The sequence below is a fragment of the Hakea prostrata genome, chromosome 5, assembly GCF_041222555.1.
Source record: "Hakea prostrata isolate BN-2017 chromosome 5, UWA_Hpros_2, whole genome shotgun sequence".
Classification (NCBI taxonomy): domain Eukaryota; kingdom Viridiplantae; phylum Streptophyta; class Magnoliopsida; order Proteales; family Proteaceae; genus Hakea; species Hakea prostrata.
In genome coordinates this window covers 18,719,231-18,863,409 of record NC_142604.1, presented here as the reverse complement: position 1 = coordinate 18,863,409, position 144,179 = coordinate 18,719,231, and the positions used below count along the sequence as shown (strand labels likewise).

General features: G+C 38.3%; 3 protein-coding genes and 3 pseudogenes across 3 annotated transcripts; 4 read left to right on the top strand and 2 right to left on the bottom strand.

The window, feature by feature from the left end:
- Nucleotides 1–9,484: 9,484 nt before the first annotated feature.
- On the bottom strand, nt 9,485–11,723 carry LOC149015605 (cullin-1 pseudogene; annotated as a pseudogene).
- Nucleotides 11,724–28,147: 16,424 nt separating this feature from the next.
- Nucleotides 28,148–43,934, top strand: LOC149015604 (phosphatidate phosphatase PAH2-like). Its single transcript, XM_089154947.1, has 11 exons — nt 28,148–30,919; nt 31,289–31,587; nt 31,684–31,757; nt 34,919–35,003; nt 35,309–35,395; nt 35,545–35,617; nt 38,851–38,894; nt 41,219–41,347; nt 41,429–41,527; nt 41,981–42,121; nt 43,424–43,934. Exons 1-10 carry the CDS (start codon nt 28,549–28,551, stop codon nt 42,035–42,037), a joined length of 3,318 nt encoding a protein of 1,105 aa, XP_089011073.1. The 5' UTR covers nt 28,148–28,548; the 3' UTR covers nt 42,038–42,121; nt 43,424–43,934.
- Nucleotides 43,935–72,049: 28,115 nt separating this feature from the next.
- On the top strand, nt 72,050–88,123 carry LOC149015603 (sequence-specific DNA binding transcription factor). The gene is made up of 2 exons (XM_089157253.1): nt 72,050–72,889; nt 87,626–88,123. The coding sequence occupies exons 1-2, from the start codon at nt 72,352–72,354 to the stop codon at nt 87,880–87,882; spliced, it is 795 nt and encodes a 264-aa protein (XP_089013379.1). The 5' UTR covers nt 72,050–72,351; the 3' UTR covers nt 87,883–88,123.
- A 10,949-nt stretch (nt 88,124–99,072) lies between these two features.
- Nucleotides 99,073–110,500, top strand: LOC149015602 (RNA binding (RRM/RBD/RNP motifs) family protein). Its single transcript, XM_089155520.1, has 11 exons — nt 99,073–99,329; nt 100,067–100,167; nt 100,251–100,425; nt 100,502–100,795; nt 100,889–100,979; nt 101,225–101,994; nt 102,114–102,228; nt 102,824–102,879; nt 107,661–107,767; nt 107,859–107,946; nt 108,930–110,500. Exons 1-11 carry the CDS (start codon nt 99,198–99,200, stop codon nt 109,158–109,160), a joined length of 2,160 nt encoding a protein of 719 aa, XP_089011646.1. The 5' UTR covers nt 99,073–99,197; the 3' UTR covers nt 109,161–110,500.
- Nucleotides 110,501–129,530: 19,030 nt separating this feature from the next.
- Nucleotides 129,531–130,026, top strand: LOC149015601 (non-specific lipid-transfer protein pseudogene; annotated as a pseudogene).
- Nucleotides 130,027–140,359: 10,333 nt separating this feature from the next.
- LOC149015600 (non-specific lipid-transfer protein pseudogene) lies at nt 140,360–140,940 on the bottom strand (annotated as a pseudogene).
- Nucleotides 140,941–144,179: the final 3,239 nt, after the last annotated feature.

Here is a 144,179-nt window from a genome sequence, read left to right as displayed (position 1 = left end):
AAGCATCATTTGGCGCCATCTGTGGGAAACGCTTCAGAGAGTCATGGTGACTAGATCATCGGTAGCAGCGGCTGCTGCAGCCCAGCGAGATGCTGGTGTCCAAATTCTCGGAGCAAATAATCCAGATATCCCTAAGGGGAGTTGACCTCTTGAGGTACAGGAAGATGGTGGACAAGGAGGTAATAATCCATCGGATCCACTCCAGTATCAACTAGATCAACTGAAACTCCAGTTATTAGAGGTGAGTCAGATGCTCCATACGTTGACCAGACAAGTGGTGGCACCACAAACACCTGATCACCGTAATGTGGGAAGGCGTGCATTACAGCGGGAGCAAAGACTAATCGATGAACAGAATGTCGGTCAAAATTTCCAGGAAGGCGACCGGTGGCGAGAAGGAGAACCTAGGAGAACGGGAGAACTCCCTAGGTGGGACGAACTGTTTGAAGGACCGCAAGGAAGTACAGGTGTACGAACTCACTCACCAACTATCAGACGTGCTGCTCGAGAGAATGATCGTGTCGTTGGATATCGATCCACAAATATTGGTCAAGAATTGGCCAATATCAATCAAAAACTCGGACAATTGGTGAAAGGGAGGATAACCGATGATATTTATTCGGTTATTTGAAAAACTCCGTTTGCCTGGCCCATAGCCGGATATCAGTTTCCTCACAATTTCCGTTTACCGACTTTTTCCACGTTCGATGGTTCGGGAGATCCCACCGCTCACATCAGTTATTATTAAAAGACTATGGTTGTTGCAGGTAATTCCGATGAAATCCTTTGCAGGGTTTTCGGTTCATCCTTGACTGGAGCAGCACAGAAATGGTTTTCGAATCTCCTGTCGGGAAGGATCGTGGATTTTGAAGAATTGGCGCGCAAATTCATAGGACGATTCCAAAGCAGAATCCAGATCAAAAAGACTTAGGAGACCTTGTTCACTATCAGACAAGAGAAAAGTGAATCGATTCGGGAGTACCTGAAAAGATTCAACAAGGTCACGATGGAGATAGAGAATCTAGATGAACAAGTGGCTAAAACTACTTTGTTCACTGGACTCACTAATCTACGACTTTTGGAGTTATTACTTCAAGATATGCCTACCACTTATGCTGAACTGGTGCAAAGATGCCAGAAGCAGGCAAAGGTGATGGAGATCCTAGACGCACACCAGGGGGATAATAAAGCCTCTACAAAAGAACAGAAGGCCCCTGAGAACAAGCATAAGCCGAAACAGAATGTTCGTGATCGGGTCGGAAAGCCTCAAGGCGTGGCGACAAAGATCTCTCGGTAAAAGTGAGTGTACTCCATTAAATACTCCTCGGGCTGATATTTTAAATATTATCAAGAAACAAGATATCTTGAAGTGGCCTCCAAAGCTTCCCACCAAACCTGGGGAGCAGGATCGAGAAAGGTATTGCGATTTCCACAAGGATTATGGTCACTACACCAATGATTGCAAACATTTAAAGGAAGAGATTGAGAGATTGATATCTCAAGGGCACTTGTCCAATTTCGTCAGAGGAAGACGAGCGGAACCGCAAGACACAGGTGGTAAAAGGGATCGTTCAGTTAGCCCAGAACAACCGACGGAGGCTCCTAAATCTAAGAAAGGTAAAGAAGTGATCGATGCCACTCGGTCACCCATACTAACAATATTTGGAGGTCCCAAACCTAAGTCGCTCCGAAAGCTGAAAGCCAAATCCAAGTTTGTTGGGACCAGAGAAACACAGAACCGTAAAAGGCCGAATGGTGAGGGTTCGATCACCTTCGGCGAAGAAGATGAAAGAGGCATCTGTTTACCTCATGATGATGCCATAGTCATCAAGGTAGAAATCACACGCCGTGAAGTGCATAGGGTGTTAGTTGACACCGGGTCTGCTGCAGACCTTTTATCTTATGCAGCTTATCAAAAACTTAAAGTGGATGAAGACTTGATGGAGCCGTCATCCACGCATCTATATGGCTTTGCGGGATCCTCCGCAATAGCGGAAGGATCAGTACAGCTAGATCTGTCGATTGGAAGCTTCCCCAAAGAGGCTACTGTTCGGGTAAACTTCTTGCTGGTTCGAGAGCTTCTGGCTTATAATGTCATCCTCGGAAGGCCATCCTTATCAAAGTTAGGTGATATCATTTCAACAAAGGACCTAAAAGTAAAACTCCCAACAGAAATGGGGATCGGTCAAGTCTCATCTGACCAGAGAATCTCTCGACAATGTTATGTAGCATATTTTAAGGATAAGGAGGGCCCAAGAAAGGTAACTGTGTTACCAATAGAAGTACGGATGATCGAGACGAGGCAGAAATGCAAAGGCCCAAGCCGGTAGAAAAGTTGGAACAAATCCAGCTGTATCCCAATGATGAAAAAAGAATTACTTATATCGGGTCTGAGCAGCTGGAAGAACTCAAATAGGAGTTGAAGTCTTTTCTTCAACAAAACAGCGATGTGTTCGCGTGGTCTGCAGATGATATGCCAGGAATTGATCGGCAAGTTGCAGAGCACAAACTTTGGATAGATCCGAAGGTGAAACCAGTAATTCAAAAGAGGAGAAATTTCTCCATAGAAAAGTACGAAGCCGTTCGGGGCGAGTTTGAAAAATTGAAGAACTCTAGTTTCATTGAACCCATTGGATGCCCAATCTAGTTGGCCAACATGGTAATGGTCAAAAAGGCAAATGGAAAGTGGAGTATATGTACAGATTACACAGATCTCAACAAGGCTTGCCCAAAAGGTTGTTATCCGTTGCCCAGGATTGATCTTTTGATAGATGTAACAACAGGATATGAAACATTGAGTTTTATGGATGCATACTCAGGATACAACCAGATCCTCGTGAACAAAGAGGACGAAAGTTTACGTCTTTCATGACTGATCGTGAGAGTTTCTATTCCAAAGTCATGCCGTGTGGCCTGAAAAATGTAGGGCCTACTTATCAGAGGGCCGTCAACAAAATTTTTAAAGACCTGATCGGGAAGAACGTGGAAGCGTATGTTGACTATATGCTGGTAAAGAGCACTGTGAGGACAAAGCACATTGAGGATTTAGCGGAAGTATTTTCAGTACTGCGAAAATATCAAATGAAGCTGAATCCTGAAAAATGCGCCTCCGGAGTTTCGTTAGGCAAATTCTCGAGCTTTATGGTATCACAAAGAGGTATTGAAGCTAACCCAGACAAGATACAAGCTTTGATTGATATGGAAGCCCCCAAGACTGTTCAGGATGTGCAATGCTTAACGGGGAGAGTAGCCACGTTGAATCGTTTCATCTCACAGTCGGGAGAAAAGTGCCTACCTTTTTTCAAAGCACTCAAAGATTTAAGGGGCAGTAAGGAGGCTAAATGGACAGAGGAGTGTCAGAAGGCTTTCGAAGATCTAAAGGAAACACTAGGAAGACTAACGCTATTGTCCCGACCCAAAAAGGGAGAAGTTTTACAGCTATATTTAGTAGCATCCCCTTTGGTAGTTAGCGCGGTACTCGTTCAGGAAAAAGACAAAAAGCAGTGGCCAATCTATTATGTCAGCCACGTATTAATCGACGCAGAGACATGGTACTCTCAAATCGAAAAGCAGGCTTTAGCTCTTATGATAGCAGCTAGAAAACTACGGCCATACTTTCAGGCTCATCCAATCAAGGTATTTACTACTTTTCCTCTTTGTAAAGTTCTTCGTAAACCTGATTTGTCTGGAAGAATGGTAGCTTGGTCGGTCAAGCTCAACGAGTTCCAAGTAAGCTTTAAGCCTCGAACGGCAATTAAAGCCCAAGCATTGGCCGATTTAGTAGTAGAGACTATTGCACTGACCGAGGAAATTGTCGAACCCACTATTCCAACTGTTTGGGAGGTATACGTGGATGGTTCAAGTAATAAGCAAGGAGCAGGGGCGAAGTACAAAGCCCAAACCTCCTTTCTTCCCTCTTGTAGCAGCATCTGTATTGAGCTTATAAATTCCCCTAGGAGGTGCTGTCCATTTTAAGTTTGTTCTCTCCAATGGTAATAGGGGATTATCAATAGTAGTCGAGATTTGAAAAGCTTGCTGAAAATCTGCAACACTCCTTAGAGCATTGTGTACAACCTGCAATGGAGAGAGTTCCACACCTTCAAATAAGAGTTTGTTTCGGGTCAACCAAATTTCCCAACATATGAAAGTTGATGTACTTGAGATCCACAGCTTGCTCTGTTTGTCTTCGCCCATTTGTTTCCATGCTTCTATAAAAGAAGGAAGAGATATGTTAGAATGTGGGGCAGAGAAACCCAAGGGGGAATAAAACCATACAGCTCTAGCAAAGGAGCAGTCCAACAGGAGATGTTCAACACTTTCCTCATCCCCTCCACATCTAGGACAACAAGAATCCCTAATCAAATTCCTAACTTGAAGAGCCTTAGCAGTAGCAAGACCTCCAGCGAGAGCTCGCCATAGGAAAGTCTGAATTTTTGGGGATGTTTTGCAGCTCCAAATGGCTTTCCAGACACCTTTAGGGATCTGTAACTGGGTCAGTTCAACACCTTGTACAATTCCATTATCTCTGTCCAAAGAATTACATAAGTTGTGGTAAGCAGATTTACTAGAGTAGATACCATTAGAAGCTGGCCCTCAGATCTGATGGTCTTCTTTTGGGAACAAAGCAAGCTTGATAGAGAGAATAGCCTTTCCATCCTCCTCATGAAACACTTCTCTTACTAGATTAGCCTTCCATACTCTATTAACTTCATCAATTAAATCAGCTACCCAAGTGACCCTATAAGATCTAAAAGATTGATGCACAATTTTATATCCTGGGTTTTGAGGTATCCATCCATCATCCCAAACTTTGATTTTCACACCTGTACCAATCCTCCACAATAGTCCTGCTTTTAGAACTTCTCTCCCTTCAATAATACCTCTCCAAGCCCAAGAGGGAGAAGAGGATAATCTAGCCTCTGGGAAATCACAATGAGGAAAATAAAGTTGTTTATAAAACTGAGCCCAATATGATTGAGGGTTTGACCAAAGCCTCCAAGCTAATTTGCCCAACAAAGCTCTATTTTGTAAGTCAGGATCTCTGAAACCTAGTCCCCCTTTATCTTTTGATTTGCTCATCCGCTTCCATGATACCCAACATACCTTGTGCACCTTATCATTATTACCCCAATAGAACTGAGAAATTGCACTTCTCAACTTCTTATGATGTGCCTTAGGGATCTTAAATTGTGAGGCAGCATAGGTGAACCCTGATAAAGCCATTGATTTTATTAAAATCTCCTTCCCTGCATGAGAGAGTAAATTACTCTTCCATCCCTGCATTCTATTAAGAGTTCTTTCTTCCACATCCCTAAACAGATTTTTCTTTGATAGGATGAGTTCTATTGGTAATCCCAAATACTTTTTTGGACCTTGCCCATAAGGGATTTTAAGGATACGAGCGAACCACCTTTTGATTTGACTAGGAGTGTTTGGACTAAAAGTGAGGCAGGATTTTTGGCAATTGATTCTTTGACCACTAGCAGAGCAATAAAAATCAAGACATGCTTTCAAATTATGGACTTCACTCAATCCCACTTTGGCAAACAAAATACTATCATCAGAAAAGAATAAATGGGAAAGAGGGATGCTTCTATTCCTAACCTTGATCCCATGAATAAGCCCACTTCTTTCAGCTTCAATCAAAATAGCACTTAAAGCTTGGGAGCATAACACAAAAATGGAGGGCGAGAGGGGGTCACCCTGCCTAATACCTCTAGATGGAGTGATGGTAGGTTGAGGTATACCATTCATTAATATGCTATAAGATACTGAGGTAAGACAAGACATAACCATCTTCACCCAATGATCAGAAAATCCTAGTGCAATAAGAACCTTTTCTACAAATTTCCACTCCATCCTGTCATATGCCTTGGTCATATCCAGTTTGATTGCCATGAGCTTTTTCTTCCCTTTCTTTTTCTTTCTGATATAATGGAAGGCCTCGTGGGCCATGAGGACATTGTCAGAGATCAATCTCTGTGGGATGAAAGCAGACTGAGTAGGGGTAATGATAGTATCCAGGTGGACCTTGAGCCAGGTTGCTAGGATTTTACTCACAATCTTACTTGTGACATTACATAGGCTAATAGGTCTGAAGTGATCAATCTACTCAGGATGGTCAACTTTAGGGATCAAGCAAAGGTAAGTCACATTAGCAGCCTTGGACGTACAGCTTGAAGTAAAAAACTCATAAACAAAGTTACAGACATCAGTGCTTACCAGCTGCCAAAATCTCTGGAAGAAAGCAAGGGGTAGACCATCAGGACCAGGAGATTTGAGAGGTGCCATGTCCCAAACAGCTTTCTTGATTTCCTCTTCAGTTGGTGTCGAGCATAATCTATCATTAATATCCCAAGAAACTGAGTTGCTAAGAGCTAACAAGGCAAGTTGCAAGGCTTCCTCATCAATTGGTTCTGAGGAAAAGATCTTTTCATACTTCTCTTGAATGATATTCTTGATATCCTCTTCAAATTCAGCCCAAGTCCCATCATGGTTCTTTAATGCTAGAATTTTGTTTCTCTTCCTCCGTTGAACAGCACAAGTATGAAAGAATTTTGTATTCCTATCCCCTTCACGTGCCCAATGTAATTTTGCCTTCTGTAACCAGTGCACTTCCTCCCTTTGATAGGCCACCCAAAGATGCTCCTGTATTTCACACTCTCTAGTTTGATTTGAGTCCGAAGGAGGGGCATCTTGCAAGTATTCAAGCTCCTTAAGTAGGCTATCAATTCTTCGATTGATATTTCCAAACACCTTGCGATTCCAGTCTGAAAATTTCTAACTGCAACTTTGACTCTTCTGCTGAACTATGTCACTAGCTCTACCATATGAGGGGATATTCCATGCTTGTTTGGCAATATCAGCACATTGCTCGTGGGAGAACCACATGGCCTCAAATCTGAAAGGTTTGGGGCCCTTGGGGGTATGACCTTGAGTATCTACTGTGATGGGAAAGTGATCAGAACCTATTGCTGACTGAACCCGAACAACTGCATTAGAGAAAGATCTTACCCAGGCAGCATTAGCAATCACCCTATCAAGTCTGATTTTTATATTGGAATCACCCCTCCTCTTGTTTGTCCAAGTGAATTGAGCTCCCTGAGACTTAACATCGAGCAATTGACAACCATCCAAGAAGTGCCTAAAGGTAACCATGTCATGAGAATCAGATTTGTTACCACCAGATTTTTCCTTCCATTGTAGGTATGAATTAAAATCGCCAATGCATGCCCAAGCCTCCTCCCTACCTTCTCCTAGCTCTTTAATTCTGTTCCAGACCAAATGTCTTTTGTCCTTAATAGGATCCCCATAGACAAAAGTGAGAAAGAAGCAAAACTCACCTCTAGGCTGAATACAAGCATCTATTAATCGATTGTCAGCATATAGAATCTGAACTTTTACCTCATCAGTCCATAGAATGGAGAGACCCCAGCAGTGTTTAAAGGAGGGATAGAAAACTGGTGGGGCATCTTCAGTCTTCGGCCAATAGCATTGATCTTTTTCTCTGAATTTTTTGTTTCCATCAAATATACTAAATCAGGTTTGACATCTTTCATGAGCCTTTGAAGAGTAAGAACTGTCGTATGGCTCCCGATACCTCGACAGTTCCATGAGATTAGTCTCATTGGGCCCCTTGAGGCTGCATTCCCCCAGCCACCAAGGGATTTTTCAGTAAAAAAGGAACCTCTAGATCAGCAGCATCATGCTCCATGAGTTCAGGATCCTCATCCTCCATATCTGTCTTAGCTCTTTTGCATCTGTTCACAACTCTTACTGGTGGCTGATTTGAGGTAAGGGGAGGTGCTGAGTAGGAGTGGTGAGTTCTTGAGGAGCAAGCATGGGAGTGGAAGTAATGTTCACGGGAGATGGAGGGGAATTCTGTATGGGGGCGGGAGAGCCTATAACTTCAGTGCCCACACAAGTGGTGGGTATATTGCTGGGTGGAGGGAGTAGAAGTTGGGTTAAAGAGTTGGGTTGGTGATTGGTGTGTACAGGTGGTTGGCTATGTTGGTTATCAGGAAGAGGGTTGTTTGAGAAATGGGCATAGCCTTAGAGTGAATCTAAAGGACTCAGGAGCATTATCAAGAGGCGGTTTTGGGCCTATTGGGTGAATTAAGCGACACTGACATTAATTTCCCCAACCCAAAATAGATTTAGAGTTGTTTGGTAAATTAGATTTCAGTTGGCTAAATCAGAAATCATATCGGTCCCTTTGTAGTTATAATCTTTTATAAAACATCTTATTTTGGAATTTGGATTGATCTTCATCAGAAAATGACTTAGATTCCTAATTCATGATTCTAAGTTTACTTGTAAGTATGGGAGGGAAAAAAAATTCTCTGCTCGCTTCTGTTGAATAGATATTTAAAACAATTCATGGATGAAAATTCTAAACTTGGGGGAACATAAACATGATTTTGTTCAGTGCCTCATAAATTAGAGCTTGCCATTTTTATGTTTTGCTATTTTCATGATTTGTTTTACGTTATTTTTTGGTTCCCAGGAATGTGGGGTTTGTTTTCCGATCGTTAGTTTCAATTTTGATCGCCAAATCCACTGATTGAACATCTTCGAACGAATCCAACCAAGCTTTCAATAATTTTGCCTTTCCCAGTTTCATTCCTCTCCGTTTTTTTTTTTTTTTAATCAATCTACAAATTGTCTCTGCAGTTGTTCACTGCTTCGCTAACCCAATTTATTCAGCTCCACCTTGGCCTTGACCTACTTACCCCAAGTTGCCTTCCCTAGCGTTATTGAATAGACCAGCGTAGATGATGTATAACCCCATTGGTTTGTTTGAAACAAGATTTAATTTAGTGGAATTACTGCAACCATGAACCAGAGTTATCACTTCTCTCTTACAATCATTTTTATCCTTTCAATCTGTTACTGTGGGCAGCTGTTACAGCTTTGCTTTCCCCACGTATACTCACCAGGGTTTAGGATCCCAGAGCTTTGTGATGTGGGAAAACCGTTACTGTGGCTCGTTGATGCTGAGTATTAGTAGCAGTGGAGTTTGGGAATGAATGTCCATATATGTAACCGTCAGGACACATTGAGCTTAACCATTTAGGGAGTAGGATTACTGATTACATGTAAGTTTAACCTTAAAAAATCAAATAGGACAAAGCAAATTATCATTAAGCCACTTCTTGGAGGCTGAGCAAATACCAAACAGTACCTATCACAGAGAACTGAGAAATACAGAAAATGCAAAAAGAAACCAAATCAAAATGGGGGGAGAAAAAAATAATGGAAACAACACGACCAATTGATGATTACATGGAATAGAAAAAAGTTGCTAACCCCGCTGGGAGACTCACCCACCACAGCCTTGGAAACCAGGGTTGGCAACCAAAAAAAAAAAAAAAGAAAGAAAAAAATTGCTAAATGTGCATAACTACGGTACCAAAAGAAAATTAAGAAACATACTACCATTGCATTGCCAGAAGCATGAGAGGTAATATCACCACACACTGATTTAGGCCAAATACCTGAATATGTTGGGATTGTCCTCGTCTCTCTCCAGATAATCACGGGTGATTAGGTCTTCAATCCTCTTCTTGATTGCTTTGATGTCGGGCTTGAACATATGCCCAAGCTGCTCCACACACTCCATCACCAACTGCTGATGACCCAAAACCTTCCTACTCTTCATGATGCGGACAATAGTGGCATCAATTGCATATCGCCTATCCTTGTCAACATCCTCTATCACTTTCTTCTTCTCATCCACAGGAGGGAGTGGAATCTTTATCCTCCTCATTTTGTCAGTGAACTTGCCGTTGAACTCAAAAATGTCAGTCGAAGTGATGTTTTTAGTGCTTGGCTCTTTGTTAAGGATTTTGTACTTAGCACAAGACAAGGAATGTAGAAGTCGTATTACATCATCATCTGTTAAGTTCAACTGAGCCATGATTTCTGAATAACTCAGTCTATCCGAAGCATTAAACAGCAGCAACGCAGAGGCTTGATAAGTTGTCACAATCAGCTCTATGGTTTTGGGTTCAAATTTCCCAATGATGTTACAATTACCTAATGAGTATATCCAGGAAAGTTTTCTATGCCTAGTTTTTGTTTGATAGAATTTTTTAAATACCTCAACACACTTAACCATCTCTGCCGGGAGATTGAGATCAAAAGATTTATAGCTGGGCCAGAATCCAGTAGTTAAGACTGTTACTGTCAAATCTATCCCTGGATTTGCAGTTGAATTACTACTCAGATATTCTTCAAAGTTTGCCTGATTTTCCCTTGCCAACGTTAAATCTGTAACCATCCCCTCCATCTTTGAAGTAAATTGTCCACCGCATTGCTGCTTCAGTTTTGTCAGAATACTCCTTTCATGATCATCATTTGAACTCTTGTCAAAAAGCAGCCTTCGAGCAAGTTTTTTCCTGCAAAATTCTGCAAAGAGGTCCTTATCACTGATGTAGACAAGAAGCTTTACCACCTTCTCAAGTGTCTCCTCAATTGCTTCATCACTTAGCTTCTCACTCCCACCCTTCTTTAGAATATAATCGCAGAAAGTAGCCAGTAGTTCAGCACTGGAGCTGCCAGCAACACCCTTGTTGCAGAAAACCTCAAAGGCCTCTTTGAGTGCCTTGTGAAATAGAGAGTGGTTCAAGAAGCAGTCATTAACATATGCCAAGTACTTGTCGTGTAGATCAATTACTTTCCTCACAAAAACCTGCTCTTGCAAACCAACCACATCCCTCTTCTCTGCCCTCTTATTACTTGCAGCATCCTCCGCTTGTTTGACCAAGGCTGTACCTTCTGCAGTAACATGCTGCTTAAATATATCTGAAACAGGTTCCAACCCACGAGGAATTCTGCAGAAGAGTCTATACATCCTTGACAAATCCTCCACCTTGTCGTCTCTGAGTAATGCACGGCATCCTGAGTGTTCTTTTTCAAGCAACTGGTTTGTACACACGGTCAACAACTCGTTCTGCACTTTCTCCAGCAATTTCTGCTCACTGCTAGAATGCAAGTAATGAGACACCCTATCAGTCTCCCGTTTTAAGCAGCACTCAGCCTTGAGCATATAATCAGGACAAGAATCGTCCAGAATCCAATTTGAAGCCTTGCGAGAATAATAAGCACCAGTATCTTGAAGCATGGCTACTTCAAAGTCATTCTCATAATAATCCAATATTTGCCCCGTTCCAATTTCAACAAAGATATCTAGAACATTCTTCAATAGCGCTCGGTCAATCTGTTCTCCTTCACGCTCTTGATGAATCAAAGAGATCACGGCATCTCTGACTTTCCCGTTTATCTCCATGTAAATCAGATCTCGGAAGCAAGTGAGTCCAACTTCATTAAGGGGAGGAAGCGACTTCCGAGCTATAAAGTATCGATCGAGGTAATGGAAGAAACGCGAAAGCCATTTGACCATAACCTTATGATCTGACCATCTTTTCACGAGCTCTCTCAACATAAATTCTTCATGCTTCTCCCTTAAAGAAGGCAACACCGTTGAAGTAATGTACACCTCAAAGGACTCTCTGTACTTGTCATAAAGCTGTTTGGCAATAATCGTGAGGGGGCTTCTGCAAGCACATGTTGTAGATGGTTGAGTAGAGCAGCATGTAATCCTCAGAGCTAAACTGTGGCTCAGGTAGCCCTTGTAGAATGTTCTTGAGCTTCGTGATACCCTTCTGCATAGACTCCCATCCTTGATCTAAACCAATAATTTTACGGTCAGGCATCGTCATCGTCATCGTCATCGTCAGGAGCAGAAATCCACAATCCTCGAAGAAGAAAGCCTCGGTAGATTAAAGATAATAAATAGTAGAAACACAGTTTCGGAAGCAAGCGATGATTTGGCGGATTTTTCTCGATCGGTTGAGAACTCTTTTTCCCTTTGAATCCATATCATACATACATTTATATATAAATCGAAGTCCTGACCTCATGAGCCACGACTTCGAATTTGCAAAGTATCACTCCAAGTAGAACACCATGCAAAGTTCGAATTTGCTTTGAATTAAGACTCATTAGCCCGCCCGGATTCAAATCTTCTGCGGCAATCCAGCAGCATTCAACCAAGGAATGCCACCTGTCCTTCTTTAATCTTAACCATTAGATCTTTACAACTTCTGATTAAAATTTAAATCGGGTTAACTAATGCCAAAAATTGGATCAAACCAAACCTAATCCGGTTTTCACTTTTCACTCGCATCGTCCCATTCTTTCTCTCAACGTTGGTGGCGGTGACTGTCATCCACCCATTGCCGCCAGAATTTATTTGTATCTCGAATACTTGTTTCGGTATCCGAAGCTACTTTCAGTTCCTGATTGAAATTGCTTTTATGGATTACACGGCCTCATGGATCCTTGCTCTCCAATCAGCTCTAAGTTGCATAAATTAAGCATCTCCTATGGTTAATTGATGTTTGCCCCTGGATCTTGTAGTTCCCTCAGTTTAAATTAGATAGTCCAAACTGGAGCATCCCAGGATACCTCACCACTTCTCCTGTTAATTTATGTCTGTCTCTTTGAGGTCCCAAATAAATCAGATAGTCCAAAATGGAGCATGGAGCATCCCAAGATACTCACCACTTCACCTGTTAGTCTTATTCTAGTATTTCTTTTCACTCACCTTTGGTGGTGTCTCTTACTCTTCTATATAAATTAAGGTGGGAGATGGTTTGTTTATTATCGCGAAAAACATGTTTTTGAGAAGCGTTAGTTTCCTTTAAATTGTATCGTAGAAAACGGATTGGTGAATGTAGCTTTACGGATCCCTTAGTTCATCAATTACGAGGTGCACCGTCTATGATGGAGGGGTTGACTGATCCTGCAGTGAAAATGCATTCAGACATGTGTGCACTATTCGGGGCATTTAAATACCTTAAAGAAAGTGCCGTTACAGGCACGTTTCAACTCCGCCACTTTTTGACAAGGATGTCATTTCATGCTATTTGAAACAAGATAAGTTTTCATATTTATGATTATGCTTTATTTGTCTTATACAATTGCTCATGTGGTAATGTATTTCCAACACCTTCTGATCTTCTATGTATAGGTCTCTGTTTACAATATCATTCTTGCTCAGAGATATTCTTTCCACTTAGTCACAAGTTTCTGCTTACGTTACGACACCTGTCCTCCTAACAACTCTTCTTTAACTTTAACAATATTCCCTTCATCTCACCACGCATAGTCTTGTAGAAAGGTTGGAGGGCGTGGGCGTGTCTCCTTGGAGGTCATGCGGGCTCCTATGGCAGCATGTGAACCAAGTGGCTATGGAGCAGCAAGGCCAGGTCCATGCGACTCAATTGTATCTCCATGCATGGCATTCTCAAGATGATGTGGTGTCGTAAGTCGTAATTGCCCATCTGAGCCGTCAGGGCCTAGACCACCAAGAGCTAGCCAGAACAAAATAACAGCTTTTCCCCGCACGGAGAAAGCTCAAAAGCTTACCATATTTTGGCGTTAGGTTAAACATAGCTCTGGGGCATTTTTATCTCAAGAGTGAGTCCAAAGAAGAAACCAAGGCTAAAGTTGAGAGTATGCAACAAACCATGTGAACATATTGGGGCCTAGATTTAGATTCCTTCATTCATTGAGAGATAAGAAAGAAAAAATAGGAAAAATGCTTCATGCTTGCCTCTGCTTCAGAGTGAAACAGCTTAATTCATATAATAGTTTTGTTAAGTTGCCAAAAAAAAAATTAAAAAAATGATAGTTTTGTATCCAGGTTGAGTTCTTACAATTAGATTTTTGATTTAATTTCATTGAGAGTGATAGATCATGAAAAGATAACAGAACATTAATTAGTCCCCTCCGCTATACTTAATTTCCTTATAATTCTTAGAATCTTTGTTTGCTGTTGTATAGTTCCGAGTAGTTCTCAAATTGCGATACATGGCATTTTCAAAGTCTAACGACTATAATCTCCCGCTCATAATTAGAATCATTCAACTTAAAAAATGCCAAATGTCTGAGATTGTATAAAGACTTTCCTATCCTCTATTTTCTACCATTATTTTTTGTCCCGATTATAATTATAATTCCTATGGTCCTACCCTAAATTTTCTACCTACTAGCCTAAAACAATCAAAAGTCACTTGCTTAACGACTTGAATTGTACTATTCCAAGAAAAAAGAACATCAAAGACTCAGGAAGCTCATTTGTAGGAGTCTAGGTCCTCTCCACCCAAGCAGGCCGTCCCCCCACCTTCATACAAACCAGATTTTTTATTACCTCAAAGATGATCATAAGAATCCTTACGATTAAACAATAACACACCTTTAGAAGCTATAACATCAAATCTACATTAATCCAATAGCTTATGGATGTCAAATTCCTTTTCCAAGTCGGTATATATCTAATATTGTGCAATGTAAAGATGTCATCATTAATGAGTAATCAACTAACCGTGCCTATACCAGCAACATCACAAGTCTTATTATCACCCATTAAGACCTTAGCATTATTCAAATTAGTCAAGCTACAAAAACCAGTCAACATTGGGACTCATGTGAAAGGTACAATCTGAATCAGGAATCCACTCTTGACCCCTATTACTTTCACTAACAGCAAGTACTTCCTACACATTAACTTGACCATTACTGGTTGAGAGTTTACCACTAGAAGACTCCTCTTTTAATTTTTTTTTTCAATGAGAAAAGAAAAGCGTATCTATTACATTATATATAGCAGTTATATATTCTAGCAATGTCCAAGAGTAGTATTACTGTCTCCTACACCTGCCTTGGTAGCTAAATTAGTAATCCATAATTTGAGTGTGGGATCTTTGAATTGGCACATATCTATGTCTTCAATATTACTAGATACATCTATCAAAAGGGGGATATAAGGTTTAGAGGTCTATCGTGCTCTTTGGAAGTGGGAGTAGATCAAAATTAAGCTTCTTTCTCATTGCACCATATCTCTGTCACTTGTATTTTAGAAAGACACGCTTGATTTATACCAACATATAGTCCACAGCTGAAGGCTTCTATGCCATTCCCAAATTTTAGTCTTCCTATGTTGACATACTAGATATTTCCATCCCAAAATAGTCCCACACTCCACCCTCCATAGTCTAGATATGAGTTAAGTACCGTTGCACGCATTAAGATTGGTGAGTGAATCATATTCATGGATACGCAAATGCAAGTACACATATTATTGGTAATTAACTCAAAGGGTTCTTTGAGGATTATAGTCATATTAACCCCCCTCCCCTCGCATCCTAACTTCAAATTCTGTACCTATTTTAATACATTATTTATCACTCTTTCTAGATTTGGATGTCCATTCTTAAAAATCTTTGAGTTTCTCTCTATCCACACAAAGTTGCAAGTAATCATGAAAATAGATATATTCTACTAGTAGTAGTCTTGTTCAGATTAGTGTTAGGCAAAAAGGTTCAGATATTAAGGATATTTGTGTGAAGTTCTCTGTCCTCAACCCTAAGGGTCCTGCTACCCATATTCTCTTGGTTCATGCACACGCAAAAACGTGTCATTCCTACTCCACACTATCACCACATATTTCACACATGGGGCGAGTTGTCGTCCATTGAGATAGGATCGCCTAAATCGGTAGCCATGCATTCACGAAACGCCAAAAGAAAGCTTTAAACTTGGGATGAATTAGCAATTTCAAATATAAAAAAAGATTTACCATGTCGTGGAGTCATTTTGTGTGATAGGGCATCAACTTCATCAATGCTCACCCCATCAGCTTGGCAAAGAAGCCACAAATCTTAAAAACATAGATTATTGAAGAAGAGAGAGAGTATGCTAGATTGAAGAGTAGAAACTAACTCCCTGTTTGTATCTTTGGAATTGTTTGCTTCATTTAGAATTTGGGCTACTGTCATTTTAATTTTCTTTTATAGGCATAACAGTTCCTTTTCAAATGTCATTCTTTATTGCAAAAGAAACATTTCCTATTTGCATTCCCTTTATTATTGTTGCTATTATCACTGGAATTATTCCGAAAATTATTCCCCTTGCCCTTTTTTTTAGATTTAAATTGCTTATTAAATCCCTTATCTTAACAAATAAATTATCACCATTCTTAGAGACAAGTAATTTAGATTCCCTATTTCTCAGGGGTTCTATACGTTGTTCTAAAGTAATGGGTTTACAGCATATTTTATTGCATTCTTAACAACAACATATCATCATGCAAAGAATTCAATAAGATAATAGAGAGATCGTAATCCTCCAATTCATTTTTTTCACCGGTATTTACTAAAACTCAAATCAACTTTTGAAACATATCTAGGGGTTGATCTAAACTAAGAGATGTATCCATTTTAAAATGATAAAGCTTTTCTTTTAGATATATTTTATTACCTAAATTCATTTTCTAATAGAAAAGCTTAATTTTAGATCAAACATTCATTGTTGTGTTGCCTTCCTCATTGAGGTCTCTGATGACAATATTAGTAACATTCCACTGCATGCATCCTATCGCATTCTCCATGACCTCATTTTTCTGAGTAGGTTCAATGGTGTCAAAGAACACCTCAAGATCATCAATGGCACAAAGAAGTCTCTTTTGAGACATCAAAGCTCTATTTTTTTTCTCTTCCAAACACTGAGATCACCAATGCCATTGAGTTTCTTGATGTCAACACAAGAACTCTCCTAGGAATAGACAAGTTTGGATACCTAGGGTTAGAACCAGAACTAGATGCAAAGGACACACTTTGAGAAACAGAAAAAACACTTTGAGAAACCCTCTCCACAAAACCCCTATCTCTTCTCTACTCATCTGCTTCCTCTAGTGTGAAGAATCATGAACCTCCAACCCTCTGGTAGTCATGATGGAAGAATCAGAAAGAAAACCCTAGAGTTGAAGACAAATGGAAAGCAACTAATAAATGTAACCTAGAGGGTGGTGAATAAGTTACAACTAGTGGATTAGCCTAATTTCTTGGTTTATTGTAAATTTAAAATTAGATTATCAAATATAAATAAATTAAGTAAATTGCAATCAACCACAACATATGGTTTTATAGTGATTCGACTTGATAGTCTACTTCTACTACTTTCTTGGTCTCAACAGAGTATTCCACTAGTGGTTTTCGTTCAATAAGGTGGGTAGAGAATCAAACCCTTAAAAAAATTTATTCATTAAAGCAAGAGCACCTCTTATAATCTTTGTTACCGGGGCAAGAACACCCTCTCAATTATAATCCTACCTAAAACTAGACTTACAATAACAAGAATAAAAAAAATGTAAGATTTTTTCTATCAAGGGGTGTGACACCTTAACCCTTCAATGAGTGTGATGCAAGTGAGAATGAATGCTCAAATAACAAGGATCTTGCAACACTCTTGATCAATAAATTTAAGGGCTTGATTACTTGAAATGATGGTTCAATGTGCACGCAAGGGTGAGAGGCTATTACACTTAAATTTGAGAGTGATTGTGAGATTTGATTGCTTTGGAAAGTGGGGGTTGTAAGTACTAGGTAGATATCTCTAGTAGAAGGGGTTTGGGTATATCATGTCCTAAAACCCCCTTTTGTTTGAGTTCCAACGGATAGAAATTAAGCAATCATTTTCTGACTAAATCAACTAGCCTTTTTGGTAAGATGGCAAGCCATTGGGGAATATAGCCATCGAAATTTTATTGTTGGAACCAAGCAACTTGCGATTTTGTTTGAAAGGTATCACTGTATCAAGACGGTGTGCCATTTCCATTTGGTCTTTGTGATTACATGTAGTTCAGAGGTGAGCCATTCAGGCTAAAATAACTTACCATTACCAAACGGATCAAGCCTTTTTGAAATGGCTTGTTGTTTCAGAGGAATCGACTGGCCGTTTTGGATAGCAAGTTTAAACTTGCTATTTCCAAGGGATTTTTTTGTCCTCCCTACCAATCCTATGTCCGATGACTCTTCCTAACATACCCTAAATCAGTCTAATGATTTGATGAGCATAATATGGGTGAGTGCAAGTGAGTGGCGTCCTAAGTGCACTCGATCCAATTGATTATTCCTTCTTAGTTCTTCAATGCATTACATGATTTCAATCGTCAAGTCTTCATGCTTAGTCTTGGTCTAGGCTTTTGCCTATGCCTTGATCATCAAGTCTTCATAGTTAGTCTTGGTCTAAGACTTCGCTTGTGTCTTGATCATCCACGTGCCTTGGTTCCATATTCTCGATTTAATTCAATTGCCTTGATCTAATTGTGCATTACTAAATTGAGATATTAGTATCTTGTGTAATATCATCAAATATTAGAAGCTAATGTGGCATATTGACGTGGCATTTCACCAACAATCTCCTCTTTTTGATGATAACAAACGCATGAATGATAAAAAAAAATATTAATTGATATTAATAGTCATATATCATCAATCATTTGAATGTAAACACGTGAAAATTTGGGTTTGAAATTATTTCCTTACGTCCCCAATATAGGATGTGAGCTCATTTTATAAATTATAGAATTTTTGTTTGATACAGCAGAGGACTCTTTGACAAACTAATTGTTAATACAACCTAGAGGGGCCGATTAGGTTGTATCTAGTGGATTGTCCCAATTTCTCGATTTAATTGCAATTTCAAGATAAATTGAAGATTTAAATGAAATTAGTCAATAACAAACAATCACAACACAAGAGTTTATAGGGGCCTTCTACCACTTCTAAAGTTGCCGAGCTTAACTCGGTTTTTGGCGACTCGAGCTTTGCTGAACGTTGGGTCAAGGGAGCCACTCTTCAAGCTGATCGGGAGTATTTGAAAAATCTCCCGAATAAAGAATTTCTTGCGGACGGATACAGGTAATCTTTCTTCCCGTCTGAGTTTATCTTTTTGCTTTTTAGCTATCTGTCTAATGTCTTTCTTTCAGGTATCTGGCCGAGGCAGCTCATATCTTTGCCGAGTCCTTGAGTTGGGCTCGTGATCAATCGGAGCAGTTGAGGCTTGCCGAGCAACTTCATCAGAAGGCTAACAATGACTCTGTTCAGGCGAAGAAAGAGCTTAAGGTGGCTCGGGAGAAATTTACGGGGCTGAAGAAGGAGAAGGATGACCTTTCCAAAAGTAAAGGTAAATATAAGGGAAAGGTCTATTCGCTCGAGAAGGCTACCGAGGATCTGGTGAGTTCTTAGACTCTCTTGGCTGAGGAGAAAGAGAGAAATGTACAACTAGGGAAGGAGCTCGTGGAGTTGAAGGCCAAGGGTCCTCAGAGTTTTAGAAGGGAGGTGTTGGAAGAGTATTTTACAACCAAGAGAGGGTTACGACAAGCCTTCAAATTCACCCTCGAGCAAATAGTACTTCCGCAACCCGAAAAGTTGCAGAAGATTTTGGATCCGAAGTTGTATGATGACCTCAATCTTCCTCGGCCAAAAGTTCTTCCCAAGATCCCTGACTTCCCATATCCTGATCCTCTAGATTACATTGATCCTCCTCCTGAGAAGCAGCCTGAGGAGGAAGCCGAAGAGGAAGATGAGGAGGAAGATGAGGATGAGGATGAGGCTGAGGGGGAGTCTGAGGATGAGGTTGAGGATGGAGGTCCTGAGAAGTCTCAAGTTGAAGAAGAAGCCAGAGGGTCCCCGACTGACACCATTGCTGACACTAATGTGTCGAATGAAGGTTTGGTCGAGCCATCTGTTGAAGGAAGATCTTCCCCAAGTCCCTCCTTGAAGGTCGACTGAGACGTTCAAGACAAAATGCGAGTGACAATTCAAGATGGCCGTCAGCTAGTTGGTAAGTTCATGGCTTTTGATCGGCACATGAATCTTGCTCTCGGCGATTGCGAAGAGTTCAAAGATGCTTCAATATATCGATTACGATGAAGCATCTCTTTGTCAGTGTGATCTTGAAGTTTTTTGTGTCCCGAGACCTATACCTCCTTGTTCCCGAGTCGTGTAACTAAATATCCAAAGCATGTGACTCTTTGTTCCCGAGTCATGTAATTAACTAATATCCAAGCCACTCAGCTCTTTGTTCCCGAAGTCATGTAACTTCTCTTATTTAAGAGTTTATTTTGAATGAAATTTGACTAAGTGTTTCTCAATTGCTGTGTCTTCATAACTCGTTCGAGCTGTTGGCATATGATTACCTATTTTTCAAAATAAGTATCAAGTCCTTAAAAAAGGTGCAAGGTGACCAGGATGGACCCGAATCAATTTAGTCTTAAAAAAGTGCAAGTCCTTAAGAAAGGTGCAAGGTGACCGGGATGGACCTGAATCAATTTAGTCTTAAAAAAGTGCAAGTCCATAAGAAAGGTGCCAGGTGACCAGGATGGACCCGAATCAATTTAGTCTTAAAAAAGCGCAAGTCCTTAAGAAAGATGCCAGGTGACCGGGATGGACCCGAATCAATTTAGTTATAAAAAAGTGCAAGTCCTTAAGAAAGGTGCCAGGTGACTAGGATGGACCTAAATCAATTTAGTCTTAAAAAAGTGCAAGTCCTTAAGAAAGGTGCCAGGTGACCGGGATGGACCCGAATCAATTTATTAATTTTGAAAAAGATACAAAACTACTGATAGAACCTTCTCAGGTTAGTGGAGTTCCATGATCGATCGATCGGCTTTCTAGTTACTAAATCTTTCAGTCGGTATGCTCCCGGTTTTGTTTCTTTGTTGATGATATAAGGCCCTTCCCATGTTGGGCTTAACTTTTCTTGATTCTTTGGGTCGAAAGCACCGGTTCTTCTTAGTACCAGATCTCCCAATCAATATCTTCAGTTTTTCACCCGAGAGTTGTAGTACCGAGCCATCCTTTTCTAGTACAATTGATTTCTTTGTTGAGTTTTTTCTCAAGTTTCTTGTAGGAAGTCTAAGTTTTCCCTTAGGCCCTGGTCATTTTGCTTTTCATCAAAGGTGTTGTAGCGGAATGACCCAGCCAAGACTTCTATGGGAGCCAAAGCTTCGATACCATATGCAAGGCAGAATGGTGTTTCTCCTGTCGAGGTTCGGGCAGTGGTCCTGTATGACCACAGTACACTTGGGGAGTTCTTCAGCCCAAAACGCCCGACTATCCTCTAATCTCTTTTTTATCCCGTCCAGCAATGTCCTATTTATTACTTCAACTTGCCCATTACTTTGCACGTAAGCTACCGAAGCAAATCGATGCTCAATGTGATACCTTTCACAGAAAGTTTTGAACCCGGATCCTTCAAATTGCTTCCCAATATCTGTTATGAGGACCCAAGGTATTCCAATCCTAAAGATAACTTTTTCTTTGAAAAACTTCTCCATTTGTTTTTCCGTAATGGAAGCCAAAGGTTCCGCCTCGACCCATTTTGTAAAGTAGTCTATGGTGATGACGAGATACTCCTGGTTCCTTGAAGCTTTTGGTAGCTTCCCGATCAAGTCCACTCCCCACATTGCAAAAGGGGTCGGGCTAGAGATAGGCATCATCCGTACTGCTGGTACTTTTGGAACATTTGCATGCTTCTGACATTGTTCACATTTGCGAACATACACAAGAGCATCTTTTTACACAATCGGCCAGTATATGCCCGAACATAATATTTTTTGCGCCAAAGCCTTTCCACCCATGTGTGCGCCACAAATTCCCTCATGGATTTCTGCTGAGTAGGAAGCTCCGGAGGGTCCAACTCACCTTAAAAGTGGTTAGGTGAAGGATCTTCTATACAACTATCCATCTATGATGGTGAATCGGGTAGCTTGATTTTTATTTCTCTTGGCCTCCTTTGGATCGATCGGGAGCTTGTTATCCTTTAGGTAAGTCACCAAAGGTGTTTTCCAGTCGGGATCATTGCTAATGTCGAAAGATTCCAGCTCTTGTGTGCTCGGGAGATCTAACTCTTCAATGTAAACTGCCGAATCCAGATTCTTGTAGTTGGCTAAAGATAGCCAAGATAGTTCATTTGCCCGTTCATTCTCTTTTCTAGGTATTTGATGAAAAGTTACCCGATCAAAAAGTGTTTGAAGTTGCTCGACCTTAGCCAAGTACTTTGCCATTCTCTTATACCCCCCCCCCCATTGATTTGATTCACAATGAGTTGGGAGTCACTTCTTACTTCTAGTTCCCGGACTCTGAGCGCTCGGGCTACTCTCAGGCCTGCTATGATAGCTTCGTATTTGGCTTCATTATTCGAGGCCGGGAAATTGAACCTTAATGCATGGCTGACTGTGAAATCCTCGGGACTTTTGAGTGTCAGTCCAGCTCTCGAACTAGAAGTGCTACTCAAGCCATCTACGTGTAGAATCTACAAGTCTGATGTTTTGTGGCAAATTGTTTTCCACAATAAAGTTAGCTAGAACTTGAGCTTTTATGGCCGATCTAGGTTTGAACTCGATTTGGTATTTGCTCAGCTCCACTGCCCACCCGACCATTCTTCATGCTACATCAGGTCTTTGAAGGATTTTCTTGAGAGGGAAGTTGGTCGGGACAATTATTGGGTGTGCCTGAAAGTAAGGCCTTAGCTTCCGTGAGGCCACTAATAGTGCCAAAGCCTACTTATCAATGTCCGGGTATCTTGTTTTTGCATCAATGAGCACGTGACTCACGTGGTAGACCTGGGTTTCGAGTTGTTTCTCCCTTTAACAATACAACACTTACTGCAGTTGGTGAAATGGCAAGATAAACAGTTAGGGTTTCCCCGATTATTGGTCGCACTAAGATGGGTGTTGTCCCAAGAGACACTTTTAATTGCTCAAATGCCTTCTGACATTCTTCCGTCCACGTGATTTCTCCCGAGCTTGGTGTAGCCTTCAATGCTTTGAAAAAAGAGTTGCATTTTTCTCCCGCTCGGGATATGAACCGATTTAGCACCACCACCCTTCTCATTAAACATTGGATTTCTTTCACTGTGCTGGGAGGTTGCATTTCAATCAAGGCCTAAATCTTCTTGTGATTGGCCTCAATTCCTCTCTGAGAAACCATGAAATCGAGGAATTTTCCAGAGGAAGGCACATTTCTCGGGATTTAAGCGCATCTGATATGTTCTCAGGAAACTTTACAAGTTTGCTTGGCAACTTCGCCTTCTGCAGTAAGTGCAGTCCTTGTTTATGAAAAGGATAAGAAGCAGTGACCAATCTACTATGTCAGTCATGTACTCCTAGACGCTGAAACAAGATATTCGGAGATCAAGAAGCAAGCTTTGGCCGTGATGGTAGCAGCAAGGAAGTTGAGGACCGTATTTTCAAGCATACCCAATCGAGGTATTAACCACTTTTCCTTTGAAAAAAGTTCTTTATAAACCTGATCTGTCTGGAAGAATGGTAGCATGGTCGGTAGAACTTGGAGAGTTCTAGGTAGATTTAAAACCTTGAATAGCTATAAAGGCTCAGGCCTTAGCTGATTTTATGGTGGAGACTACAACTCCCGTAGAAGAAACAATCGAACCTTCTCTAATGACCATGTGGGATATCTACGTTGATGGTTCGAGCAACAAGCAGGGGGCAAGAGCAGGGATCTTGTTAAAGAGTCTAGGGACCTTTGTCATCCGTTATGCGTTGAGATTCGGGTTTGAAGCAAGTAACAACGAAGCCGAATATGAAGCTTTCTTAGTTGGCCTTCGGTTAGCAAAAGCCTTAGTAATATCTGAGATAACTGTTTACAATGACTCTCAGCTCATTGTTAATCAAGTGCAGGGAGAGTTCGGGATGAAGGTACCTAGATTGCAAAAGTATCAGGAAATGATAAAAGTTTTGAGAAACAAAGAAGTCCAAGTCTTTCAGATCTCGGGGAAAGAAAACACTATGGTGGATGAGCTCTCAAGGCAAGCGAATGCAAAGGAGAAGACCCTTAAACCTTGGATATACATTGAGGAATTAAGTTTCCTAAGCAGCAAAGGAAAGAAAGTATCCTATATAGAGGACAAAAGATGCTGGATGTATCCAATCGTGAAGTATATTCGAGACAATATATTGCCCGAAGATCCAAAAGAAGCTATAGTAATTCATGTTTGAGCGACAAGGTTCACCATACAAAATGGTAGGTTATACCGAAGATCTTATGTTGGACCATTGTTCAGATGAAAAATGCCTTGGCAGAAGTATATGAAGGAATTTGTGGAGCTCACATGGGCGGTCGGACGTTAGCAAATAAAATTCTAAGTCTTGGTTTCATTGTTACTGATTTGTTTGAGAAATAAACAATTAAAAGCCAGCAGTTGAGATTTCAGCCATTGACACGTGGCGGCCATCCAAAGCGGCCTCTAGATGTCCGCTTGGTTTTAGGCCGCAAAAGATTAAAATCCCCCACTTTCAAACCATTTACAAGCTGAAATAAATTTTCATACCACTTTTTCAACCATACGGTATTAGTTGCAAATGTGGATACAAAAATAATAGACATGGAAATCCACAGACATGGTATAATTTTGGTTTTAGGTGCTAAATTTCTGTATCATGCCTATACTGTTAACAATTTTACATCGTTAAGAACCAAGCTTGTGATATAAACCCAAAATTATCTTTAGATAATTGTTTGTACACCCTATGGAAGTCATTAAAATGCAATGATCCATGTAAGCAAGACCCATCATGGTGGCTTCTTTACACTTTTCTGCTGAGTTCTAGTGAAGGGATCGTGCTCCACTAATGCACCCATTATGGTGGGTTCTTTAAATGTATAATACACGTAGACATTAGATTAAAATCTCAATTAAGATTTTGATCTCGACCATTGTTTTTCAATGATCGGGATTAAAAATTTCGACCAAGATCTCAATCTGACAATACTTTTCGGGTTGAATTATCCTAGGCATCTATTACGTGGCAAAATCCATGTTGAAGTGGACACCTTTTATGTATAAATTCAATGAATGAATAAGCGTGCAAACAACTATGAAGGCAGCCACGTGTTCAAGAAAAACAAAGAGAGCACAGAAATTGATGAAGCAATAAAAGAAACGGTCGTATCCAGAATCCCTTTGGGAAAGATAACTCAAGACCAAACCGTGTCAATTTGAAACACCGGCCTTTTTCCACGCACAATTCAGATTCTTTCACTGTCTGCATTTGCTGATCAAAATAAAATCTCGGGCATAAGATTCCAAATCTTTGGTTTATAATTGGGCAAACTTCCATCTTGGCTTTATAATCCTAAAGAAGAATTCTGTTATGGAAATCCACCACGTCTCTCACTCATTGTGGATCGAGTTCATATACGTTCACGGCTTGTATATGTACCCATATATTGCATCAACAAGTATACCAAAAAAAGTATACCAAATCGTGCTTGCTTCTTTTGTTTCTTTCTTTCTTATCCAAAAACTATTGATCGGTAAGATAGAGGATCCGAGACACAATTGAGTGATTGACGGATTCATATCTTCTGTAATTCCTTTTTGACAATTGCCGTCAACTTGAACATTAAAAGCCAAATAGTAGAATGAATTTTAATCATCTTATTATATAAGGATTATCAAAGACATCAGTTACCAAACACATGGAATCAATCATGAGAACCATAATACATTGGATTCCACTTATTGGAGTGTGAGATTCATATGGTGATTGGATTTTGAAGTGTCTCCGACAACTTTGTAAAACTAAATGATCAAACTCGATCGACGAGTTTGTCAATTCCTTAGGTTTGGTTCCTCTTTCCCGGGGTAAGAATGGGGTGACTTCACACTACATATCATGTGTCCCATGCCTAAAAGGTGGGAACACCATCATATCAATTATGTAGGCACCATCTCCTCGTTGGAGGCAACCAACATTTCCACTATTTCTTTTGGATTTGGCAATTTGATATACAGTGGGGGTTGGGACTATTGCATTTATCACCACAAAGAGTCACAACCCAACTTCTTGAATAAGATTATTAGCCATTACCAACTTGATACGGAGAAAATTATATTGAACCCATCAAACTGGGTTCATGCTTTATGTCCCAGTTGGACCATGAATGGGACCCGTCTTGACCTAATTCTCACGTTCGTATAAGAGGGCATCGCTTTACGGTTATACGCCAGAACGACATCCCAAATCTTGAGGGATACACATCTGGGTTATAGGAAGCAACTACCATCGATGTGGAGAGGTAATCGTGCCAAGATTAGAAACTAATCACGCCCCCAAATATCTAGGGAAGAACTATACGATCGGACGGTCACCTGAGAAGATCATGAGCTCATCTCAAGGTCAAGAATTGAAGGTAAAATCTATATAAATGAGTGATTTACTCACCTAGAGGTATCTGATTCGTTTCCCTTATACTCATATTCAAATTATACTCTACAATTAGCTAGAGTCGTGTGATCAGTTCAGCAACTGACTTAGCCTTCGAAGGTGGCCTCTCGACCCCCACGATCGGGCCATGTCTTACCCTATTTTGCAAGTTATCTTGGTAGATCTTGAGGCTGAGCAAATTCTGGACGCATCACAACTAAACTAATCCTTCGGTGGTATCATTTCCACAACTTGTGCATGTGACATATAATATTTACACTAACTCAATGAGAGTCTAGTTTCAATACCACTGCTTAAATCCCTCCAGAGCCATACATGCAATGGTTAGCCTTGTTAGTTTTTAAAGGTAATTATCTCTCCTGAATGCATGACGGCTAAGATATTAGGATTGTGGGATTCTCTACCTTGTAATCATCATTGTAAATCTCACCATTCAGTAAGAAAAATTTTAGATATGGACACCCTTAAACGAATACAAATGCAGATTTCAGCTATCCATTTACAAGTCTAGTTATGTGGTATTCATTGGAATTTTACTTTTCATTACATTTTAATATTTATACGTAGGGCCTATCCTTATTATGTGGTTAAAATCAAGATTTAAAGTATCCCACGATACCATACGATACTAGCCGATACATATCCATATTTGACCCAACCGACACGATACATCTTGATAAGTCTCTCCATTGAATTACACTAAATACATTAGCAAGCGCAGCCCGATCCTATTTGCCCCCGTACGACATCTTGATAAGTCTCTCCATTGAATTACACTAAATGCATTAGTCAAAGCGATACAATACTCGATACAGGACAATACATCTCTTAAAATTACCTGACTGATACGATATTCGATACCGATACTTTAAACCTTGGTTAAAATCTTTCAGGAAGCACATTGTTACCGGATATGATCTAGAGTCTAAATCATGGAACGATGCATCGATGGTTTCGCTCGGTTCGCCGGATCTCGGCGGCGAGAAGTTGTTCAATTCGTTCGGGTCTCTTTTCCTTTCTCTCTTTCTTGCTTGGATGTGAGATCGCCGACGATTTGAAAGTATGTATAGCTAGTAGGAGACGGTGGAGCATCGGTGTCACTCTAACCACGGAGGTCAGGTGCTACAGCTCGGTAGCCATGGGAAGTGAGTCCTATTATCTGGTGCCTCCATGAGTACCAAAGTTTAGGAAATCCGTGCAGAAACAGCACCATCGGACCTTGCCCTTTCTCTGCTACATGCATGTCTATCCCATTCACCCTTACCATCTTGTGCTCAATCTCTTCCATCTCCATCTCTCTCTGGGTTTCTGCCTCCTCTTTCAATCTGTAACTACTCTGTTTTATAGGCAGCGAACGGGGGAATCTCCACCCAATTCTCCAGAGGGAATTGTTTCGCAATGGAAATAGACGAAAATCTCTCTTTAGTGCCAGTAATGACGATTTCTCCAGTTCGATGAAACTTGTAGATTGTCATGCCATGTGCCATGTGTCGAATCTGTGATGTTCTCTGTAGCTTCAAAAACAGCAAACAAAGCCCACGTTCAAGTTCTTTTTTTGGGTGAAAACTCACATCCAAGCATGGAAAGTTCAGTTCGTTCAGTTAGCCGGCTACCCAAGACTCAAAGAGCAGTAGAAAAAAAAAAAAATTTGAAGTTTGGCCGGAAAATCGTCGATTTTCTGGCTAAATTTGGAAGTTTCGCCTGAAAATCTTGGTTTAGCTCGCCGGAAAATCGATTTTCCCGCGACATATTGTAATATCGTTTCGACCGGCATTTTTATTTCGCTTTTGGGCGAAACCAGCGAATTTCACCGATATTTCGGCAAATTCGCCGAAATAACGTTCCATGGTTTAAATATTGCCTCAACCGAATGATTGGTTGCCAACGCATCGCACGTTACCTACCACCTTTTGAATAGTAGAAGTACTAGAAATCTAGAACCACAGCGAAGAATCGGAGATTGCATTTGGATATTCTCTTCCGGTCAGCCCGACGGCAAATAACAAGTGTCATGTTTTAATAAAGTTGAACTTAATTTCGAAAATTTCCATTTTTAATGATAATAATTACTGTGGGATGCTTCGGGAGTTCGCATAACTGAATAGATTCCTTTTTATTTTCGTAGAACTGAATAGATTCATGCGAATATGCTTTCAAATGATTGTTGGCGTTGCTTATCGTTGTTTCGTTGGTTGAGTATTCATTTGGATTTTAGCAGTTTGAATGGAAGATTTAAATTAGATTCAAGAAATGGTCGCTATTCGATGATATTTTAAGGTTCTTTCTGTAATTTGGATTTGTTGGCAACAACGAACAGTGAAATTGTTGGACTGTTTGGTGGTATTTGATCCGTATATCATCTTTTGAATATCGAATTTCGATATTTAAAACCTCTTTTGCGAGCAGAGATGTTGAGATTTTGAGATCTGCAATCGAGTACTGAAATAATGTCCGCAGTGGAGAGGCTGGGTAGTTATATCAGCCGTGGTGTGATTACCGTTGCTGCTCCTTTTCATCCTTTCGGTGGAGCCGTCGATATAATTGTTGTTGAACAACCTGATGGAAGCTTCAAATCATCGCCTTGGTATGTTAAATTCGGAAAGTTTCAAGGGGTATTGAAGTCGAAGGAGCAGGTAGTTAATATCACCATTAATGGAGTTGAAGCCGATTTTCATATGTACTTGAATTACAAAGGAGAAGCTTACTTTGTCAAGGAATTGGAAGAGGAAGAAGGGGAATCTGTGTTGTCTCCTCCATCTTCCTGTGATGAGACAGAAGAACAGCCTCAGCCTCAACCTCAATTTCAGTCGTCTCCGTCTCAGAATGTAAGGATTAAGAAGTCTACAAGTAAAGATTTTGATGCTAATCAGCCAAGCTCGGAACAACTATCTAATGGGGAGAAGGCCAAGGTTTTGATAAAGACGAGATCACGTCGGTCTGGCATTTTGGGGATGGTTTTCGGGAAGAATTCTATGAAAGAAAATGAGAGTAGGAGTGATGGCAGCATCATTGCCTTTCAACGGACGGCTTCACTGGAACGTGCAGAGATTGCAGCTGATCTTTTGGAGCTGAAATGGTCTACCAATCTGCGAACTATTGCGCCTAGGTTGGATAATGCTTCAAACTTCTCTGTGCCAGTTGATGAGGTTAAGGATTTGCAGGCTAATAACGAACAAAGCCCCGGCAGCCCCTCGCTTCGTGATGATACTGGCAATAATATCGATTATTCTACTGCAAATGTAGAAACTCATCTCTGCAGTAATTCTGAGTCTGGTTTTAATAACCCAGAGAGTACTGCTGATGTGATTGTGTCAACCTGGGTACAGGGTATGGAGATTCCCGCGTTAGAGTTGTTTGATGCAGACAACCAAGGTCAGATAGTTTCATGTGTGGGGAATGCTATTTCGGAGGAAAGGTTCGAAGGTTCTGTGTCCAGGACTAATTCAGATCTGGTCGAGCTTATAAAGCAGTCTTCTGATGAAATGTCTACTGACTTGAATGACATTTTTTTAGGGGAAACTGAAAATGAAAACTGCAACTCCTACACATACTCTGAAACAATTAATTGCTCCTTTGAACGAGCGACTGAAACTCAGGAATTTTCTTATGGCGGGTGTGGAGAAGTAGAGCCTTATTCTCAAGTTCTATGTCAGACTACCGGGCTTATAGCTGAGGTAACCCTGCACCCAGATTCTAAAGTACTCACAGTAGAAGAAAATATTAACGATACAGGAATTCTAGGAGATGGAAAATCCTCCGAGCTTCTAAACACTCAAACTATTTATGAAAATGAGTTAACCTCAGATGACTCAATTGCAGAGTCCCTTGTGTCACGTAACTTATATAAGGCTACTAGTATTTCTGTTCAAAATGAGAAGTTAGAAGTTAATCATCAAGATACTGTATGTGAGGTGCTCTCACAGAATGACAGTTATGAGACAGAACCAGTCAAAGTTTTGGAGAAGGAATCTCAAGCAACAGGTCTTTCTTGTTCTCATATAACTGAAAATTCAAAGTTGCTAGTTTCTCCTAATCAAGATGTTGGTGGCAATGAAATCCTTGATATGCTTGAAGAAGCAGCATCACAAAGTGTGTGCCCCTCTTCCAATATCTGCAGCTCAATTCAAGTCGAGTCTAAGGAAAATATTGATTTAAATGATAAAATGGAAGAGAATGTTCCATCATTAGATTTTGTCTGTGATACTCATGGACCACTTTTTGACTCTGTCCATGTGAAGGAAAGCATTCCATCACCAAAAAGATTGGTAGTAGATCAGCTTCTATTTGGTGAAATTGATGGCCTGGATACTATTGGTTTCCTACCTAAGGAATCGGTTTCTTTTGAATCCTTAAATATTGAAAATCATCTATCTCTTGCATTGGATTGCACTGAAGATGTGCATGAAACAGTCAGTATAGATCATGCTTCTTCCTTGTCTCAATGCAAACTTGCTGGCAAATGCCCTCCTAGTAGTTTTGAAGGTTTGATTGAGGAATCAGGGACTCAACCTAGTCCAATTAACATTCCAGGAAAAGCTCATAAGGATTCTGGAGAAAAAGGTCCACGATTGCTGAAATCTTTACCCATTTTACCATCCCACATCGATAGTCTGGAAAAATATGATGCTCATCACTCTGTAAGCCATTCTCTAGATTTATATTCTGAGAATTTGAAGTTAGAGCTTCTTGGGCAAGATATCTCATCCTCTTTGAAGGCAGATGCAGACTCTGTGAACAGCTTAGCTCATGAACATCCTAGGATATTAGATAACCAGGACTCTGAGGAACTCAAACATTCATCAAACAGAAGTATCATTGGTAAGATAACTTTAGCACTTTGCTTTTTATTAACTTTTTATATGTAAATAAATTCTAGAACTTTTTGGACTGTGGGTACTTGTCTCTGAGGTTTAATTTAGTGGTTTCTCTATGTAAGCACTTGCTTTGTATAGGAACGAGAGCTGATTATGTGGGTCAAGCATTTGATGCTGAAAAAGTGGACCTGGAGAAGTTAATTTCTCTAGGTTCCGCACTTAAAAAGAATGATAGGCTTATTTTCAAAATTTGTGGTTCTAATTTCACATTGGATGCACCTGCACCAATTGTATTAGGAGTGGCTGCATTTGCATATGAACATTTCTTTGATCTGAAAGACATGGCTGTTAATCTAGTTGAAAAGTCTTGTAGGGGATTCAGAAAGAGCACTTGCTCAGTCTGGTGGAAGTTGGAGACTCTGGCCTTTCCAATTTGGAAAATCAAGAACCATGGACTCTGTTCAGGTAGCTCTGGCTGGCTCTAATGATTCTAATGCTTCAGATTGTGCTGGTGATATTATCAAGGATAAGGATGCAGCCAAAACCAAGGTCCCTAAAAAGAAGATTAGAATTATTGTTCCAACATCTGAACAGCTGGCATCATTGAACCTGAAGGAAGGACAGAACATGATATCCTTCACAGTTTCAACTACAGTGGTGGGGAGGCAGCAGGTTCTTTCCATTTCATTGGCTATTTGTAGTACCATCTTTGGTTTTTACCATGCAGTTTTCTGTATTCATGCTTAACTGAAAAGTATTATTGAACAGGTGGATGCTAGAATTTATTTGTGGAAATGGAACACTCGCATAGTCATCTCAGATGTTGATGGGACAATTACAAAGTAAGATCCTTCTCATGTGATTCATTCAGCAGATGATTTTTTTTTTCGATTGACCTTTTTGTAGCTTGTTCAAAATTGAGGGATTGTATTAGTGCATTCAACTTTCTTGCTCATGTTGCCAGCTCTATGTAATCTGGTTATATCAGTTGGCTAGTTTCCTTTTATTCCTATGCTTATTTTTTTTTAATTCACTCCACTTACTTATTTTGAGTGTTATTTTGTTGTGTGATTGTCCATTAGTGAGTGGTAGCTTGCTTAGCACCTGGCACTAGAAAAACAAGCCAAAACAAGAACGTCAACATTCTTACCTTTGCAATTCTAAATTTATTGACTATCTCAGGCATGCAGTATCTTTCTTTTGCAATGCTTATGTTACCTTTCATTAGAAGTGTTTTGCTTCTTTTCTTCTTTTTCTGGTTGGGTTGGGATGGGATGTTGAAGGAAAACACACGCACGCACGCAAACTGAGAGGAGCACGTGCGCATTTTAGGGAATAATCTAATTAGGCGATAATAGTAGGAGATTCTGGGTTTGGTAACTGTGTACTTATCTTAATTACAGATCAAAGTCTGAGTGGGGGTGGATTTGAAGGAAACACGCACACAAAGACAGGAGAATGTGTGTGCATTTTGGGAATTTTCTTATTGAGCCATAATAGTTGGAGCTTCTGGATTCAGAAGCAGTGATATTTATCTGAATGCTGACCCCAGTCTGTGGAAGAGTTACCAAGGTGAAAAGCAACCCAAACTTCCTTCCCACTTTTCCTCTAAGCATCCTTCTTGTTGGAGTAACTGGTGCAACCTAATATGAATAGGGAACTGTTTCTATACACTCCACTTTGTTGATTGATATGATCTGGCTCTTCAATTCTTATTTTGTCATGTGACTGAAGTTGCCAACCTGACTCTAGTGTCTAGTATTTTGAAATTTTCAGCTGCTCTAGTCTGAGTTTAATAAATTTTACCACTTAGCTTATTTAATAAGTTTTCAGCACAATCTAGGTTTTGTTGAAATTTTATTAAATTTAATCTAGGTTTTGATCCTTAGCTCTTGGCTGAGTTTAATAAACTTAATCTAGCTTATTTAATAAGTTTTAACACAACTCTAGTCTGAAAATTTTAGCCTGGGAGGTAAACTGCTTTAAATTTTAATGTCCTGGCTTGTCAATTACATATCAATCCCATCAAACCTTGATCACTCTCTAGACTTAATTTCCAATGAAGAACATAAACAGCAACAGCAGCAGCAGCATCTTGCAAAGTAATTTCATTAATCAAGCTTGTGTTCACTACTTGCTCCTATTAAAACCTTGTATGGAAGAGACTTAAGATTAAGGAAAGGTCCAACCCAATCTTTAACATATCAGGTAACTTGAACTTACTAGGAAACTGAAATAGGCTTAAAATAAAGTCTTCATCCCACGCCACTAAACACCTCAAAGTAAAGATAACTGAAAAGGAATATTCCCTAGTTCTAAAATTAATATTCTAAACTAACTTAGATTGAACCACCGGTTTATATCAAGAAACCTGTTCCAATCTTAAAACGTTAAGTTCAACTAAGTATTTCGTAAGCCTAATCACCCCTACTTCAGGCCCTTAAAACTGACCCATTAGCTACTACATGGTAAACCCATGGGATCAGAGAACGAACATCTATAGAGCCCAACCCTAGACTTATTACCAACGAAACAAGCTTGTTTTGCTGATGGATCTACACTATTAAGTCACAGATAACCTAACCTGAAGTAGGATCTCTTGCTATGAATAATTTAGAACACTTAACATCGTATTCCAGCAATGACACACAGGATAGAATCACCTATGGTAGGTGGACATTAGGGTAGTTTAGTTAGTTATACCCAACAGTACCTTGGGAAGTGGGTTTAATCAAAACAAGAGACAAGCACCACAACTTAAGGTCCATCAGATGGGCTGTTTTAGGCTCAAACCCCATAATAACTCCATGGATCTCAAAATTAAGAACCAGGCTGTTATGATGGACTTGATATCACAACCAAAGGTCAGCTCCTCAAAATTATAACCAATACTAGTGGCTAGGTGCCAAGAAACCAAGGTGTCTGGAAGATAGAAACTAAAGATCAGAATCAATAACTAACTGAATAATTGAATTAGCACCAAATTACCACTGAAGGGAAGATGAGATGTTGATTGATTCCTCAAATTGTTTGTTGTATTTCCTGGTTAGATCTGGATATCTTTAATACTTAGTCGCATACTTTGTTTTCAGCAAAAATTGTTTGGGTAAGGCTGCATTGGAACCCCCCCCCCCCGGCAACAAAAAAAAAGCCATTCTGCCTGTACAGAAGCATTTGGCACTGGGTTTGCCCTTTTGTTGTGTTTTTTATGATAGTGTCACTCAAATCAAACCTGGAGACTGATGAAGTTTAATGTCTACTAAATTAAATGGCACCGTACCACAAGTTGTGGTTTTTCTAAACATTGATCCAACATATGCTAGAGTCAAAGACAGCAAATGAAATCAAACACTTTTTTCTTTGAGGTGAGTGATGAGGAAACATTTTAGTATACCATTAGAAACTATTTCTGTTATAGAAAGTATTACTTGGGAACCAAATCTGACCTAAATGGTATCTTTCTATTGAAAAAATGAAAGACTCCTAGTTCTGTAACTGAAAGAGGGAACAAGCGAGAGAGAAAAACCTAATTTCCTAACATTATAAAACTGATTTTAGTGTATAACTATCTCCAGAAATTTTGGGGATTGCTTGTTTAGGGGAAAAGTGAACAGCACTTCTCTGCTATAACAACAAAAAAAATTCGACAGTCAATTGATTTTTTTGATTAATTGACCTAATGCTGCAGAGGGATAAACAGAATGGATAATGTGGAAAACCAGTATATGTAAGATTTTCTGATCAGATATTAAACCCATTAGAAACGGAACAAATGTTTGAAGTACAGCTGGTGCATAATCGAGATGATGGATGTTACCCCTTGAAGTGAAGTTTTATTGTGCAGAGAATTATTTTTAATCCTTGAAACTGAAACTCATTTTCTCTATATGCTCTCACACGGGGGGGTGAAGTCCAAGTTTCTAAATGCCTTAGTTAGTTTGCTCATAACTGCACTTTTCTCGTTAATATCTCTCATTCCTTTTTGAATTGTATCCTACTCCAGGTCAGATGTTCTTGGACAGTTCATGCCAATGGTTGGGAAAGATTGGTCACAGACAGGTGTTGCACATCTATTCTCAGCGATTAAGGTCTCTGCAATCTTATCATTATGTGCTCTTAATTTTCTCAAATATTCTGACCTTAAATAACTCCACATCTTTTCTCACTAACAGTAGAAAATCGTTAAAAGTTGAGATCAGCACCATCTCCTTGCCCAAAACATTGTCTACTACGACATCTAAATCCATTTTAAGATTTTATTCTCTGTTGATGGACAATGTAACATCTCTTAGTTTTCCAATGTATTTAATTTTTTTTTGGCGAAATTCCGATGTATTTACTTAGTGCCAAGATACTATATTTTCTTTTAATCTGGTTTTGTTATGCATTGCAGGAAAATGACTATCAATTGCTTTTCCTTAGTGCTCGTGCAATTTCTCAGGCATATCTCACTAGGCAGTTCTTGGTCAACCTTAAGCAGGTGAGTTATAAATTTAAGAAGAAATTGGGGGCTTTTGACAATTCTATTTTGGGATTTTATCATAAAGGATTTCTATTACATTCATGGATGTTTTACCCATACAAAGATCCAGCTCTTTACTTCCCTGTCTACACTTCTTGCATTTGCAGGATGGGAAAGCTCTACCTGATGGGCCAATTGTAATTTCCCCTGATGGACTTTTTCCTTCTCTCTTCCGAGAGGGTAAGCCCTACATTTTATATTTTTTTCCCTCCTCTTAGCTGTCTTTGAATGTATTTCTGTCTCTTATCATACCAATTGATGAAAGCCAGGGACTGGTGCAACGGTTAAGGTTGCTCCATTCTGACTGAATAGTCATGGGTTTAAATTTGGAAACAGCCTCCCTGAGAAAGCACAAAGCAGGGGTAAGGATGTGTACATTATGACCATCCCCAGGCCACTCAGTGGCGGGAGCTTTGTGCCATGGTTTTTCCATTTGTTATTCCAATTGAACTGAAAGGTGTCCTTGATGAATTTTCAAACTTTTATCAGAAACAATTTGGTGACAATTTGTGAAGAGAAATCTACTGTGTCTGGATATGGTAAACCTGCGTAGGAGCATCATAGGCCATGAATCATGTTGTAGGATAATGTACATTCTTCATCCAGGTTTTATTAGCTATGTGCAGTTGTATCTCTAATGGTGTAAAATTTAAAACTTAAGTCTTATATCCAAGTACCTCGGATACCTCAGCATGCCACCATTTAATGGTATACCTGCAGACTTGATACATGTGAATGCAAGGATATCATTATTATTATTATTATTATTATTATTATTTTGACTGATTATCAAAGCATAGAACAAGAAAAGAACATGATACTGAATCCTGTTAACTGTCTGATCATTCTTTACTTGTTCAGTGCCTGTTCTTTTCAAGATAACTAGAATTTAATATTCATCAGGAGGGTTTATTTGGGAAATGGCCTTACCTTGCCCTTTAGGTTGTTGGATTTGGAGATCAGCCTTTGTATTACCCTGTATGGCCAAGTAAGATTTTCCTCCTAGGAGTGAGGATGAAAAATACCTTCACTAGGTGGGTAAAAGCATGGTCCAAGATCTCTATCTTGGGGCCCAACTCGCCAAATCAAGGGAAGTGGGGGGGGGGGGGGAAGAGTTGGCTTGAGATATCGCCGAGTTGGTGGAATTTTTGAGGGGCATTAGGGGTCATTTGGGGAAACCCCGACCTATTTCAGCCTTTATGAACACACTAGGGAACTCAGATCTGTGAAAAGGATAGCATAGAGAGTTCCAGTTCAGACCCGAAATTGGAAACCACTATGCTGAAGAAAGACCTTAAGTACACATCATATCCTCGAAGTTCAAAATTCAAACAAGTTTAATACATTGCACACGTCTATAGTTCAAATGATAATCCAATCATCAAAGCTATAACTCGAGATTTTAGACTTGAGACATATGTGCTAAGCACGTCTTCTCACTGAATAGAAGAAGAGAGAGATGCCACTGGATATCATTGAGATCTCAAGAGTACTCTGACCATGGTCAAAGCACAAAGTTGCAAAGTTCAACTCTATTCTTTTAGCTGTTTGTGTTGGACAGGATGCAAATGAGCTGTGAGTCTGAGCATTTGGGTGACATGGGATTGGTTATGGATGCATGGCTGGTCTTATATTCGCTGCTTATCAGTTTGGAAAGGGCCCATGTAATTTCAGATACACTAATTCAGGGGCAGTGTAGGGCCCAAGGAATACAGGCTTGACCACTATCAAAGCCAGCAATATTTAGGCTCCATACGTTGCTGCTTCATGATAGTGGCATGTTAAGTACATTCTGACATCATCTCTATGAAGTGATTAAACTTGTCATCATTAGTGGGTGGGTTGTGGATTACTGCTCATCATAGCTATGATATCAAAGACACTGTAGAGACTTTGTAGACTTGACAAGTTCAATTACCTCAATTGGTATGATCAAAGTAATGGTTGGGTGGTGAGGAACTAACAAGAACAGAAAATAGGAAGTCCTAAAAACAGAAAAACATTAAGCAAAGAAAAATAATTAACTCAACAAACGAGCCATCTGATGGAAATAAGATTTGTCTAAGTTGCCTAGTGCAGCTGGTAAGCTTTGGTGCTCATAAAGCTCATGCTCGGCAGTAGATCTCATGTTCAAATCTCCTGGCCGGTTCCTTCTCCCAAAAGAAAGATTCTAACAATGATTAGGGATAAAGGAGGTGTAAACAGCCTCTCCAGGAACCTGAGGTAAGGTGCATATTTGTGCCCCTTCCAGACCCTGCTGTAGTGAGAGCTTCATAAAATGGAACATTCTAGAGTAGGAGGAGAGTAATATAGTTTGTATTAACTCAAATTGATGGCATCTTAGAATAATCAGCCAAAGTTTAAGCAAGAGGTAAAGAGTAGGTAACTGATGTAAAGAGTGCTAGAACTAGACTAACAAAATGGGAAAGAACTTAATGATATTGTTAAAAATTAAGAAAAAAAATCAAGGTGGTTTTACCTAGTGATGCATATACTAGAAATTTAGTGGGTGGAATGCTTGCTAGAACAGTGTATGACCAAAGAAAACCCAAAAAAAAAGAATGGAGATTAGAAGAAAATGATTTGACCAATAGGTACCATCATCTCCAGCCTCTGATTGGGCACTATACCCTCACTCCAAGGCTGCACCACCATGGTTACCTCTTGCTTTAGCACGAGGGCTTTGAATAATGCATTAAATTTCATCACTGTCTTAGAGCAAGAAAAAAGTCCAGATAATCACTAAGTATTGCATAAATAGAAACTTCAAATGCTAGTCCTCCAGAAATTTAACTCATCATTCACTTGTATCCGCAGATAAACAAAGTATAACATAACAAGGCTTTACAAGGCCTCTGACAGGCTCCTTAAGGGTGTAAGCAAGTATTTATTAATGGGCCTGATAGGTTTAAGTGACTTGGTATGACTTGGCACATATAGCCATACCAAGCTAAAGTAAAAGGTTTAAGAATCAAATTCTGAGGCTGTTTAAAGGCTGTTACAACATTAGACAGCTAGTTGTAGCTAGTTTGCCTGGCTCCTCAACTTATGTAGCTGGTATTGCACTGCATCACAAAGTTAAACCTAATAATAGTATCAGAATAACAGGATTATCATGAGCCATTGGTCTTGTCACACCCAAACAAACTGCAATTGTAAGCTGGGATCAAGCCAGTAAATTCACGGTTTCAGCATAGAGTGTCATCCAATAGGTCAGAATTCTTGATATTAAAGTCAGATTATGTTATATTAAGGTTGTATCTAGGTTTTTTATCCTTTGTCTGCATGTTATTAGAAATATGGTGAAAGTCAATTAAGATGAATTTGAACATGTATTCACTGCTGTTAATTTGTCTTTTTGTTACTTCAAAAGCATGCCCTTATACAATTCTCTTTGTTCATATTTTCCACAGTAATTAGAAGAGCTCCTCATGAATTTAAGATTGCATGCCTGGAGGTAAGTTTTCTATCAATAATCTCTGTCTGTATGTGTGCACTTGCACTATGTCATTTAAATTAATATTTTGCAATGTGTGTAGTGGAAGAATCAATTCTTTGGGTGCTTATAGTTGTCAGCTATTCTTTGAAATAAAATTTATTTGGTCAGTAATATACCTATTCATTTATTAAATTTAAAACAATCATTTGGTCAGTAATGAACCAGTTGATGTAGGGTGTGTGTGAGAGAGACAGAGAGAGAAAAGATATGAAGTTAAGGTGTGTGAGAGAGACAGAGAGAGAAAACATATGAAGTTAAGGCATGATCATATGGGTGCAAATTTTGTGGATATTATAGCCCCAAATTCTCTGGCTCAAATTCCAATTTCTGTGGTATGGACCCTGTCAAACTGATGAAGCAGGGTGGCCTGAGTAGGGATGACAGCCAGTAATGGGCCTGTGATAAACAACAGACTTGAAGGCACTTTGAAGCAAAAACAAAGGGCAGGGCCAGTCCCTGGACAAATCGGCAACAGGGTTAGCCCTGAAAAGCTGATAATTAGTCTTGAAGAAAGAAAGAAGGGTGTGGCCCTGAAAGATCAACATACAGGGGTGGCCTAGTAGATCTACAATAGCATAGGAGAACGCGTGGAGGGAAAAAGCAACAAAACATCTCTAAGTCATGTGAAAAAGATCTTGGAAGTGTTTGGATCATAGTTGTCAAGGCAACGCTTAAGCAACCAGGTGGTCCCTACTGAGTCAAAGTGACTGTCGCTTTTTTTGAAGTCGACAAAGCAGTCGCTTTTAGTGTCCAAGTGTGCGCTTTGGTCGCCTAACCACCGCTTTATTGGTGCTTTTTTTTATCCCCGGTTTCTTCTTTGAGTTTCTGAAATAATACTTCTATGGTAAACCAATATCAGCATATCATATCTTTGGTTACCAACAATAAACCCAATATCACATCTCTGTGATTCTGAAATAGCATTTCTTCTCTAAGATTCTGATGTTGGGTTTTTTTATGTTACTTTTCCTGGTTATTAACTGGAAGTAAATGCATAATGCCTGAGTTATTTATTCAGCAAGTGTCTGAGTTACTTATTGTCTCCAAGTAGGGTTGTTTAGTTGATTTGATAATTTGGTTGTTAAACTTTGAAGTTTGATTTGTGACTTTGATGTTGTTATATTTGAAGTTGATGACTATGTTACATTTTCCAACCTTATATATTGATTATATGAATGAACTTTTCATTAAGTTTGCAAAATATTTCATATTTAAATGCTAGGAATTTTATGTAACTTTTGATATTTGGATCAAATATCAAAAAATTAACACTTGAACGCTTTGATCGCTTTATTACCTGGGAAACCCTCCATCGCTTTGTCGCTTTGACAACCTTGATTTGGATCTTGAGAGGCATCGCCACAGAGAGGAAAAAAGGCTCTCATTGGACTAGAGGAAAGCCTCCAAGAGCAGTTAGTAGAGTGAGAAATGGTACAAGATGCAAACTGAAAGGAGAGGGAGGCTCAGCTATGGGTGGAGGAGTCATGGAAATCAAGAAAGGGAGAAAAAAAGCTGCCATTTGGATTTCACATCAGAACTTTTCTAATACGGATTACTGAATATGACTTGTGTCAATTGTTACTCAGCCTAGCTTTATTTACAATACGAAGGAGAAGAATCTGGAATTTGTACAGGCTATAAGTATCCCTAACAACTACCCCAGCACCCATACTATAACAAAATTTTACTTAACAAAAGTCTCACCAGTGTGCTTGTTGTATGTGTACTCACTGTACTACTGAGGGCAATAGCTGAATGTTCAAGTTTAGTACTTCCCGAAGGAGTTGGCCTTTTTTGGAAAGGACCAACTCCTCAGAATTAGAAGGTCATGAATAACTCTCTTTGGGGCCTATCAATTGCCCCTAGCCCAACCCACCCAACAACAAAACAGATGAGAGCGAGTCAGAGGAGGATGGACAAAGTGAGGATGGATCATAGAAGAGTGATGCAGAGAGGACTTTAGTGAAGAAAGGATAGGAAGAAAATGAAAGAGAAGCAGCCTTATTGGCTGAATTTGAAAATATTAGGATAAAGAAGCAGAAGTAAAAACTTCAAATTGGGGGGGGGGGGGGGGGGGGGATAAAAAGAAGCCCCCATCTACTTCAGTGTTGGTCTAAGAAGAAAACTATAACCTGCAAAGCTTTTAATGGTATCTCTCTATGTTCCTTTTGTCTGTCTGTCTAACTAAACAATTTGTAGTTATAAATTCTTAGCACTGAAAAATGAAAGTTGTATTTCCGGAAAACAAGTTTGATTTTGATGACTAGCCTTTCAATTTCCAGAATATCAGGGCATTATTTCCTCCAGATTGCAACCCATTCTATGCTGGATTTGGAAACAGAGATACTGATGAGGTCAGCTATCTTAAAGTTGGAATCCCCAGAAGCAAAATCTTCATCATTAACCCAAAGGTAATATTTCCCAATGCCCTTGTATATTAATGAGAGTGAAGCTCTTACCAGCCTAACTTGTATTCATGATGGAACTTTCAGGGTCAGGTTGCTGTAAATCATTGGCTTGACAGGAAGTCATACTCATCTCTTCATACACTTGTGAATGGCATGTTTCCTGCTAAGTCCTCTGCTGAACAGGTTCAATTTGAAACTTGTACTGTGCATGCATTTACCATGCTGCATCTTTTCGAGAAGAATATTAGTATAATTCATGTGAAGCAAGGCAGTGTGTGCTGGCTAATTGCTTTCTCTTTGAAAATAGAAATATCTTCATACGAAGTAATGACACTCCCAAGACTTAACAAATTAATATCTAGCTCGATCTTGAAGGGTTACAAATTTTTAGGCAAGGCTGAGAAGAAACTAAGCTGAGAGTCTGAGACTTCATCCCATTTCTTCCGACATAAATAAGAGAAAGGAGGGTGTTGCACCCTTTGGTTATCCCTCTCCATTTAAAGTTAAATGGATTGATACTCATGTCATGTTTGAGTCCAGGACTCAACTGACGGTGTTACTGGAAAGTAAAACTTTATATCATCATTATGTTGCGAAGTTATACAAACTGACACTTTGTCTGATCTCTGACACCAGGAGGACTTTAATTCATGGAATTACTGGAAAATGCCTCTTCCTAGAGTCAACATGTAAAGATACTGAAGAGAGTTACTGCTTTCTTGCTCAACCACAATTGGACAGAAAGATATCAACATTTTGACTGCAGAATTCATTGTGGTAGGTTTCCTGTTTTCTAGGTTCCTGCAACTGCTTCCTTTCAAATATCAAGTAGTCATTATTTTCTGCCACTGTAAGTCTAGCAGAAGTTCTCCTAGGAAGGGACTTCACAGCTTATGGGAGAAACTGAAAATAGTGGAAGGCTTTTCTGCACCATAGTATCTTTCAATTCCAGCCAACTTAAAATTTTTTTCATTTGGGTAACGCCAACTAAATTATATATACACCCCAGCATTTGTAGATTATTACATTTACACCCCCCTTGAATTTTTTTAATTACTTTTACACCCCCTATGTTCCAAATTATATATCAACTGTACTCCTACCGTCAGAATAATTGGGTTAAGTAATGCTCAGCATCTTTTTTGTTTTCAGAATTTCCATGTTGCCTCTCTTTACTTTGCAAGAATTATGGAATTTAAAAACAAAATTTGAATCAAGAAGTTAGGATATTGTGTATGTGGCATTGTATATTTTAGTTATTTTTAGGCATTTTTTCATTTTTTTTCCCTCAGTTACAGGAAGATTCATTAACACTAATGGTCATAGAAATAATTCAAAGGGGTGTAAACGTAATAGTTTAAAATTCCAGGGGGTGTATATGTGATCTTTGGAAGTGTTTATCATTAAAAAAATGGCATGTCAGCGATGCCATGTACATCTGATATATGCTTTTTGTGGTGAACATAGTTTTCAAGGTGTCAGGGTGAGTCAAGGCAGATGAGGGGAGGGGGAAATTTGAGGTGATATGGGTAAGGTGACAAGGCAGCGCCTAGACGGCAGCAAAGTGCCTGGACGTTAAGGTACGCCTAGGAAATACCTTGACAACTATGGGGGTTAAATTTTGTTTTCTTGAAACCTGGATATATTTCATTGCAGTGAATATTCACTTACCAACTTCCCCACTCTTAGGAAAATCTTCATTTGTATACTGCTTGCACAGAAAACTACCCTTTGCAAGAAATTCAGTGATTTGTTATTTGAACTCTGTGGGCAACTAAAGCTGTGTTGTGTTTTGGACTTCTTAATAATATAGAGGCAAGTTTATTGAATTTTTCATTTGGCCTTATAATCAGTGATTGGAAACATTAGATTTGAGAGTAAAATTTAATCTTCATGGAACCTTTTAAATATAAAAGAAACATCCAAGAATGATTTTGGAGTTCACTTCGAATGATGACCTCATACACTTTTTCCATGTGATTATATTGTCATTAATACTGTTAATATGAAGATTCTTGACATTAGATATTGTCATGACTAGTTACTTGACACTGCTAACAGTTATGGAATTATGTGCAGAATAGAAGGGACCGAGGTGTGGCAAAAGAGGCGAACTCCAGCAAGTATTTATGGTTGGGTTTGTTGGTAGTTGGTGGCAGAGAATGTTGTACATAGTAGTTTCTGTTAGATAGAGTCACAGGTATTCTCAATAGGTTAGTCAAATTTATAAAGCTGTGTTCATGCAACCCCATGAACACTGTAGGCATTGATGGGTAAGCTCATCAGAAAATAGGTCATATATACATGTATCATTGTTTCTACATGCACAAGCATTTTTGTCATCTCGTGTGTACCAAGTATAACATATGATCAATGTTTGAGTCACTGTATTCATTGTTTTTTACTTTGGCGGTTGCTTAATGTATCCTTTTGACCAGAGACATTATAGGTGAAGTTCTCTTTCAATTGAGACTACTTCCCTTGCAACGTTTCTATATGGTTCAGCCTCATGGCTTATTCATGGTTTGTAGTTTCCTTATCTACTGCAACTGCCACCTTGGAACTTGATGAAAATAGAAGCCTTTTTATAACTGTGATAGAACTTTATTTGATTACTTTTCTTTTCTTTCCCTTTTTTTTTTTTTTTTTTTTTTTTTTTTTTTTTTTCAAATCAAGTAGGAGGATGGTGTTGTAACATAAGAAATCCGTTCGAATAAGATTATATTGGATGAAAGGGATTGGAACAAATTTAGAAAAGAAAAAAGCTCTTAGGAGTTGTGGGTATCTAGTCAGTTTTGGGAATGTAGATTGATATTCAAAATTCTAACTTCAACTTTCAGCAATATCTTTTTTAGGAGCACAACATTCTAGGGGATAGGGGGTGGGCTTTGTTGCAATACTCTGTGGGCCACAGTTGTAGTCTTGAGGTCAATAAATTGAAATAGTCTTTTAGCAAAAATTGTTGAGGTAAAAATGCATTGAAAAATTGTTTGTTCCTCAACCCCCCCCCCCCTCTTTCATGGGCTCTACTTGTGTGGACCGGTCCATGGTTGGACCCCCATCCAAACTCTGATTTCGATGATTTTGGCTTGTTGGAAAGTTCTTTTGACGATCTTCGATTTGATACCTTATTCGCGTCAATCGGATTCTCCATCGTCGATCTATGGACGTTCCAAAATCACCCATTTTACACCATCATGATTAATCTTCTCTCTTCTCTTAAATTCTAAGAGAGTTGTTGAGTCATCACAAGGGTCATCCACCAACATTGGTTCCATTTCCAATTCTTCGGGCTCAACTTGAATGGCCCACAGTTGTCGCCAACTCAAGGCCCGGGTTCACAGTCTTGAAATCACAGCTTAAAGGGGTAGAAATCCGAGGGATTTCACATAAGGTTAAAGGCAATGTGGGCAAAGGTGGCGGAGTTCATCAAGGACGAATTTGGATATTGTTAAATGTTCAATCTACCTGCCTAGAGAAAGTATCCGAAGAGATTTAAAGAACCAAATTACTTGTCATGCCTATATATGATACAAGTCATTGGAGAGTTCAACCACATGGCAATTTCACATTGAGTTCTACATGAGAGTGTAATAGACAAAAATCTTTGAAGTTTAATGATTATTTGAACTATAAATGCAGATAAAAGTATTTGGTATTATTTATAATATTTGTTTCTCATTAAGATAAAGCACAAATTCATAAATAGATCAACGTAGGGGGAGTTCATAGCAGAGTCTCCTTATGCAGCACGGATCCCTAGTAAGTTACTACACATGATTATGCTATGTTTCACTACTAACTTAAGCATATTATGGAACAGGGAGAGCATGGAGGGCTTCAAGCCTTCTAGGGAGATCAAACAGGGGGATCCCCTTTCCCCTAGTTATTTATTTTGTGCATGGAGAGGTTAAGCCATTGCATCCATAATGTAATCTCTTATGGTAGCTAGATTCCCTTGAGTTTTAGAAAAAGGACCCCCAAAATCTCTCATTTGATGTTTGTGGGTGATATGATGTGAAACCCAGCCCTAACCTTGACCCGGAAACCCTGTTGTTTGTAGGTCCGACAACCCGAAGTAAAGCAAGAAGTCAGCTATGGGCCATCCTAGTGAAAGACTTGGTGATTGGCTTTGAATCCATGAGTGTTGATGACAATGTTCTATTTATGGAAACTGAATCCTGACGAAGATCGGATTAGTTGATGGACTTGGAGTGCTCTCTATCATGGTTCGAAGGAATTTCTACCTATTAGGTAAGTCACTTGGTGTGTGTGCAAAACCCCTTTATGTTTGGATTTGATCTGAGCCTTCAATTCCCTGTTTTGGACTTGCATTGTGGAGCCAATGGGACCAATGGGTTCTGTCTTTGCTAATTAGGTCTTGCTTTCTCTATTTAAGTCCAATCTCGAGTCTACTTCGTATTTTCTGCCTTCAAACTCTTTGGAACGAACCAAAGACCTCTGTAAGTCATCTCCCTTGCGTCCTTGGTGTTTATCTTGACGGATCTTCGTCAAAACTCGTGTTCTTACACAAAAAGGTATGTCTACACTCTCTTCTTCTTCATCATCTTTGTTTTCTTTCCTTTTTGGGTTGAGACAGTAGAGGAGATGCTGCATTCTCTGTTGCAAACATCTCTGTACTTATCTCTCATGATCTTCTTAAGGATTAATGGCTAAAGTAATGTTCTTAATCATGATCATTGCAAGCTTTTGAAGTAATCATGATCTTGTCTTCGTTCATCTTTGATTTAAATTCTGATCTTCTCAAATCTATTTTATTTATCATATTAGTAGTCAATCGCTGTGTTTTCTTTACGTGATCCGTAATCTATCAATCTCTAGTTATTTCTCCTTTATCATACCATGCTTTCTTCAAGAATCATGACTGATACATCTATGGTAAGTTTTGTTTCCTTATTTAGATCCATGTTCTTCAGTCTTAGATCTATTTTCTTGAAGGTCTATGCATGCCTTTCATGATTTCTTTATCACAATCAATGATCCATCATCCTATTGTTCTTGTCTATGATTTTTACTTTGAATTCTTCAAGGACTATGATTGATCTAATTATGGTAACTTTTGTTTCCTAATTTGTAACTTGAAAACTTGATTCAATTAGTGTTTTGAAGTCCTCTATATACTAGGATGCTACCATTGTAGTTTACCCCTTGTTTGGTACCCTTTTGAACCACCAAATTCGGTTCTTTATTCTCAAAACCCTGATTTTGAAGGCCACTATCTCGGTTGGTCGACTGATTGGTTGACTGAGACAGTAGACCAATCCAATCGACCAATGAGTACAACAACTCCAGATTTGGTCTGTTTTGGATGTTTTGATATCTTTCCTTCTAGGTATCTTTCCTAATATGTTGTATACACTTGTTTAGGACCTTCTTCTCAAGTTTGTCAAGATCTTACTTGAATTCTTAATATTTCCTTTGCGAATTATATAAGGTAAGGATGGTTACTTCCTTAACTACATAAATTGTATATCTTAGTTTCTATATTTGAATCTTGTTAGTTTATTTCTTTAATTAGATTCTTGCAATGTTATACTACTGTTGTACTATCTTGATATCAGTAGCATTACTTGTTTGTATTAAATTGACTCATGTATGATTTACTTACCAGTTTTATACAAGTTGAATGTTATTATTGATTTCTTTCCATATATGAAGTTACCATATATGTGATGTTATGGATTGATGCTTGTGTATGCTTAAGTATGGTTTGGAAAGGGGAGGTGTCCTTTTGACACTTCTGTCCTTGGACTACTACGGGAATATTATGGGATGTTTCCAGAGATGCCCTTTGGACACCTTCCTAAACTGTTGGATGACATATTTAGGACTGTCTAGTAGTGTTTGGCTAGGATGTCCCGTTATGTCAGACCCTAATCGGAGGGGTATTGAGACCGAACGACCCGTGGTAGCAATGGGGATTCATGGGCGCTCAAGACCGGTAACCAATCCGTGAGAGGACAGGAATCACATTGTGGGGACCATTTATCGGTAGGGTTGCATATGGTTAGACTTGGGCTCACGGGCGCTTAAGACCGGTAACCAACCCGTGAGAGGACGTGAGAGCTTCCCGTTTACCATATGTGGATGACCTATAGGGTTGATGAGTCCGTAGTCAGGGACTATGAGGACTCTAGTGTGAAGGATATCGGAAAGGATCGCCAGGGGCGAGGAATGGACGTATCTGGATCTAACTTGATGTAACTAAGTAGGAGACTTGCATTTGGTTAGGCTTTGACCCTGACATGCGCCGGTATTTAGACCAATGGTGATGTGAGAGAGTGGTGACCTATACCCCCAGCTATGGAATGTCCCGAGGGATGCCGGACCCACTACCAAAAGGCGTTGTGTGATGAGACCTTTCTAAAGAAGTACGGTGTCATGACTTAAAGCATGTCTGCCAATAGAGACCATCATACATAGAGTTAGACTCATATTGCATCATGTGTTTCATATCATATAGCATTTTACTTTGCTTTGAAATCTTGCTATATATGTTGTTATGGATTAACTGCCTTACTGAGTTTCGTTGAAACTCATTCCTTTTGTACAATGTTTTGTTAGAATACTCTACAAGTTTTGAATATCATGATTGCTCGTATGAAGAAGTGCAGGGAGAAGAGGCATATCTCCAGGAAGGTGATTGCGGTTACGACAATTACACTAAAGATTTCGCGGGTGGTTATGCTGCGTACGATGCTTAGTCCGACCATAGAGTGGAAGCGCCCTTGTGCCATTTTTGAGATTTATACTTATAGAGATGTTGTTTATAAGATTGAGAACAATTTAGTTACCTATTGTACCTGCTATTGGGATTAGATTTCATTATGTTCCTTTTCTTTTAGAACTACTATTCCACTGGTTGTAGAGTGGGATTCCGCCTCACTTTACTTATTGATTTAGACACTCTGGTTATCTTTCGTACGATTATATACATGGTGTATTCTTTCCTTATTTGAGGGCAAGTATGGTTTGACTAGGCAAAAAACAACTTTCAATCTATAACCTTGACTCCATGTCATGGAAGGTGATGTGCAGGTTAATGCCAAAAGTCTTGGGAAACTATAGCTTATGGATTGGTAATGGCCACTCCTACCATTTTTGGAAGGATGCTTGGCCAGAACCTTGTATTATCTTTGAATATGCAGCTATGGAGAATGTCCTGAACAAATTGTAGTGGAAGGAGGTGGCTTGGTATAGACTCGAATGGATCTTGGTGGCATGACAAGAATATGAACATCCTTCCATAGGATATTTGTAAGAAAGTTCAAGCCTTTCAACCCCCTTTACAGTCTGTAGGGAAGGATATTATCCTATTGAGTCCATTGATTGGAACATTTTTTCAATTTCGTGCATACAAGTCACTAGCGGACAATATTATCGAGAACATAAGCAACCTTTTTTATGACAAATTTTAGAGAAGGGTTTGCAGATTAAAACTCTTGCTCCAGATTTTTCTTTTTGTGCAGTTGGCTTCCAAAGAGAGGTTACTAATCAACCACAGAAAGATGAAGATGAGACTCACCAAATCATAATTTTTGCAGTGTTTGCGGAGGAAGAGGAGAGGATAGCTTCCATGTTCTTCATGATTGTAACTATGCTAGAAGAATTTGGCATAATGTTAGTTTTCATGGAGCAATGAGAATATTTCTCTTTTTGTGGTTGGAAGAATGATTTCATTCAAATATTGCAAGATTTTTTGTGGAAAGGAAAGAGGAATGACCAACAAGATTCTAGTGCATATTACTACTCCCTTTGGATGTAGCCGAATAGGGATGTCCATAAAGAAGAAACGCATTCCCAACGGATGGGCTGAGTCTCATTGATGAATATCAAAGTATGTATGGTTGCAGGAGCTTGGAATTCTTGCTTGAAGCCAATTCTTAATTGTGGCTTCTGGAAGGCTCGTGTGACATGGAAAGCTCCAAGTGAGGTTGGCTAAAATGCAATGTTGATGTTGTAGTTATTAGGAAAGAAGAAAGATGATGCTATTTAAATAGGGGGAGTCTTTCAAGACAGAGATGGGAGGTACAGGGAAAGTTTTGTTAAAAAAGTTTATCAGTGCCAAGTCGTGGAGGCAGAGCTAGCAGTGATTCTTCAAAGGCTCCTTTTTGCCAATACTCTAAATTTATTGTAATTGTAGCTTAAGTCAGATACTCTTAAAGCCAGAAGGCTTTTGGGCGACAATAATGTCAATAGTGGGAGGTTTGGGCAGTTCGTTGATGACATTAGGGCTCTAGTGGGAGGTGGAGGTTGCACCACTTTGTTCATGTGTGCAAGTATCTTAATAAGGTTATTGATTGAATGTCTAAGGTGGCTCTTGAGTCTTGACATGTCAACTCCTTCAATGTTCTTTTGGATCTGGCCCTTGCCCCCAAAGGTTTTGAGGAAATCCTCAAGGCAGATCAAAATCTTCTTTTAGCTGAGTTTGTTTAGTTTTCTTTCTTTGGATTGGTTGCTTGTGCCAAAAAAAAAAATTCATTTTCATTTATGCAGGTACCACTAATGACATGTGTTGAGTTGCTACTTAAGTGGGTAAAATAGTAAAATTAGCAAAAACTAGAACAAAAACTTGTTTTTCTCTACCTCCAACCTCCACAACCAATCCACATTTCCTCTTCTTTTTGTAACTCCTTCAGAAGACTTTGCGCTTTAGTTTCCGTCCATTGAGCAAAAGAGGAATTTTGCTTGCATTGAATGAGTTTTAATTCTGCTTTTTATCTTTTATGGTACATAAACGGACCAAAGGCCCAAACAAAACCAAAACCAACTAACTAGCCAAATTTTCCTGAAGGATCTCCATCAACTCCGAATGCAGATCCTGACAAAATAGCGAATCCCCATCAATCTTAAAATGCATCTTCGATACCCAATTAGTAGCCTTATTACCAAGACCATCTAGTTCTACTTTTAGTTCTTTATTATCTTGAAATTACCAAAGACTTCTTTATTCCACTTTCAAAAAGTGACTTGGCAATAGGGAATTTCTTTCAAATATTTTCTCCTCAGCCAAACCAGTGATATTGATGGATCAAGCTTTTGTAGCAATATTTTTACATTAATAATGTTTGAATTACATTGATTCAAGGTGAAGGGCCTCCTAACTTTCACTTTCCCTTCATCATTGTCACTAAAGGTTATGGTCAGAACTAACTGCAAGTTTCACAAATACAACCACATCATCGAGAGTTTGTCTCCATTCTGAGTTATAGATTGCATGATCCAATCTGATTCTGATGTTTGCAGCCCCCACTCTCTTATTGTTCCACGTGAAACAAGAACCTTGATAGCCTAAGTCAAGATAGTTTAATCATCCATAAACTCTCTAAGAACTTCACAATCCCTAAGGACATGTTTGGTTACATGAATCCAGAGATTTGAAATCTCTGGATTCATGAATGGGAGATTTATACTCGTTTGGTTGTGAAAATCTCTAGATTCATGAAATATAAAGATTCATCTTTTTACACTAAAAATGTGAATCTGTAGATTTATGGGTATGAGGTGAAATCCAGAGATTTCATCTCAACTATAAAAACGCGAAAATTTGCACATTCACAAAAATCACAAATGAATCCACTGATTTAATTCTACATATTCGGTTAACCAAATAGTTAATTTTATAAATTATGACTCCATAGATTTGAAATCTATAAATTTGAAATCTATAGATATTTGAAATCTCCAGACTCATGTAACCAAACAGGCCCTAAAGTGCTTTTGAGATCCTCTTGACTTTTCCTACCAAGTAAGGTGAGAGTTCAATTCTACAGAACTCAACCAATTATCATGATAATGGTGACATCTACAGGTAATACGGTTTGACACTTTCTTCTTATTACTCTTAATAGGATCGCCATACACATATGTGAAATAGAAAAAGGGAGAGTAGGATTGCTCTTGATAATGCATCAAATGTTTTCAATTATCCATTGAATATACTCTTGAAGTATTGTAATAAGCTACAATGGTTGAGGGGATCATAAAATATGAAAGATGGAATGTATGTGGTGAGGCTTCATTGAAGAAAAAAGACAAGGCTTGTGATATTGAATATTTGAAGATTCAATTCTCCCCTACATGGGGTTAGTTGAACATTCTAGTGGCAAAACTCTTGAGACACTTTCGAAGATTTTAATAAAGTCCATATAAGAGGAAGTTGCAAGAGGATTAATCTCTAAACTTATAGGTCCTTATATCTATTGGTATATTTGTGTTTGAAGCAAGGTGCAACTTTTCGGATTTTTGCCGTTCAGTAGATGGCAAACTGAAACGGCTGCCAAAACTCGAGATATCGCCGAAAAACTAATTATTGTTTTTTATTAAAAATATCGCGATTTTTAACGATTTTTCATCAAAAAAATGCGTCCGAATTGAGGTTTGATTTGACTCATCACTCACGTCAGTCAGTGTACAGTGCACTCACCCACCCCTCCGGCCCTCTCTCGTTCTCTCTCTAATCTCGGGTTGGCTACCATTGATTTAGAAAGAAAAAAAAAAAAAAGAATGTGTGGTGTAAGATTCACGTGGTTCAAACTTCAAAGTCAATGTAATTAATGTATACAGTAAACTTCACTTTACCTTCCCAAGTTCCCATTCCACTTTCCTAAGTTTTCTTGTCATTCATGTTAACCAAATAACGAGCAGATTGAGGAGCATCGTCTCCGATGACGATGAGTTGAAGAGTAGAATCCGATCATTTTCTTTCTCACCATTTTCAACTTTTCCTCAGAAGCACATGTGTCTCGGCGAGATTTTGCCATTTCGTTGTTCGGCATCCAGCGAACCGGCGAGGTTCGTTGAGATTTCGTACCTTGGTTTGAATATATAGATTGTAGGGTAGGTGTACACATTTGATAAAGCCTTGGAGTTTGGCCAAATATACTTGATATATGTATTACATGTATAGGTGTTGGTGCAAACCAATTTAATAATGAGCTATCGTAATTTGGTTTGGGGCTAAGGTCAAAAGGAACTTGTGACCATAATTCACAAATTCTATTTAAAATTTTAAAATCTAGTTTAGGTTTGAGTTTTAAATTCAAAAGAGTTTGAACATTTTAGCTTTGTTTGTGACTGATTTGAACTTTGGAGTTTACTTATAATTTTATATTTAAAAAAAAATCAACTTAACCAATATGGTAAGGATTAAAACTACTTGGTTCTCCTCCTTTCATGGTATTAGAGCAAATGTGAAATATTCAAAATTCAAAGCAGTTTGTGTTTAACAAAATTTTGACTCATTTCATTATTTATTGATCAAATTCTTTACAAATTCATTAGCTGCAATTAATGATAAAGAACAAGAGTTAGATTATACTTTAAATGGCTTATGTCTAGATTATACCACTTAGATTAAAACTGTTGAAAACATCAATCCATTTGTTTCATTTCTAGACCTTCAAGTTAAATTATTAATACATAAACAATGACTCTATTATGGCTATAGTAATACAATTTCGCTTTACCTAATCCCACCTCCTCCCACGACTCTCTTTAACACTAGTTCCACTCAACAACCTAACCATTGATCATTAAATTGTTGCAACCCAAACTGATTCGTAACCAATAACCCAAGATCAAATAATAGTCGATCATTTATTGTTATTCCAAAATACTACATATAATCTAACCAATCTCCCAATCACTATATTCAATCCATTAAATGTCAGATCTATGTTAAAATTGGCCACCTAGCTAGCAAGTGCTATTTCAAGTATTCATAAAGCTGAAATAATGCTTCATTATCCCCTCCTACACCATATGTAGGCTTGTACATTAATGCAATATCAACAAACAATACTAGGTAGATTCCAAACATTGGTGCTACCAATCAATCACATGACATTTGATCATGTTACTCTGAAATAGTTAACTACTTATAATGGAGATGAACAGGTTTCAATCAGTAATGATATGAAACATTCAATAACTCAAACTACATCATTACTTTTGAAAACTCCATTAGACTTTTTGCAATCAAATAATATTCTTATTGTCCCATAAAGTTTCAAAAATTTACTTTCAATTTCTCAATTGACTACTGACAAAAATTGTCCTACTGATTTTTTCCCCATGGATTTTTTGCATTAAGGATTTGAAGTCCAACGCAATTCTACTGAAGAGCCCAATCAAAGAAATATGTTAGTCACTTCTGGCTAATGTTGTGCCTTTCTTAGCTCTTTATAATTCTAATGCATCTTTTGAAATTGGCGTCGCTAGTTTAGTCATCTATCTTCGTCAGTTTTAGATAAATTCTCAGGTACTATTTTGAGTCATTCATTTTCTAAAATATATTGCCTTTATGAGGATTATTAGCTAGGAAAGCATCATAAATTACAACCATCATAATTTATGGGGACCATCAAGAACTTTGTCAGTTAGTGGTATCATTCCTATATTAGTTTTTGATATGGAGAAATTATGATCAGACCGGGTTCATACCTGGTTCGACCCTCGACCCCGATCGAGATAGAGGGAACCGACTAGCTCCCGAGCGAACTGGATCAGAAGATGGCTTGCCTGAGGAAGAAAACTTATTCAGCTACAACCATGCCCTAATCCTACTTATGGATTAGGGTAATTACCCTAATGATGGCAGACTCGAATTGACGGCTGCAACTAATCATTATCGAAGGGATAATCATCACATAACCTAAAGGGTTATCTCAGGAGTCTTCTACTAGTCCAAACTAGTAGAAGTCTATTGCTCAACGGATCTAACTGTTAAGATCCAAAGACTACCCGAAGAAGGCTCAAGTGCATCCAATGAAGGAGATTCGAAGGTACACTCTATATAAACCTCACTACCATATGAGGTGAGGGGATCGAAAACACACAATCTGAGACTCAGGTTCTAGATACATACTGATAGACGTAAACTATCAGCGGCTTACTATCTAGATCACCTTTCCCAATTCTTCATTCCTTAGCTCTGTGCTTCTAGCAGAGCCGTTTGTGGTTAAGTTCATCAACTGACTTAGCCTTCGGAGGTGGACTCCCGACCCCCGCGGTCAGGCCACATCTGACGCTTTCGTTTTGCAGGTCATCACGAGGAGATCTAAGGGCTGAGCAGATTTTGGACGCATCATTTGGCGCCGTCTGTGGGAAGCGACTTGAAAAGCCATGGTGACTAGATCAGCAACAGCCTCAACAGCCGCTGCAAAGCGCAATTCCGGTGTTCAAATCCCTGGAGCGAATAATCCAGATATTCCCCAGGGAAGCCAAAATCCTATCGAGGTAGATGGTGGTCAGAGAGGACATAATCCTCCTGATACATTCCAAGATCAATTGGATCAGGTAAAGATTCAACTTTTGGAGGTGAGCCAAGCACTCCGCCTGCTCACCAGACGAGTGGTTTTACCACAAGAACCTGATCAACGCGATTCAGGGAGACGTGCGTTGCCACGTGATCAAAGATTGGCTGAAGACCGGAATATCGGTCAGAATTTTCGTGAAGGAGATCGAGGACCTAGGAGGATTGACGATCAACCTAGGCGAGACGATCGATTCGACAGACCGCAAGAGAGTACAACTGATTCAAATACAAGGTTGGATACAGGGGGTAAGAACTCACTCACCAACTGTCAGAAGAACCGTTCGCGATGATCGAGCAGTTCGCGACAAGCGGAATGTTTGGGAAGGACGGGCTGTTCGTGATGATCGATTAGCACGGGATGATCGTGTTAATCGAGGTCGTGATCATATTGCTGAAGATCACCCGACCCAGATTGGTCAGGAATTGGCCAACATCAATGAGAAATTATGGCGAGTTGGCTAAGGGCGGGATAAGCGAGGATATTTACTCAGTCATTCGGAAGACCCCCTTTGCCGAGCCAATTGCGGGATATCAGTTTCCCCATAACTTTCGTTTGCCTACCTTTTCTACATTCGATGGCTCCGGAGACCCAACAGCTCACATTGGCTATTACCAACAAACCATGGCAGTTTCAAGTAATTCTGATGAAATTTTATGCATGGTTTTTGGTTCATCTCTAACTAGAGCAGCACAAAAGTGGTTTTCGAACCTCCCCTCTGGAAGGATCGTAAACTTTGATGAATTGGCGCGCAAATTCATAGGGCGATTCCAGAGTGGAATACAGGTCAAGAAAATGGAAGAAACCTTGTTTCTTGTCGGACAAGGAAAGAACGAATCAATCAGAGAGTTTCTGAAAATATTCAACAAAGTAACGATGGAGATAGAAAATTTGGATGAGCAAGTAGCCAAAAGCTGCTCTATTCACGGGACTCACTAATCGGAAACTCCTGGAGTTATTACTACGGGATATGCCTGCGACTTATCTTGAGTTGGTACGAGAGATGCGAGAAGCGAGGCTGAAGTCATGGAGATTCTAGACGCGCGCCAAGGAGATAATAAAGTCTCCAATAAGGAGCAAAGAAGGCTCCTGAGCGAGAAGCGCGAAGCCAAAGAAAAATGTCCGTGATCGGGTTGGAAAATCTCAGGCTTGGCGCCAAAGGTCTCCCGGTAAAAGTGAGTACACTCCATTGAATGTTCCTCGGGCTGATATTTTAAATATCATCAAAAGAAAAAATATCTTGAAGTGGCCGCCTAAAATTCTTTTGAAACCCGGAGAGCAGCGGCGGGATCGAGAAAAGTATTGCCGATTCCACAAAGGACTATGGTCATTATACAAATGACTGTCGTCATCTCGAAAGCGAGATATTGAGAGATTAATATCTCAGGGACACTTGTCCAATTTTGTTAGCAGAAGGAGGGAGGAGCCACGTGAGCCACGCGCGGCTGCTCCTAAAAGGGATCGTTCGGTTAGTTCAGAACGATCAAGGGAGGCCCCGAAGTCTAAGAAGGGCAAGGAGGTGATTGAAGCTACTCGGTCACCGATCCTTACTATCTTCGGGGGACCGGAGCCCGAATCACTCCGGAGTTTGAAAACAAAGTCCAAATTTGTCGGAACCGGAGAGACGCAGAAGCGAAAAAAGCTGAATGGTGAAGATTCTATCACCTTTAGCGAGGAGGACGAAAGAGACGTTTGTTTACCTCATGATGATGCCATAGTCATCAAGGTAGAGATTGCACGTCGGGAAGTGCATAGAGTTTTGGTTGATACGGGGTTGCAGGTGACCTAATTTCTTACGAAGTGTATCAAAAATTGAAGGTGGATCGGGACTTGATGAAACCTTCATCCACACATCTATATGGTTTTGCAGGGTCATCTGCGGTGGCGGAAGGATCGGTCCAGTTGGACTTATCTATTGGAAGTTTTCCTAAGGAAGCAATCGCCCGAATCAATTTTTTGGTGGTTCGGGAAGTGCCAGCTTACAATATTATCCTCGGGCGACCATCTTTATCCAAGATAGGTGCTATTGTTTCGACAAAACACCTGAAGATAAAATTCCCGACTGATATGGGAATTGGTCAAGTCTCCTCTGACCAGAGGATCTCTCGGCAATGTTACGTTGCCTATTTAAAAGACAAGGAGGGCCCGAGGAAGGTAACTGCCCTACCTATAGAAGTTCGAGACGATCGGGAAGAAGCAGAGATGCAAAGACCCGAACCAGTGGAGAAGCTGGAACAAATCAAGTTGTGTACCGAGGATGAGAAAAAGATTACTTATATCGGGTCTGAACAGCTGGAGGAATTTAAAGATGAGTTGAAGTTATTTCTTCAACAGAATAAAGACGTATTTGCATGGTCTGCTGAAGACATGCCAGGAATCGATCGGGCTGTCGGAGAGCATAAAATCTGGATTGATCCTAAGGTGAAACCAGTGATACAGAAAAGGAGAAATTTCTCCATTGAAAAGTATGAAGCCGTTCGTAGTGAAGTTGAAAAACTCAAGAATTCTAGTTTCATAGAACCAATTGAATGCCCAACTTGGTTGGCCAACGTGGTAATGGTAAAAAAGGCGAATGGAAAGTGGAGAATGTGTACAGACTACACAGATCTTAACAAGGCTTGCCCTAAAGATTGCTATCCGTTGCCTCGGATTGACCTCTTGATAGATGCGACTGCAGGATATGAAACTCTAAGTTTCATGGATGCCTACTCGGGGTATAATCGGATCCTTATGAATAAGGAGGATGAAAAGTTCTGACTTTCATGACTGATCGTGAAAGCTATTATTATAAGGTCATGCCTTTTGGCCTGAAGAACGCAGGAGCAACATATCAGAGGGCCGTCAACAAGATTTTTAAAGAGCTGATAGGAAAGAATGTTGAAGCTTATGTTGACGACATGCTAGTGAAGAGCTTTACAAAAGCAAATCATATTGCAGATTTGATTGAGGTATTCTCAGTACTGCAAAAGTATCAAATGAAGCTGAACCCAGAAAAGTGTGCCTTTGGAGTCTCCTCGGGCAAATTTTTGGGCTTCATGGTATCACAGAGAGGAATTGAGGCTAATCCTGCCAAAATACAAGCTCTGAATGATATGGAGGCTCCCAAAACTGTTCGTGATGTGCAGTGTTTAACAGGGAGAGTTGCTGCTTTGAATCGATTCATCTCCAAGTTTGGAGAAAAATGTTTGCCTTTCTTCAAGGCACTCAAAGACTTGAAGGGCAGCAAGGAAGCAAAATGGACCGAAGAGTGCCAGAAAGCTTTCGAGGAGTTAAAAGAAGCACTTGGACAACCACCGATCTTGTCCAGACCAGAGAAGGGGGAAATATTACAGCTATATCTAGCGATGTCCCTTTCAGCGGTCAGTGCAGTACTTGTTCGTGAAAAAGATAAAAAACAGTGGCCGATTTACTATGTAAGCCACGTATTGCTAGATGCGGAGACAAGATATTCGCAAATTGAGAAGCAGGCTTTGGCTCTCATGATGGCCGCCAGGAAGCTAAGGCCATATTTTCAGGCTCATCCAATTGAGGTATTTACAACTTTTCCTCTTAGTAAAGTTCTTAATAAACCTGATTTGTCTGGAAGAATGGTGTCCTGGTCGGTTGAACCCAGCGAGTTCCAAGTGAGCTTTAAGCCCAGAACTGCAATCAAGGCTCAGGCATTAGCCGATTTTGTAGTAGAAACTACTGCACCGGTGGAATCCACCATCAAGGATCCCATTATACCAACCACTTGGGAGGTATATATAGATGGTTCGAGTAATAAAGATGGAGCAGGAGCTGGAATTCTATTAAGAAGTCCAGCAGGATTTATTATTCGATATGCTTTGAGATTTGCATTTGAAGGGAGTAATAACGAAGCAGAATATGAGGCTTTGATAGCTGGACTTCGGTTGTCAAAAGCATTGTCTATTGTAGATGTTACTATTTATAGTGACTCTCATCTTATAGTCAACCAAGTCCAGGGGGAGTATGGTATTAAAGAACCACGCTTGCAGAAATATCGAGAGATAGTGCAGGCATTTCAAAACCAATTTCGGAATTTGTAGATGTCTCAGATTTCGAGGAATGAAAATTCAGTGGCAAATGAGCTATCCCGACTAGCCAATGCCAAAGAAAAGAATCTAGACCCTTCGGTCTATATTGAAGAGATAACTTTTCCAAGTTATCATGAGAAAGAAATTTCTTATATTGAAGCAGAGCGTTGCTGGATGGATCCGATAATCGAGTATCTGAGAGATGACAAATTACCTGAGGATCCGAAAGAGGCAAGGTTGATCAAGATACGATCAGTGAGATTTGTCATTTAGAATGGGAGACTATACAAAAGATCTTATTCTGGACCCCTTATGAGATGTATAGGCCCCGAAGGAGCAAAATCAGCTTTGGCTGAGGTTCATGAAGGAATTTGTGGAGCTCACATGGGTGGACGAGCCCTGGCTCACAAAATTCTCAGACTTGGGTTATATTGGCCTAAGGTCCAAGAGGCTGCTATGGAATATGTTTGTCGGTGTGGTAACTGTCAAATTCATGCTACAGTATCGAAGCGCCCGGCTGAAACCATGACTTCAATTCTAGATCCCATTCCCTTTGCGATGTGGGGAATTGATATCATAGGCAAATTCACCAAGGCGTCAGGCGGACGGGAATATCTGATAGTAGCAATTGATTACTTCACGAAATGGGTTGAAGCCGATTCCAGCAGCAATTACTGAGAAAAAAGTGGAAAAATTCGTGCTTGAGTCAATCATATGATCGAGCAATTTTACAGAACATATATGATCGAGCATCGTATGTCCTCAGTGGCATACCCCCAGAGCAATGGACAGGTAGAGGTTACTAACCGAACGCTACTGGAAGGAATAAAGAGAAGACTCGAAGCTGACAAAGCTTCTTGGGTCGAAGAACTTCATAATGTATTGTGGGCCTATAGAACTACGGTTCGAACACCCACAGGAGAAACTCCATTCAGGTTGGCATATGGATCCGAAGCATTGGCACCAGTGGAGATAATGGCGGGGACATTACGGGATCGTGAGTTCGAGGAAAAAGCAAATGAACAAGGACTGCTTGATAGTCTTGATCTGTTGGACGAAGTTCGGGCAAAGGCAATAGCACGAACTCAACATTATCAAAGAAGGATAGCGTCTCATTATAATACTCGAGTGAAGAATCGTCGGTACTTAGCCGGAGATTTGGTGTTGAGAAACACCCTAGCTTCCGACCCGCGTCACCAAAGAGAATTGGACCCTTCCTGGGAAGGACCTTATATGGTTGTAAAACCAGTCGGTTCAAGAGCTTACAGGCTGAAGAACATCAACACCCAGAAAGAGTTGGATCGGTCGTGGAATGCCAGGCATCTCAAAAAGTTTTAATCTTGATGATGATTTCAATTTTGTTCGCGATGTAAACATTTTCAACTCAATCAATGCAATTTTTGGCTTTCAACAAATTATCTTTTGATTGGGGGGCATCATACACCACATTCAAGAACAAGATCCAACTATAAGGCATCGGATGAAAATCCGTGTGGGTCCTTCATCACTTATGGAATTTTTTCGGATCTTCTTAAGTCGAGGCATCGGATGAAAATCCGAGTGAGTTCCTTTTGCAAGGCGTCGGTTTGAAACCCAAGTAAGTTCCTTCAAGACTTATTGAATTTTCGAATAATCCTTAAGTAAAGGCATCGGTTTAAAACCCGAGTGAGTTCCTTCTCAGACTTATTGTATTTCTCCGGAAATCCTTAAGTAAAGGCATCGGTTTAAAACCCGAGTGAGTTCCTTCTCAGACTTATTGTATTTCTCCGGAAATCCTTAAGTAAAGGCATCGGTTTAAAACCCGAGTGAGTTCCTTCTCAGACTTATTGTATTTCTCCGGAAATCTTTAAGTAAAGGCATTGTTTCAAACAACTAAGACCTAATTGCAACAGCGATTCAAGTGGCTAGCAAAGTTCAAGATGAAGTTAATTTCTTATTTCTTCAAAAGATCGAAAGAAGCCAGTATCAAAACAATTACAAGAGCTGGATACAATCTTCGGTCAAAAAAGAAAGTCATCATCGGTGATTATTAAGAAGTTATACAAGATCGACACAACTTTGCTAGGACAAACATATGAGTCAACCATTGGTGTGGATTCAAGGAAAAGAAGAGGAGAAATGAGGATTACAAAAAATATCTCGGTATGCATAAGATCCTCCGCAATTTCATACTCTTTGTCCAGCTTATCCAGGAGAAGTATGGTCCTCGACCAAACTTGCATTCAAGACAAGCTCGTCATAATTGACTTCTTCCAGGGGAGAATAAACAGGAGAATCTTCCAGATAATGCATAATATCTGGATCGGAAGGTGGAGGATCAATCTTATCTTTGGTCCAGTCAGGAGGAGGAATACCCAGGTCGGTAAATACTTCAGGATGGCAAACAACACTGTAGGGAGTCGTATCAAAATGAGGATCCTTCCTTAATATTGATTCCCATACTTCGTTCTCACCATCCCGGTACGCCTGCAAGTTATAAGCATTCAGCATATCAACAAAGGCCTTACTGTGTAAATACTTGAAGACGCAGGCTCTGCGAACATCAGTTGGAAGGGATTCGGGCAAAGGAACGACAGCTTGCCTTTGGGGTAACGTTTCAAATCCTTTGGCTCCTGACTTTCCAACTGCTCGCTCCAATTGCCGGATCTTCTCCCTGGCATCATCCAAGTCCGACTGAAGACGACCGATCATCGAATTCTTTTCTCCTACAACCTCCCAAGCTAGTTTCCTAAGGCGAGCAATCTCAGCATCTTTAGCTTCAGAGATTTCCCGAAGCCTGGAAACTTCATTGCTCAACCTATTGAGCCTAGAGGCTGCTTCCACTTGGTTGTGGAAGTTACTAGTAAGACTCTTGCAAATAACTTCCGAGTTAAAAAGGAGCAGAAGAGTAATTTTTCAGAATCAAAAGATAATGAAGAAAGACTTACATCACCAGTGACTTCATAAAGACTTCATCTGTGAGTTTGGAAAGCACTGCGCTCTCAGAAGTCATTCGAGCAGCAGTGCACCATTCCAACGCTTTGTCAAACTCGTTTGACACTAATTCGGGCGAAGGATGAGAAGGATGAGCTACATCAAGAGAAGGATGAGCTGCATCACCTGTCACCCGACGGCGCTTCCTGGTGGCAAAATCCTCCAACTCCAAAGGAGAGGAGGAGGATACCAAACAAGCACTAGAATTGGAAATAGGAGCAGCACCTGTTGGGACCACACCTTCATCAGATGCCAACATAGTTGCCTCAGATGCCCGAAGAGTCTCCTTCGGGGGTGCACCAACGGTCTCTGCAGCAAGGGCGTCAGCAGCGCCATCAACAACGGAGTGATCAAGATCTTCCTGGGAAAGACGAGCGATCACTTCGGGCAAAAGAGGCGTATGGGTGGCATCAATAGAAACTGTGGAAATCTGACTTGAAAATTCACTAACAGCAGTCGCCTTACGCTTGGAGGATTCACTAGCTGAAACCACCTCACTGGCCCCAACCACCGCCGACGGAACGATTTTCTTGCTAGACTTCGCTCTGATAAAGATCGGGTTGATCTTGGGAGCCACTATGTAAACAGAAAAGCCGTATCAGTACAGATATCCAACGACGACAAAAAAAAGGGAAAACCCTAGTTCTCTATCACTTAAGAAAAACCCGATTAACTAAACCCCAAGTACTACTACTGTGCAGTTTACTCAAGGGGGAAGTGGGGAAAGAGATGAGTAATCAAAAAAAAAAACTCACTTGTTCAGAAGTTGATAGAGCTATTGTTGGAGTATGAGGAATACGGGAGCAGGCAGAAGGACGGAATGTCGCTTTAGCACTTTAGCAAATCTAACTTGCAGATAGCAGGATAGATGGAGAGTACCCATGAAGGCTTTAAATAGCCTCAGGTATTAAGACAACGGTTGAAAGCTAAGGACAACCAATGGCCCAGATCGAAATGACGCTTCGAAATCCGCAGAAAGCAAGATCAACGGCCGGAGGGATGCCACATGGAAACATGTGGAGGCGAGCACCCGATGCAGAGATACCTCCACTCGTCGCACCGCCATTATAATAATGGGTGTATTTCCGATTCATTGGAAATAGTGAATGGTATACCAAAGCAAGAAAACGTTTGGACTTCGCAGAAGGGAAACGTGTGGACTTTGCAATAAATGAAGTAGTGGGGAAGATTAATGCATCTTTCCGAAACACATCTTCACAATATTTCTGCAAGATTATTATTCGTCGAAGAATGTGAAGTTGAGTGATAAGTTTTATCATTTATACTTTGATATTCAAGACAAGATTTCGGCAGGAGACAGGGAAATGGAAAGGCCAACATGAAAAAGAAATGTCTATTCATTAACAAGGAGGTCAATCTTTACAAAAAAAAAAAAAAAAAAAGATAACTCCCTAAGCCTCTTCTTCATTGTTGCTCGAGGGACCCTGGTCGGGAGGACTTTTCTTAGGATCTTGAGAAGAGCCTTCCTCAAGAATGACATTGACTGAGTCCTCTATAGCAGCAGCTTGAGACTCGGCTTGTGATTTCTCCTTTGGAAGCGCCGGCTCGTCAGCCAGGTATGCCTCATATTGAGGGTCAGCTGGAAAAGGATCATTTTCTTCCCGAGCCCAGTCTGGGAGATCCATGCCTACTTTCCCGAAGACCTCTTTATGGCACACCTCACGAAAGGGAGCAGTATCGAAGGAAGGGATTGATGCGAGAATTCGCTCCCAAACGTCATTCTGCCCCAAGCGATAAGCTTGAATGTTGTAGGCACCTAGCAGCTCGGAGAAAGGTACGCTGTTCAGGTATTTCCGAACACACTCCTTCCGAAGCTCTGGCTTGATATGCTCGGGCTTGCTAGGGACCGCCCACTTCAGATATTCTTTGTTCTTCCTACATTGAAATTCAAGCCTGTCACCGAACAACGTGGCAGCTTCCTTTTGCTTCCTGGCCTCGCGCTCGGCAGCAGTAGCACGAGCCTTCGAAGCATCAAGAGCCTCCTTGAGGGAGATCACTTCTTCCTCATGCTTTTTCTGCAGCTCCTCAGCAGCTGCAGTCAGCCGGTCTATCTCAGAATTGGCCTTGGCCAAGTTCTCTTCACAGGTTTGCAACAAGGAGCTGTTGCGGCCAACCCGGCTCAATGCTTCCATGTGTTGATAGAAGCTCAACACGGCATTCCTGGGAAGGCGGAAAATATCAGAAGAAGTCATAAGAAATTATAAAAAAATAAGTAAGCGAGAAGACCGGTACCTTGTGGATTGACTAACAAGGGCAACGTCATCCAGGTTTTCAAATTCCTGGCGATCAGAAGAAACAAGACTGAGGGAGCTCCACTCAGCAACTTTCTCAGGGTCCCGAGTCACCCTATCGGTCAACTTCAGGGTCCACTCGGGGGTGAAGACCTCCTCACAATCCGTTGAAGCTTTGGATTTTTTATGGGAGGAAGCATCAATTGTATCATGCCTCCTTTTGGTTCGGGCGAAGGAGGAGACATTAGACCTCTCCACCATTGGCTTCTTCCCTTTACCCGAAGCATCAGCCACGGGCCTGATATTCCTAATACCCCTATAAGAGGGGTCAAGAGAGGGAACAAAAGCCTCTTGATCTACGGTCAAGGCTCTGGGTGATCGTTGCTCGGCTGTCGCAACGGCCCTAGTGGCTTTCACTCGCAGGTTCTCGGGGTTCATTCTTGGAGGCACTGCAAAGAAGAACAAGAGTCAGAATTAAAGACATATCACTTCAGTAAAATTAAAGGATGATGGTTAGAAGCTCACAATGAGCCAAGCCCCAGTACTGAAGAATGGAGTTATACTCCACCTCAAGTCCATGTATCTCTTGATACCATGGAATGGATTTGATCTTCTTGACGGCCGCCTCGTCTTCTTTGGATAAGAGGAGGCCTCGGTTATTCTCGGAAGAAGAAGTACACCGCCTCCAGGCGGTTGGGAAGTTAAGATCCGATGGAGGCGCTCGACAGAAAAAGTATCGTTCGCGCCATCTTTTGTGGTTAGAAGGGCAAGTTCCTTTGGCAAGGATGCTGCCCCTCCAATCAAGTTCAGCCTTATTGCGTTTGGACAGAAAAACCCATCCGGGAGGATGGGAGATAGAAAGAACATGAAAATGTACAAAGAGAGAAAGAGATGGCGTAATGCCAAGTTCAAAACACAAACCCAAGAAGCCAACGATGAGACGCCAGCTATTGGGAAGGAGCATTCCGGGACAAATGTCCCAATGATTCAGAACTGTGGAGAACAAAGGATTAAAAAAGGGAAAGCGAACCCCGCTTTCCAGTGCATCTATGTACAGAGAAAATTCACCCGAAAGGGTTGAATCAACCCTCTCATCAAAAAGGGGAGCCCTAACCTGATAAGAGGAAGGAAAATCAAAATCTTGGATGGCTGAAAGAAGGGTTTCCTCATTGTAAATGGAGGGAATAGAGCCAGGTCCACCATCAGACCTAGAAGTTTGAGGCTGCCTAGAAGACTCGACAATCTTGGAAGATCTAGACTCGAGGAGGGCAGAAGGAGTTTCAGTTTTTCTCTCTAAACCTTTTTGAGAAACTTCAGCAAACTCGCGCCAGAGGACAGTTAGGGTTTTGTTATCACTATCCGACTATTCGGAAGGAGTAGAAGCAAAAGCTTCACTACTATTACCAACACTGGGTACCAGAGAAGCCCTATTATCCGCCATTACTTGTTTCAGTAAACTACAAAAAGAAAAAGACCAGTAAACTTACTGATTCAGTGAGGCAAAAGCTTGAGAGCAAGAAGGCGCGAAGCAGACAACAAAGGTTCAAATTCCAGACAGGAAGAATGAAACCTACGAAGACAACAAACCGCTTTTAAAACACCTGCACGAGTGTTCGGGAATCTGAACGATCGAGATTGATTCAAAATCGACGATCGAGATTGAAAGACGTTTTGAAAGTTTGAAATCACGAATCCGAAACAGGCGTTCAAAAACCGTCGCTTGGATTACGTGAGCCACGACAGATCGACTGCAAGGAGACACGTGGCCTTACCCTCACAACGCTCGAGGAAAAGTGACCACCGCATTAAATGTGATATGACATTTAATGGAGCACGCAGAGTCTATCGCCTGACGAAGAACCCAGTTAAAAACCAAGCCCTCGGGATCGACCGAACGCTAGGTCTGGGGGGCTCGTGATATGGAGAAATTATGATCAGACCGGGTTCATACCTGGTTCGACCCTCGACCCCGGTCGAGACAGAGGGAACCGACTCGCTCCCGAGCGAACCGGATCCAGAAGATGGCTTGCTGAGGAAGAAAACTTATTTAGCTACAAGCACGCCCTAATCCTACTTATGGATTAGGGTAATTACCCTAATGATGGCAGACTCGAATTGACGGCTGCAGCTAATCATTATCGAAGGGATAATCATCACATAACCTAAAGGGTTATCTCAGGAGTCCTCTACTAGTCCAAACTAGTAGAAGTCTATTGCTCAACGGATCTAACTGTTAAGATCCAACGACTACCCGAAGAAGGCTCAAGTGCATCCAACCAAGGAGATTCGAAGGTACACTCTATATAAACCTCACTACCATACGAGGTGAGGGGATCGAAAACACACAATTTGAGACTCAGGTTCAGATACATACTGATAGACGTAAACTATCAGCGGCTTACGATCTAGATCACCTTTCCCAGTTCTTCATTCCTTAGCTCTGTGCTTCTAGCAGAGCCGTTTGTGATTAAGTTCATCAATTGACTTAGCCTTCGGAGGTGGACTCCCGACCCCCGCGGTCCGGGCCACATTTGACGCTTTCATTTTGCAGGTCATCACGAGGAGATCTAAGGGCTGAGCAAATTTTGGACACATCAGTTTTACTAATAGTTTCACTTGTTTCACATGGCTTTATTCTTTGTACAATAAATCTGATGCAAACTATTATGTTAAAAATTTTGAAACCATGTTTGGAACTCTCTTTTTTTTTTTTTACAATTAAACTTTTCAAAGTAACGGTACTTTTGAGTTAGCAAAGGGAGCTTTTAAAAATAACTAGCTTTCAATAGGTACTTTCTGGTTTGCAACCTCGAGACAAAAACAAAACACTATTGTAGTGCTAAGAGGGCCAAAATTACCACATAGAACATTTGAGGGCTGTTATCAGCCATACAAAAAGAACTATTACAAAATGTCTCAACAATAACACCAAAGCATTTGCTCAGTTGGCAATTACTAACGCCTCTCAGTGAAGAAGTTAAGTTCAAGTCTCCCTAGTGGTATATATAACAGTCCCTACCCTCAATCAACTATATAAAATCACTATTTCTAATGAAAAAAAGATCTTAACAATATGTAACAAAAATGGAACCAAATGGAGGGCCCATGATTGCACGGGTTATGGTAACCATTGTATTAGCTAGTTATTGGAGTATACTACAGACACTCCATGTTAACGAACTAGATGATGTTGTTAAGCTACAAAAAGTCTATAGACAAGTGCATCCAAACAAGTTCCCTGCTAAGTTGCTTCATATTGTTGAAGTTTACATTGACCATTATATATATAATAAAAACTCACCTGCATTGTCCAAAGAAGATCCTGCAACAAGAAGAGTAGGATTAGTAAAATGATTCCATTACAACAAATGCAAAAAGGCAACAAGTAGGGGTGGACTAAGTTGAAAGAGATGCAACAAAGATATGATTAGTTGAAAGATTATAGGCAAGTCTAATATCGAGGGATCAAATCCAAAATGAAATTATAAAATGTGAGCTACAAGTGTAACATTCTAATTTTAGAAAAATCAGCTTATTAAGGAAATCCTAAATGTGGTAGCAAGTAATAGTGTTGATCGAAAAAAGTCTTTGTCAGCAGCTTATAATTATTCCAATTAAAAGATTCACAGAGCTACAAACAAAGATCTAAAATGGAGAAGGTACCAAATATTCAGTTTGAAGTCCTAAGGAACCATCCACCCACATTTGTTTAGCCCAAGCTAGAATGCATGAAAAAAAGATGACAAACAGTTTCATCCATTTATTTGTATAAGACAATTTGCCATCAAATTACTTCCAACTAGGAAGGTAACTCTTCATTAGGATTCCTACATAAATTAATCTCTAGAAGAATAATCTTAAACCTCGAGAGAAGTTTTAAGTTCAAAATAAAAATCTCCACCACCAAGAAAGATGACCTTGACTATCACCATTTTTGAATAATTAAAAGAAAGCCTTCCTAGTAGAAAAGATCCCATTATTTGAGGGGAGAAATTTTGAAATATCAAGCCTATCTAATGAGGGAAATGCAGGGACTAAGAAACAAAATGAGGGGAAAGGACCCTGGATAAAGCCTCATCCCAAGACCAATAATTAATAAACTCCAAAACCATGGAATTGTGGTGGCAATGGAAAAATTAGGTGTCAAAACACATGTGTAGATAGAAGGAATCCAAGGATCATGGCCCAAAGACATATTTTTTTTCCATTATAACAAGTAAACAGTTTTTTTAACTCGTAATGCAAAACATGGATACTTTTCCAAATCCTGGACCCGATTTCTTAGCAATTCTAGGGTTAAAGAAAGAAGAAGTAGGAAACTTCTATGACTAAAACCAGAGCCCAAAGAGAATTAGGTTCTAAAATAAGTCTCCAAGCTTATTTCATTAAAAGAGCACAAGTGTGAAGGCAAGATTTGTGAAAGCCAAGAACCTCCCTAGTTGGTAAGCAAGAAGTCAAGATTTTAAAGCAAGCCTAGTTTTCTACTGAGTATTACCATTCCAAAAATGACCATAGATAGAATCATGTTTATGATAGAACTGTTGTGGCAATGCACAAGTTGACACCCCAACCAGCCGGTTCCGATCTCACTCGAAATATCCGTGGGGGTGATAACACTACAGGATCCAGTTCGAGTTCCAATCCATAACATAAATACAACATAGCATAATTTAAGAGCAAGAGTGTACAAAAAAGTAATTCAAGAGTTATTACAGTATTCCACAAAAGCACACAATAAGATAATCTGCGACACGAGAAAAGGTACACGGGAGTTATGCAAGCGCAAGTTATGTTATACGATGTTTTGCAATAGAAAGGAAACAAACTCTTCCAATCCCAAAAAGAGTCCCCAAGTCTCAAAGAGACTAGCTTCCATATGCACAGTCGGCACATACACACGATGCGTCATGTACATCGATATACCCATACGCCGGTCTTACGTGGGACTCTTTCGACGGTAGGCTCTCCAAGTAGCATGAGTCGTCACAACTAACAATAGAATCTAAGCAAAGACAATATTTACAGAGGTTGAATCCTACAGAACTTAGTGAGCCTAACGTATCATACATCAATGAAATAAAGAATGAACATGAAAACATGATTGTAACTCCTACCATGCAGTCTCTATGGTAGACACGCTTTAAGATTACACACCAGCCACCACTGGGTGGTCTCAACACTCTCCCTCAAGGCACTTAAGCTCGTTTGTTGCGTTCCATGTGGTATTTAGGTCCTGTCACATCAACCATGGCTGGGGATTAGGTCAACACTCTCTCACATCACCATTGATCTAAAGAGCTCGCGTTATTAAGGATTTACTCTAGCCCAATGCAATGTCACTATGTCTCGTACTACGTGTAATCCGGATACCTTTCCTCATGCCTATGTGCCTTGTTGGTCCAATATCTTTCTTACCTAGGAATGGTGTTCCTCACGCTGCCTAACCGCCGTCTTTTGGTCTACCATTTCGTAACCTTGTAGTCATCTACATATGCTAGGGTGGTTGCCGCTCATGTCCCCTCAAAACACTCAAGCTGTCTGTTGGGCAATCACGAGTCCCATTCTAACACATGTCTCTATACCACTGCATGGGTTTGTTTGATGCACACAAAGGCCCATCCACGATTATCATGGGTCACTTGGCTTCAATACCCCTGCCGAAAGAGTAGTAGCACTCATTGGATTCCTAACCAATGCATCTAGACAACACACCAACTATGAAAAGTGTTAGGGATGTTAGAGGACAGTGTCCCATAAGCCCCTGATAACCCGAGCCAAGAATACCAAGATAGGTAAACCCCATTTCATAATCACATACATTCATATGCATCAATCAAGTGAAGTAACAAATCACATAATCACATACAATTCACATTTAATCATTTAATCAGAAATATAGCAAGACAAGTAGGATTATCGAGATTGTATAAGGTAGCGGCAATCATCATGCAATGTTACATAATTCACAGTCTAAATACAGAATGCAATAACATAATATGTGAAATGTTATCCGCACCCGTTAATCGAGAACTCACGCATAAAGTCCCACAAATTCACAAAATTAACGAATGCCCAAGACTCAATTAACCTAGCAAATAAACATGCTAAATAAGATTCATATCGGGATTCAATTTGAACACAGATCAAATGTGGGTTAAATGGGTATTAATTCTAGTCCAACAAGGTGGGTCAACTCAGCCCCAATCGACCCAGTTAACTCGGCGGGTAGCTCATAGTCAACTAGGTTGAAAGTGCTCGGTTTCGCACGAGGTTCGACATAGACGTGCACAATAGCCATGCAAATCTTTCTACGGAGTCGGAAAACTTACCCCTCAACCTAGGCCCTCCAATATCATATTTAAATAAAATTACCCATCAAATACCTCTTGAAAATTTGACCAAAATTAGGTGAGGTGAAACAAATTTACCTCCTTCGCGATCAAACCTTCAAATCGCAACTCTACACGTCAAAAAGACCAAACTCCTTTTCCCAAAGCTTACTCCTCTCCAATGAGTTCACTCTTCAAAAAGATCTCATAAAAACGTTGGTGAGTGAGATGAAGGTTAAAATGCATTTTGAAAGGTAAAAAGATCATTTTGCACGTTTTGGGTAGGGACAGGTTAGATAACCTATTTGACCGCCCCTATTCGACCACCCCCATATCTTTCTCAATTGAGGTCTTCGGAGGGTAGGTACCTTACAAAATTTCCTACTCGATGGTATATTTTACTTGAGATTTGAAGTCCTCTTGCATAGTTTTCTGGGCATACCAAAATCTCACTTTAATGCCCTCGGAAGTAATTTTCTCTCTCCTTGTGAAGCCAAACAAAGTGGCCGGGTCTTCATCATGATCATTTAAATCCATGGGTTCGATACCTGGACCTTCGGGTTCAACTTGGATGGTCCAGTTGATCTCTTCCTAAATTCCGGGTACGCAGACATAAGATAACGGTTTATCGGGTTAGAATTTTAGGGGATCTCACAAAAGTAGCCATGCAAAAAGAAGGAACGGATGAGAGAACCAATTTGATGAACCCCTAATGTCCTGCAAAACTAAGGGAATTAGTTTTTCGAGCCTTTAAGCTTAAAAGCTACTTTGTGATCTATCACAAACTAATCTTTGATTGGGAAATTAGGAAAAGACTTATAACCCAAGTACTTTCTTGTTGACTGCATAATCACAATACCAATTACCTTAAATAGTTCAGTACGAAGTTGAGTTGGAAAATTGGCATTGAAAAAAACTGCACTTTTGTTTAGATTAATCTCTTGACTTGAGAGAGCTAAGAAAAGATCTAGGGCCGACTTGACTGTGCAAAAATTCTTCTCAAGTCGCACAATGAAATGTAAACAAACATCATTAGTGAAAAACAAGTAATTTTCGATGTAGTTCTAGCAACGACCCTTGAAAAGCGCCCAAGCCCCAGGAAGGCGGAAGCCTCTAATTTACGAGCCTAAACCTCCACAACGCACATAAAAAGATAGCGACTCAATGAACATCTTTGTCGAAGTCTCCCCTAGGGGTAAAGAAATCTAAATGACTTCCCTCCAATTTAGTTGAGAAAGAGGAAGTAACAAAGGTGGAACTTAATCCAACAGGTAGGGAAGCCAAGCATTTTTAATAGAGCAAGAAGAAAACTCCATTTATGACTATCATAGACTCTCAAGAGATCTAGTTTAATTGTTGCAAATCCTTTTTTTCCCTTCTTCTTTTTTTAATTTCTTTTTCTAAGGTAATGTAATATTTCATCTGCAACCACCATATTGCCCATGATTTGATAGTTCAAGAGTAAAGCTCCTTGCAAGGGGGAAAGGAAATGATAGAGTTAATACTTCAACTAATTGGTAGCAGGCTTAACTAGGATTATATAAAAAACATTATAGAGACTAATAGGTCGAAAATCAGAAATACATGAAGGATGATATGATTGTTACCGTTAACCGTCAAGTAAGAAAGTGTGAGAGAAGCTCTTAATAAAAAAAAAAAAGAGTGAGGGAAAAATCATCCCAACAAAAGATACATTCTTCAGAGCAAATGTATTCCCAAACTCTTGAAATACTTTTTTTTTTTTTTTTTTTTGAACAAAAAACTCTTGAAATACATAACCTTTAAAAACCATCCATTCCGGAGGTTTATGAGCAACCAATTGCAAACTCAACATTTTTTTTTTCAGAATCGAAAGGTTCCCAAGTCAACCCCGAATCATCATCCAAAAGAGAGACCAGGGTCAAGCACAAAAACCGATAAAATCAGGATCATGGTACTTTTTGCTTACCCTCGCTTCGCTTAATCTAAGTTGATCCAAAATACAAAAAAATCCTCTCGCAGCTTTTTGCGGAGAGACTCCAAATCCTGAACCCCCCCAAAAGAGCTCGAAGGTGACTGGTTATTTTCCAGATTGGTAAAATGGAAGCGACTGAATTAGCTGAACAGCTTGAAAATCTACAGACTCCTGTAAAAGAAGGGAAGGGTTTGAAAATAGCAGAGAAACCCAGTAATAAATCTAGGGTTATACCAACTCGTTGCACTCGTTCTCAGGTTGCTGTTGAATGGAGTCTACAGGAAATGTTAACTCTCGTGAATGAGATCGCTGCTGTTGAAGGGGATGCCCTGAAGGTCTTGCCTTCGTACCAGAAGTGGAAAATGATAGCTGATAATTGTAATGTTCTTGATGTTGCAAGATCTTCAAATCAGTGCCGCCAAAAGTGGGACTCATTGCTTGTTGATTACAAAAAGATCAAGGAGTGGGGTTCTCATACAGTGCTTGAATCATATTGGTCCTTGGAAGACGAAACAAAAATTAAGTTGGGGCTTCCTAATACTTTTGACAGAGTGCTGTTTGAATTAATCGACAGTATTGTAAAATATGAGGATGATCGATCAGATATGGATACAGGAACTGATTTGGAAGAGCCTGATATACTTGAGGTCTTAATGGATTCAGGTATTCATCTTGTCTATATGAGAAAAATCGTTCTACTGATTATTTCTCATTTTTTAATATAATTTTTTGGATGAATAATGTGGAGGCAGTTCTATTATGTTTTATTTCAATGTCGTGCGTTGCCATTTTGATCCATTTCTTTCATCATTAAATATAAATAATTTATTTGTCCTGATGACTATTGGAATATTTTAATGTCTTGAAAGATTATAACTGCGTTCTTCAGTAACTCAATTCTGGAAGTGGATCTGACTTCACTATTCATGAGAAATTTAAGTATTTGCCTGTGAATGGTGACAACTTTTTGTGCTAGTTAGTAGTCATGAAAATGTTGGTCGAGATTAAATCAAGTAATTGTATCCTAATCACCTCATAGTAAATGTGATGTAACCATATCCAGGACCACCCAAAGAGGGCCCAAGGGGTTTACCAACACCTTGTGGCCCTACCAGCAACTAGGCACTTTCGTCCAAGTATAGGGGTATTTTGGGGATTTTGCGCTCTTTCGGTTGAGTCTAATTAGGGTTTAGTTGGATCTAGTATTTTTGTGGGACACTAGATCTACTGTTATTTTTAATTTGAGTCCTTATTTTGTAAGTTATTAAAGAGTCCTGATTAGAGTGAGATTCCTAGGTTGTGAATGAGTCCTCTAGGGTTGTCCTACTCCTTGCTAGGAATCTACATCTACTCTTAGAATTCAAATGGGAACTTTCTAGAGTAAGTTATGAAGCTTCTTTGTGTGAGTTAATGTCTTAGGAATTTTGGTTTGATGTGAATTGCAAGCTAGAGTCCAAGTTTGATTTCTTTTCTAAAGTTGAGTCCTAGTCTATGTTCTTTCAGTAGGCTATAAATAAATCTTCAAACCTTGTAAAGCAGCTTGATTTGATGAAGAAAATTATGATTTGAGTTTTGAAGGCAATCCAGGGAGGTTGTGGGTTCCTAGAGGAGCCTGCGGCTACTTCAAAAAGTGATATTCTGCGGTTTTTCTGAAATTTCAGCATTCTACTTCCAGTCCCAAGTTTAAACCCCCTCCCCAAACCTCAGCCCCAATTTTTGCACTTCTCTCTCTCCCGCAGCTTTCCCCTCCCTGTAAATCCTAGTCTTCTTCAACCCCAGCACCTCCCCTCCATTGTAGGATTAAATCCAGCCCCTTCCCAACCACTGCAGCAGCCTAGGAAGCCTCCCCTTTTACCGTTAGCTAATCGCCTACTCTCCTCCAACCCTGAACTGTAGTTACAGGCTTACAGCCCCTCCCCTTGCCCTTTCTTCGTCTTTTCTTCTTTGCTTACCTGCTGCGGCTTAGGATTTTCCACAAAACTAAATAGAGGGTCTTCCAGTACTCATGGAACCCAGAAAATAGGAACTCCTTAAAATCTGAAAGTCAGAAATTTAAGATGTAGTTTGAGAATTGTAGCTTCAAAAGTGATAGGACTTAAAAACTCTTGAAAATTCCTCCAGTACCAGATATAAGGTCAGAAAGTAAACAAAAGGAAACTCTTAGCTAAGGTGGTGTTCATAAATTAGAAAGTAAACAAAAGATTACAAGAATAGCAAATCCAGTACGGCAATCTACTATTTTTCATGACTATAGAACAAAATACTCCTCCCAGAGTAGTCTCTACATGAGTTGCGTTATGATTTCTATCAACTCCAACTCCTCCACATAGCTATGTGGTCCAAAGTAGACCTATTGAACTCACTAAGAACCAGGGCAAAACAAGCCAGGATAACCCATGGCTGGACCTGCTTTAGGTTATTTATTTATTTTTTTGTGTTGAACACATGATATGATAATAGATAATAGGCAGTCTCGGTATGCGACAGGCATGAAGTGTTGTCATGTTGGTAAACATCTTCATCTTTTTAGAGCCAACATGATGTAACTGGGTTATCAAAGTGTAGGATTTTAATTATGGGTTGGTTTGGGTATGTCTTGAGAGGACAGGAAACTAATGGGTATTCTATGGGATGGTTTTGGTGAAGAAAATGGGTAATATATTGTGTATCTTGGCTTTTGGGAGGTTTAGGAATAGGTTTATGGTTTAAACAAAATTAAGACACACTGGTGATTTTGAGATTACAAGGGTTTGGGTTACCCAAAGATCCTTCGGGATGAACTAGGGTTGATAGGAAAAGGAATGGGTTCATATGGGTAGGGTTTAGGGTTTTTACAAACCCTAATGGGAAGGAAGAACTTGAGGAATTACTGAAGGATCAAAGTTCAGATGAATGGGGATGGGAAAGGTTTGGAAGGCCTATGGTTAGGGAGGGAAAGGGGTAGGGGATCTTGCGACTAGGCTAGGGGGTTTCTTGGTGGGATCTTGTACTTCTTTCTTGATTCTTTCTCCTTTCCTCTTTCTTTCTTCTTTTATTTTATTTTCTTTCCTTTCTTTCTTTTTTCTTTTCTGTTTTAGGTCTGCCGCAAGAATCAGGAAAGAAGAAAAAAGAGAAAAGAGGAGAAAGTGGTCGCTGCAGGGTGTAGAGAGAAGGGGGAGGGTGGAAGATGCTGCCGCAAGTGCTAGGAGGGAAGGGTGAAGGGGTGTAGGGCTGACTCAGGTAAAGGAGCTGTGGGGGTTTGCAATGGAGGGGGAAGGGGTAGGGTGCACTTACAGGTTTAGGGGATGGATAGCTGCTTGCTCTAGAGTTGAAGACCTTGCTGGAATTTCGAAATACTAACTTCAACGCAGGCCATGAGATGTCTTCCACAACTCCAAGATTTAATCTGGAGCTATAAATAGCCTTACATGGAAAGACTTAGAGTTGGACTTAAAAGTACAAAACTCAATTGGACTCAACTACTTAATGGCCAAATGACAACAAGATAATAACCAAGTAAAAATAAGAAATATCTAGAAGGAATAGAAAATAAAATAGTTTTAGACTCCTGACAGAATAGAGGGTCTTCCAGTACTCATGGAACCCGAAGAAAGGTGAGAAAAATGACCAAAATACCCCAGGGGGCATCGGCCAGCCCTGGCTGCCGCATGGTCAGGGTGTTTGGGCTCAATTCTTGGGCTACCGTGGGCCTTCTTTTGGTGGTTCTTTTGGGGAGTGGGGAGTGGGGAGTGGGCAGGCCTGGTTACATCAGAACCCATACCTGCAGATGTGTATGGCACTGCTTAGAGAGTTGACATGATGAGGTGGCTAAAGAGTGGAAAGGAGGCAAAGCTTGAAGTAGAACTACAATTATCCGTATGGAGACATGGGTTGTCTTCAGTGCAGAATAAGTTGAACCTCAAAAGTAGAAGACTCTAGCTTTCTGAGTAAGATTCAAAATGTCTTAAAAAATTGGGTTAAACCAAGTTGAAATGAGGCAGTTATGATCCAGGGAGATTTGCATGGTGTAGAACCTTCATGTGAGCTTTGAGTCTTTCTCGACGCAGAATCAGCTGAAGCCCAAAATTTAAAGACTCTAGCCTTCCAAATAACCTTTAAAATGTCTCAAGAATCGGGTGACTGAGTTCATATAAGGGGTACTGATCTCGATTATAGATGTAGACTACGGCATCCATAATCCAGTTTTTGCACATGCATGTCTTACTTGCAGAATTTATGGAAGCACAACATGAAGTTGTGGACATTTAGTTAGCTTCCCAATGTCACCAAAATCAGATCAATCCAACTTTTGGAGAGAAAGATATGACAATGTTCCCATTAGTGTGCAAATCAATAGAAGGCCAAACAGAAAGGGTTCTAAATTGACAGATCTCATTAGATTGAACTTTTGATCCACATATTGACCTATTATATATACTCTTTGGACTTTTTAAGAGTTGAAGTACTCCCTTTTTGAGCCAAAAAAACACATGCGTGAGAGAGTACAATTACTTTGTTACATGAATTGTGTCAATGCTTGTGCTCTTATGATCTTATCTAATCTCCAACTTCAGTCAGGATTTCATTTTAACCATTTTACCGGGAAAGAGTCAACTGCCCGCAAGTTTTCAGGCAGGGCTACTTCAAGGGTAACTTGTGATTTTGCAGACCCTTTTTGTTTTGTTCCAGAACAGATTATTCAATATTCCTTGTTCACTGGATGTGATAAGGGTTGGCATTTGCCTTATTACTTTTATTATTGTTCTTAATCACTAATTCATTATCTAGTGTATGTTTGGTAATTTTCAGAGTTGTAGTTCTTTGTGCTTACAAAAGATTGTAACAGCAGAGGGTGATCTTGGGTTGTTATAGCGATCAGATACTGGTAGCATAGAAGAAAATTCGACCGAAATTGCGAAATTTCGGCGAAATGTCTGCATTTTAAAAACGAAACGAAATTCAATTATTTCGGAAAGTATCAAATTACCGAAATTTCGGAGATTTCGACCATTTGACCGAAATTCGACCATTCGACATATCGCATCCAACTTGTTTTCCTAGTTTTGTTGATTTCTATCCCATTTCACCTAATCACACTCCTTCGCCTTCAAACACCACTTGCCATTTAGCCTCCAAACACCCCAAGCCACAACAGCACGCAACATAGAATGTGAAGCAGAGCCACACCCAACAGCCAAACCCCCTTTTTATTTGTTTTGTTCATGCCTTAAATGATCTTGTATTGCCTTGAAATTAATATATGTTTAGCCTAGGACTATGATCTATAATTGTGTTTGTTAAACTTATCTTTTATTATTTGCTACCATTCATTTTTATTATAATAATTATTTCTAAAATGTGTAAAGATATAGTTATATAGGCTAGCATATATTGAGACACCATCACTTGATCAGCCGGCAATTTGTTGACTTGTTGATAGTAACCACTACCAAACAACAGATGGGATATGCATGAGCAAGGCACGCGGAACCGCATTGTTAGTATACTGAATGATAAATTTCAATAGTTTTGTTTTTACAAAACAGTCCATGTGTTTATAGCTGAAATAGGTAGTAACAAGAATCCAAATCATTGAGTCCAAGAGGCCCGAAATTGAAGTTTAATTTTCGAAAAGTGCCGGATCAATTCGACCGAAACGCAACGCCTTGCAGGCGAATCTGTGGTCGAAATTTCTTCCTTGACTGGTAGTATATGAGAAATACATGAAACCCTATTAGGACATTTCGATATGGACATAGGCACATCACTGAACCACTTAAAAGCATGGAACAAAATTCAAGGGAAACTCAGGTTTCGACCCTGTGAAAATGGGAATTTTAGGTCCAAACCTGGGAAAATTCGTGGAAACTTGGGACTTTTTCTAGCAAATTTCAATAGGTTTTGGGGTTATTTGGGGTGGGACTCTACGTAAGCTAATTAAAGCATAATGAACATGTTGGCACATGCGTTTTGCTAAAAAAATTAATGTAGATATGTAATTCAAGCCATAGTATATATAGAAAAGTTTTCGATAAGTACACTATAAACAAAACATTTAATATATAACTTCAAAGTCCAAAACTTCAAATACAAACTAACTAATTTTTAGCCTAAACACACATTATTTATAACCTAAGGTATTCCTAAACTTTTATAATTTTTTGCTTATTAAAAATATTTTTTATAATTACAGTATTAATTATTAAATACATGAAATTAAAATTAAACAACCTAAAATTAATTTGGACACCATCACAGCTTAGATTAAGTGATTGATGAGGACATTAGTGGGAAATTTTGAGTTTACCAGTGACCCGGTGTAGAGATCATCCCACGACAACATTTATGTGGATGAATGACGAGTTCGGAGGTTATCAAATTGCTAGGGTCCTATGGTCGATGAGGAACACTGCTCATAGGCAGTTTGTCATGTTATTTTCCTTAGGCTGCATTTGTTTGTTGGAATAAATGTGGGGTGGGAAAATTCTTGAGAAAAAAGCAAACTTTTGCTACTTTTCCTTTAAATCCTAAAAGTGTACATTGTTTGGTTGCTTGGGGTGGGAAAGTTAGAGACAAGTTTCCTTAAATTAAGGAAACTTGTCTGATGAGGTGGCAACCCAATTTTCCCACCCCAAGCTTTTTCAAAACCCCACAAAATGTGTGGGATTTTGTGGAAAAATAAAATGTGGGTCCCACAATTAACACTTTTACACACTTTCCTTTCCTTTCCTTCGCCCTCACCCCACTACACATGGGGCCTACATGTTTTTTTCCCCACCTCTTTTTTCCTACCCCACCTTTGCAAACAAATGCAGCCTTAGTCTTAGTGGGTTGGGTAGTAGTTTGCTATTGAATTTTTTTTTAATTTTATGTTTTAGTCTTTGTGGGCTGGCCTAGAGTGTATTTTGGCCCAATTTTGAATTAATTTGGGTTTGAGTTATATTTGCAACTTAAGTTGGGGTTATTTTGGGAATTAAGCTTGTAGGGTTGGGAGGGATTAATTCTATTATTTAAATCTTGTATGGGACACATTTTTGGCAGCAAGAATGAATGAAAAAAAAAAAAAAAAACTTTTCTCTCTCTCTCTCTCTTGCTCAAATCTCCCTTGGCATGAATTCCTCACGCTCTTAGGTAAGTTCTCCTTCTCTTCTCCTACTTTCTCTCTTACATGAATTAGGCTTCTCTCCTTTTCTTTTCTTCTCTTCTCTAGTTGCTATATTCTCTCTTCTTTCTTTCTGTTCTTCTCTTTTATTTCCTTCTTCTTTCTTTCCTCCTCTTTTTTCTACTATTCTGTCTGTCAGAAATTCTTCTTTTATTTGCCGTACCCTTTCTTTCTTTCTTCTTTTCTTTCTCTCTTTCTCTATTCTCACTTCTTGTATAGAAACCTTGCTGTATTTCTCCTTTCTAACCCTACTGCTCATTCTGGTGTTTCATCACTGCCCAGAAATTCTTTCTTTCTATTATTTATGTTCCTTGGTATTTTCTAACCGATGTTTGCAGCCAGAACCAGCAGGTAATTTTATTAAGTCTTTCCTTAAGTATTTCTCATTTTATAATTCTTCCTTTTTGTCAGTAGTTTCTTTAAAACAGTACTTCCAAGGTTTCCTTTGCATTGTTAACTAATGAATTCTTTGTTAGAAATCTGATATTGACTAGGATAGCTATAATTTTCTGTAAATTTCTTAATACTCTTGCACTCAATTTAGTGTTATTGTGTCAATATCCTCATCTCCTTGTTTCTCTATTGATTCTTGTTTAGTTGTGCTCATCCATTAGGACTTATTGTGCTTCTTTGTCTTCTTTATCTGTCTTATATGCAATGCTTAATCAGAATCTAGGTGCTGCAATTCCTTTTTCTTTTATTACCTGTCAATAATAGGTGTCTAATTCTAAGAGCCTAGTAGCCCACTTTGTAGGTCCCCTAGTTTCTAGGGTTTCCCTTGCATTAGTGATGGTGTCTTACATACATCAAAACAAAGCCAGTACATCATGCATATGTAAGTTATTTTTTGAAATATATTTTGTAGGTAATTTTTAAAATTAGAAAAATAAAGAAACACTAACACACTTCAAAAATTAAATCTAACAACATACAGTATTAGAACTAGCTACTAGAGACAATATATATTAAATTCAAAAGAATCCAACAACATTTGAGCATGAAACAAAGAAAAAATAAAAGATTTGCGGAAATTTCGATTACGTTGCAGAAAACCTTGGAGTGACCTCCAAGAACTGTCAAAATCACCAAGGGGGGGAAGGAAATGGCTTAAAATCAACTAGAATGAGCTCACAAAGGTTGAAATCAAAGGGGAAATAATGGGTTGAAACTTGAGGTTTTGCCTTAGTTTCATTCGAAACTAGTGCAAAATGCAGAATTTTGATCAAATTCATGACTTAAAGTGAAAACAACCACCTGGTCGAACGAGTTGACCCAAATTTCGACAAGGTTTTGCATGTTTTGACGAAATTTTGCATGTTTCGACGAAATTTTTCAGGTTTCGATGGAAACATGTGATTTCATTTGATTTTGTTTCGACCTTTTCAAAATGGAATGGAAATTTTCCATGTTTTGAGGGAATTTTGTTCCATACTTAGAAGTCATGTCTCCTGTTGGGTGATTGTGGGAATATATTTTAATTTTGTTAGATGCGAAATGAGTATGCAAACCAGGTAGACCTTGGCCCATATTTAAGAAGTCATATACAGCTGAAAGGCAGGGTGTAGCATCAGATTATGAGTGTGGTTGATTACAAAGGTCAACACCGACCAATTTGCTTTACTGCAAGCAGTATGATTGGTGAGTGCCATAATAACCATACGTGTCACAGCATCTAAGCAACCCAAGACTGTTCAAGGAATCAAATAACTAAGGCCACGACAAAAGAAATAGCCAAGACCCAAGATGCCTTAGTGTTTGCCTTCACAAGTTTGATCAAAACAGAATTTTTAAGGGTCAATGATTCACCCTCTGTCAGTGACACCAGCATCAGTTAAATATTTTTCTGGAATTTGCAGTCCATATCAATTCTCCATGACTTGGATCCATTTGTTCCTAACAAATGCTTAAGTCAGGGTTTTGGCACCTGAGTCATTAGTCATCTTCATGTATCCACATATAGTCTGTTAGGTGTCAACTCTCTCACTTTACAAGGAAAGAGTGATAATCACTCCCTCTTGTGTGTCATAGTATGCTTACATTTTCCTCATTTTCAAACTTACCTTTGTCCAAAAGATGGCCCAAATAGGGAGTAAGATTGACCACTGTGAATACTTAATTAATTGCCAAATCTGGTGAGAAGTTTATGTACACAGGAATTAGGGCAGATATTATTCAGAACCTCGTAGGGTTCTGTTTTCTGGGGATGCAGTTATGTGCTGAAGTTTGGGGAAAATCTTTCTGGGGGAAATACGAATCATATATTGGAGTGGTTGGAGCTTTATGTGCATCACCATTGAATAAGCTAATTAGTGTTTTAGCTACTAACCAGCCCATACAATTGGCTGAGTTAAGCTAAGGCCTCGAAGTTGTTTGTCATTGAGTAGGCATTTAACTGAACAACAATTAAGACTTGGTGAAACCTGTGTGCCCTAAGGCTTGGATTGTTTCCTGTCTTCTACCTCCACTAGTACCATGTACAGGGACAACCCACTTGAACTGCGTCTTCTTTCTGGAATTGTGGAGCCATGACCACAATCATCTCTGCCAGCAGAAAAGTGGCAGAGTTGTCTTTAGAAGATGAAGATATCTCAGACTCAGTGAGAGGGAAAATGAAATGTCCAGAATACAACAAATAACTTCAGATACTGAGAGGACTCTTCTACCAGCAGCAAGAATTTGAAGGCTGCAGGTCAAATAAATTTGGATAAAAGGTTTGCACTTGTGAACTTTGTTGCTGAGACTTCAACAAGTCTTCAGTGGCCTAGGGCTGATAGACATTAATCCTTTCCAACATGTAGTACTCAACCACTGGCTTATCACCTTGCTTGAAAGTGAAGTTCTTATCTAGGGAAAACTTTCTTCAAATCATCTCAATCATTTGTAGCTGCAGTGTGATGCACAACATTCATGGCATGAGATGGATTCATAATATTCATCAGCCTCACAAGTGCCATTGTAGCACTTTTATTTAGAATCATTAGAATGGCATAGAGAGGCTCTGGAATCAAATATTTTAATTTTCCTTTTGCTTACATGTATATCTCCACAGCCTTCCCATAGAAGATAATTGGAAGCTTCGTTCAGCCCAGTAAAAGTAATTTGGATATTCACCAAGCCACAATGGATTTTGAACCACCCAGTGAATCAGAGAATATGTAATGGCAGCACCACATCAGTCACAACAGCAGAATACAGAGCACAAACTAATAAAACCTTAATAAAAACAGTGTAAATTTCTAAATAGCAGAACTATAGGGTGTTAGGAACTAATAGAATAGGAGGTTAACAGCAGTTTACAAAATTTTCAACAAGCTGAACCACAGGATACTAGGAACCAGCAGAATAAGAGAAAGTATTAACTAGAAATCAACAGTTCGGATGAGGCCCAAATTCTGGTTAGGGTCGGGTTATGTATGGTTAAGACCGTCAAAATTTGATGATCCAAATGTTGGATATTTGTTATAAAATTATAATGGTCAACCAGAAATAGAACTTGAAAACTTCAGAATCTAGGAACCATCAAGTTATACAAATTTAATTGTCTAATCAGGACCAAATTGAGGTAGACGGCTATTTTTAATCAGCAGATATGAATCCTATAATATTTCAAAGAACCAGTGCTTCGATCTAGAAAATCAGAGAATATTCAGTTGAAAAAAAAAAAAACAGAAGTGCTGCAAGCTATTATTTTAACAACATTAGCATGGTAGAATCTCCCTGATCAGGGTATAGAAGCAGGTTCCATGGATGTATCATCTTCATCTTTCATATTCCATCAGTAATGGTTTCACAGAAACCAAAAGCTACATGGGTTTCTGCACAAAGAGCGGTGGAAAACCTAATGCAACTCTCGAAACAAGAGAAGGGGTCAAAGGTGGGTAGTTCAATGCTCTAATATTAGTTGGCAATTCCAGACCTAGAACAACCAGCATTATTAGTAAGAAGGAAGGAAAGCTTGGAGGAGAAGAAGAATATAGAGATAAATAGCTACTGATTGGAGAGAATAATTAGTCTGCCCATTCAGAAGCAGCAACTTACAATTGTATGTCTTAACAATTGCAAGTAAGACATTTTGTGTAAACTTAAATGTAAATCTCCAAGGAACAATAGTAATTTCAGAAATTACCCACAATACATATATCTTACCCTCTCCATCCAGTCATCTTTTCTTGTGTGATCATTGAACATCACAGCTTTTTCAATACATGCTTCTTCATTTTGACAGCATGGAGAAATACACATATTTTGTGGAGATTATTCACTGAGACATCTTGTGGGTTGGGTATGTGATGTGATTCATGTGAACATAGGGAACCCCTGTCCGAAAACCTAAGTGGGGCCCCCAAGAAGGCTCCAAGAAGCCTCCATAAGCTGGCCGAACCCTACAGGAAGGGTATTTTGGGCATTAGCCCACAATTAATTCTTGAATTTCGTTTACAATTTATTTCTGAATTTTATTAATTAAGTTTGGGTTTAGGGAGCGTTTGAGTCTTTTATGATGAGTCAAAATAGTCTACCTTGAGCTAAAAGTTATTTTGAAGAGTCCTAGATAAGGTTCCTTATCCAAGAGGATCCTATTTATTAGGAGTTTTTTCTTTTGAAGTTATCTTTTATTTTGAGAGTCCAATTCAAGTTGTAAGAGGATCCTTAACTGTCAAGGATTCCCAAGTTAAGTCAGTCAGCCAGTCAGGCTATAAGTAGCCTTCTCTTGTAAGTTGAAATCAGTTTTGATGATTAATTGAATTGTTGAGTAAGGACTAGGGTCTCCTTCATTGGGTGGGCCTTGGTTGAGTGTTTGTGTTGGAAATTCTTCTGTTCATCATTATCTTCTTCAACTACAGCAACTGCAAGTAATCTTCAAGACATTCCTGTGCAAGATCCAGCATTCCAGCACCTTCCCAAGTAAGTACAAAACAGTCTCCACCCCTCCCCTAGCCCACGCGCCTCTCACAGCCCCTTCCCCTGCAACCGCAGCCTCCCAGCCCCTTTCCCTTCTTGTTGAGACCTAGAATTGCCCTTAATCTTATCTCAAGTCATTCCCACCCCTTTAGTTTCAGTCCATTCCTTAACCTCCCCTAGCCCTGTTAGTTCAACCCCCATTTTCTTCTTCTTCCAGCAGCAGCAGGTCCTACTCCTTCTAGGAGATCATCACTCCTATCCCCATTCCACCCCCTTTTCCCCTTATTAGAATCGCAGGAAACTTGTGAGTCTAGTCCTACCTTTAGTTTCTGCAAATCTGAAGTATTTTAGTGAGTTTGAAAATTCTGCAAGTCATCTTCTACCTTGAGATTTTGCAGAAAATTCAAATTTTCAGAATTTAGATTTGTTGAGTCTGATGTACGGTGCAGAGTGTTGGGCTATTAAAAAGAATCATATAGATAAACTCAGTGTAGCAGAAATGAGGATGCTAAGATGGATGAGTGGCAAAACTAGGATGGATAAGATAAGAAATGATCATATTAGAGTTGGTCTGGGAGTTGCTCCCATAAGTGATAAGCTTCGAGAAAGTCGTTTTAGGTGACACGGCCACGTTCAACGGAGACCTATAAATGCCCCTGTACGGAGAAGTGATATAATCCATATTGAAGAAACGAGAAGAGCTAGGGGTAGACCTAAGATAACCTTAGGAGAAGTGGTGAAAAAGGATATATATAGCTTAGGCCTTGTATCTAGCATGGCCTCGAACAGAATTGATTGGAGGGCAAGAATCCATGTAGCCGACCCCATTTAGTTGGGACAAGGCTTATTGTTGTTGTTGTTGAGTTTGATCAATTGGGAATTCATCCTAACTGAAAGGATTTCCATTGGGGACTAATCTGGGCACAAGAACAAAAAGGTATTAGCCAACCCTAACCTAACTGAAACCCTAAACCCAGTCGTACTTGATCTTGGAGTTGATTTTTCAAGTCTAAATTCTAATTCTCGTATAAATCAGATTGGCCTGAGCAAAGTTAAAGCCCCATAAAACCCATTAAAACCCTAGAAAATCCCTCAATTATTGCTGGAAACTCCTGCGCTAAACCCTAAGTCGTAGAGAGTTACCAATCTGCCGTTAGCCCTAGACCTAATTTATATTGGTATGTGCTAGTGGTGCTACCACCATACTATTGCTACAGAAGCTGCTTCCATTTTTTACTATTAATACTTGCATTACACTTTTTTTTTTGTTTATTTGGAGACTGCCATTGCCATTGCTGCCAAAGCAGCTACAATTACTGCAATGACTATAAATTTTTTTTTTTTTCTGATACTTGGCTGTAATAGAAATCCTAAAAAATGGAATTTCTTTGTAATGAATAGGAATAGAAAGAGCTATCCACTTTAAACAATACATGTCTTTCACATCCAACTATAGAAATCTTCTTTATTTTTGAATGTCAGTTCCAAAGAAACGTAGTTTTATGTCAAAGAAGCATATCGGGGATCAATCTTGAGCCCCATGGGTCATTCCTTTTTCCAGTATACAAAATGGGGGACTTTCAATCTTGAATAACATCGTTTACCCTTACTTCAACAAAGGAAGCATGAACCTCTTCGTCTTCTATTATGTGAATCGCTGTTAAGAAACATCATATAGGCAAAATAAGTGTAGCAAGTGTAGCAGAAAAAAGGATGTTGAGATGGATGAGTGGCAAAATTAGGAAGGATAAGATGAAGTTTTAAGTTTTATTATCTACTTATACTTTAGTATTTATGACGGTTTTTCATTTTTGTTATAAAATGTGTTGTTTATACCAAGGTTTTCCCTACTTGATGGGTGGGTCTTGTAGTCAAGCTCCCTTCTGCCTTTGCACTCGAGGGCCAATCTTAGTTTGGCCCAAGGAAACCTTTGCATGTCTCCGTTACCTTTTGGGAGGCCTATGCCCCATAGAAACTATCTACCTAATACAAGGTTAGGATTCTAGCTCTTCCAGAGTGGTATCTCACTGATGGCTCGAACCCCCCCCCCCCACCACACAGAACGAGACCATCTTCACCCTCCACCTAAATTGGAAAGGCCCAAAGCCAATCCCAAGGAACAATAAAGCTTCATAGGGTCTTTCTGTCCAGGTGCAGGTAGTCCGCATCTTCATTGACATGTCTATTTCACCGAGCCTCTCTCCGAGATAGTGCCCAGATTGTTACACCTTTCGTGCGGGTCCTAACTTACCCAACCAGGAATTTCGCTACCTTAGGACCGTCACCGTTCACCAGGGCTTCAGTTGCTGACTCCCAAGTGATCAGGTCACCAACTTCCTTGACCTTCTGGCACTGGGCAAGCGTCAACCCCCATACGTGGTCTTACGACTTTGCAGAGACCTGTGTTTTTGGTAAACAGTCGCTTGGGCTTGGTCACTGTGACCCCCTTTGTGAGGAGACGCCCCTTCTCCTGATGTTATGGGGCTATTTTGCTGAGTTCCTTAGAGAGAGTTGTCTCGTGCCCCTAGGTATTCTCAACCTACCCACTTGTGTTGGTTTCAGGTATAGTTACCCTTTTGTTGAAGATCTTTGAATGAGAGAAAGAAGTGAGGAATCTTCTTTTCGACTCTAGCTCTCCCACTCTAGTTGTTTTTCTTTTTGTTACTTCAAAAGTAGCTGCTTCAGCTTCAGCCACTTGGATTTTTTATATTCCTTTTTATTTCTCATCAAACAAATGGCATCTTCTTCTAGAAATCCTAGCTATTCTTAGCATGATATTGGGGAATCTCATTGCTATTGCTCAAACAAGCATGAAGCGTATGCTTGCATATCCGTCCATAGGTCAAATCATATATGTAATTATTGGAATAATTGTTGGAGACTCAAATGATGGATATGCAAGCATGATAACTTATATGTTATTCTATATCTCCATGAATCTAGGAACTTTTGCTCACAGTGTATCATTTGGTCTATGTACTGGAATTGATAACATTCGAGATTATGCAGGATTATACACGAGAGATCCTTTTTTTGGCTCTCTTCAGCCCTATGAGATAAATTTTGTCGTGGTTATTTTATTATGTCAATTATTGATACCTTTGTTGTTTTTGCGGACAAACGTATTCTGGTGAATGACTAATTTCTTCAGCTGTCTGCCACTACTACTACGGCAGTTTGTGGTACTTCACACACAAGTGCGTGAGCAACCATTGCCACCAAATGAAAAGTCTATTACTACTTATCATTTACATTCATATGAGTCTCATTTGGTTAAATTACTAATCTGCATGTAGCAGGTAAGTCTAACATTCCAAGACAAGTGAATAACCTCTATGCCTTGTATCTGGGTTTGTTAGGTTCAAAGAAATGTAAGCGCAAACCTGGCCGTAAAAAAAGGAAGTTAGAAACAGAGAAAGTGATGGCCACAAAATTACGTGAGAATGCAGAACTCATCTTTGCCATAGTTAAAGGAGACTTGAGTGGAACCACGGACAATGGGTTGGCAGACATGAAGAACCAAACTAAGTTTGTAAGGCAGCAAGGTGATGAACTGATCAAAGTTCTAGGAAGTCTTGCTGGTGACCTTGATCAACTTTCCAGCTTAATCCAGTAGATCTGGTGATTTTCCATTGCTGTCAACTGTAAGTTTATCTGGTAACTAATGTATATGTAGGATGTAGCTTCTGTCATTTCTTATGTTGAACTCAGACATGGTTATTTACTGTGTTGAGGTCCTTACACCTTTGAACCAATTCGTAGAATCAAGTTTAGAATCATGAGACTTCTGAGCTTTCCTTGTGTTATGTAATTTTTTATTTCTTTCTTTTCCCTATTCTGTAAAAACTTAGTATTTCTTTTTGGTTGGGGGGGGGGGGGGTTGGGTTTGGAATTTAAGACTTGAAATTTTGTGCTTTTCTCCTGGATGGCTTAAAGACATTATTGAGCTGATGTGTTACTATGGAGGTTCTTACTTTTAAGACGGTTGGGGCTAGAAAGACTATTTCCATGACAAAATTTTGCTTTCGTATGAAATTAATGTCAAGTTGAATTTTTGTGCCTGGTTGTCCAAGAAAAACCCTGGTGAAGCATATTGAGTAACAGTTTCTCCCATGGGTGTCTACTAATGCGTGTGTTTACGTTTTTGAAGCCTTGGGCGTTGGAACTGGGAACACACTGTTGATAAAGTTTGGGTTCCAATATAATGTTAGATATGAAATCTTTGTACTGGCGGTGGACAACTCTACTTTGATGTTTCAGTTTAGGTTTGGAGTTACATTATGTCGGTGAAATTTTGTGCTAATTTATTATATATTGGGTTAATAAAGATATATTATAAACAGCCCAAGGGAGAAAGAAAACAAGAGGTGAAAGAAGGGGAAAAAATGAGAAAGGGGGAGGGGGGGGGGGGTGGACACTGGGCTAACAGTGCTTTGGGGGAAGAAGCAACGATAAAGAGACTATTCCAAGGGAATATATCAATGGTTTGTGCACGAGAAAAGAAACCTTGGAGTTGAAACCCTGATAGATGGCCTTCCAAATTTGCCTAGGGGAATGGAGTACCTAGAATTTGCAAATTATTAGGTTTACACCTATGTTTTAAATTATATATCAAATGCAACTATATTCTCAAAATAATGGGGTTATGCAGTGATTCAACATCTACTATACAATTTTTTAAAATTTCGAACTATCCATCTTTGCTCTCAAACTAGATTTGGCTTTCAAGGAAGAAGGAATAATAAAAAATAAAAATAAAAAAAAAAAAAGAAGAAGAAAATAACAGAAGGAGAGGACAAAAAGAAAGCCTGATGTTATCTGTTGTTTTTATTATTATTATTATTATCATTATTATTACTTTAATATTAGAAGCAAGGAAAGGTAAAATGTGAGTCAAGATCAGCTCCTCGTTAGGGGAGAACAATGTGCTTTATTGACGCTTTTGAACCACACAGTAGGGTTCTGAGCCCCCATGGGACCCATTAAAATTTTTAAATTTTAACTATATTTATATGTGGGCTCCATCACTGTGTGATTCAAAAGCATCGGGGGAGCACATGGTAATCCAGACTGGTAACATTGAACCGAGAAAAGATCCAACTGGTAACATTTGCGCACTCAAGACCTTGGCGAAATCTCGGTCAAGATGTGTGATTTTTTTGCGTCAATTCGGTGGCCAATGGTGGTGGGTTTTGGGGTCCTAGTGAGGCTAAAACTTAGTATTTAGCCTATTTTAAAGTATTTTGTACACATTGGTGGCCTTGGATTTGTGAAAAAACAAACCTTAAGTATGATTTCTAAGTTTACTCATAGTGTAAAACTGAAATGCTGTGGGATTAAAGAATGCAAGGTTATACAATATGTAATATAGAACCATTAAGGCATATAAATAAAAAACAAGTGTATTGAATAAATCAAATAACTTAAACATCGTCAAATTCCATCCATATGAATATCACAATTTCGACTTTCGAGAATAGAATAATAAAATTACACAACCATTAGAAGTTCTACATAAGTCATTAACTTATACGTTCATAAGACAAGCAAAGAATGATTGATCTTCCTTTGATGTTGTAATGTAGTAAAAGTAGTTGCAAGTGAAAATCCAACTGAAATCTACAAAATTCCGGCAAAAATTGAGAGTTCCAACAATATATGACGGGATTTGGGATGAGATATAGCGAGATCTCAAGAGAGATGTCTGATTTCACAAAACTCGATCTCTATTTTGTCTCGATTTATGAAAAAACCGAGATATCTCACAAGATTTCCCACAATGCTCAAGACGTCTAAAGGAACATGAGCATTTTTAAGATTTTGGCCAAAAAAAAAGAACATTGGCATTTTTTTGGGTCAAATAACATGGACATTAAATCCACCAAATCTCACAACTTTACAATTGCTTATACATGCAAACTTGAGCTTAGCTTAGATCACATTCTCCTACGAGAGTGTATGAATTCCACTTTTCCTTTGACATGGATGTGGAACACATTTTGTCTGACTTTGAATGTAAAAGAACCATTTTCATCTGATGAGTAAGCCAATCACCCTTTGAGATAAATAGATATTAAAAGGGATAATTTATGTTGCCTCTTGTACTTTGGTTTTATTATTAATCAAAAGTTGTTCTTTATAAAATTACGGTTGCCCCCATCCCTTCTAACGTTGTTAAGTAGCCATTAAGTTTGGATATGTAATGTCTATTTTTCCCTTTATTAAAATTAAGAAATAAAAAGACGATATTACCTTCATACCAAAGTAAACTAGATTCACCCTTATGTTCAAACTTCATTCATTGACCCCAAAAAAAAAATAGCTCCAGGCATTCATACTTCATTTCCTCTCTCTGCCTATTACAGATTATGAATTAGGGTTCTGCCATTAGCTCCTATTTAATGACTCCACATTAGTAAATTTGACAATGATGAATTGCAACCACAAACATTGTTGCAGTGACAGAGACCTCAAATCCTTGAAGCAAGGGTACCTTCTTTAGATTTTTTTTCCTGATAACACTTTTGTTATTGGATTCTGTTAACTGATTCCAATGGTTAAAATATTTTTCTTCCTTTTCATCTTCTTCTACAAATTTCTCTGTAAAACTTTCCCGTAGAAGAAATGAAGCAGTTAACAAATTATTCATCATCATTTAAGGAACTGGCTCATGTTCTTTCTTCCCCTATACCTATTATGCTTTTCAAAAGTAATCTTTCTACTTCTTCAATGTTAATTCAATGTTCTGTTGTTTATGGTTTTGAAACCAAAATCAAATTGTGCAATTGTCTGTATAAGTAATATAAGAAAATGGATTTATTTCCCTCATCTTCAGTTTCTATTTTGAGTTTTATTCAATCACTGCTTTCTTTTATTCGACCGTTTTCTTTGTGGAGAAGAAAACAAATTTATTTACATCATCTTTAGTTTCTATTTTGAGATTTATTCAATCGTGTCTTTCCTTTATTCGATCATTTCTGTTTAGAAAAGAAAACAAATTCATTTCCATCATCTTTATTTTCTATTTTGAGTTTTATTCAATCGCTTCTTCCCTTTTTTCGTCTGTTTCTTTTTAGAAAAGAAAACGAATTTATGGCTAATTTTTTTCCATAGTTAATTAAGGATAGTATTATAAGTTGACAAAAGGGTGAATAAGTAAAGAGAAAACTCTAGGGTTGTATTGGGGTTTTTGAGAAAATATAAAGATGCCACATCAATTGTAAACTAATGGAGCTTAACCATAGAGGGCATTAGTAATTGTAGATAAAGTTAAAGGTTGGATTAGTAATTTTAAAAAGTGTAGGGATAAAGTAGTAAGAAAAATAAAGTATAGAGCAGAGAACAAAATTCGGTTGAAACTTGCGAGTTTCAGTCAAAATTTTGCATTTTGGGAAGGTTGAAACAAAAAACTAGGGACCCAAAAAAAAGTCCCAAGTTTCGATCAAAACTGTTGAAATTTCGACAATTTCGATCCAAACCACTGAAATTTCCACATTGGGTCGAAAGCAGAATCAAACGGATTGGACCATGGGTCGAAACTGTCAAAATTTCAACATTGGGTCAAAATTGAACCGAACTAGCTAAACCAGGCAGTTCACGTTTATGAAAAGTCATCTTCTTTGATCGAAACTCTATGAAAGCAGAGTTTCGTGCGCGAAACCAAGGCGGAACCAGGAGGTTTGACCTCATCTTTCCATTGATTTCGACCTTTTCTTATGGTTTTGGATCATTTCGAGCACTTTTAAATACTTCTTTGTTGATTTCGGCCCTTCTTGGTGGATTATTTCATTGTTTTCAAGCTTTGTTGCAAGATAACTTAAGTTTTCCTTTTCTTTTTTTTTCATGGTCAAATGGTGTTGGAATGTTTAAAAAAAAAAATTCCATGGTCTCTACTAGATAGATTTACAAGTGGTTGTTGTTGGATTTGATCTTTGTAGTGTTCTACTAATTTTTTTTTCTTTTTGATTTTAAAAAATACCTAAAAATTTGCATGTTTTTATTTGCTTCATGCTCAAAGCATATTGGATTGAGTTGAAATTATTATGTGTTGTCTCTAATGGATAGATTTACCTATGTAATTGATTGAATTTGAATTTTGAAGTGTTTTACTTTGTTTTCTGATTTTTCTTGTATTTAATCATTATTATAAAAATAATTTTAATATAGGAAAAAAAATTCAAATGTTTATGAATACCTTAGTTTACAAATTATGTGTGTTTAGTTTAGTGTCTTTAGGCTCAAATTAAAGTGTTGGGTTTGTATTTTAACGATGATTATGTATGTTTGTATCAGGCACAAACTTTTGAGTTAGACTTAGAAACACATTGTCAGACATAGCTTGGCAACATGGTAGGCAGTCGACGAACTACAAGAAGAAGTCAAAGTGTAAATATTATTTGAAAAAGATTGGATTAGGTGGGGCCACTTGACTAAAGATTCATCTAGCAGGAGGGGACTGCAATGTGGTTGGATGCCCTAATATTCCTTATGAAGTTAAAGTGGCAATGGCAAAATATGTAATATGAAGGCAAGAGAAGAGGGCATAGAAGAAGGCAAAGAGGGATGAGTTCTAGACAACATGCTTAGAGGAGGTGGGAGACCAAAAATGTGGATCTAGATGATTCATCATCCCTAGAGGCAGAAATGGAGAGAGTACTCAGGATGAGTAGAGAGTCTTATGATCTCGATGAGATCAGGAGGACATAGAGGGCCATGGGTGTAGGGTCATCTAGAGATTCAAATTTTGAGAGGGCAAGCAAAGGCGGCTCCAAAGCCTCCAGTATGAGGAGCTAGAGTGTTAGAGTAAGCTCCCTTACCATGGGCCCCACGGCCTCGACCTAGTGCGACATCTGCTGCACTTAGTCCCAGTGCCACTACCGCTTCTTGACCCATGCCATAGATCCCGATGTGCAAATACTACGCACTGATCCTGACTTGTTTGTGAGGCCATAGACAAATTAAAAGAAATTAACTCCTATGTGGGATAATGTGAAGGAGAAGGTGGGGACAACCTTTTCTAAGTGGGCATTATATCACAATGCTCCTGCAAATGTTGCATAGGGGCCTTATTATAAGGTGATGGTGGATGAGATCAGTGGTGCTGAACATGGGCTAGTAGGGCCAATCCCATATGGGATATATAATGTATATCTCCTATGATATAAAGAAGACTTGAAGACCTACATTGATGATCTTAAGCCAATGTGGAGCCACTATAGAGTAACTGTCACACCCGCACTCGCCGATATCAAGTCCGCTGGGTGCGATCCGTCACAGAATCCACGAATTGATCGTCAATAATAATAAATGCAAGTAATAATAATCATAAGCAAGAACAAGTTCAAATAATTAATTAAAAATGATTACAAGAATCGAAATACTGCAAAGAAAATGAATCAAAGTAACTGAGTTCCAAAATTCATCGAGTTCAGCGAAGCAATTATTAATCTAAAACAGTTTTATTCCAGTAATTCGCTCCTGGGCTATATACCCTTCGCTTCAGATTTAGCAATATAGGGAGTTCTCCAACTTTGCTTCAAAGACTTCTCAAAATGCCGAGCGATCTGTCTCCTTTTGTCATCAATGGGTGCTAAAAGCGCACTCCATGCATCAACAGAAGGCTTTATGACATACTTCTCCGTCTTCAACTGACAGTACCACATTCTCTTCATAGGAGTTGCTCCAATCATACGGAACCTCTCCTGATTTGGTAAACCCATATGTATAATATAATGTAAAATACAAAGAAAATGAATGAGTTCTAATGAACTCAATAGGAAAACACATCTCACATACATATCGTCAGTATATCAAAGTAAGCACATACATAAAGAATGATATGCAAATATATGAATGCAACTACTAACTATGCAAGTCTCTAGATGGTTGACATGCTTTAAGATATAACACCAACCCTCCTCTGGGTAGGTTTAGTCACTCTAATCCCTTACGGATTGGTTACCTCTGTTGGGATCTCGGCCAAAGGGATTCATTCCTCGTCAATCAACCATGGCTGGGGTTTAGGTCAACATTCTCTTACCACGACCATTGGCATGAAAACTAGTGCATGTCGAGGTTTATAATCGAATGCAAAGTCATACAATAACATTCTACATGTAGTCCAAATACTTCGTCTATGGCACCAACCAACTCGGTTAAGTATCATTCTCTACCTAGGAATGATAACCCTCATGGACTGGCTAGTGTTGTTGGACTCCATTTCCTAACCCTATGGAGACATCCACATATTGTTGGGGCGGATGCTCCCATGACCCCTCGCAACTCCTGGCCGCCCCTTGGATGTCCATGAGCCCAAACCCTAACATATGCAACCTACCAAAAGTGAGTCCAAGCTGGCGGCCTCTGGTGGTGGAAGTCCCCCTCCATATTGGAACTTCATTGCCTTCCACAAAGACTTTGTAGTCTGGTGCTTCTCAAATCGAAGCATCAGATCATTCCTCATGGAGCTCAAGATGGTAATCCTAGCTACCCTGTCCTTCTTTTTCCAAGCATTGTAGATCTCAAGGTCCCTATGATGTTGTGCAGTGGTACCTTCTTTAGGTGGGGACATGGTCTGGTTTATGGTTTCCAGCATGTACTCCTCTTCAAGGAGATATTGCACCTTTCGGTGCCAAATATCATAGTTCTTCTCATTCAACTTATCTCCCTTGAAGGTCAACAACCATGCTCTTAGTTGCAACCATATCAACTAGAGACAATCATGGAAGGATGGATTATAATTTCTAGCATAAAACACAAGCATCAGCCAATTCACATTAACATGGTCAACCTACGGGATAAGTATTTGAACCAAAAGAAATGCTAACAAACATCCAATCAAATCCTCATGCAAATCCACGTAGAATTTATATTAGTTTTATTCTACATTAGAAGCATGATTTCAATAATTAAAATTGCTTTACTACTCACAAAAAAATTAAAATACAAAGTCATGCACATGCTATGAGGTGGTTCACACGGAATGCTTCTACCCCAATAGCTCTCACTTAGTCCCATTATACTCTTAATGCCCAAACATCACTCAGCGTGTCAAGTTACAGGTGTCTAGAAAAACGAAGATGGACTATCAGACAGATTCGAGACGGATTCGCTGTTTGGGAGTCTGTTTGCCCTCTATGACCAGACGGATTTTGAGACAGATCGCCGTCTGGGAGTTCGTCTGCCCTCTGTGACTAGACTGTTCTCCGTCTTGTATGAGACGGTGCACCATCTGGGAGGGGAAAAAAAATTCCTCCCTCCAAAAACAAAATTTAATACCCACACATGACTGGATTCTTGGATCTCATCATCGCATTCATAAAAAATAAAAAAGAGAAAAAAATGCACGAATAATCCAAAAAAATAATAATAATAAAAAAAAATCATGGATTAACAACCTTTACTATGATTAATAGTCCCATTTGGATGAGGAAAAAAAAAAGAAGAAGAAGGAAAATTATAAAAGATCCTTCCATTTGGGAAAAAAAATAAAATCAAGTTATCTAGTTCAATAATAATTTAGGATTTCAATTAAACCCTGGATCTTCTCACTTAGATCCAATATAAGAAATCAAACAACAGGATTCGAGAGGAACAAATAAATGTAGGAATCTGGCTCTGATACCAATGTTGGTTCTCTATATCTATACGAGAAATAGTATGATGTACCAAAATAATTATTCTAGAGAGAATAATGATAGAATCTTACATAGATTCACTATTCCCAAGTATAAAAAAAATGTTGTGGAAGAATAAAGATGATTCACGTACTCATTCCTCCACAAAATTGGTCATCGGCAAATCCTCCTCATCTCGTGGAAAGAGAAGAAAATTCACAACCCAAATACGTTGCGGATGGATGGTCAAAGAGCAAGATCGAAGCTAGGAAGAAGAAAAACTCCATTGATTTTTCCTTCCGTTGTTTCTTGGAGAGAGTACCTTATGTTACTTGTGTTTAGAGTGGGTTGGCAATTATCAAAATATATCATCATATTTTGTAATCGTCTAATAAATGAATTTCCACAATTGCCGTTGGGCATATTCAAAATTCCGAACAATCTCTTAAATGAGTTTATGGTAAAAAGTAATAAAATCATAAAACAAAAAAATATACATATAAATAAAAACTAGAAAAAGATTAAAATTTAGAATCCATGTTATGGGTTTATCCTAAATGAGTCATGGTGTAAAATATGAAAATAGTAAAATAATGAAAATAAAATAAAAAGGAGAATATGGTAAAAATATTAAAAGTAAAATCCATTTTTTTAGGTTTTATCCTAAATAAAGTCCTCATATACAAATTTTAAAATAATAAAAAATAGGTTGTGGTAAAAATTTGCAATCCCAAACTCTGGATAATCATATGAATTTTCAAATGGGTTTAAGTCCCAACTTAAGACAACTAAACACTTTTTAAGTTTTGAGTTTCACAAAATTAGTTCCCATTATACATAAATTACAAATTACATATTTATCCAAAAAAATTACATAACCAAACGCTTTATAAAACTTTTAGGAATAGATTTGAACATCCTTGGGGATAGTGGCAGAAAACCTTTCATATATTTAAAAAAACACACCCCAAATTATGCTTGGCTGTCACCCCATTTTCTGTTAGAATTGTTAGGTAATTAGAGAAAATGACAAAAATAGCTTACTATAATATGACAAACAAAGAAAGAAGAAGTAACTCATGGGGAATGAAGAAAAAAAAATGAAATTTAAGATTTAATTTTACTTAAAGTATCACTGTAGAGTCACAAGAGATTAAGGACAATTTAGAAATTATTAAATTATTGGGATAATTACTATTGCCCCCCTATACTTTGATTTTATTACTAATGTATCCCCTGTATTTTGCAAAATTACTAATCCAACCTTTAACTTTGTCTATAATTACTAATGCCCCCTACTGTTAAGTTCCGTTAGTTTACTGATGATGTGGCATCTCAATATTTTTTAAAAATCCCAAAATACCCTTTTACTCATCTCCTTACCTATTTACCCTTTTGTCAAGTTACAGTAATACCCTTAATTAATTGTAGAGAAAAAAATAATCATAACGCTTTACTCTAAAAAAAATCACCAAAATAAAGAAATAATAATTGAATAAAATCAAAATAGAAATCGAAGAGGAGGGAAGATAGAATTCAACTCAAATTTGGAAACCGAATATCACCTACTCGTAATTCCTTCTCTCGGCAAGATTTTGTGGTTTCGTCAATGGTGGGTTAGTAAAGCGGTTAAAAGTCTAAACTCCCATGGGGAGGTGTTACGTTTCGCTTCCAATATTAAAAAGCACCAGTCCCCCCCCAAAAAAAAATAAAAAATTGTGGTTTCCTTCCCTACGTATGCTAGAGGAGAAGGTGGGAAACCAAATCGAATTTGAATTTTACAAATTTCTTTAATTCAAAATAAATAAGTTTAGTGAAGGTGGAAAACCAATATTTTTTTAATTCAAAATAAATGAAGTTAGGGTAAAATTGACATTTAATCTGGTTTTTATAAATGGGGTAGTATCGTCTTTTGATTTCTTAATTTTAATGAAGGACAAAGTGGACATTACATATTCAAACTTAACGGCTACTTAACACCGTTATAAGGAAGGGGGGCAACAGTAATTTTGTAAAGAACAGGGTTTTATTAATAATAAAATCAAAGTACAGGGGGGCAACAGTAATTATCCCTAAATTATTTGATCATAATTTAACAAAATTTGTTGCAATGAACTACTATGCATATTTAAGAGAATTTTTGGAGGGTAATTGCTAATTTAACATAGCTTTGGTGTGTTTGTGTTTTTTTTAAAAATTTTGTGGGGTTTTTTAAAAATATTTTAAAAAATAAAAAAAAAAATTTTTTTTTTGAGATGTAGTTTAGGTGCATATAAGCTGGTTCGGACGAATGCAAAATCCAATCCATCCAAAAGGAAAAAAGAAATAAAGAAAAAAAGAATTCTCCTACTAGTCACTCCATAAGGCATGAGTTTGAACATAAAGCGTGCAAGAAAGAGAGAAAGGCAGGTTGACCACCAAGTATCAAAGATTGCTTCACATGAAAACAACATAGACACAACCACAACAGTAAGACTGCTCTAGGACACCATCAAAGGTTAGCTTAAATAGTAATGACCAATACTTCTCGGTAGGGAGGTCAAGATTCAACTTGATCCTCCGTGATGGTATATATTATATCCCCACCCTTTAATAAAAGGGCTGCTCTAAGGCTAATTGACTCTCTTTGAATTGACATCAGATAAGCCTCTCCTCCTAGATGTTTTTCTCTACCACACGTTCAAGAAGGAACCTACCTCTGGACATCGACAGGATGACCATTCGGATTATTCAAATGACCGGATTCTTAGACTTTGCTCCTCTTGTCAAATAAACTATGGGCCAAGGTTTAAAGTAACGGTATCGAGTATGGTATTGGTTAGGTGATTTTCAGAGACGTATCGTTTTGTATCGAGTAATGTATCGCTCTGACTAATGTATTTTAAAGTAATTTAATAGAGAGATATATCGAGATATATCGTATTAGTTGGGTCAAATATGGATATGTATTGGCTAATATCGTATGGTATCGTGGAATACTTTAAACCTTGCTATGAGCTCTGCGGAGGCTAACGAGTGAGGAATGATAGACTGACACTCATAAGTGTGGGCTCCATTAGTTTTATACCTTTAAGTATCCCTATAATACGCTCCATTAGTTTTATACCTTTAAGTATCCCTATAATACTTTTATTTACGTTAATACCCTCCACGTTCGCTAAATGATGCCGAATGCCGAAAACTTCTTATGGCTTCTCACTCTCTCTCTCTCTCCATGGGGTTGCTGATAAATTAGGAGTTAGGACATCAGCAAAACCTCCACTGCTGTTGCAGAAGCCAGAATTCTTTCTCGCTCTCGCTCTCGCTCTCGCTCGCAATGTATATCTTCAAAGCAAACCCTAGATCCTTCAAGATGGACAGGAAGTCATCCTTGGCAGTGAAGCTTAAAGCATCGATTTCAGAGAAGCTTGTCGAATTCCTCGGGAACTACACGGATGATGTACTTGCGGTACTGTTCTTCGAGACTTCACTATTCGCTTATCCAAAAATTGATTTTCTCCTGGACAGTTTCGTATGTTTTAGTTTGTTTAGTGTCGAATTTCTATTTGCTGGTTTTATCTGTTTAGAACTTTGTTTATTTCTGCTCCTCAGAGGATAATTCATTTAGTGGGGAATAGGTATGATGATATTCTGAAATGTTGGTCACCGCGTCCTAGTTCATCGCCATGCAATTCCATTTCTATTTGATGCAGGCATACCGGGAGTTGTTTGCTTTTATGCTTCCAATTGCTGGTCGATTTTCGGTTCTTTGGATGAAGTTTTCATATTCATTTCTATCACTGGTATCCAACGAAGGGAACCTAGAATAATTAATTTAGAGCTATTTAGGGCTTCTTGTTTGAATTGAACTCCATAGTTATACAAGAAATTTAATAGGTGATACTTTGCCTAGTCCGTTGGATATCCTATATTGAAGTCTCTGTGATACAAAAAAGCATGCACGAAATCAAGTTTAGCCTTGTTGTTTGGGGTGTGTGTGTGTGTCTGTATAACGGCTTAAGAATGTTGATGCTTTGTGAACGTTCGCTCTTGGATAATGAGTCTAGCGGTGGATAATCCTCACTACTTTATAGGGTCCATATTGACTATGGTTGTGATTTCTCTTTTGTTCTTCTAAGATACTCTGTGTTGACTTGCGGCAGTTGCCCATAATAGCTTGTCATCTCTTTTTGGTTTTTTCTGTAGGAGTACATTATAGTGCTTGTTTGTCATGGCAAGAATCAGAATGAAGCAAGGGATGACTTGGAAGCATTTCTTGGTGAAAGGAGTTCAGAATTTGTCTCCTGGTATATGATTTTTGAAATATTTGCTTTGAAGTTTAAAATTGAATGTCATCAGAATTGCTATTAAGTCATGATGTTCTGGACAGGCTGTGGGGTTTTCTGCTGAAAAATACTCATGAGTCAGATATACCTATTAAGGAATCTAATCTACAAGATGCTGCTGTAATAAGTGTCAATGATGATGAAGTAGACAAGAAACGGAGTAGCGGCAGGTTGATGGACCTTCATAATCATGACACTGGCAATGCTCATAGACCACTGGTAATTACCATTTTCTAGTTATATGTATATGATGTTTGAGTATTAACTAAATTTGGTGATATTTTTGTCTATGCAGACAACGGATGAGAACTGCAGCAGCATATTAGTACATGGTCAGAATCCGGTTTCCTCAAGTCATCTAGACATTTCTGAAGGCTTTCAACATAAGCGTAAACCAATTGCTACGACAGATGACTTAAATTTAAAGGATGCACATGGTCGGGCATATAGAAGTAAAATTCTGAAAAAATCTATAGAAATAGTAGATACCCTTGATGAACCCTTGTATGACACTTCATGGGTGAGAGGATCTTCTCAAATTTCCTCTGATGGTGACCAAAGCATGCAATATGTCAATCAAGATAGCAAGGTTGACAGAGCTAAGCCTTCTGCCTTACTTTGTCATCTTTATACTTAGCACAGGATCCTCATCTAACTCCAGAAATTGCGTATCGTAGAACAGATTGTCAGAAGTAATTGCAATGCAATGTCTCGTCAACTTCTACATTCACCAAATGAAGAGCTGGTTTCCAGGAAATCTCAGGCTGTTACAGGTGGGATCTTTTAGTAGACTTCAGTAACTTGTTCGCAAATATTTAGCTTGTTCTATTTTTTGCAAGTTGTGAGATTCTGAATATTTTGACAAGTGCATCTTATGCATAAAAAACTCGTCTGACACGTGTATACTCATTCATTCAAGAGGCTCTAGGTGTGCATAGTTGCATGCCTTCTTAACACCTCATGCAACTTTCATGCTAGTCAAGCACCAATAATAATTGTTGGTTCTTTTTGCATGCAGAAAATCCTCAGTCTAGTTGCTATTCTGTGGCTAATGTTGTAAGGAACAGGATATCATCAAGAGCTGCACATTCTATTTCTGACCAGCATGCTAGGCCTCGAGGCAATGTGTGGGACCGCTTAGGAAAACCTTGTGAACATGACACTGCACTGACAGATGAGCAAATTAATGTTTGTGTGGTTCCCATTAGTCAGAGGAAAATATTGAAGCGTGATGGTGAAAGTCTTGATCATTCAATGCCCTCAGTTCATGGTCCTATACATAGTAGGCAGTTGAAGGCAGAAGTTCCTATGCTTGACAATAGCCATGGTAAAATCTCTGGGATGAGTTCTGCTGACTGCAGAACACAACAGCATGGAGCCAATATCTGCACTCTTCGTGACGCAAGTAATATTAGGCAGAAGAGGCATTTAGCAGAGATCGACTCTTATCCTGGTAGTGGGTTGGCACCTTTGGTGGATGTCAAGAATGGGCGACCTGAAGAGAAAGAAATAAATAATGATTTCCAAAAAACAACAGTTGCCAACCATGCATGGAGCTCGAAACCTGTTGAGTATCAAACTAGAAGATTGGATAGTCAGGATAAGTGTCTTAGATCTGACGTTGCTTTCAGTGTTAGGAAGAAAAAAGTGCCTTCAGTAGGCTTGACTGGGGAGACTGTGGAAGCTGCTAATCAGAGTTTAGTAGTGGTTAATTCTTCCTTGCCTGCTAAACAAGAGAATGTCAATGGTGAAAACAATGTCACTACCAATCTGAAACCTGTAAAACATGTAAGAGAAGCTTTTCTTAATTATAAATCAAACCGATCATTTCGTTTTTTTTTTGTTCTACCTTAACGAAGGCATTACTTGGTCAACTTGTTGAATTATCCAAGCTTCTTCTCATGCAGCAAGTGTTAGATATGAAACAAAAACTACATCAGATAGAAATTGAAATGGCTAAGCTTCGGTCTAAGCAATTTGAGATAAGAGATGATGGCAAGTTCAACATATTGCCAAGTTCTGGTAATGCATTTCTGTTCCTGTGGCGATTTTATATTGATTAGTCATAATAATTAAATTCTAGGATCTGAATCAATGCCAGTATTTAAATTATTGTTTGCCATATAAACTTTAGTCTAGCATTTTCTACATGTTAGCTTCAGTTTGCAATGTAGGGGGGGGGGGTTTAACACTTCTAAAAGGTTTTTCTCAGTAGTTTATGGAATGAAAAGTTTTGATTTCTTTAAATTTGCCTAGAACTGTTCTGTCATGCTGACTAAAGGAATTATATGCTGACTGCTTTTTAGTTTCTGAATTATATAATGATTTGAACTGTAAGAATAGCACTGCCTTTCTTTTCTATTTTCTGTGCTTTTGTGGTTACTTCATTTCCCCTATCCAAAATCAATGCAGTAACTGGTGTTGCTCTTTGAAGTATGAATTTGTCCTATTTTTAGTGTCCAGCCTTTTTTTCCATTTGCTTAGGAAAAACTTTCCCCTGAATGACTGTTGATGTTGCCTAACCATGGCTAGGTTACTGGTAATCATTGTAAATTTATGATATTGTAGGCTTCTAAAAGGTCATTAGAGTTGAAAAGTTTATTATTATTCTTTGCAGGTGTGATGGATCATCCTGATGAAGATGTTGAGTCAAGAACTGTTCTTGTGACAAATGTAAGCATGATAGAATGTTTATGACTTTTGCAGTAGGTCTTCTTGTATTGACATCTTCATAAATATGACTTCTGTGTTTACTCAAGTCCTGTTGCTTGAGACCGTAACATGACTTTGAATTGGTTTCATAATTGATTTTTTCCTCTGGCCAACTCTAGAGCTTTACCCTTGGAATGCTATGTTGGGCACCCCTTGTAAAACTGATGTTAATTCTTTGAGATTTTTCTTTTTGTATGTAAATGATATCGTTAGAAATGAAATATTGATCAACTGCCATAGGAATGTCAAACACCAGGATATTGGTATTCAATGGAGTACTTGGGAGCTGAAGAAGGTTAAATGTTGATTAAAAGGTGTTACATATATTTGGAATAAATTACCATGCACACTTTATGACTTTGTCTTGATGTGAAATCTTGTTTTCCTTTCTGGAGCAAGTATGTGGACATGCTACCTCCAACTAAACCCAAGTGGGTTTCTGGACCAAGATGAACTGGGTCCAGTTGGAATATGGGACCCAATTAATATAGGAACTTATTTTATTTTAGTTAATTAATTTTTTATTTTATTTTAGAAAGTGGGATATGTTTGCAAGCGTTAGAGATGGTTGGGAATCTTAGGAGATCGTTTCCTTGTCAAAGTTTGCTCCTTAGTTTACTATAGTTTAATATGCTAACTTTATTAATTGGATTTTCTTCAAATAGCTTCTATTAGGATGAAAATTTCAGATCAATAGGAATTGATATGTTTTGAGAGCCTGTGTGGCTGTAGGTCTGTGTTCATTCTCCACCCTCCTCTACGTATGTGTTCTTCCTTCCCCCTTCTTGCTATTCCTCTACCTTTCTCTCAGTGAAGCCCACCATAGTCCTACATCAGTGGCTGCTAGAGTCCATAGAGAAAAAGGAAGGATATTAACTTAACATTTCCTGCTGCATAGACATGCCCATGATTGAGATAGTTGAGGCAAAGTTCTCATTGAGATGTTTTATGATACTTTGTTCCTCACTGATCTTTGGAATGTTTGAACTCTTATGTACATTTTCCTCTTGGATCTTAGAAGTGGTTCACTTTAGAAGGAGAGTTTGAAACTTGAATTTCTGGACGCGATTGTTTTCGAGGATTGAGCATCCCATATCCGTAATCTTGGTGAATTTCAGCTTTTTATGGAGTCACGGGCTTAAGGTGAAGCATTTTAAAAGCTTGACATTCAGTGTCTTTTGTGGGTGGGGAATGTAAGATTAGGACCAGAATAGGTCTCAACCTAGGCAGGGTTTAAAAGGTAACCAAAGAGAAGAATGGGGTCTGAAAAGAAACCTTAATGTTGCTGTTGAAAACAAATGACTAGTGTTTTTTCTGCTGATCACATTGATGAAAATGTGACCCTAGAAGCAATGATCTTGATGGAATCTTCAAGAAATTGATGTGACACAACATTGAAAACAAATTCCACCATACTCATACAGTTTATCAAGATTGGAAAGGGTAGGATTAGGGCTTATGGATGATATTGACGGAAGGAGATGGGTTTAAGCTGGGTTCGCCATCTAGTGCGGGCTTCTCACCCACCCTATCTCAAGATGTTAACAAAGGCTCAAACCAGTATTTCATTAATCAATTTCGAAGTACAATGCTAGCCTCCCTTAAAAAGTTATATGGAAGGCTCAAAATTAATCATGATCTCTTCCTAACTTGAGTTTTTTGCCTGGCCAAAACAAAGTCCCGAAGCAAGATCTTGAATCAAGGTTGCTTATAGTCACCTCAATGGTTTCTCCAATCACCTTATCAAATGTAGTACTAAGTTCTACATCGTCCTTTCATGGCCTCAACTTTACTTGCTTCAAATCGTGTATGTTAACCTTAGTATACAAAGCATAAAGGACTCACTCTTCCTTAACAATAGGAATTTCTGAACTTTAACTTCATAGGTATTATTGTTGTCAACTTGGGTATCTTTAACATGAACCTCAATTCCTTGTTCTGGTTCTTTACTCGGAGTTCCATCTTCAAGCTTCAGTGATTTCCATGGCAGTGTCCATTGGTGACCAAATCTGGCTCTAGTCGTTTGCTTGCAAGAAGCCATTTCATCTTTAAATTGCTTCCTGCTCTTTTGAACTGTTGATACTTTCTGGTGATAATCTTTTTGAAGGGAGAGCTTATCTTATAGTAAGTGCTCCTTGTTCCACTCAGGCTCATGGTTTGAGAACTCGTGAGATATCTTGCTTTTCCAGCCAAGCAAGATGAGGCAAAATCTACCAAATCTTGTCGAGATTTACTCATGATATCTTGATCATATCTCCTATTCTTCTCTCACATCTCGGATATCTCATAACATTTTGGTGATCTTAGTTTGTCTCAGAATTTATTGTAATGTACGCCCATCATGTCGTGTGAACGTTGTAATTTGAACATTTGCAAAGTATAATATTGTATGGGTTTTTGAGTTTTGAACATTAATGTATTCATGAATATTAACTATACAATGTGTACACTAGGCTTTATAAAGTGTGCGTCTTCAGCTGGTGGGTTCCAAACTTGGAGTCAAAAAGGAACTCATATATATAGTTGTTTTTTAATCAATCTAAGCTGGACTGCAAGTCTTAGCTCCAAAAGACTGTTGTAACTCACCGAGTTGGGCCATTTAGTTGGGAGGAAAAAAATTCCCCCAACTCGTCAAGATCTTGGTTTTTTGGTCCAGTGAGATGGCTGGCAAGAGTGAGTTCTTGAACCATGCTCGTGCTTCTTTTCTTCCAAACTCTCTAGGTTCACATCTTCTAACTCTCTTCATGGGATTTCCCCCCTTATTTAGCATTACCAGTCAACCGAAATTAAACAAACCTAAGCTTTTGTGCCTCTGTTGGGTTGTACTTGTCAAAGCATTCTTTAGGACAATCCTACCAATTAAGGAATGGAATGGATTCCTCGGTTCAGCAAAGTAAGGAACATCTGATTTCATCTTCCTTTTATTAACATCAACTCTAAAAGGTAATATAGGCTTTGATGCCAAAATTATGTAAGATGGAATCCAATGGAAAACCAAAGAGAATAATGGGATTAGAAAAGAAACCTTAACTTCTCTCTTGAAAACCGATGTTAGGGTTATCTGCTGAGTTGGTTGATGGAGATGTACACTGATGATGTGGGCTCTTCAAGAAATTGATGTGGCTATCTTTTGACAAGAAGTTCCAGTACACTTGTAGAATTTCTATTGATTGGAGAGGCAGAATTAGGGGTCTTAGGAACAATAATCGATGGAAAGGGATGAATGAAAGGAATGGGGAAGATTGGGGTTTGCCATCTCAGCCTTGGCATCTCACCCATCCTCTCTCAGGATTTCAACAATGGCTCAAGCCAAAACTTCAGTTGTCAAATTCGTTTAAGGTGCTGGCCTCCCTTAAAACTTATATAGAAGGCTCAAATATATAGTCAAGACACTAAAAGAAAAGGCCCTAACCCAAACTTAAATAATAATTATCAGAAAATGACTAGTAAAGTCAAATTATAGGCAAAACAGACCCAAAATAAGGCTCTCCTAAACTAATGAAGTACAGTCTTGTTTCCCTACTTTCTACCCATATTTAGGCTTATTAAATTGGTCAATTACAAAGCAAACAAACAGAAGGCTTGACCACCTACATAATCAACCCCATTTCTTGTTTCCACTAAAACAAGCCCTTTTAAGTGATCTGTCTACATCACGGGGAATGTAAAACATTTAGTGTTCCATGGTAAGCGACAAAGGTGGTTGTACCAATCCTTGCTCAGTAGACATTGTTCACAAAGTGAATGTGGAAGAAGTGGTGAAGAAGGGGAGGAGGGAGAGTTGCACAGAATGCAGACCCTTTGCTTCACACAAACAGTTATATTAAGAGTAGAAGAGGGACAATCAAGGAAACCAATTTATGAAAGAAAGGAAACAAATAACGTATGGTGACTAATTAATGACTCAAGTGACAAGGGTGAAGGGGGACATGTACTACCATACATGACCCAAGTGTACCCCCATGGTATACTGGGGTCAGGACTCCTACAAAGTTGCTTGGCTGATACCACTAATGTAACAAACAAATCATTGATGTTCGCTCAGGTAGTCAATTGGCAGGTTATTGACGAACTGGATTGTGATGTCCTACTCGTAAATTTGTTATCATCCTCTTGGGCATTTGTGGTTGTTTAGATAAGAAGGCTAAACATTGTGCTTAAAAAAATATGTGCTCCTTCAATCATAGTGGACTCTAAATGAGGCCCTCCCAGCCAAGGATCACCTAACTATCAAGGTTCTGCAGATAACATGATTTTCTCCCTTCCAGCATGTAGAGTCAGATGGTCACTTCAGTCCTTGCCAAATTCAGCGGAGTCAAGTTCTTTCACAGGAGAATAGATACAGTACCATTTGACTGGTTGAACCGGCATCATGAGTGGAAACCCAGACCCAGACAGAGCATATCCTACAGGGGTTGAAAGCAATTTAGCTGTTCTTTGTCTTTTATTTGTTATATACAGTGATGAATATCTTCTCTCTCCTTCCTGCAACTTTGAGACACTGATATCAGATTGCTTCCTTCTCCATCCGGCACTCCACTGCCCGTGGACTGAGTCAGGTTGAGACAGGCAAAATCCATAATACCTGACATATTCACTCCTTGGAACGCAATTACAAAAAATACTTTTTACCTTAAGTGTCTGTCCTTTTTCCTGTTGGAATGTGTTACTGCATAAATTTTCTGTAAGTTTTTATATTTGTGAATGATTTGAAGCATATACTCATTTTTTGTGAGACCTAGGTCCATTTTGCTGCCACAAGAGAAGCCTTGTCATTGTATTTCTCGAAGTGTGGGGTGGTTATTAAAGTTATAATTCTTTCTGACCCTGTAACTTCTCAGCCAAAAGGGTATGATGTTCTATCTTAATCCAATTTTGTGCTTGTTGTATTTCTTCATTATTTATTCAAAGTTGATGTGCAAACATAAACTGTCTTGCAGGTCCGCTTGCATTACTTTTGCCAGCAAGGAATCTGTTGACAAGGCTGTAGCAATTAGTGGAGCCTCGTTCATGTCCAGGACTCTTAAGGTAACAGTTGTCACATTTTCTGCAAAGAACTTGTTCGAACTACTGTTTTGGTAATTTATTCAAGGAAAGTCTATTACCAATTATTGTGTTCTCAAGTTTGAGAAGATTTTGATTTAATTTACTCTCTTATATACAATGTATGTTGCCCAGCCAAAATTTTCACTTCACCTGTATTGAGCATCTGGAAATCCTTGCAAATTTTGTGTGACCTATTTTTGGTTGTTTTCTGAAGAACTCCATCAAATGGCTTTTCGAGTATAGTTTATTTCCTGGATGTGGCTTATGAATCATTTTTCTAGTTGGTTTCTGGTTTTCTGTTTCCCTGTCCCTCCTGTTGCTTGCTTGCTGGAATCTATCTATTGCGTGGTGTTCTCTATTCTAGTTTATTCTATCCAAACTTGCAATTCATAGTTTTTTCCCTGTGTTATCAACTTTGGTTTTGTTTGATTCTCTTTCTTTATCTGTTTTAAAATTCTTGGATGACACTTTTTCATATAATAAAAGTGTATACCGTATATGGAATATGATGAGCCTGCCTGTCTGCCTCAATCTGGAACCTGCATAGGAAAAAATAAGGCATACACAGCATAAGATCTGGATGACTCTGGGTTCTATGTGTACAGCCCTGTCCTGCTTTTGCAGAGAGGATGTCTCCTGGCACTCTGATCACAATAGAGCAACTTTATTGATGCATGGGGATTCGGAACCTGAAACCTCTTTTTTTTTTTTTTGGGGGGGGGGGGGGGGGGGGTGGTGGTGTCTTTGGATCTCATTATAAGAACCTACATCTTATAAGTTCGGGAAAACCTGTTCTTCCCTTTCCCGTACAGAGTTGCTTCTCCTAGAGGCCCTGAATATCTGCTAATGTCAATGGTGCACAAAAGGTCACACTTAGAAGTGGATTCTTTTATGAAAAAAATCAGATGTGAATATTAGATTGTTTCCATCAGCAATTGCTTATCCTTGGTAGCTGTCTTTATCAGGTGATGAGGAAGGCAGAAGTACCTGCTGTAGCTTCATCCAGGTCAGTTGAAAGGCTTTCCCAGTCATTGTCCAATAACAACAACCAAAATGGTATCCACCAGAGACCTTATACTAGCTCTCATCTACAATGGCGGCGTGACCTAGTTGAAAACCATGAGCATTCTATGTTTGCCCCCGGAGCAGCATCAAAAACACCTGCACCCAGGACTGTGGAAAATAAAGTGCTGTAGATTCTGTCTCCAGGTAGTTTGCACATTTGCTCATGTCAATAGGAAGCAGGCTGTGGAAAATAAAGTGTTGTAGATTCTGTTTCCTGGTAGTTTGCACATTTGCTTATTTCAACAGGAAGTGATGGGGTCCTCTACTCAATTGGACTAGGAACTTGATTTCTTCTGATTTTGTTGGACTACACAAGAATGTATTGTAGGATCTATTGGAAGTGGATCAAGCTCCAACATTTGGCATCAGATGGATACTATTTTGGTGGATCATGAGATAGATACATGCAGGTTTTTTTTTACAGTGCAATGGGGAAACCAGTGCTGAGATCTATAACGGTCTATTTCTGATTGGTTTTGGACCTGCCTATATTGAGTTTAGCCTAGTCAAGTTAGGTTGATGTAAAAATTACTGTTGATGCTTTCATGTTTCTGGTTGGTTTTGGTTGAGGTACACCTTTGATTTCTGGCCAGAAAAAAGAATTTTTAAATGTATTGGGAAGCTTCTAACCATGTAACTTTTGGTTTGGTTGCGTTCCGTCAATTGTATCTCATTCCAAATGCTGTGAAACGTGCAAAAACACATTAGTAGTTCAGTGTTAACCTCCCCATTTTTGAAGGAATTGTTGTGAAGCTACACAACCAACGCAAAATAATGAAGATAACAATCTCACAGCACAAGGGCCTGAGCAACAGTGTTGGTTTCACTATCAGCAATACTCAGATTTGTGTAGCAGGTCTTATGTGTTTGGTAATGTTTCTGATCAGTTCTTATGTAAAATCACTTTATATTTCTGTGTTTAGAGGTCATTCTGTATTTGAAAATGGGCATTTGATGAATTTATTCTAAAAATATTTTCAGAATTACTATTAGAAACAAGTTAGTGTTTTATAAACTCAATTAAGAACGAAAAAAATAATATTTAAAGACCATATTCTTATTTGATAAGCCTGTTATGAAAAATGCTTTACAATGACCTTAAAAAAAGTATTACGTTCTTCAGTGAAGTTTGAAATCTTGTTGGGTCTCTTTAACTGGAAAAATTACATGTGGTCAAAGGTCTTTAACACTGGAATTCTAAATTTAAATGTTAAGGGAAGAAAATACAAAAAAACATTTAATAAAAGTAAGTTCACCAATATAATTTCTGTACCCTACTCTTAAAATTTATATAGGTGAGTGAAGGGAGAGTTTCTTTTATTCATCTTCCTCCTTCATCTTGCTGAAATCATTCACTATCTATTGGCCTGTCATTGAAAACCACCCACCAAAAGAAACAGAAATTGGTGAGAATCTAAAGCCTTTGGGGGGATTGTCATCTTAAAACCCAGAAGCTATTAAGGATCACAAAACGAATATAGTCAATCCAGCTGGGGTGAAACAAGAAAATAAACCCAATAAAAGGTATTGATGAATAGCAAAATCCCTGTGTCACCAAAACCGCTTTTAGTTTTGCAAACCTAATCAAAGTGATGTTTTCCCTATAAATGGTTGCTTATAAAGCCCAACAGATTCTGGCAGGTGAGTGGTTTAGCAGTGGTGGGTGATTTCAATTTTCAACAACGTGATGGCGGGGCGATGTGGAGGAATCGATTTTTGTTTTTTTTGATGGGTGGTTTTCAGCAATCAGCTGATGGGGGGTGGGTGGTTTAGATAGGGTGAAAGAAGTAGATGGATAAAGGAGAAATCTCTTCACTCACTTATGGTTTTTAAAAATAGAGTAAAAGTGGTATTTCAGTATATTTACTTTTAGAGCAAATTGCACATGCACTCAAAATTAGACTTGTAAATGGATAGCCGAAATCCTCCTCCGAATTCGTATTCGTATTCGTTTAAGGGTATCCATATCCGAAAATTCTCTTACCGGAAAATATCCGTATCCATCCGCTAAGCAACCGGATTCGGATAATTGCTTATCTGATCGGATAATATCCGGATAAATTTTTATCCGGATAGAGTAAAGTATTTAACATTTTTTCTTTAAAAATAGATGATAATCGGATTCGGATACCAGTAATCGTATTCAGTAATCGGAAATTAGAAATCTATAATAAAAAATGTAAACAAGTGACAATTATCAATCAATAACCGAATATTTTATCGGATCGGATTATTATCGGATATCCAATAAAGTTTCGGATTCGGATTCGGATGTTTTTTCTAAATTTTTGCCAGATTCGGATTCGGATTCGGATAGCGGATTTGCTAATCGATTCGGATTTGGATACTAGTGTATCCGAGCCGAATCCGGTCCGTTTAGAGGCCTACTCAAAATGGAGGCCTTAAAGAACTGACACTTTATATTCAAAAAGCAATGAACCCCAAAACTAGATTTTCATTTGATATATTTGTCAAATTTATCATTAAAACAGTTAAATCATTGTTTATTTTAAAAAAAATCTCTATAATAATCATAAAGGTTTTTAGTGACAAATTTGACATATATATCCAATGAAAATTCAATTTTGAAGTCAATGTGCTTTTTAAACATAAAGTGGGGGTGTCAGTGCTTTTAGGCCTCTACTTTGGGGGGTGCCAGTGCGATTAATCCTAATTTTTATTTAAATGCTTTTAGAGGTATTTTCAACTTTAACATTTAAAATTTGAATTTTACTAGTGGTCTTAAACAATGTTAAAGATCTCTAGACCTAGATGTAATGTTTTTCATAAAGGAGACCTAACACGATTTTAGCCTTCATTAGAGGGGACCCTAACGTAAAATTTTCTTAAAAAAATGCACCACTGACATCAACGTTATCACTAAATTATGTCACAATGCATACTATAGGTACAAAAACAAAATTTCTATAAAAAATAAAATGTGAATATCTTAAAAATTAATTCTACTGTTTGTATTGAACCATGTCCTACATTAATATATTTTTTTGTTGAAGTTCCTACATTAATACGAGCAGTACAAAATGGTGGAATTTGAAGATTCAACAATACCTAGTAAATAGAATATAGTTTGAAGTCGCCCCCAAAAAGAAAAAGATAAAAAGGGGAATGTAGTTTGATAGTTAAAAATGTTTTTAGGACATACGACTCTGTGTCTATCTTCTTTTGTGGAGAATCAGTTTTTCTATCATTCTCTCTAGTTCGTCCTTTCCTGTTTCTTCTAATTATTAAAGCTGTTCTCATGAAAAAATGAAAAATAACTAATGCGGTTGTCTTGGCCTCTTGGTTAAAGAATAATTGTTATTTGGGTAATTATCACTTACCTCTCCTCTTAGCTAGACAAATAACACTTATACCCCCACTTAGTTAAATAATATCACTTATCCCCTCTACCTAGCAAATATATCAAATACTTCACTTTTATTAACTTTTTCTGGTTAAATTTAAATTTTACTATTAATTTTTTTTTAAATCTCAAACTACCAATGGCTAAAAATACTTTTTTATTTTTAAACTCTAAATTACTATAATCACCCTAATAGTTAAAACACTAAATTACCCTCAATTAAAATAATTGTTAAAAATCAAAACATCATAATTAAAAGGGTAAATATCACTTACCTCCCCTCTTAGCTGGACAAATAGCACTTACACCCCCTCTTAGTTGGATAATATCACTTACCTCCCATCTTACCTAGCAAATATATCAAACACCCCTCTTCTGTTAACTTTCTCGGTAAAATTTAATTTTTACCGTTAAATATTTTTCTAAAACCACAAACTACCCTTACCTAAAAATATTTTTTTTATTTTAAACTTTAAATTATCGTAATCACCCTAGTAGTTAAAATACTAAATTACCATCAATTAAAATAATTGTTAAAAACCAAAACACCATAGTTAAAACCAAATTATCTTTAATTATTAAAAGGCCAACGGAAAATTATCAAACAATTAAAAAAACCCAAAATAATAGTACGTGTTTAATTTTATCAACATACCTTTTTTTTTTAATTGCATTTTTAATTTACTTGATAGTAGTACGTTTTTTTTTAATTGTTTGATAAATTTTTTAAAAAGAATTAAAGATAATTTGGGTTTAAACTATGGTGTTTTAATTTTTAGCAATTATTTCAATTGAGGGTAATTTAGTATTTTAACTGTTAAGGTGATTAAAGTAATTTAGAGTTTAAAATAAAAAAAGTTTAACCAAGGGTAATTTGGAGTTTTAGAAAAATATTTAACGGTAAAAGTTAAATTTAACTGAGAAAATTAACGGAAGGGAGGTGTTTGATATATTTGCTAGGTAAGAGGGGAGGTAAGTGATATTATCCAACTAAGAGGGGGTGTAACCGTGTAAGTGATATTTGTCCAGCTAAGAAGGGAGGTAGGTGATATTTACCCTAATTAAGACCCAAATTATCTTTAATTATTAAAAGCCCAACACACACACACACACACACACACACACACACACACACACACACACATATATATATATATATATATATATATATTAAATTTATCAAAGAATTAAAAAAACCCAAAATAGTAGTATGTGTTTAATTTTATCAACATACCCTTTTTTTTTAAATTACATTTTTAATTTTACTTGATAGTAGTATATGTTCTTTTAATTGCTTGATAATTTTCTTTTTAAAAAAAGGGTATGTTGGGCTTTTAAAAATTAAAGATAATTTAGACTTTAAGTATGGTGTTTTGGTTTTTAATGATTATTTTAATTGACGATAATTTATTATTTTAACTGTTAGGGTGATTACGGTAATTTAGGGTTTAAAATAAAAAAAAATTTTAAGCAAAGGTAGTTTGGGGTTTTAGAAAATATTTAATGGTAAAAGTTAAATTTAACCGAGAAAGTTAACACAGGGGAGGTGTTTGATATATTTGCTAGGTAAGAGGGGAGGTAAGTAATATTATCCAACTAAGAGGGGGTGTAAGTGCTATTTGTCTAGCTAAGAGGGGAGGTAAGTGATATTTACCCTTTTTATTTTTACATTTATATTTTTGAAACATAATAATGACAATTAAACCCCAATTTAAAGTGTTAATAATTATGAAAAAAATGTCAAGAGAAGGAAAAGATGAAGACAACTTTTGAGTAGCAGCGGCACTAGGACTCAACCTTTGGGGGGGGGGGGGGCAAAGTTCAAATCAACTCCTTGTCATGTGAGAACAATGTGGTCCTCTGATGCTTCTCCATGGCACAGTAGTAGTGGGGTCCACTTACAAATATTAATGAAATAAATCATAAGTGGGACCCAGTCATCTTTGTTCATTTTTTGAAATAAACTATTAAAAAAATTAAAATTTATAACATGTTATAAATAATATTTATTTATAGATGTCCATTACCTCCAAAGAAATCATATCAAAATATGTAACTTCTAAATGAAAGAAAGAGACAAGATACAAGTATTTTTACTTGGTTCGGTCAATTGACCTACGTCCAAGGATGAGTCCTACGTCCAAGGATGAGTTAACAACTCATCAAAACATGCAATCATCCAATAGGTAGAGAAGGAGGTTACAGCCTAATCAATCTACCCAACAAGAACCCCAAGCAGGAACTAATCAAGAAGAAGAAGGCAACTCAGAACATGTGCACCTGATTACACAGCAGCAACCACTATTCTCTTCAAGGCTAACGAGCACACCAACAGCAAGGATAACTCACACCTTCAGAAGCAAGAAAGCTTCAAGCAGTCCAAGCTTCAACAGTTCTTGAAGCAGCAGCAAGATCAAGCACTGTATCCCTTCAAGCCCTAGATCAGAACCTCACATACCATAGCAGAACCGAGAGCAGAGAACAGAGAGGAAGAGAGAACAGAAATCGCAAATGAACGAATGAACCGAATGCTCCCTCTCTCCTCAACCCCAATTGATATAACACATACATCATTGTGTAAAGACCAAGCTGCCCTTAGAAACTTTTACATAAGACCTCCCAGTCCTATTCTAAACCAAAAGACAAAAATACCCTTTACAAACAACAAAGATTTTAACCATATCAGCGTGCGATCTTGGCGATTTGTATTTCCATATTAACTGAAGATCTTAGCAATCCATCATTCCATATCAAGGTCATCTTATTGTGTGTGAGAATCATATTGTAATTCTTTGTAGACTGTGATATTTTAATATTAGAGAAGATGCTAGTTCCATTATAAATATGCAATGAATAACTCAATAAAAGAGTTGAACTCGTTTTGTTTTAATTTTCTTCTTTGTATTTAATATATCTTCTCTATTTTATAACACGTTATCAGTATGACTCCAATCAAAGTATTGCGTTTTGAGAAGAAAGACGATAGACTATGTATCATTATACTTTCTATTTCAAGGCGAAAAAGAGATGGACCCCCGTGTTTCTATAAACATTGGAGTTTGCCTTGCCCATCTTGTAATGTAAATGCATCGTGATTAATGTATGTGATTTATTGAATCTAAGAGTCAAACAAATTATAAGATATTGTTGTCTTAACAATTGTGGTTTGTCATTAACCAATTTTAACATAATGGTTTTATTTATTGTATATAGTGGTTATTAGTTTTGCACGATAAATATTGTTGGATGTGCTTGAAGTTGCAAGATTTGAAACTATAAATGAATACAGTTTTGTAGATGCACCTGAAATTGTAAGATTTAAAACTGTAAATGAATATAGTTCTATAGATGCACATGAAGTTGTAAGATTTGAAACTATAAATAAATACAGTTCTACAGTTTTTAAAATTAGTCCTCAGTTGAAATTATATGGACAAAATATTATTGATGAGAGTTTATTGAAAAAAAAAAAAAACCTTTTTCAACTTTTAATACTTCAAATGTATTATTACCATAGTAATATCATGAAAAATGTTTTAAAAGATTCTCTGAATTGATTTCACGTCTCATTGTGATTGAGAAAATAATGAATTATTAATGAAAAATTATGAAACTCATCCATTCCTTGAAGTGAATGTAATAATTCATGATAAATCTGGAAGAAGACAAATTTATAATCGTGGTTATGACTGTGGACTGTGGACGTGACAAAAGATAGAATAATTATCATTCTTATGATGGAAATAAATAAGAGAATAATAAGAATTCTCAATGTGACTCTTCAAGGAATAAAGATAATATTTGTTATCGATGTAGTATGAAATATTACTAAGCATGTATCTGTTTTACTCCACAATATTTTGTTAATTAGGCTTTGTCAAACTTTAATTAAATGAATGAAAAATAATGTTGAGATAAATTAGACTTTCCAAAATAATGATACTAAAACAAATTTTACCTGTAAAGAGAATGATTTTGATGGTCTCACAAATATTACACATCTAGATACTGCAGACTCCTTTGAAGATATGTTACTGGAGTTCAAATAAAAATAAAATTGATATTATGTTAGTTTGTTTATTTTAAATATAATTCTTTTTCTCTTTTAATCTTTTGAGAAAATTGCACTGACACCCCAAAATAGAGTCTTTAAAGCACTGACACCCCACTTTATGTTTAAAAAACACAGACAGCCCAATTCATTAAACACATTAGTCCATTCTGTTAGTAAAACTGTTAACCCACTGTTTATTTTTTTTGAATTCCAAAATTACCCTTACTAAAATTTGAGAAAGAAAAAAAAACTCGGAACTGAAAATCAAAACCATTCATCTTCTCAATATTAATATCCCTACCTGTCTGCGATGTCTTTCTACCTCTCCATTCATCTTCTCAAAATCTGAACTGAAAATCAAAACCATAGCTCTTTGAAAATCCAAAGCAGGTTGTAAGAAGAAAAAATCCAATTGATATTGGATGAGACCAAATTTGTTAAGCTTCCGATTTTGATCATTAGCACTTTTCTGTTTCTTCTTTTGATCAATCGCACTTTCCCGTTTCTGCTTCTTCTTTTTGTTTTTTTTCTTCTTTCCCTTCTCCTCTTTTAGTTTAGGTTTTTCTTTTCTGCGATGGAGATTAATCGTTGTCCTTGGCCGCCCAAAATTGAAATCAATAAAAGATTTCCTTTTTCTTTTTCAGTTTCAATTCTTCAATTGTGCGTGAAGAAGAGAGATAGGAAGAGAGGAGGATTTCAAATGAGATTCATTGTTTTTTTTTTTCCTTTTTCTTTTTCAGTTTCAGTTCTTCAATTGTGCATGAAGAAGAGAGATAGAAACAGAGGAGGATTTCAGATGAGATTCATTGTTTTTTTTTTCCTTTTTCTTTTTCAGTTTCAGTTCTTCAATTGTGTGTGAAGAAGAGAGATAGAAACAGAGGAGGATTTCAGATGAGATTCATTGTTTTTTTTTCCTTTTCTTTTTCAATTTCAGTTCTTCAATTGTGCGTGAAGAAGAGAGATAGAAACAGAGGAGGATTTCAAATGAGATTCATTTTTTTTTTTTCCTTTTTCTTTTTAAGTTTCAGTTCTTCACTTCAATCGTGCGTGAAGAAGAGAGGTAGAAAAATAGGAGGATTTCAGATGGTAGATCAGATGAGATTCATTACCGTATACCACCCATCAGTTTCAGTTATTTTAGATTTTAGTTGAGAAAGGGTATTTGAACCCGTCGAGCATCTGAACTTGTCTCTGCTTGCACTTTGATTAGATGTCGGTGGAAACCGGCTTGGTGGAAGGTTTGCAAGGATCGATATGGCTATTGCAGGTCTGAGTGAAGGAGCTAACAGAGTCTTCTCCAGTTTTTCATATAAGGTTGATGTGTCATTGTATATACGAGGGTATAATAGTCTTTCAAATTGTATAACTAACCATGTTAACGGAATAGGACCTGTGTGTTTTTCAAACATAAATTGGGGTGTCAGTGCTTTTAGGCTTCTATTTTGGGGTGTCCGTGTCATTTGCTCTAATCTTTTTTAATATGTTGATTTTCTACATATCAGTTGAAGTATTTTATTTCATTTTGATGAAGAATATGAATATTTCTTAATGTGCTAGACGCATAATATACTAAGAGAGAAAAAAATTCTCTTATTTGATGACGCGGAAGCCAATGTTCATACAATAATCGGTAGTACAACATTGATTGAAGATCTGGAAGAGCTAATCTATTATTATCTAGGGGACAAAATTGACTATAAATAATGTATTATTTTGTAATAAGTCTCAAATAAACTATTAAGTTTCAAAGATATTTTTTAAAATACCTATCATATTGAGACTATAAATAATAATAAAAGTGAATATCTATAATTACCACAAAAGTGTTAGATATATTTTTTTTCTAATTTGTACTATACAAATATTCGCATGGTTGAAACACATGTTGTGGTAAATTCAAAGAATATCGATTTGATGGCTTTATTATTTGGCATGACCAGTTAGACCATCCTAGATTAAATATGATGTAAAAAATTATTGAAAATTCATATGATCAGTCATTGAAGAGCCAAAAGATTAATCAATTTAATGAATTTTCTCATGCTGCGTATTCTCAAGAAAAAGATTTATTACTAGAACATCACTAGCTAAAATTGGGATTGAATCTCTTGTATTTTTAGAATATGTAAGGTGAAATAAATAGGTCTATTCACCTATCATGTGAACTATTTAGATAATATATTATTTTAGTAGATGCATTTATAAGATGGTCACATGTATTTTTATTAACTTGCAATTTGGTATTTACGAAATTGCTTGCTCAAATAATTAGATTAAAAGCACAATTTATGGATTATAAAATAAAGACAATTTGCCTTTGATAATGCTGCTGAGTTTACATCTTAGGTTCTAAATGATTGATGTATGATAACTAAAATCACAATTGTATAGTTTGTTGCTCATGTTTGTACCTAAAATTATTGGATAAAATCATTTAATAAACATCTCTAATTAATAGGTAAACCATTGCTTATGAGAATAAAATCCCATGTACCGGCATGTGATTTGCTATTTTATATGCAAGATCATTTGTAAGCATCATACAATACTAAGTTGCTTCCCCTAGTCACATCATATGATTTAATTTCGAATCTCTCTTCCCCGTTGTTTATTTGCAAACCATCAATGTGGTATAATGGGCTATAACGTGCATAAGCAAGCCAAACCAACAGGTCAAAAAAAAAAAAAAAAAAAAAAAATACAAAATCTTTGTCATACCCAATCTTGTGTCAAATGACCCCGATAACATAAGGAAGATTCAAGATCCAAAATTTGGGCCAAACAAGAAGGCATATAAGAATAGACTGTATTAGCATGTCTTGGTTCAAGGGCTTGACTGACAGCAACTTCACTGAGCTTAGCCTGGCAATGGCTTTGACAATCTCTTTTTCTAAGACACTACTAAATTAGGTTGTATATATTATGGACATGTCCTTTATTTGTTAAAAAAAATATGGTTTTTTTTTTTGGTTGGGGGGGGGGTTACTAGAGTTTGTTTCATGACAATTCTACTACAATATTTCTTTCCAGGAAATTTTTTTTTGGGTGTTTGTATGCTTTAAAAATGTTCTGGATTTATTTTTAGTGTAGAATATGTTAGGGATAATGGATGCACAATCACGAACAGAGAAGAACACAAGCAAAGCACACAAGGGGAATTTAACGTGGTTCGGCAAAACCCTGCCTACGTCCACCATAGAGAAAAAGAGTTACACTATTTCTAGGAAACCTCACACCATTCTCACACCCACAAAGTATTAGCCTTTGCTTCCGTGTCTATTAGGTTATCCTACAGAGACTATTTATAGGGAAACCTAAAACCTAATCCCAATGTAATTACAAGTTTACCCCAGTACTAGTAATTGACCCAAACCCTATTTCAATTACAAATACAACCAAAACCATAATTACATGGATCCACAGAATACAAGACATCCAAACCCAACAATCTCCACCTTGGCTTGAATTCTGCAAACCACCTTGAAGAAAACCGTTGATGATGTCTCTCTGTGTATCCACCAATCCTAACCACATGGCCCACATCCCCTCTAGGAATGTTTTTGTACCGCCATCACTAAACCAGCATGGTGCACACCCTCCACCTGGGGTGTCTCATATAGCTCGCTTTATACGATGTGACGTGGCTCCATCTCTCTTGTCACAGCCGGCTTCGAGAGATCGCTGCCACTCACCAAATCCAAAGCGAAAGTCACTCGCTTCATTCCAAATTTGCCCTTGTTTTGCGCCCGAACAATCTGCAAATTCTGTCTACCTGTACCCCTTGCCAAAGTGTCAATTGGAGCTCCACCTGTTTCAACACTCCCTGCAAGCCTGTACAACTTACTAATCATCTTTCCCCGCATCAAAACCATTGATCCCCTTGAAACCTTGAGAACTCCACCTTCAGATGACCATCTGAAACCTTTAGAATCTAGAGTACTCAATGAAATCAGATTCTACCTTAGATCTGGCACAAGTCTAACCCCAGTCAAAGTTCGCACAATCCCATCAAACATGCGAATCCGCATAGTCCCAACTTCGACAACCCTGCTTTCCGCATTATTTGCCATCTTGATTGTACCACCTTTAAATGCATGATATTTAGCAAACTAACTCCTGACTAAACACATGTGAAAAGAACATCCAGAATCTAAAATCCAATCTGAAGTATTCAAACCTGATGATGAAGTTAGAAGGACATCATCTCCTCCATCATCGCTCAATAAGACAACAATAGATGATTCATCACTCTCCCCGTCCTTCCTTTTCCCATCCTCCTTACGCCTTAGACAATCTTTCCTTATATGACCTTCCTCTTTGCAATAGTAACAAGTTACTTTGCGACCTGCAGACTTTGAGTGACCCTTTGACTTGCTAGACCCCTCCATTCTCCCATTTGATCTTCCACTACTATGACCATCCCTTACAACCAAGGCACTACTTTCATCTGACTCCCTATTACTGCTATTTTTCTGCCGTGTTTCATTCATCAGCAATGCAGTAATAACATCGTCAAGTTTCAAAGTATCCTTACCAAAAAGTAATGTGGTCACAATGTGATCAAATGATTGAGCAATGATGCCAACAAAAGTAACGCGTTGTTTTCCTCCTTGATCTCCTCATCAAGAGCCGACAACTCTGTCAAAATCCTGTTGAACTCATCCAGGTGCTTGTCAAAAATTTCTCCCTCTAACAACTAAATGCCATATAACTGTTTCTTTAAAAACAACCAATTTGTCAATGACTTGGACTTGTACCTGCTCTCCAGCTTTGCCCAGACTTCCTCTGGATCCGCCACCCCGATGACTTCAAGAAGAACATTATTAGCAAGATACAACTGGATCGTACTATTTGCTAGATCCCTCAACTCTTGCCAATCATCTTCCTTCATCGCCTTTGGCTTTTCTGATTTTTTCCTGAGAGCCTTACAAAAGATCTTACCATTTTCCTAATGGGATTTTTTCCCACATTAGTCTGCTAGTTTGTTCATTCAAATTAGAATTCTAATTCAAAACCAACGAAAAAAAGTTAATTAGAAAATTCATTTACGCTTACCATTTTAGAGAGAATCCACGTAAGCAAAACGACAAACACATCGAAAAGCATTCAAATCTCAACCACCATCAATCCTCCAAGCCAAACAAGGAGACAAGAACCACATAAGAAGTTTGTTACGACATTCTCTTATAAATAAACACATAGAAAGGCGTATCTCATTGCATTGATCTAGCAAAACACTAGGAGAAAAGAAAGAGACAGGTGAACATCAAGGAGCTTGGAAGTACGTGTAACTATGGCCAATTCTAGTGTCCTGAAGGTTGTGTGACTTGTTTGGGTTTGCATGGTTGTGGAAGCACCACATGCTGCAGATGCCCTGACATGTGGTCAAGTGGTCTCTCGATTGGCTTCTTGCCTCACCTTTCTGCGCAACGGAGGAAAGGTGTCTTGGGCTTGTTGCGATTCCGTGAAAGCACTCAACTCCGCCGCAAGAACCACTCTTGACCGTCAGGTGGCTTGTTGTTGTCTCAAGAATGCCTATAGAGCCACTCCCGGAATCAAGGAAGGCAATGCTGCAGCACTTCCCGGCAAATGTGGTGTCCACCTTCCCTACAAGATTAGCCCTTCCATTGATTGCTCCAAGTATATTTTCATCATCTAGAAAACCCCGTTAATTTTCAAATCATTTCTATTCCTACCGTGAATCTCAAACTCTTAGATATGAGAATTTCATAATGGTTAAGTGATTCTTTTATGACTAACATTCAGATTCAGTCCCTACGTTTCGGGGAGGGTGAAGTGAAAGTGCATAGAGGCGAAGAAGATCAATAAACATGTCTAGATCCTGCAATTTCACATTAGTGCTAGAGAAGTTTGATAGTCTCTCATTATCAATGTTCTAACATATAATTGTAAGGCAGTTGAGGATGGCTGTCTCCTAGTTTGGGTGACCTCTACGAAATAAATATTAACATTGCCCCTTCTTGCAAACTCATTCCTACTTACGCATAAAATTTTCCTTTCTTTATATTATTATAGAGACTAAAACTCGGAAGCACTCATTTTCCATATTCGGGTAATAGATTGGCATGGTGGTAAATTCGTGTTTGGAAGTGTCTTGGTGTAGGTAAACGTGGGCGCCCAACCCCCATGTAGCATTTCCTTGATTCTTATCATATGAAAGTGGATAAAAGAATAGAGAAGCAAATAGTTTTCTATGTATATTGAAGGGCAAATTTGTGCCATGTTGCCGATTTGGCAATTAGAACATTACCATACAATACTAAGAACGCTTCCCCTTGTCACACCAGGTGATTTGATTTCAAATCTCCCATCCTCGTTGTTTATTTGTAAACTAACATTCTTGTAAATTTTATACAACCTTTTTAGCATTCTTAAATTGTGGGCTATAACGTGCAAAAACAAGCCAAACCGACATGCAAAAAAAAAAAAAAAAAAGAAAATTTTTTGTCTGATACCCAATGTTTTGTCAAATGTCCCCGAAATTGTGAGGAGGAGGATTCAAGATAAAAAAAACAAGAAGGGAGACAAGATTAGATTGTGTTAGCAAGTCTCGGTTCAACGGCTTGACTGGTAGCTTCATTGAGCCCAACCTAGCGATAGCCTTGACAATCACTTTTTCTAAGAGCTACTAAAATAAACTTTATTCTCCAAAAATAAATACACAAAATTAAAAAAGGACACACCGGGTTGAATTCCATTTTGTCATTTGCCAGTATAAAGCAACAAATTTGCTAAACAACAAAAGCGGAAAACTGCTTCGAACTATGTTCTTTCCGGACACATCTACTTCCATCTCATTAACAATAGGAAGAAGAAAAGTTTTGTATTTCAAAAGAAGTTCTCTTCTTGGCAACTAATTTTGATAAATAACCACAATCAGATAGAGTTTCTAAATTGGTGACAGATTCATTATACATTGCGTGCATAGTTGGAACTCCTACGTACAAAAGAAGCTCTTGCTACAGGAGATTTCACTGTGGTGGCGTGAATGGTTCCTGAGCATTTAAATGAACAAATCCTATTTATTTTTGGAAAGATCCCATCCGCCCCCCCCCCAAATCAAAGAACTCTAAACTACAACTGATTATGATAATTGCAAATAAAGATCTTGGAAACTCCGTTCAAATGGCTTATGCGATTTTCAACGGCTAACTTGATATGGTTACTCAGAGCAGAAATGGTAAGATTGAGAAAGGGGAAATGAATGATTTATCTGTTCTGATAATTTGATAGAGAGTACACGGTCTAGATTGATCACTCTTCAAATCTTACAGTCTAATTCAATACAATAGCTACTCTTATATTTACAGGCAGACAAGATTGAAATTGTATTAGCAAGTCTCGGTTCAAGAACTTGATTGCCAAACTTTATCGATCCCGACCTAGCCATGGCCTTCACAATCCCTTTTTCTAAGACACTACGAAATTAGATTGTATAAATTATGGAAAGGTCCTTTATTTGTGATTATTTTTTTTTCTTTTTTGCAATTACTAGAGTCTGTTTGATAACAAATCTACGACAATATTTCTTTGCGGAAACATTTTTTATTTTTTTACGTTTGTATGCTTTTAAAAAGTTTTGGACTTTTTTTAGTGTATGATAAACACGTTCCCTAAGCCATTCTTGAACAATTATGAAATAAGAGTAAGTTAAATAAACAATCTATAGAGACCACTCTCCTAAGAAGTGCTAATTATTAAAAAAATAAAAATATTGAAAGATTATAACCTACTCATTCAAAGGGGCTGTGAATTTTAAGGAATTAAAAGGAACTTTACTCTCCAAAATTAAAAAAGATACACCTGGTTGGATTTTTTTCATTTGTGAGTATCAAGCAACAAACTTGCTAAACAACTAAAGTGGAAAACTGTTCCGAACTAGGTTCCTTTGGAGCATCAGCTTCCATCTCATTAACAATAGGAAGAAGAAAAGGTTGCACGTCAAAAGAAGTTCTCTTCTTGGCAACTAATATTTATAAATAACCACAATCGGATAGGCATTCTAAATTGGTGAGAGATGCATTATACATCGCGTGAATAGTAGGGACTCCAACGCACAAAATAAGCTCTTGCTACTGGAGGTTTCAGTGTTGTGTCGTGAATGGTTCCTGAGCATTGAAATGAACAACTCCTAGGTGTTTTGAGATAGATCCCATTCTCACCCCCCCATCAAAGTTAAGTCTGAACTATAATCGATTAAGATAATTGAAAATAAAAGTCTAGAAAGCCCCGTTCGAATTTCTTATGGGATTTTCAACGGTTAACTGGATATGTTTACTCAGAGAGAAGCGGTAAGATTGAGAAAGGGGAAATGAATGAGTGTTCTGAAAATCTGCTAGATAGTACACGGCCTAGATTGGTCACTCCTAAAATCTTACAGTCTTAATTCAATACAATAGCTATTCTTGTATTTACACACATTTTATGTAATGTTCAGCGTAGTACACCTATATCGTATGCATATTACTCTTTTTTCTCCTTCTTCAACATTCCCATAGACATATAATTTATAATAAGGATTTGAACCAAAGAAATTATACATATTAAAAGAAAAAAGAATACCAACCGCCCACATCGGTCTTGCACGAAGATGGAAACTGATGGGAGTGCGCTAAAGATATTAAGTCGCAAGGGTTTTGGGTTGCACTAGGGGCTGATTGGTCTTTCCACACACTCGTCAATCTATGCTTTATGTAGTGGGTGCAAGAACCACATGGATGATCACCACTAGATGATTGAAGTTTTAAGATATGTAATTACGGGTTGGTTCTAAAAACTAAAACACAAGCAAACTCAAATCGAATGAGTAGGTGACCCAGAATTCCCAAAATGGTCCCGTTAGCCTTCTAGTTTGTTCATTCAAATTAGAATTCTAATTCAAAACCAACGAAAAAAAGTTAATTAGAAAATTCATTTACGCTTACCATTTTAGAGAGAATCCACGTAAGCAAAACGACAAACACATCGAAAAGCATTCAAATCTCAACCACCATCAATCCTCCAAGCCAAACAAGGAGACCAGAACCACCTAAGAAGTTTGTTACGCCCTTCTCTTATAAATAAACACATAGAAAGGCGTATCTCATTGCATTGATCTAGCAAAACACTAGGAGAAAAGAAAGAGACAGGTGAACATCAAGGAGCTTGGAAGTACGTGTAACTATGGCCAATTCTAGTGTCCTGAAGGTTGTGTGCCTTGTTTGGGTTTGCATGGTTGTGGAAGCACCACATGCTGCAGATGCCTTGACATGTGGTCAAGTGGTCTCTCGATTGGCTTCTTGCCTCACCTTTCTAGCGCAACGGAGGAAAGGTGTCTTGGGCTTGTTGCGATTCCGTGAAAGCACTCAACTCCGCCGCAAGAACCACTCACTGACCGTCGGGTGGCTTGTCGTTGTCTCAAGAATGCCTATAGAGCCACTCCCGGAATCAAGGGAGGCAATGCTGCAGCACTTCCCGGCAAATGTGGTGTCCACCTTCCCTACAAGATTAGCCCTTCCATTGATTGCTCCAAGTATATTTTCATCATCTAGAAAACCCCGTTAATTTTCAAATCATTTCTATTCCTACCGTGAATCTCAAACTCTTAGATATGAGAATTTCATAATGGTTAAGTGATTCTTTTATGACTAACATTCAGATTTCGTTACGTTTTCAGGGTGAGGTGAAGTGAAAGTGCTTAGAGGCGAAGAAGATCAATAAACATGTCTAGATCCTGCAATTTCACATTAGTGCTAGAGAAGTTTGATAGTCTCTCGTTATCAATGTTCTAACATATAATTGTAAGGCAGTTGAGCTGGTTGTCTGTCTCCTAGTTTGGGTGACTCTACGAAATAAATATTAACATTGCCCCTTCTTGCAAACTCATTCCTACTTACGCATAAAATTTTCCTTTCTTTATATTATTATGGAGACTAAAACTCGGAAGCACTCATTTTCCATATTCGGGTAATAGATTGGCATGGTGGTAAATTCGTGTTTGGAAATGTCTTGGTGTAGGTGAACGTGGGCACCGAACCCCTATGTAGCATTTCCTTGATTCTTATCATATGAAAGTGGATAAAAGAATAGAGAAGCAAATAGTTTTCTATGTATATTGAAGGGCAAATTTGTGCCATGTTGCTGATTTGGCCGTTAGAACATTACCATACAATACTAAGAACGCTTCCCCTTGTCACACCAGGTGATTTGATTTCAAATCTCCCATCCTCGTTGTTTATTTGTAAACCAACATTCTTGTAAATTTTATACAACCTTTTTAGCATTCTTAAATTGTGGGCTATAACGTGCAAAAACAAGCCAAACCGACAGGCAAAAAAAAAAAAAAAAAACAAGAAATTTTTTTGTGTCATACCCAATATTTTGTCAAATGTTCCTGACATTGTGAGGAGGAGGATTCAAGATAAAAAAACAGGAATGGAGACAAGATTAGATTGTGTTAGCAAGTCTCGGTTCAAGGGCTTGACTGGCAGCTTCACTGAGCCCAACCTAGCGATGGCCTTGACAATCACTTTTTCTAAGAGCTACTAAAACAAACTTTACTCTCCAAAAATAAAAACATAAAATTAAAAAAGGATACACCTGGTTGAATTCCATTTTGTCATTTGCCAGAATAAAGCAACAAATTTGCTAAACAAGAAAAGCGGAAAACTATTTTGAACTATGTTCTTTTTGGACGCATCTACTTACATCTCATTAACAATAGGAAGAAGAAAAGTTTTGTATTTCAAAAGAAGTTCTCTTCTTGGCAACTAATTTTGATAAATAACCACAATCAAATAGACTTTCTAAATTGGTGACAGATTCATTATACATTGCGTGCATAGTTGGAACTCCTACGTACAAAAGAAGCTCTTGCTACAGGAGATTTCAATGTTGTCGCGTGAATGGTTCCTAAGCATCTAAATGTACAAATCCTATGTGTTTTTGGAAAGATCCCATCCGCCCCCCCCCCAAATCAAAGATAACTCTAAACTATAACTGATTATGATAATTGCAAATAAAGATCTTGGAAGCCCCGTTCAAATTGCTTATGCGATTTTCAACGGCTAACTTGATATGGTTACTCAGAACAGAAACGGTAAGACTGAGAAAGGGGAAATGAATGATTTATCTGTTCTGATAATTTGATAGAGAGTACACGGCCTAGATTGATCACTCTTCAAATCTGATAGTCTAATTCAATACAATAGCTACTCTTATATTTACGAGGAGACAAGATTGAAATTGTATTAGCAAGTCTCGGTTCAAGAACTTGATTGCCAGCTTTACGATCCCTAGCCTAGCCATGGCCTTCACAATCCCTTTTTCTAAGACACTACCAAATTAGGTTGTATAAATTATGGATAGGTCCTTTATTTGTGATTATTTTTTTCTTTTTTGCAATTACTAGAGTCTGTTTGATAACAATTCTACGACAATATTTCTTTGCGGAAACATTTTTTATTTTTTTAAGTTTGTATGCTTTTAAAAAGTTTTTGAGATTTTTTAGTGTATGATAAACACGTTCCCTAAGCATTTCTTGAACAATTATGAAATAAGAATAAGTTTAATAAACAATCTATAGAGAGCACTCTCCTAAGAAGTGTTAATTATTAAAAAAATAATAATATTGAAAGATTATAACCTACTCATTCAAAGGGGCTGTGAATTTTAAGGAATTAAAAGGAACTTTACGCTCCAAAATTAAAAAAGATACACCTGGTTGGATTCCATTTTGTCATTTGTGAGTATCAAGCAACAAACTTGCTAAACAACTAAAGTGGAAAACTGTTCCGAACTAGGTTCCTTTGGAGCATCAACTTCCATCTCATTAACAATAGGAAGAAGAAAAGGTTGCACGTCAAAAGAAGTTCTCTTCTTGGCAACTAATATTTATAAATAACCACAATCGGATAGACATTCTAAATTGGTGAGAGATGCATTATACATCGCGTGAATAGTAGGGACTCCAACGCACAAAATAAGCTCTTGCTACTAGAGGTTTCACTGTTGTGTCATGAATGGTTCCTGAGCATTGAAATGAACAACTCCTAGGTGTTTTGAGATAGATCCCATTCTCACCCCCCCCATCAAAGTTAAGTCTGAACTATAATTGATTAAGATAATTGAAAATAAAAGTCTAGAAAGCCGCGTTCGAATTTCTTATGGGATTTTCAACGGTTAACTGGATATGTTTACTTAGAGAGGAAGCGGTAAGATTGAGAAAGGGGAAATGAATGAGTGTTCTGAAAATTTGCTAGACAGTACATGGCCTAGATTGGTCACTCCTAAAATCTTACAGTCTTTATTCAATACAATAGCTATTCTTGTATTTACACACATTTTATGTAATGTTCAGCGTACTACACCTATATCATATACATATTACTCTTTTTTCTCCTTCTTCAACATTCCCATAGACATATAATTTATAATCAGGATTTGTACCAAAGAAATTATACATATTAAAAGAAAAAAGAATACCAACCGCCCACATCGGTCTTGCACGAAGATGGAAACTGATGGGAGTGCGCTAAAGATATTAAGTCGCAAGGGTTTTGGGTTGCACTAGGGGCTGATTGGTCTTTCCACACACTCGTAAATCTATGCTTTATGTAGTGGGTGCAAGAACCACATGGATGATCACCACTAGATGATTGAAGTTTTAAGATATGTAATTACGGGTTGGTTCTAAAAACTAAAACACAAGCAAACTCAAATCGAATGAGTAGGTGACCCAGAATTCCCAAAATGGTCCCGTTAGCCTTCTAGTTTGTTCATTCAAATTAGAATTCTAATTCAAAACCAACGAAAAAAAGTTAATTAGAAAATTCATTTACGCTTACCATTTTAGAGAGAATCCACGTAAGCAAAACGACAAACACATCGAAAAGCATTCAAATCTCAACCACCATCAATCCTCCAAGCCAAACAAGGAGACCAGAACCACCTAAGAAGTTTGTTACGCCCTTCTCTTATAAATAAACACATAGAAAGGCGTATCTCATTGCATTGATCTAGCAAAACACTAGGAGAAAAGAAAGAGACAGGTGAACATCAAGGAGCTTGGAAGTACGTGTAACTATGGCCAATTCTAGTGTCCTGAAGGTTGTGTGCCTTGTTTGGGTTTGCATGGTTGTGGCAGCACCACATGCTGCAGATGCCCTGACATGTGGTCAAGTGGTCTCTCGATTGGCTTCTTGCCTCACCTTTCTGCGCAACGGAGGAAAGGTGTCTTGGGCTTGTTGCGATTCCGTGAAAGCACTCAACTCCGCCGCAAGAACCACTCCTGACCGTCAGGTGGCTTGTCGTTGTCTCAAGAATGCCTATAGAGCCACTCCCGGAATCAAGGGAGGCAATGCTGCAGCACTTCCCGGCAAATGTGGTGTCCACCTTCCCTACAAGATTAGCCCTTCCATTGATTGCTCCAAGTATATTTTCATCATCTAGAAAACCCCGTTAATTTTCAAATCATTTCTATTCCTACCGTGAATCTCAAACTCTTAGATATGAGAATTTCATAATGGTTAAGTGATTCTTTTATGACTAACATTCAGATTTGGTTACGTTTTCAGGGTGAGGTGAAGTGAAAGTGCTTAGAGGCGAAGAAGATCAATAAACATGTCTAGATCCTGCAATTTCACATTAGTGCTAGAGAAGTTTGATAGTCTCTCGTTATCAATGTTCTAACATATAATTGTAAGGCAGTTGAGATGGTTGTCTGTCTCCTAGTTTTGGTGACTCTACGAAATAATATTAACAATGCCCCTTCTTGCAAACTCATTCCTATTCGGGTAATAGATGAGCATGGTGGTAAATTCGTGTTTGGAAATGTCTTGGTGTAGGTAAACGTGGGAGCCCAACCCCTATGTAGCATTTCCTTGATTCTTAACATATGAGAGTGGATAATAGAATAGAGAAGCAAATAGTTTTCAATGTATACTGAAGGACAAATTTGCGCCATGTTGCCGATTTGGCCATTAGAACATTAACGTACAATACTAAGAACGCTTCCCCTTGTCACACCAAGTGATTTGATTTCAAATCTCCCATCCCCGTTGTTTATTTTTAAACCATCATTGTGATAAATTTAATACATCCTTTTTAGCATTTTTAAAGTGTGGACTATAACGTGCATAAACAAGCCAAACCGACAAGAAAAAATTTTTTTTTTCTGTCTCAACCCAATGTTTTGTCAAATGTCGCCGACATTGGGAGGAGGAGGATTCTAGATGAAACATTTGGGACAAACAAGAAGGGAGGCAAGAATAGATTGTGTTAGAAGTCTCGGTTCAAGGGCTTGACTGGCAGCTTCATTGAGCCCAACCTAGCGATGGCCTTGACAATCACTTTTTCTAAGAGCTACTAAAACAAACTTTACTCTCCAAATATAAAAACATAAAATTAAAAAAGGATACACCTGGATACCCCTGGTTGAATTCCATTTTGTCATTTGCTAGTATAAAGCAACAAATTTGCTAAACAACAAAAGCGGAAAACTGTTTTGAACTATGTTCTTTTTGGACGCATCTACTTCCATCTCATTAACAACAGGAAGAAGAAAAGTTTTGTATTTCAAAAGAAGTTCTCTTCTTGGTAACTAATTTTGATATATAACCACAATCAGATAGAGTTTCTAAATTGGTGACAGATTCATTATACATTGCGTGCATAGTTGGAACTCCTACGTACAAAAGAAGCTCTTGCTACAGGAGATTTCACTGTTGTGGCGTGAATGGTTCCTGAGCATTTAAATGAACAAATCCTATGTGTTTTTGGAAAGATCCCATCCGCCCCCCCCCCCCAAATCAAAGATAACTCTCAACTATAACTGATTATGATAATTGCAAATAAAGATCTTGGAAGCCCCGTTCAAATTGCTTATGCGATTTTCAACGGCTAACTTGATATGGTTACTCAGAGAGAAAACGGTAAGATTGAGAAAGGGGAAATGAATGATATATCTGTTCTGATAATTTGATAGAGAGTACACGGCCTAGATTGATCATTCTTCAAATCTTACAGTCTAATTCAATACAATAGCTACTCTTATATTTACAAGCAGACAAGATTGAAATTGTATTAGCAAGTCTCTGTTCAAGAACTTGACTCCCAGCTTCACTGATCCTAGCCTAGCCATGGCCTTCACAATCCCTTTTTCTAAGACACTACCAAATTAGGTTGTATAAATTATGGATAGGTCCTTTATTTGTGATTATTTTTTTCTTTTTTGCAATTACTAGAGTCTGTTTGATAACAAATCTACGACAATATTTCTTTGCGGAAACATTTTTTATTTTTTTACGTTTGTATGCTTTTAACAAGTTTTGGACTTTTTTTAGTGTATGATAAACACGTTCCCTAAGCATTTCTTGAACAATTATGAAATAAGAATAAGTTAAATAAACATTCTATAGAGACCACTCTCCTAAGAAGTGTTAATTATTAAAAAAATAATAATATTGAAAGATTATAACCTACTCATTCAAAGGGGCTGTGAATTTTAAGGAATTAAAAGGAACTTTACTCTCCAAAATTAAAAAAGATACACCTAGTTGGATTCCATTTTGTCATTTGTGAGTATCAAGCAACAAACTTGCTAAACAACTAAAGTGGAAAACTGTTCCGAACTAGGTTCCTTTGGAGCATCAGCTTCCATCTCATTAACAATAGGAAGAAGAAAAGCTTGCACGTCAAAAGAAGTTCTCTTCTTGGCAACTAATATTTATAAATAACCACAATCGGATAGACATTCTAAATTGGTGAGAGATGCATTATACATCGCGTGAATAGTAGGGACTCCAACGCACAAAATAAGCTCTTGCTACTTGAGAGGTTTCATTGTTGTGTCATGAATGGTTCCTGAGCATTGAAATGAACAACTCCTAGGTGTTTTGAGATAGATCCCATTCTCACCCCCCCCATCAAAGTTAAGTCTGAACTATAATCGATTAAGATAATTGAAAATAAAAGTCTAGAAAGCCCCGTTCGAATTTCTTATGGGATTTTCAACGGTTAACTGGATATGTTTACTCTCAGAGAAGCGGTAAGATTGAGAAAGGGGAAATGAATGAGTGTTCTGAAAATTTGCTGAGAAGACACGGCCTAGATTGGTCACTCCTAAAATCTTACAGGCTTCATTCAATACAATAGCTATTCTTGTATTTACACTCATTTTATGTAATGTTCAGCGTACTACACCTATATCGTATGCATATTACTCTTTTTTCTCCTTCTTCAACATCCCCATAGACATATAATTTATAATCAGGATTTGTACCAAAGAAATTATACATATTAAAAGAAAAAGAATACCAACCGCCCACATCGGTCTTGCACGAAGATGGAAACTGATGGGAGTGCGCTAAAGATATTAAGTCGCAAGGGTTTTGGGTTGCACTAGGGGCTGATTGGTCTTTCCACACACTCGTCAATCTATGCTTTATGTAGTGGGTGCAAGAACCACATGGATGATCACCACTAGATGATTGAAGTTTTAAGATATGTAATTACGGGTTGGTTCTAAAAACTAAAACACAAGCAAACTCAAATCGAATGAGTAGGTGACCCAGAATTCCCAAAATGGTCCCGTTAGCCTTCTAGTTTGTTCATTCAAATTAGAATTCTAATTCAAAACCAACGAAAAAAAGTTAATTAGAAAATTCATTTACGCTTACCATTTTAGAGAGAATCCACGTAAGCAAAACGACAAACACATCGAAAAGCATTCAAATCTCAACCACCATCAATCCTCCAAGCCAAACAAGGAGACCAGAACCACCTAAGAAGTTTGTTACGCCCTTCTCTTATAAATAAACACATAGAAAGGCGTATCTCATTGCATTGATCTAGCAAAACACTAGGAGAAAAGAAAGAGACAGGTGAACATCAAGGAGCTTGGAAGTACGTGTAACTATGGCCAATTCTAGTGTCCTGAAGGTTGTGTGCCTTGTTTGGGTTTGCATGGTTGTGGCAGCACCACATGCTGCAGATGCCCTAACATGTGGTCAAGTGGTCTCTCGATTGGCTTCTTGCCTCACCTTTCTGCGCAACGGAGGAAAGGTGTCTTGGGCTTGTTGCGATTCCGTGAAAGCACTCAACTCCGCCGCAAGAACCACTCCTGACCGTCAGGTGGCTTGTCGTTGTCTCAAGAATGCCTATAGAGCCACTCCCGGAATCAAGGGAGGCAATGCTGCAGCACTTCCCGGCAAATGTGGTGTCCACCTTCCCTACAAGATTAGCCCTTCCATTGATTGCTCCAAGTATATTTTCATCATCTAGAAAACCCCGTTAATTTTCAAATCATTTCTATTCCTACCGTGAATCTCAAACTCTTAGATATGAGAATTTCATAATGGTTAAGTGATTCTTTTATGACTAACATTCAGATTTCGTTACGTTTGGGGGTGAGGTGAAGTGAAAGTGCATAGAGGCGAAGAAGATCAATAAACATGTCCAGATCCTGCAATTTAACATTAGTGCTAGAGAAGTTTGATAGTCTCTCCTTATCAATGTTCTAACATATAATTGTAAGGCAGTTGAGATGGTTGTCTGTCTCCTAGTTTGGGTGACTCTACGAAATAAATATTAACCTTGCCCCTTCTTGCAAACTAATTCCTACTTACGCATAAAATTTTCCTTTCTTTATATTATTATAGAGACTAAAACTCGGAAGCACTCATTTTCCATATTCGGGTAATAGATTGGCATGGTGGTAAATTCGTGTTTGGAAATGTCTTGGTGTAGGTACACGTGGGCGCCCAACCCCTATGTAGCATTTCCTTGATTCTTATCATATGAAAGTGGATAAAAGAATAGAGAAGCAAATAGTTTTCTATGTATATTGAAGGGCAAATTTGTGCCATGTTGCCGATTTGGCCATTAGAACATTACCATACAATACAAAGAACGCTTCCCTTGTCACACCGGGTGATTTGATTTCAAATCTCCCATCCTCGTTGTTTATTTGTAAACCAACATTCTTGTAAATTTTATACAACCTTTTTAGCATTCTTAAATTGTGGGCTATAACAAAAAGCAAAAAAAAAAAAAAAAAATTTTTTTGTCCCATACCCAATGTTTTGTCAAATGTCCCGACATTGTGAGGAGGAGGATTCAAGATAAAAAAAACAAGAAGGAGACAAGATTAGATTGTGTTAGCAAGTCTTGGTTCAAGGGCTTGATTGGCGACCCTCACTGAGCCCAACCTAGCGATAGGCTTGACAATCACTTTTTCTAAGAGCTACTAAAATAAACTTTATTCTCCCAAAAATAAAGACACAAAATTAAAAAAGGATACACGATGTAGAATTCCACCCTTTGTCATTTGCTAGTATAAAGCAACAAATTTGCTAAACAAAAAAGCGGAAAAGTTTTGAACTATGTTCTTTTGGACATCTACTTCCACCTCATTAAAATAGGATGAAGAAAAGGTTTGTATTTCAAAAAGAATTCTCTTCTTGGCAATACTCCATTGATAACACAACCACCAACGGGATAGAGTTTCTAAATGGGAAGACCAATACACGACAAGAGAAGTTGGACACGCACAAGAGAAACCTTAAGCCAGAGATCACCGATGTGGCGCGAATGGTCCTCTAGATATTTAAATGAACAAACCCATGTGCTTTGGAAAGGATCCTGATCGCTCAAATCAAGAACTCCTATATAAACACAACCGAATATGAAATAGCAAATCAAGGATCTGAAACCCGCTAAAGGGGGAACGGGAACGAAGGATCGAAAGCAGGAGTGAGACGAGAGGAAAGAAGACACCCAGAAGAGAGTGGCAGAGGCACCAAACACGCAACAAACAAGGTACCTTATATACAAAAGGTCCAAGATTGAAATTGAAAGCAACGACCCGGCAGCTGCTATCCCACTGATCCCACCAGCAAGGCCATCAAGAATCCCATTCAAGAACCAAGATGACGGTAAAAATATACAAGGCCTGAATCTCTGAAACAAGAGCTATGATAACAATAAAACAAAACTTTATGTGGAACAGATTGTTTTAGCTTATGTATGTTGCACAACAACGAGGAAGATTTGATAAACGAAAAACACGCCATAAGGATTCGTGATGTGAATTATGAAATACAAACAAACAACAACGCACAACAATCGATAGTAGAGCACCCCTAAGAAGGCAACTATTAACACAAGAACCAATAGAAAGGTTACTAAGTCTACCAATCAGAGGGTAGAATTTAAGGACGTGCTGAACACCCAAAATAAAAAACAAAACCAGGGGACCACTCGTCGATCGTGAGAGACGCCAAACTGTGCATGAACAACTATGGAAACCGAGTGTCACTAGGCCTTGGGAGCATCACTCATCTCATAACAAGGAAGAAGAAAGCTATGCACAACAAAGAACGTCGCTGATCTGGGAACAATATTGATACAACCACAATCGGACAGACACAAAAGCAAGAGATGAAAGAAGCAGAATAGTAGGGACCCAACGCACAAAAAGCCACACAGAGGCACCCAGGCAGAAGGTCCCAGCAGGAAAGAACAACCCAGGGTGAGAGACCACCACCCCCCCACAAAGAAGTCCGAACCAAACAAAGAAAGAAAAAGGCAGGAAAGCCCCCGCCACAGGACCGCAACGAGCACCCGAGAGAAGGTAAGAGAGAAAGGGGAAAAGAAGAGTGTCGAAATCACAGACAAGACACGGCAGAGCACCAAAACTACGCCACAAACAAAGCACTAACACTAAAAGTCGGCCAGAATACCAACGAGCAGGACCCCCCCCAACACCCACAGACAAAAAAACGGATTGTACAAAAAGAAATAACAAAAAAGAAAAAAGAAAAAAATCCACTACACACTGTAATAAGAGAAACGAGGAAAAAGCAGTAGTAAGCAAGTAAGGTTGGTGCACAGTAGCGGAAACCCCACACACCGTCAACAGCCAAAGAGGCAAGAACACAGGATGATCACCACGGAGAGAAGTAAAAGACAGTGTAATTGTTGTTGGTCTAAAACGTAAAACACAAGCAAACAAATCGTCGAGTAGGTATTCCAGAATCAAAATGGTCCTGTTAGTCTGCTAGTTAAACCAAAAAGAATTAACAAAACACAAAAAAAGTTAATTTAGAAAACATTACGCTACCACTAGAGAACCACGTAAGCAAAACGGCAAAGACATCGAAAAGCACCAAACCACCACCACAGCCGCCAAACAAGGAGACCAGAAACCACCAAGAAGTTTCTGTTACGCCCCAACAAACACAAGAAAGGCGACAGCAGACAGCAACACACCAGGAGAAAAGAAAGAGACAGGTGAACATCAAGGAGCGGAAGACGGTAATCATGCCAACCCAGTGTTCTGAAAGTTGTGTGCCTGGTTTGGCGCAGGAGCAGAGGCACACAAGCGCAGAGCCCAAATGGTGGTGACGAAGGCGCCTTGCCTACCTGAGCAACGGAGGAGTCAGGCTTGGGTTGTTGGATTCGTAAAGACACAACCTGCAGACACGAAATGACCGCAGGTGGTGTGTGCGCTTACAATTATATGTTAGAACATTGATAATGAGAGACTATCAAACTTCTCTAGCACAATATGAAATGCAGGATCTAGACATGTTTATTGATCTTCTTCGCCTCTATGCACTTTCACTTCACCTCACCCCGAAAACGTGAACGAAATCTGAATGTTAGTCATAAATGAATCACTTAACCATTATGAAATTCTCATATCTAAGAGTTTGAGATTCACGGCTGGAATAGAAATGATTTGAAAATTAACGGGGTTTTCTAGATGATGAAAATATACTTGGAGCAATCAATGGAAGGGCTAATCTTGTAGGGAAGGTGGACACCACATTTGCCGGGAAGGTCTTGCAGCATTGCCTCCCTTGATTCCGGGAGTGGCTCTATAGGCATTCTTGAGACAACGACAAGCCACCCGACGGTCGAGTGGTTCTTGCGGGGCGGAGTTGAGTGCTTTCACGGAATCGCAACAAGCCCAAGACACCTTTCCTCCGTTGCGCGTAAAGGTGAGGCAAGAAGCCAATCGAGAGACCACTTGACCACATGTTAGGGCATCTCAGCATGTGGTGCTGCCACAACCATGCAAACCCAAACAAGGCACACAACCTTCAAGGACACTAGAATTGGCCATAGTTACACGTACTTCCAAGCTCCTTGATGTTCAATTGCTCTTTCTTTTCTCCTAGTGTTTTGCTAGATCAATGCAATGAGATACGCCTTTCTATGTGTTTATTTATAAGAGAAGGGTGTAACAAACTTCTTAGGTGGTTCTGGTCTCCTTGTTTGGCTTGGAGGATTGATGGTGGTTGAGATTTGAATGCTTTTCGATGTGTTTGTCGTTTTGCTTACGTGGATTCTCTCTAAAATGGTAAGCGTAAATGAATTTTCTAATTAACTTTTTTTTCGTTGGTTTTGATTAGAATTCTAATTTGAAAGAACAAACTAGCAGACTAACGGGACCATTTTGGGAATTTAGAGTCACCTACTCATTCGATTTGAGTTTGCTTGTGTTTTAGTTTTTAGAACCAACCTGTAATTACATATCTTACAACTTCAATCATCCAGTGGTGATCATCCATGTGGTTCTTGCACCCACTACATAAAGCATAGATTGACGAGTGTGTGGAAAGACCAATCAGCCCCTAGTGCAACCCAAAACCCTTGCGACTTAATATCTTTAGCGCACCCCATCGCTTCCATCTTCGTGCAAGACCGATGTGGGCGGTTGGTATTCTTTTTCTTTTAATATGTATAATTTCTTTGGTACAAATCCTGATTATAAATTATATGTCTATGGGAATGTTGAAGAAGGAGAAAAGAGTAATATGCATACGATATAGGTATAGTACGCTGAACATTACATAAAATGAGTGTAAATACAAGAATAGCTATTGTATTGAATGAAGACCGTAAGATTTTAGGAGTGACCAATCTAGGCCGTGTACCCGTGCCTAGCAAATTTTCAGAACACCTCATTCATTTCCCCTTTCTCAATCTTACCGCTTCTCTCCGAGTAAACATATCCAGTTAACCGTTGAAAATCCCATAAGAAATTCGAACGGGGCTTTCTAGACTTTTATTTTCAATTATCTTAATCGATTATAGTTCGGACTTAACTTTGATGGGGGGGTGAGAATGGGATCTATCTCAAAACACCTAGGAGTTGTTCATTTCAATGCTCAGAACCATTCATGACACAACAGTGAAACCTCTCACGCAGCAAGAGCTTATTTTGTGCGTTGGAGTCCCTACTATTCACGCGATGTATAATGCATCTCTCACCAATTTAGGAATGTCTATCCGATTGTGGTTATTTATAAATATTAGTTGCCAAGAAGAGAACTTCTTTTGACGTGCAACTTTTCTTCTTCCTATTGTTAATGAGATGGAAGCCGATGCCCAAAGGAACCTAGTTCGATAATGCTTTTCCACTTTAGTTGTTTAGCAAGTTTGTTGCTTGATACTCACAAATGACAAAATGGAATCCAACTAGGTGTATGTTTTTTAATTTTGGAGAGTAAAGTTCCTTTTTAATTCCTTAAAATTCACAGCCCCTTTGAATGAGTAGGTTATAATCTTTCAATATTATTATTTTTTTAATAATTAACACTTCTTAGGAGAGTGCTCTCTATAGATTGTTTATTAAACTTATTCTTATTTCATAATTGTACAAGAAATGCTTAGGGAACGTGTTTATCATACACTAAAAAAGTCCAAAACTTTTTAAAAGCATACAAACGTAAAAAAAAAAAAATGTTTCACAAAGAAATATTGTCGGAGAATTGTTATCAAACAATGACTTCTAGTAATTGCAAAAAAAGAAAAAATAATAACAAATAAAGGACCTATCCATAATTTATACAACCTAATTTGGTAGTGTCTTAGAAAAAGGGATTGTGAAGGCCATGGCTAGGCTAGGATCGCTGAAGCTGGGAGTCAAGTTCTTGAACGAGACTTGCTAATACAATTTCAATCTTGTCCTGTCAGAATATAAGAGTAGCTATTGTATTGAATTAGACTGTAAGATTTGAAGAATGATCAATCTAGGCCGTGTACTCTCTATCAAATTATCGGAACAATGTATAAATCATTCATTTCCCTTTCTCAATCTTACCGCTTTGCTCGAGTAACCATATCAAGTTAGCCGCTGAAAATCGCATAAGCAATTTGAACGGGGTTTCCAAGATCCTTATTTGCAATTATCATAATCAGTTGTAGTTTAGAGTTATCTTTGATTTGGGGGGGGGCGGATGGGATCTTTTCCAAAACACATAGGATTTGTTCATTTAAATGCTCAAGAACCATTCACGCCACAACAATGAAATCTCCGTAGCAAGAGTTTCTTTTGTACGTAGGAGTTCCAACTATGCACGCAATGTATAATGAATCTGTCACCAATTTAGAAACTCTATCTCGATTGTGGAAACAAAAAAAAAAACCCCCCCCAAAACACAACCCCCCCCCCACAAAAAAAACCCCAAAAATAAAAAAACCCAAAAAAAAAAAAACCCCCCACAAAAACCCCCCCCAAAAAAAAAACACCCAAAAAAAAAATAGTAGCTCTCACAAAAAGTGATTGTCAAGGCACCAGGGGCCAAGCGAAGCCGCCAAACCAAGCCCTGAACCGAGACGCAACACAACCAACGCCCCCGTACGAACACCCACAAGCGGGGACAGACAAAACAGGAGAGAAAAGGGGGACCATGCCCATCTATTACCCGAATATGGAAAATGAGTGCTTTTGAGTTTTAGTCTCTATAATAATATAAAGAAGGGCATTTAATGCGGAAGGAGGAATGAGCTTGCAATAAGGGGCAATGTTAATATTTATTTTGTAGAGTCACCCAAACTAAGAGATAGACAATTAGCTCAACTGCCTTACAATTATATGTTAGAACATTGATAACAAGAGACTATCAAACTTCTCTAGCACTAATGTGAAATTGCAGTATCTGGACATGTTTATTGATCTTCTTCGCCTCTAAGCACTTTCTCTTCACCTCACCCTGAAAGCATAACCAAATCTGAATGTTAGTCATAAAAGAATCACTTAAACATTATGAAATTCTCATATATAAGAGTTTGAGATTCACGGTAGGAATAGAATGGATTTGAAAATTCACAAGGTATTCTAGATGATGAAAATATACTTGGAGCAATCAATGGAAGGGCTAATCTTGTAGGGAAGGTGGACACCACATTTGCTGGGAAGTGCTGCAGCATTGCCTCCCTTGATTCCAGGAGTGGCTCTATAGGCATTCTTGAGACAACGACAAGCCACCCGACGGTCAAGAGTGGTTCTTGCGGAGAAGTTGAGTGCCCTCACGGAATCGCAACAAGCCCAAGACACCTTTCCTCCGTTGCGCAGAAAGGTGAGGCAAGAAGCCAATCGAGAGACCACTTGCCCACATGTCAGGGCATCTGCAGCATGTGGTGCTGCCACAACCATGCAAACCAAAACAAGGCACACAACCTTCAGGACACTAGAATTGGCCATAGTTACAAGTACTTCCAAGCTCCTTGATGCTCACTTGTATCTTTCTTTTCTCCTAATGTTTTGCTAGATCAATGCAATGACATACTCCTTTCTATGTGTTTATTTATAAGAGAAGGGCGTAACAGACTTCTTAGGTGGTTCTGGTCTCCTTGTTTGGCTTGGAAGATTGATGGTGGTTGAGATTTGAATGCTTTTCTATGTGTTTGTCATTTTGCTTGCGTGGATTCTCTCTAAAATGGAAAGCGTAAATGAATTTTCTAATTAAAATTTTTTGGTTAGTTTCACATTAGAATTCTAATTTGAATGAACAAACTGGCAGGCTATTGGGACCATTTTGGGAAGCCTGGGTCACATGCTCATTCGATTTGAGTTTCATTTTGTTTTAGTTTTTAGAACCAACCCGTATTTACATATCTAAATCATCAATCATCTAGTGGTGATCATCCATGTAGTTCTTGCACCCACTACATGAAGCATTGATAGACGAGTGTGTGGAAAGACCAATCAGCCCCTAGTGCAACCCAAAACCCTTGCGACTCAATATCTTTAGTGCACTCCCATCAATCTCCATCTTCGTGCAAGATCCATGTGGGCGGCTGTTATTCTTTTGTAATTTAATATGTATAATTTCTTTGGTACAATTCCTTATTATAAATTATATGTCTACGATAATGTTGAAGAAGGACAGAAAAGGGTAATATGCATAGGATATAGGTGTACACCATTGAACCGCATGGGAAAAAAAATTTGTTTGGATTAGGGGGTGGGGGGGGGGGGTTCTCCGGGGGGGGGGGGGGGGTTTTTTTTTTTTTTTTTTTTTTTTTCCTTGGGGGGATTACATAGAATGTGTGTAAATACAAGAATAGCTATTGTATTGAATTAAGACTGTAAGATTTTAGGAGTGACCAATCTAGGCCGTCTACTGTCTAGCAAATTTTCAGAACACATATATCATTCATTTCCCCTTTCTCAATCTTACCACTCCTCTCTGAGTAAACATATAAAGTTAGCCGTTGAAAATCCCATAAGAAAATAGAATGGAGCTTTCAAGATTTTTATTTTCAATTATCTTAATCAATTATAGTTCAGACTTAACTTTGATTGGGGTGGGGGGTGAGAATGGGATCTTTCTCAAAACACCTAGGAGTTGCTCATTTCAATGCTAAGGAACCATTCATGACACAACAATGAAACTTCCATGTAGGCGGTTGGTATTCTTTCTTATTTTAATATGTTTCATTTCTTTTGTACAAATATTGACTATAAATCAAATGTCCATGGGAATGTCGGAGAGGGGACAAGAAAGAGTATATCATACGATGATATTGGTGTACACCTTGAACATTACAAGGAACCCCTATAAAAACAAGAGTAGTTATTCTATTGAATTCGATTGTAAGATTTGAAGGGTGATCATTCTAGCGTACTCTCTATCAAATTATCGATACATATATCATTCATCCCTTTTCATCACCGTTTTTGCTCCGACATATCAAGTTAGCCGTTGAAAATCTCATAAGCAATTTGAACGGGGCAAGACAAATTTATTTGCAATTATCATAGTCAGTTATAGTTTAGACTTATCTTTGATTGGGGGGGGGAATGGGATATTTCTCAAAACACCTAGGATTTGTTCATTTCAATGCTCATGAACCATTCAAACCACAACAGTGAAATCTCTTGTTGCAAAAGCTTCTTTTGTCCGTAGGATTTCCAACTATGGACGTGATGTATAATGAATCTCTCACCAATTTAGAAAGTCTATCTGATTGTGGTTATTTATCAAAATTAGTTGCCAAGAAGAGAACTTCTTTTGACCTACAAACCTTTTCTTATACCTATTGTTAATGAGATGGAAGTTGATGAGTCCAAAAAGAACCTAGTTCAGAACAGTTTTCCGCTTTAGTTGTTTAGCAAGTTTGTTCCTTGATACTCGCAAATGACAAATGGAATCCAACCAGGTGTATCTTTTTTAATTTGATGTTTTTATTTTTGGAGAGTAAAGTTTCTTTTATTTCCTTAAAATTCATAGCCCCTTTCAATGAGTATGTTATAATCTTTCAAAATATATATTTTTTAATTATTAATACTTAGGAGAGTGTTGTCTATAAATTGTTTATTAAACTTATTCTTATTTCGTAATTCTTCAAGAAATGCTTAGGGAATGTGTAATGTTCAGGTGTATACTTTTTTAATTTTATGTTTTTTATTTTTGGAGAGTAAAGTTTCTTTTATTTCCTTAAAAATAATAGCCCCTTTCAATGAGTATGTTATAATCTTTCAATATATATATTTTTTTAATAATTAATACTTAGGAGAGTGCTCTCTACAAATTGTTTATTAAAATTATTCTTATTTCGTAATTGTTCAAGAAAAGCTTAAGGAATGTGTTTATCATACACTAAAAAAAATTCCAAAACTTTTTTAAAGGATACAATCGTTAAAAATTAAAAAAATTAAAAATAAAAAATAAAAAATAAAAACACAATTATTTTTTAACAAATAAAGGACCTGTCCATAATTTATACAACCTAATTTAGTAGTGTCTTAGAAAAACTGATTGTCAAGGCCATCGCTAGGCTGGGCTCAGTGAAGCTGCCAGTCAAGCCCTTGAATCGAGAGTTGCTAATACAATCTAATCTTGTCTCCCTTCTTGTTTGTCCCAAAACATTGTTTATGAGACTTTTTTTTTTTCATGTCGGTTTGGCTTGTTTATGCACGTTATAGCCCACACTTTAAAAATGCTAAAAAGGATGTATAAAATTTACCACAATGATGGTTTACAAATAAACAACGGGGATGGGAGATTTGAAATCAAATCACTTGGTGTGACAAGGGGAAGCGTTCTTAGTATTGTATGGTAATGTTCTAATGGCCAAATCGGCAACATGGCACAAATTTGCCCTTCGATATCCCTAGAAAACTATTTACTTCTCTATTCTTTTATCCACCATCATACGTTAAGAATCAAGAAAATGCAACTTAGGTGTTGGGCACCCACGTTTACCAACACCAAGACATTTCCAAACACGAATGTACCACCATGCCCATCTATTACCCGAATATGGAAAATGAGTGCTTTCGATTTTTAGTCTCTATAATAATATAAAGAAAGGCAAATTTTTTGCGGAAGGAGGAATGAGTTTGCAATAGGGGCAATGTTAATATTTATTTTGTAGACTCACCCAAACTAGGAGATAGACAACCAGCTCAACTGCCTTACAATTATATATTAGAAC

What these genes read in the sequence shown, in the direction of transcription:
- LOC149015604 (XM_089154947.1), top strand. Translation starts at nt 28,549, where the DNA reads ATGTCCGCAGTGGAGAGGCTGGGTAGTTATATCAGCCGTGGTGTGATT. An exon ending in TCCTTCTCTCTTCCGAGAGG is followed by an intron (nt 35,618 to 38,850) that starts GTAAGCCCTACA and finishes TATTTTCCACAG; the next exon opens with TAATTAGAAGAGCTCCTCAT. An exon ending in TCTTCATCATTAACCCAAAG is followed by an intron (nt 41,348 to 41,428) that starts GTAATATTTCCC and finishes TGGAACTTTCAG; the next exon opens with GGTCAGGTTGCTGTAAATCA.
- LOC149015602 (XM_089155520.1), top strand. Translation starts at nt 99,198, where the DNA reads ATGTATATCTTCAAAGCAAACCCTAGATCCTTCAAGATGGACAGGAAG. An exon ending in AGTTCAGAATTTGTCTCCTG is followed by an intron (nt 100,168 to 100,250) that starts GTATATGATTTT and finishes TGTTCTGGACAG; the next exon opens with GCTGTGGGGTTTTCTGCTGA. An exon ending in ATGTCAATCAAGATAGCAAG is followed by an intron (nt 100,796 to 100,888) that starts GTTGACAGAGCT and finishes ATCGTAGAACAG; the next exon opens with ATTGTCAGAAGTAATTGCAA.
- LOC149015603 (XM_089157253.1), top strand. Translation starts at nt 72,352, where the DNA reads ATGGAAGCGACTGAATTAGCTGAACAGCTTGAAAATCTACAGACTCCT. An exon ending in TGAGGTCTTAATGGATTCAG is followed by an intron (nt 72,890 to 87,625) that starts GTATTCATCTTG and finishes TGGGTTTGTTAG; the next exon opens with GTTCAAAGAAATGTAAGCGC.